Consider the following 144,179-nt stretch of genomic DNA (forward strand, 5'->3'; position numbering starts at 1 on the left):
GACGGTAAAGCTGCCTCCTGCGTGGCGTCCGGAAATTCTGCGCAGCCGAAAAAATACCTCTCCCTGCAAAACATACTGCGCTGTGCCTGCTGTACAGCGCCGCCCGTTGTAAATCTCGCCGTACCGAGTCGGAATACGTTGTCTCACCCCCCAGCCCCCAAACCCCCCCCCCCTTTCCCACAGTGCTCAGAAGTGGAAAGCCGAAAGGTGAGGGAAGGTGGTGATGAGATGAATTGCAAGAACTGCTGCTACCGTTTGCCGATGTTGCTAAAAAGTCTCCACGAACTTCCTCTGAAATTAATTTTGCACTGAAATTGATGGATTTACGCTGCCGGGGAAAAAAAAACTACTTAATACACCAGGAAATGCATATGCCACCTGGGATGTACTGACAATGGTTTCAACGTCGTCCGCCGACAGACAGCGAGGTTACGTAGCTACTAGGGCGCCATCTGCATCTACTCTTTAATAGGCAATTCTCACAGCCGGAGGGCTCACAGTGGTGTGAAGTAAGAGGGCAACCAGGCCAGGAAAACGCACTCATTCTTCCTTTAGCGGATTGGGTGAGTCTGAAGGGGTCAAATTTCGTGTGGCGAGATGACCCTTTGAGAGAATTGCCTCACAAGTTGGACGTGCTGCATCAGTTGTGCAGTGGTCACTGGAGGGGATTTCACATAACGTGACAAACCTGTGTCACGATCGTGCTTTGATTCTCTGCGAAGTAGTCAGTGACATTAATTATAGAGTTAGCGTAATCTGTGAGTACCAGTGTTTTCAATTAGTGTACTTGTTGTACTCGTGTTGGTGAGAAAAGTAAGAGACAAAATATCGTATCGTGGTAGTTGTAGCACCAGCTGGCGCAATTTACTAATATCTGAGCATTTTTTCTATAGGTTTTAATCGAAGATTTTGTGGGCTCTGTCTCGCATCTAACGAAACAGCAGCGTTGTTAATCAACGCTGAAATTTTGTATGGAAAATATTATATTGAGGACTATTCCTGTAGATTAAGATGTGAAAGTTTTTTTAAGGAAATAGTAAAATAGGTATGTTAATTTATTCTAGTTAAGGTTGAATGTGAACACAGTGCAAGGAATCTGAATTAGGTCACAATAGTGTTGACATTGACAGTATTATGGAGCCACGTCAGATACTGGATTCTTGACAGTCAGATGAGGAACATACAACTTATCCAACAGCCGTAGACGAGGTTCTGGAAGTCCCCACAGCATAGACGCCCGCCAGGATAGTCGTATCGTAACGGCAGCAGTGGCAGATCCTGCAGCTACCACAACACGGATAAGAGGACCTGAGAGCCCAGACGTGTCAACACGAGCTGTAGCGAACCGATTATTCCAGTGGGTCTACGGGCGCACTCACGCCACAGCATTGACGTACATGTCAGAGGATCACTTAGAAGATGGAATGGCGTGCCGTGGTCTTCAACGAAGAAAGCAGATTCTGCCTGTATGTAAGTCATGGTCGCTTGTGCGTACATCTTAGATCTGCTGAGTACTTGCCCACTGAGTGCATTCGTCCAAGATACTCTGGCCTCACATCAGACCCCACAGTCTGGTTGCAATAAACTGGAACTCTCGTTCATGTTTGCTGATTCTGGAGGAGTGCCTATCAATGCTTGGTACGTGCAGAATGTTGTTAGGCCTTTTATTTTGTCGTTTCTGCAAGTATAATGCTCGCCCACACACTCCCTGTCAAACTTGACTTTTTTTAAATGCATTTTAACCATCCGCTATTTGTTTGTCCTATTAGCCATCTACCCTACGTCCTGGTTCATGGTAATAACCGAAACCGGTAGATGATAAATGCGATGAATAAACAGGTGACGGTTAACATGCATTTTAAAAAATACTTTAAGGCTGTTGAACCTAACCTTATGGAAACATTACAGAGAAAGTACAGCAACTTCCCTGGCCAGCACAATCCTCACCGAGCGAGCTGGTGCAGTGGTTATCACATTGGACTCGCATTCGGGAGGATGATGGTTCAATCTCGTGTCCGGCCATCCCGATTTAGGCAAATGCTGGGATGATTCCTCTGACAGGGCACAGCCGACTTCCTTCCCCGTTGTGATGTTACAAAATAAAAGTGATGTTGTTATTCAATGGAAAGTTGGAAATTGAGATTTAGCTTACTGTTTTATCAATCACAATTGGCGTAAGAATCATGGATTGACCATTGTCATAAAATATTGCATTATGAGATATGAATAGTTTTTACTTGCAGTTTCGCGTGGCTTGAGGCAGTCACAACTAGCGTGCTATTGATTAAGAAATCGCATTATCGTCTTTCTAATTACTTCATGATCGTAGATACGATCATACCCGGTTGTGAAGTTATTGTTATGACAAAACAATTTCCTAAGGGACCAGAAAGTTCCTAAGGGCGCAAAAACAACTGTAACATCACACAAAAGGGAAATTCCATATTAAAGCTGATGCAAGAAGACGATAAAACAGTTTTCTTTTTATCAATGTAACACGCACATTGGACTGCTGATCTTCGTGTCTGCAATCTTAGCAAAATGCATAATTAAAATGAAAATAATACTGAGGAGATAATAGGAATGAGCACTGCTAAATGATTCAGTATTCCCAAAACAAATATTTATTATAACTAAAACATATATCGTACCTTAAGTTTAGTACTACAATGACGGTAGATTTTTATGTCTGTTTAATGTCCATTGAGCGCTCTTTTATATGGCCATTGTCTTCTTTGAGTCGCTCGTGCGTTGTCACGGTAAGTTATAACAGTTCTTTACACTTCACTCAAACTTAGACATAACACATTTTTATACGTTTAGTAAAAAATTAGATCAGACCGCCACAAATCTGCGTCCGTATTACTCAAGAAAAACAGTAGAAGTCTTTTTAGCGCTCTAGGCTTCATTTGTTCTCCAGCGAACAAAATAGTGAAGGATCGCATATCTATCCGTATTTTTCTGTTTATATTGCCGCCCAAAGACGACAAATTACATTATTTAGAAAATTCCACCGTCGCCATGCGACGCCTCATTATACATTAATCATTATTTACAAACAAGTATTTGCCTTCTGGCTGAAAGTATTAACTACTCGTATTTGCTGTTTTAATTAAGTCAAAAATAGCGAATATCACATTGCCTCCCATGAGGAGAGAGGGAATGCCGAAGGATTACCTCGATCCTCATGTCCTCATGAGATATTCGTGATTTTTGGTGTGACATTTACATCATGTTACTGGCGTACTATGTACATAAATTGAAATTACATTTATAAACATATATCAGATATTTATCATTTTTCAAAATAAAGTTTTTCATTCTTTGTTCATCAGTCACTTCATTCCATAATACCAAGATTAACATTTATGTGCATATTTAAGTTTGGTCCATATTTGCTTATAACAATAAGTGAACGTTCGTTTCGCTCTTCAGGGGATAGAATTCAGAAATTACTTTCTCTTGAGCTTAACAACTAATACATGAGTACAGTGAGTGCTTATTTTCACTAAACTAGAGTGGACAATGTTGGAGCATCTGTTGACTCATTGTGGTTCAATTACAGTTTAATAACGCAGCACTACACTTCGTGATGCTTTCACTTTATGTGTTAGCTGTCTACGGCGTTCATCATGCCGTACATCTGTCCTTTCCACTGTGGTGCCAGGAATTCAAGTAGCTTCCCGGGTTTTTATTTACAATATGAAACAGAAGAAGTGGAAAATTATTACAACCTATTGGATACATTTGTTAAGGATCGGGACTGGTCTGGGGTTTAGGGTCTTCCTATAGTGCACATTCATTTTCTTTGTCCATCAAGAGACAGGATTATAATTCATTTTAGCAGTGTTCAGGAGTGCCGGTATTAGTGGCTTTAAGGCCTGAGTAATCTAACAATCTACTTCTCACTCATCTTAACTTCAACTCAAGAAAATTGCTTAATTTACGTATGAAGATGTAGTCACACAAGTGTACAAATGTCTTTCCTCCAGTATGTACGATGGAAGTCATGGCGGTTAGCAGTTTAAAGTTTGGATTGTTTCGTCACCCACACGTCAGCCACTCACAGAGGCTGCACAGTGTTGCGTGAGCTCCAATACTCAGTATCCGTTCGCGCTCAGGCTGTAACAGAGCTGCTGGTCGTCGATTGCTCCTTCTTTTCTTTTTTTTTTTGTGAACTTCGTATCACACGAGTGCATCGATACAAACACCTCGCGCGCGTTTTCCATCGGAGGAGCCGGACACTGAAGCTGCCTCCATACTTCTCTGTCAACTGCCTCCCATGAGGCTCACAGGTAAGTGACGACGAATGTTTTAGCTGTCGCTGCACTTAGAACAACACTGAACTTTGCGTTGCACCTATTGTCGTAGCCTTGACTTCTTTTTACACTTGCAGTACAACACTACCACTAATATACAGTGAACAGTTATTTTTATTATGCACGTCGCACTTTAGTGTGCATCTTCACACAGCATTCGTGCTTAGTTCCTTCGCCGATAGAGTTCATTTACAAAACAATCAATTTTGCAGGTTTCCTCCATTGCTACAGAAAGACTTATATTCTACTATTTACAAAAGATCACATACGAGCTAATATTTACAATTAATGGTCACTCCTTTTGTTAAGTCCAGTGAACAACTGCTTTATGAATGGACTCTTTATATCTCAAGGTTTACTTTCACTAGTGAACCTAAAAATATTGTTTCAAACTTTCTTTTAAGGGCTCATCTCCTCATTATGAAAACTACAGGTTTCGCAACACTCGTTGCATTTATTCTTTAGTGCACCCAAGATCATTTTCTACTGCCACGCAGCATATCTACTACTTAACGAGTACGCATTTAACGCTGAACCCTTTTTTTTGTGCTTTCCTTTGTGCTTGCCAAATTTTTTTTTTTATATTTGAGGGCAGACTGGATAACAATAGGTCTCCCTCTTCGCTTCATGTACTCAGCAATCTTTCTCTGTTTTAAAAAAAATAGGGTAACGCGTGTCTACTATTTTTCGCATGAATGGAATTACCGACAGTTCACTGGGTTTACGCAACCGGTCCATAACAAACATTACCAAAGCTAGCGAAGTTCATCACGCTACGTGTCTCATTTCTCATAAGCACTGCTTTGCCTCGAAGCACACGTGCCTTTTACAAGTCGACCCTTGGTCTGGGTTAATGAACCAAGATCAAAAGGAACGGGCACAAGGAAAATGGATTTCATAAGAGAAGTGTCTTAGGAGACATTTTTGCAATAAAATCTGCATGTAAATAAAATTGTCATAATAAACATAGGCACATATATAAATTTCAACCTCTTTCATTACAGCATGCTTTGCTACTTCTACGTCTTACTCTGGTTATAGTCAGTATTAAGTTTGAATATCACTGCATTGCATGTTCTTTAGATTAGCCTTCAATTAGGGTATTGAATGGTCGCTAGATTACACTACAAATCTTCTGAAGATCTTTACTTGGACTTATTTATGATACAGGTGGCTTGCTGTGTGGTTATTTAGTACCTTGATTCTACTGAAATCAATTCGTCAGCTAACATTCCTCATATACTCTTTACATTGAGCTCAGATCACAGGGAAATAGTTTACTTTCATAGCAATTAATGGCCTCGTGGAGTACTTACGCTACATTATTGATGCTTCATGGTTTGCCTCTATTTGTACTGTATTTCACCTAACTTAGTTTACTACAGCTTATTGTCTCTTTGCGTGAACACATGCGGGTTACCACTTGTTTTTCCATTATCAGCACGCTTTAACTGAACTTTAAGCTATTTCTTCTATTCCTGTCCACTGTCTGGAGTGCTTGAACATGGAACTTTTTTTTTAAAGCAGGTAATTTGGGCTTTTACAACAGAACTTCAAGTACTTACATTACTAAAAATAAATCTATAAATCTTCTTGTACCTTGAGAGAAGTGCTTATTTACGCATCCTCCTCCATTTTATTTATATAGGTCCTGGCAATCACCTCGCAAGCACATTTTTTTTTATAGTAACTTAAAGCTAAATTGAAATTCTTTCTGCAACCTTAATTTCCTGCTTCAGCTTGTTGAAGAAATATCAGTTCATGTCCATCACTATAAACAATTTTTCCATACATAGCATTTAATACTTAAAGTTTACATGTAGTAGCCGTTACCATGTAGTCAGTGCACTGTTCAACACAATACTTATCATTAACAGTTCACACAAGGAAATTTCCAGTACGCAAGAGGCAGGAAACCGAAACAGATTCTATCTGCAGTTGAGGCTGTGTCTGTAAACTAACTCTCTGTTTCAATGGACCAATCGCTCCCGATATGGAGCAGCCCTGAATCGGCAATGATAAAACTTTTGAAACAGAAGACACCTGATTATGCTTATCCATTACGGATATTTTAGAACCGTGACTGTATATTAATGTAAATAAATTATACACAACTGCAACCAGTCACTTTTTTCATTAATAATGCTTTATTACATTAACCGGTTTTCGAACCCTTTCAGGTTCATCTTCAGATGATTTCGGCAGAATCCGGGAAATTACATCATTATTGGTAGTAGCATAATGCTGGGTGCTGGTTCTATGGCAGAAAGATGGGTCACACTTTAATGTAACGCCATGACTATAGATTATCTGTCGGAATGGATGTAAATGTAGTTTTTACTTACTGCGACAGTATATGCGGTTTTTTTTTTCGTATCTGTCTGCCTCCATTTTGATGTCCAGATCACTTTCACACGAACCATATTAGTTCACACTTTAACAGTGACACTTTACCAGCATCCAGCATGCGCTTTACAACTGTTGGTTATAACAAAGATCTTGACAGAGAGATATGGCATAAGCCTACTTTGTACAGAGATGTAATTTGTTGTTCTTTACATGTGTTAAAGTCGATATAAGGGCAAATTTATTTCATCAGAATGGTGATAACATGAGAGCACTAGAGAAAATAATAATAAGTTACTACAAGAAATTCCAGGTGATATGTTATGTTAATTCTATGTTACAGGCATAATTATTTTTTTTTTAATAATACTGTATTGTGTCTGCAGTGAGGTGCAGCTGTCTGTATGACTAGGACCTGTATATTTAAATTAATAACAAATCTTCAGATGAACTGTTGGCTTATTTCTGTTGTTACGTTAACGTGATCTGGAGTATTATTAAGAGCAGATTCTGTTTATTTTAGCTAAAGGTATATGTATAAGAGTTAAAGTGATTGTAATGGATTAAAGCTGTTTGAATGGCTGCACATTTAATATTTTAAAAATCATGAACAAAAATTCTTTAACTGTTGACTTATTTTTATTCTAACATTAGAGCGATCTGGGATATTGGTAAAGGCAGCTGATGTTTGTTCCAGCTAGAATTAATATGTATAAAGTACTGATTTATGTTAGCAATGGAGGGCTTTAACATTTAGAGATATGGTACATGTCTTATTCTGTGGTAGTATATTACATTCCAGTGTGGTTAGGATGTAAGGAGAGGGGGGGTTATTGGGAGGGGGGGGGGGTTGGGGAGCTGGTGTAGGTTTTATTGGGTGGTTACTTGTTTTGAACTAGTAGATCTTCAAAGTTCTGAAGGAAAAATTTGTTTCTCAGTTCAGTTTGATCATTGAGTAGGTAGTCAGGTGCTGCATTTGTGTATACAAATATTTCAGTTTCTTCAAGAAGGTCAAGTATTATGCCTTTGTTGGCAAAATGTAGTATTCGGAGGTTCTGTTCTATGTTGTTTGCAGAATGATTGTGTTGGGCAAGATGTGAGGCAAAGCTGGACTTGTTCAGGTTGTTAAGACGGAGTGCATCCATGTGTTCTTTAAATCTTGTTGTGAAGCTTCTACCAGTTTGTCCAATGTAGAAGTTTGGACATGAGTTGCCAGTGAGCTTGTACACACCTGACTTTTGATATTTTTGTATAGTGGTTTTGGTGGTGTGTATGATTTGATTTGGACTTTGTTGTTGGTGAAGAAACTTATTTTTATGTTGTATGTCTTGAAGAGGTTGGCAATTTGGTGAGAAATCTTCCCTAGGAAAGGCAGGCTAACAAATGTGGTTTTCTTGTTTGTGGGTGGTTGTTCAGCAGTTGGTTGATTTAGTTTTGCTGTATGGAGCAGTTTATCTATTATTGCAGGGTTATACCCATTGGTGGAGGCAATTGATTTAATAACTTCTGTTTCGTTTTGTCTTTCATTTGTGTCCATTGGGATTTTCAGCATGCGATTAACCATTGTTCTGAAGAATGCTTTTTTATGTTGGTCTGGATGGCAAGAGGATTTGTGTATGGTAACATTGGTGGTTGTTGGCTTTCTGAAAATTTGAAATTTATGCTTCTGATTTTTATTTGAGATTGTTAGATCAAGGTAGTTAATGCCTTCAGGTGTTTCCTGTTCTACTGTGAACTGGATTTTATTGTGTATTTTATTAAGTTCTTTGGCTAGATTATTTATTTCTTCTGTTGCTCCATTGAACAGAATGAGTGTGTCATCAACATAGCGTTTGTAATAAAGCAGCTTATCTTTTAGTTGTGTTTGGGACCTGAAAAAGTTATTTTCAAGGTTATTGATGTATATGTCTGCTAGCAAGCCTGCAAGACTACTACCCATTGCCAGTCCATCTTCCTGAATGTAAAACTTGTTGTTGAACAGGAAGTAGTTGTGTGACAATATGAGTTCCAGGATCTCTATGAGTTCATAGATTTCAGCTCTCCGCATTGTCCCATATTTCAGTAAGTTATTTCTTATCAAACTAATTGTTTCCTTGACGGGTATGTTTGTATATAGGTTTACTATGTCAAGAGATGCAAATTTAGCTGTGACTGGGATGGGGATATCTTTTATACTATTGATGAGCTCATAACTGTTTTTAATGGAGTAGTTATTTTCAAATACATATGCCTTGCGGATAATATCATTAAGTTTTTTGGTGATTTTGTAGCTTGGGCTATTGATAGAGTTCACAATGGGACGTATCGGACATTCTGGTTTGTGGATCTTAGGCTGTGATCTCATTTTTGGTGCTGAAGGGTTCATCACTATACAATGTTTTGCTTCTAATGGTGTCAACAAGAAGTTGCAGTTTTTAAGTAACTTTTTAATTTTATCATGGAATTTGGGAGTAGGGTCATATGCTATTTCCTTTATATTATTCTTTCTGAAGAATTCACAAGTTTTGCTAATATAGTCTGATTCATACATGACAACAGCTGTGTTACCTTTGTCTGCTCTGACAATGAGGGCATTGTCAACTGAAAGTTTCTTATTTATGTCACATAATATCTATGTTCAGTATTCATCTTATTGTACATTTTGTTCTGGTGAATGTTTCTCATAATGATTTTGTTTGCCTTATGAGCTACAGCATTTTGTTCATTGTGTTTTAGTTTAGCTGCTGTACATGCAATTTTTGTGTTAACTATGAGGTCTTTAATGTTGCTTTTATTTAGTGAGGGGGCAATGTTGTGCTTAAGGCCTTTGTTTAACAGCTTTAATTCATTACTACTGAAGCATATTTCTGTAGTATTTATCACTTTATCAGAAAACTTATGTTCTGTTTCAGAAGAGATACTGGGGGACCTCACTGCATTCTTTGAGATTAGAGCATTTATCTTTTTCTCGTGTCTATGTGAGATGATAATACGTTCTTTGTTTACATATATATTGACATAGTCTAGGAAGACCATGAAGACATGAGCAACAAGTTTATGGCTAAGTTCTAAGTGCATACTATACAGCTTTGAATTGAGCAGATCTTTCTTTTTGTAAAGAGACCTGATTTCAGTTTTTAACCAAATAATTTCACATCGTGCTTTTGCTATCTTGGCTGACATACTTTGACTCGTTATTTTTATTCTGATATAATTTGGAGTCACGTTTTCTGAGAGACACTTTTTGTTAAATCTTATTGCAAGGATTGTTTTCGTTAGTTTAAGTTTACATTGCCGAAATTCGCGCATTGTTCTAATTACCTGGCGTGGTATCAACAGATTATGCTTATCCATTACGGATATTTTAGAACCGTGACTGTATATTAATGTAATTAAACTATACACAACTGCAACCAGTCACTTTTTTCATTAATAATGCTTTATTACATTAACCGGTTTTCGAACCCTTTCAGGTTCATCTTCAGATGATTTCGGCAGAATCCGGGAAATTACATCATTATTGGTAGTAGCATAATGCTGGGTGCTGGTTCTATGGCAGAAAGATGGGTCACACTTTAATGTAACGCCATGACTATAGATTATCTGTCGGAATGGATGTAAATGTAGTTTTTACTTACTGCGACAGTATATGCGGTTTTTTTCGTATCTGTCTGCCTCCATTTTGATGTCCAGATCACTTTCACACGACCATATTAGTTCACACTTTAACAGTGACACTTTACCAGCATCCAGCATGCGCTTTACAACTGTTGGTTATAACAAAGATCTTGACAGAGAGATATGGCATAAGCCTACTTTGTACAGAGATGTAATTTGTTGTTCTTTACATGTGTTAAAGTCGATATAAGGGCAAATTTATTTCATCAGAATGGTGATAACATGAGAGCACTAGAGAAAATAATAATAAGTTACTACAAGAAATTCCAGGTGATATGTTATGTTAATTCTATGTTACAGGCATAATTATTTTTTTTTTTAATAATACTGTATTGTGTCTGCAGTGAGGTGCAGCTGTCTGTATGACTAGGACCTGTATATTTAAATTAATAACAAATCTTCAGATGAACTGTTGGCTTATTTCTGTTGTTACGTTAACGTGATCTGGAGTATTATTAAGAGCAGATTCTGTTTATTTTAGCTAAAGGTATATGTATAAGAGTTAAAGTGATTGTAATGGATTAAAGCTGTTTGAATGGCTGCACATTTAATATTTTAAAAATCATGAACAAAAATTCTTTAACTGTTGACTTATTTTTATTCTAACATTAGAGCGATCTGGGATATTGGTAAAGGCAGCTGATGTTTGTTCCAGCTAGAATTAATATGTATAAAGTACTGATTTATGTTAGCAATGGAGGGCTTTAACATTTAGAGATATGGTACATGTCTTATTCTGTGGTAGTATATTACATTCCAGTGTGGTTAGGATGTAAGGAGAGGGGGGGTTATTGGGAGGGGGGGTTGGGGAGCTGGTGTAGGTTTTATTGGGTGGTTACTTGTTTTGAACTAGTAGATCTTCAAAGTTCTGAAGGAAAAATTTGTTTCTCAGTTCAGTTTGATCATTGAGTAGGTAGTCAGGTGCTGCATTTGTGTATACAAATATTTCAATTTCTTCAAGAAGGTCAAGTATTATGTCTTTGTTGGCAAAATGTAGTATTCGGAGGTTCTGTTCTATGTTGTTTGCAGAATGATTGTGTTGGGCAAGATGTGAGGCAAAGCTGGACTTGTTCAGGTTGTTAAGACGGAGTGCATCCATGTGTTCTTTAAATCTTGTTGTGAAGCTTCTACCAGTTTGTCCAATGTAGAAGTTTGGACATGAGTTGCCAGTGAGCTTGTACACACCTGACTTTTGATATTTTTGTATAGTGGTTTTGGTGGTGTGTATGATTTGATTTTGTACTTTGTTGTTGGTGAAGAAACTTATTTTTATGTTGTATGTCTTGAAGAGGTTGGCAATTTGGTGAGAAATCTTCCCTAGGAAAGGCAGGCTAACAAATGTGGTTTTCTTGTTTGTGGGTGGTTGTTCAGCAGTTGGTTGATTTAGTTTTGCTGTATGGAGCAGTTTATCTATTATTGCAGGGTTATACCCATTGGTGGAGGCAATTGATTTAATAACTTCTGTTTCTTTTTGTCTTTCATTTGTGTCCATTGGGATTTTCAGCATGCGATTAACCATTGTTCTGAAGAATGCTTTTTTATGTTGGTCTGGATGGCAAGAGGATTTGTGTATGGTAACATTGGTGGTTGTTGGCTTTCTGAAAATTTGAAATTTATGCTTCTGATTTTTATTTGAGATTGTTAGATCAAGGTAGTTAATGCCTTCAGGTGTTTCCTGTTCTACTGTGAACTGGATTTTATTGTGTATTTTATTAAGTTCTTTGGCTAGATTATTTATTTCTTCTGTTGCTCCATTGAACAGAATGAGTGTGTCATCAACATAGCGTTTGTAATAAAGCAGCTTATCTTTTAGTTGTGTTTGGGACCTGAAAAAGTTATTTTCAAGGTTATTGATGTATATGTCTGCTAGCAAGCCTGCAAGACTACTACCCATTGCCAGTCCATCTTCCTGAATGTAAAACTTGTTGTTGAACAGGAAGTAGTTGTGTGACAATACGAGTTCCAGGATCTCTATGAGTTCATAGATTTCAGCTCTCCGCATTGTCCCATATTTCAGTAAGTTATTTCTTATCAAACTAATTGTTTCCTTGACGGGTATGTTTGTATATAGGTTTACTATGTCAAGAGATGCAAATTTAGCTGTGACTGGGATGGGGATATCTTTTATACTATTGATGAGCTCATAACTGTTTTTAATGGAGTAGTTATTTTCAAATACATATGCCTTGCGGATAATATCATTAAGTTTTTTGGTGATTTTGTAGCTTGGGCTATTGATAGAGTTCACAATGGGACGTATCGGACATTCTGGTTTGTGGATCTTAGGCTGTGATCTCATTTTTGGTGCTGAAGGGTTCATCACTATACAGTGTTTTGCTTCTAATGGTGTCAACAAGAAGTTGCAGTTTTTAAGTAACTTTTTAATTTTATCATGGAATTTGGGAGTAGGGTCATATGTTATATCCTTTATATTATTCTTTCTGAAGAATTCACAAGTTTTGCTAATATAGTCTGATTCATACATGACAACAGCTGTGTTACCTTTGTCTGCTCTGACAATGAGGGCATTGTCAACTGAAAGTTTCTTATTTATGTCACATAATATCTTATGTTCAGTATTCATCTTATTGTACATTTTGTTCTGGTGAATGTTTCTCATAATGATTTTGTTTGCCTTATGAGCTACAGCATTTTGTTCATTGTGTTTTAGTTTAGCTGCTGTACATGCAATTTTTGTGTTAACTATGAGGTCTTTAATGTTGCTTTTATTTAGTGAGGGGGCAATGTTGTGCTTAAGGCCTTTGTTTAACAGTTTTAATTCATTACTACTGAAGCATATTTCTGTAGTATTTATCACTTTATCAGAAAACTTATGTTCTGTTTCAGAAGAGATACTGGGGGACCTCACTGCATTCTTTGAGATTAGAGCATTTATCTTTTTCTCGTGTCTATGTGAGATGATAATACGTTCTTTGTTTACATATATATTGACATAGTCTAGGAAGACCATGAAGACATGAGCAACAAGTTTATGGCTAAGTTCTAAGTGCATACTATACAGCTTTGAATTGAGCAGATCTTTCTTTTTGTAAAGAGACCTGATTTCAGTTTTTAACCAAATAATTTCACATCGTGCTTTTGCTATCTTGGCTGACATACTTTGACTCGTTATTTTTATTCTGATATAATTTGGAGTCACGTTTTCTGAGAGACACTTTTTGTTAAATCTTATTGCAAGGATTGTTTTCGTTAGTTTAAGTTTACATTGCCGAAATTCGCGCATTGTTCTAATTACCTGGCGTGGTATCAACAGATTATGCTTATCCATTACGGATATTTTAGAACCGTGACTGTATATTAATGTAAATAAATTATACACAACTGCAACCAGTCACTTTTTTCATTAATAATGCTTTATTACATTAACCGGTTTTCGAACCCTTTCAGGTTCATCTTCAGATGATTTCGGCAGAATCCGGGAAATTACATCATTATTGGTAGTAGCATAATGCTTGAAGAAATTGAAGAAATTGAAATATTTGTATACACAAATGCAGCACCTGACTACCTACTCAATGATCAAACTGAACTGAGAAACAAATTTTTCCTTCAGAACTTTGTAGATCTACTAGTTCAAAACAAGTAACCACCCAATAAAACCTACACCAGCTCCCCAACCCCCCCTCCCAATAACCCCCCCTCTCCTTACATCCTAACCACACTGGAATGTAATATACTACCACAGAATAAGACATGTACCATATCTCTAAATGTTAAAGGCCTCCATTGCTAACATAAATCAGTACTTTATACATATTAATTCTAGCTGGAACAAACATCAGCTGCCTTTACCAATATCCCAGATCGCTCTAATGTTAGAATAAAAATAAGTCAACAGTTAAAGAATTTTTGTTCATGATTTTTAAAATATTAAATGTGCAGCCATTCAAACAGCTTTAATCCATTACAATCACTTTAACTCTTATACATATACCTTTAGCTAAAATAAACAGAATCTGCTCTTAATAATACTCCAGATCACGTTAACGTAACAACAGAAATAAGCCAACAGTTCATCTGAAGATTTGTTATTAATTTAAATATACAGGTCCTAGTCATACAGACAGCTGCACCTCACTGCAGACACAATACAGTATTATTAAAAAAAATAAATAAATAATTATGCCTGTAACATAGAAATAACATAACATATCACCTGGAATTTCTTGTAGTAACTTATTATTATTTTCTCTAGTGCTCTCAGGTTATCACCATTCTGATGAAATAAATTTGCCCTTATATCGACTTTAACACATGTAAAGAACAACAAATTACATCTCTGTACAAAGTAGGCTTATGCCATATCTCTCTGTCAAGATCTTTGTTATAACCAACAGTTGTAAAGCGCATGCTGGATGCTGGTAAAGTGTCACTGTTAAAGTGTGAACTAATATGGTTCGTGTGAAAGTGATCTGGACATCAAAATGGAGGCAGACAGATACGAAAAAAACCGCATATACTGTCGCAGTAAGTAAAAACTACATTTACATCCATTCCGACAGATAATCTATAGTCATGGCGTTACATTAAAGTGTGACCCATCTTTCTGCCATAGAACCAGCACCCAGCATTATGCTACTACCAATAATGATGTAATTTCCCGGATTCTGCCGAAATCATCTGAAGATGAACCTGAAAGGGTTCGAAAACCGGTTAATGTAATAAAGCATTATTAATGAAAAAAGTGACTGGTTGCAGTTGTGTATAATTTATTTACATTAATATACAGTCACGGTTCTAAAATATCCGTAATGGATAAGCATAATCTGTTGATACCACGGCAGGTAATTAGAACAATGCGCGAATTTCGGCAATGTAAACTTAAACTAACGGAAACAATCCTTGCAATAAGATTTAACAAAAAGTGTCTCTCAGAAAACGTGACTCCAAATTATATCAGAATAAAAATAACGAGTCAAAGTATGTCAGCCAAGATAGCAAAAGCACGATGTGAAATTATTTGGTTAAAAACTGAAATCAGGTCTCTTTACAAAAAGAAAGATCTGCTCAATTCAAAGCTGTATAGTATGCACTTAGAACTTAGCCATAAACTTGTTGCTCATGTCTTCATGGTCTTCCTAGACTATGTCAATATATATGTAAACAAAGAACGTATTATCATCTCACATAGACACGAGAAAAAGATAAATGCTCTAATCTCAAAGAATGCAGTGAGGTCCCCCAGTATCTCTTCTGAAACAGAACATAAGTTTTCTGATAAAGTGATAAATACTACAGAAATATGCTTCAGTAGTAATGAATTAAAGCTGTTAAACAAAGGCCTTAAGCACAACATTGCCCCCTCACTAAATAAAAGCAACATTAAAGACCTCATAGTTAACACAAAAATTGCATGTACAGCAGCTAAACTAAAACACAATGAACAAAATGCTGTAGCTCATAAGGCAAACAAAATCATTATGAGAAACATTCACCAGAACAAAATGTACAATAAGATGAATACTGAACATAGATATTATGTGACATAAATAAGAAACTTTCAGTTGACAATGCCCTCATTGTCAGAGCAGACAAAGGTAACACAGCTGTTGTCATGTATGAATCAGACTATATTAGCAAAACTTGTGAATTCTTCAGAAAGAATAATATAAAGGAAATAGCATATGACCCTACTCCCAAATTCCATGATAAAATTAAAAAGTTACTTAAAAACTGCAACTTCTTGTTGACACCATTAGAAGCAAAACACTGTATAGTGATGAACCCTTCAGCACCAAAAATGAGATCACAGCCTAAGATCCACAAACCAGAATGTCCGATACATCCCATTGTGAACTCTATCAATAGCCCAAGCTACAAAATCACCAAAAAACTTAATGATATTATCCGCAAGGCATATGTATTTGAAAATAACTACTCCATTAAAAACAGTTATGAGCTCATCAATAGTATAAAAGATATCCCCATCCCAGTCACAGCTAAATTTGCATCTCTTGACATAGTAAACCTATATACAAACATACCCGTCAAGGAAACAATTAGTTTGATAAGAAATAACTTACTGAAATATGGGACAATGCGGAGAGCTGAAATCTATGAACTCATAGAGATCCTGGAACTCATATTGTCACACAACTACTTCCTGTTCAACAACAAGTTTTACATTCAGGAAGATGGACTGGCAATGGGTAGTAGTCTTGCAGGCTTGCTAGCAGACATATATATCAATAACCTAGAAAATAACTTTTTCAGGTCCCAAACACAACTAAAAGATAAGTGCTTTATTACAAACGCTATGTTGATGACACACACATTCTGTTCAATGGAGCAACAGAAGAAATAAATAATCTAGCCAAAGAACTTAATAAAATACACAATAAAATCCAGTTCACAGTAGAACATGAAACACCTGAAGGCATTAACTACCTTGATCTAACAATCTCAAATAAAAATCAGAAGCATAAATTTCAAATTTTCAGAAAGCCAACAACCACCAATGTTACCATACACAAATCCTCTTGCCATCCAGACCAACATAAAAAAGCATTCTTCAGAACAATGGTTAATCGCATGCTGAAAATCCCAATGGACACAAATGAAAGACAAAACGAAACAGAAGTTATTAAATCAATTGCCTCCACCAATGGGTATAACCCTGCAATAATAGATAAACTGCTCCATACAGCAAAACTAAATCAACCAACTGCTGAACAACCACCCACAAACAAGAAAACCACATTTGTTAGCCTGCCTTTCCTAGGGAAGATTTCTCACCAAATTGCCAACCTCTTCAAGACATACAACATAAAAATAAGTTTCTTCACCAACAACAAAGTACAAAATCAAATCATACACACCACCAAAACCACTATACAAAAATATCAAAAGTCAGGTGTGTACAAGCTCACTGGCAACTCATGTCCAAACTTCTACATTGGACAAACTGGTAGAAGCTTCACAACAAGATTTAAAGAACACATGGATGCACTCCGTCTTAACAACCTGAACAAGTCCAGCTTTGCCTCACATCTTGCCCAACACAATCATTCTGCAAACAACATAGAACAGAACCTCCGAATACTACATTTTGCCAACAAAGGCATAATACTTGACCTTCTTGAAGAAATTGAAATATTTGTATACACAAATGCAGCACCTGACTACCTACTCAATGATCAAACTGAACTGAGAAACAAATTTTTCCTTCAGAACTTTGAAGATCTACTAGTTCAAAACAAGTAACCACCCAATAAAACCTACACCAGCTCCCCAACCCCCCCTCCCAATAACCCCCCCTCTCCTTACATCCTAACCACACTGGAATGTAATATACTACCACAGAATAAGACATGTACCATATCTCTAAATGTTAAAGCCCTCCATTGCTAACATAAATCAGTACTTTATACATATTAATTCTAGCTGGAACAAACATCAGCTGCCTTTACCAATATCCCAGATCGCTCTAATGTTAGAATAAAAATAAGTCAACAGTTAAAGAATTTTTGTTCATGATTTTTAAAATATTAAATGTGCAGCCATTCAAACAGCTTTAATCCATTACAATCACTTTAACTCTTATACATATACCTTTAGCTAAAATAAACAGAATCTGCTCTTAATAATACTCCAGATCACGTTAACGTAACAACAGAAATAAGCCAACAGTTCATCTGAAGATTTGTTATTAATTTAAATATACAGGTCCTAGTCATACAGTCAGCTGCACCTCACTGCAGACACAATACAGTATTATTAAAAAAAAATAATTATGCCTGTAACATAGAAATAACATAACATATCACCTGGAATTTCTTGTAGTAACTTATTATTATTTTCTCTAGTGCTCTCATGTTATCACCATTCTGATGAAATAAATTTGCCCTTATATCGACTTTAACACATGTAAAGAACAACAAATTACATCTCTGTACAAAGTAGGCTTATGCCATATCTCTCTGTCAAGATCTTTGTTATAACCAACAGTTGTAAAGCGCATGCTGGATGCTGGTAAAGTGTCACTGTTAAAGTGTGAACTAATATGGTTCGTGTGAAAGTGATCTGGACATCAAAATGGAGGCAGACAGATACGAAAAAAAAACCGCATATACTGTCGCAGTAAGTAAAAACTACATTTACATCCATTCCGACAGATAATCTATAGTCATGGCGTTACATTAAAGTGTGACCCATCTTTCTGCCATAGAACCAGCACCCAGCATTATGCTACTACCAATAATGATGTAATTTCCCGGATTCTGCCGAAATCATCTGAAGATGAACCTGAAAGGGTTCGAAAACCGGTTAATGTAATAAAGCATTATTAATGAAAAAAGTGACTGGTTGCAGTTGTGTATAATTTATTTACAAGAAGACACCTGTCTGAAGAGACATGGTGACATGACATTGATGTTTGCTCCTGTATCAACAACGGCTGTGAAAGGAATGTTGGCAATAGAAATCTTAATCGAAGCCTGGACCTGTTCATCATAAATGTCATTAATGTCTTGTGCTTCTAGGTCAGGTGCAAGGTCATCTCGTAAGTCGGTCTCATGGTCGTACCGTATCGCATTAACATACTCAGAATCAGAGTATTCGTTAGTACCCCCACTGGAACCGGCAGCGACCTCTAGGAGGCTGAAAGGCGCTGCCTCTAATTTTCCGCAGGATGCTTAGTCTGTTTGTCATTCACGGCCTTAAGTGTTTGTTCCGTTTCATATTGGTGCTGGTTATGTGGTACAAATGCCGGTGTAAAGGGGTAAAATCCACTGGGTGCATTCACTTGTGAATAAAATACTTGAGACGGCTGCTGTCGCCCAATCTTTTGGTTGCCGGCAGAACCATTTCCTTGTGAAGGAAAGTTCGCATTTGGTACCGTTTGAAAATTGTTCCGCGGTCCTCTATTCTGTGAAAAGTTGTTCTGATGTGCTGGGTGGCCTCCGCCTTGCCCATGCCACTTGCTATTTTTCGACCTATAACTTCGATTGTACACTGGCCCATTTGAAAAATTACCACTAGTTTGTGGAGAATTTCCATGCTGCTCAGGCGCAGAATTAAAGGGTGGGTTTCCGTACTGATGTTGTACCTGGTGGTTGTAAATTGGGTGGTATCTCTGCTGATTGCTGTAATTGGTTTTCTGCTTCCGTTTAAAGTTATTGCCGTTTGCGTTTTCATAACGGCTGGCAGGTTGGCAACAGCGGTCGCAGTAGCTCGCTCTCGCCTTCGGCGCATTGTTGTCCGCGTGCGATGCATTCTGCTGGCTGCCAGGGAAGAATTTGCCGCTGCCAACCTTGGAGCGCACATCCTCGCTAATTAAATCTAAGGAATCCAGCACAGAAAGGAATACATCCGTGTCTTCTTCGGACACATTTACTAGTTTCTCTCTAATAGACACAGGGAGTTTGCTTTTGAGAATCATAATTACGTCCTTGGAAGAAATCGGAGAATCCCAGAATTAAATTTTTGCTAGATACTTCTCGAAGTATCGCCGGAGACTTCCATGCTTCTCATTGAAAATTTCCGCACCATACACCTCCTTCAAATGGTTCAAATGGCTCTGAGCACTATGGGACTCAACTGCTGAGGTCATTAGTCCCCTAGAACTTAGAACTAGTTAAACCTAACTAACCTAAGGACATCACAAACATCCATGCCCGAGGCAGGATTCGAACCTGCGACCGTAGCGACACCTCCTTCCTTAATCTTTGCTGTACCCCATTACTCCAAAATTTTGCCAAGAACATTTTCTCAAACTCTTCATAATTCCTACACGTGTCTACCATTTCCGTTCCCCATAATGCTGCATCACCAGAAATAAAGCCAGTGACGAACTGAATACGCTGTCTGTCTGTCCAGCTCATGGGAAATATGCCGAAAAAATTCTTTAGGAACACGATGGGGTGTATTTCTCGCTTCTGCGGATGAAAAACAGGAAAAGTGCGATGCTTAATCACACTTTCCTCTTGCATTAAACTCACGATTGTGGGCGGATCATTTATTTTCCCTACTTGGGACTCAACAGGACTGTTGTTTTGCATGTAATCAGGCGGTGAATGATAAGGAGTTGACTGACATTCGTCACCGTCTAAAAAGTTGTTCCCTATAGTTCGCGTATGCGTGTGCGGATTTTCTACCCAGTTTCTTAGCATTCTGACTTCGTCCACTACTTGCTGCTTCCACTCGGGAAGATCCCGTGTAAGTGTTCTCCGAATCTGTCCCAATTCAGAAACCACTGTGTCTCCCGACTTACCAGGAGCAGCTAAGATTTCGTAAGTTACATCCTTGACAGTCTCCCTAAGCTCCTCCCTGACCTTCTTTTCGATAAAAATATCTTTACCCTTTATCCATTCACCGTAGTGTTCCGACAATGCCTCCGCGTGTGCTTTCACGGTGCTCTTAACCTGTTCTTCAATATTGATTGAGTCTATCTGCCTCGACAGATCCTCCACTACACCTCCAATGTCAGATACTGCATTTCTAACTGAGTTTATTTCTTTGGTAGCTGCCTGAATTTTTGTGTTTAATGTTCCAGATACTTCAGCTATTTCACTTTTCACCTGTTTCTGCATTTTCTGAATTTGATCACTGATCTTAGTTTGCACCTCACCCAAATGGGTATTTAATTCAGCCGTAATTTCTTTATGCAGATCTGTTTTGATTGTGCCTAGCTGTGTTTTTAATGATTCGCTTACAGCATCTAATCGGGCGTTAACAGTCTCATTTTGTGTTTTTATAGTCTCATTTTGTGTTTTTACTGATTCGCTTACAGCATCTAATCGGGCGTTAACAGTCTCATTTTGTGTTTTTACTGATTCGCTTACAGCATCTAATCGGGCGTTAACAGTCTCATTTTGTGTTTTTATAGTCTCATTTACTGCGTCAAACTGTTGTTTCAGCATTTCCATTAACGCACCGAGGTCATTTGTAGCTGCAGCGGGAAGAATTTGGACTTTAGGGTCACTTTCCCCTGTTACAGACTTGGTTAGTTCAGTTTCCACACGGGAACCTACCGTTCGCGATCGTAAAGGGTATGGAATACTATTAACGTCTTCACTCCCGTCTCCTGTTGTCATCTGTCTGTGTTTACTATCTGCCATTTTCGTCAGTAAACCACGTGCTACGCAAGGGTTTCGTCGTTTGTCAGTGACGTGGTGAGTCCGCTAAGAGCAACGCTCTCGCGTGAGCAACAAATGAAATTCTATCTAGCGAGAAGACAAGATGGAACCTAAACGTTTCAGACAAATGAATGAAGATGCTCTTCACTGCAAATTGCACACACTATCCACCACGTTGAAAATGTAATACAGCTATACTAACAATGGGGAGAAATAATTTCTATCATCAAACTACGAAGAATTTTACTTTGAAAGATAAAATAAAGCAGATTTTCTATAGCGGGAAGGAGATAGAAAGGATGTGGATCGACTTGGAAAAGCAACGTTGCTACTGCAGCACTACACTGCGTATGCAAAATTCTGACTTACTTTTTGATGGCTTATTTTCCGTCATTCTCACAGAGAGATGATGTGTACATGAAACGACAGAACATTTATTAACACAAGCACATAGAAAATTTTCGAAGTATATGAACTAATTTTTGGTCAAGTCCCTGTTCGGGCGCCAAGTGTGATGTTACAAAATAAAAGTGATGTTTAATGTCCATTGAGCGCTCTTTTATATGGCCATTGTCTTCTTTGAGTCGCTCGTGCGTCGTCACGGTAAGTTATAACAGTTCTTTACACTTCACTCAAACTTAGACATAACACATTTTTATACGTTTAGTAAAAAATTAGATCAGACCGCCACAAATCTGCGTCCGTATTACTCAAGAAAAACAGTAGAAGTCTTTTTAGCGCTCTAGGCTTCATTTGTTCTCCAGCGAACAAAATAGTGAAGGATCGCATATCTATCCGTATTTTTCTGTTTATATTGTCGCCCAAAGACGACAAATTACATTATTTAGAAAATTCCACCGTCGCCATGCGACGCCTCATTATACATTAATCATTATTTACAAACAAGTATTTGCCTTCTGGCTGAAAGTATTAACTACTCGTATTTGCTGTCTTGATGAAGTCAAAAATAGCGAATATCACACCGTCCTTCCCTAATCCAATGAGACCGATGACCTCGACCTCGATGTTTGGTCTCTTCCCCCACATCATCCCCCCCCCCCTCCCCGGGCTTGTCTCTATCCCAAGACAGTATTCGCCATCTGTACGATGGACTGTGTGCCAAAGGCAGCACGAGCATTGCCTCCATTAAAGGTACACCACGTACTAATGTGGGTGTTCGAGCGTGGGTCTGAACACCGTATGCTATTTATGTGTATATGTGTAATGTCATCTACTTCATACGAACTATAGCAACAATAAATCTTGAGTAAATTGGAAATCTCTAAAAGGGTGTACTATTTTTTTCCGATAGTGTATAAAGATTCTACAACATAAAAGCGTATTTAGTTTTAATGGAATTTCAAAGAGAATGCTGGAAAGTTATTGTAACTTAGTATATAATCGTCTTTGTGTTATATGATATCACTGTCACAAGGAATTTTACCACACAGATTCAAATATGCAACAGTTAAACCACTTTATAAGAAAGTTAACGATAAGGACTTAAATAATTATCGTCCAGTTTCCTTACTGACAGCTTTTTCCGAAGTATTCAGAAAAGTAATTTACTCAAGAATAGTCTCATATCGAAGAAGCAAAAATTTATTTAGCGTATCACAGTTTCGATTCCAGAATGGTTGGTTGCTCGAATGAAAATGTTAATTATACATTCATCCACCAAAAATTAAGAGCCTTAAATAATTAAATATCTCCAGTGATATTTCTTAGGTTTTGATTGTGTGTATCGTATTACTCTCTTAGAAAAACTCAAGTTTTGTGGAACTGATCGATTGTGCGCAGTTTGTTTGAATCATTCTTCACAAACGGAAAGCAAAAGGTTGTTCTCAATATTTCAAACAATGTCGCAAGTGTGGCAAACTTCGGCAGGGTAGAAATCACGAAGGGAGTCCCACAGGGTCCAATTTTGTCTCCACTCCTATTTCTTCCCTGTGGGACTCAGTGACTTGTCTGCAGTCAGTAAAATTTTCCACAGCAGAACAGGCACCTTTTGCAGACGATACTAGTGTTATAATAAATCCCGTTGGAGGGAGCGACGGAGAAGATACTTAACGGTGGATTCACAGAAATGAAATCTACCCTAATTTTTAGAAAACACTCCATATTAGTTCTAGATGGGCCTTCAGAAAAAGGATGTATCCATATTCAGTTATGTACCTGCCACAACATGGACACTACCTTGTCGACCATGGCTTGTGTCATGAGCGACACATGATCTTTATGTACTGGTTTCTAGTGTGGAAGCCGGCCGCGGTGGTCTAGCGGTTCTAGGCGCGCAGTCCGGAACCGCGCGACTGCTACGGTCGCAGGTTCGAATCCTGCCTCGGGCATGGATGTGTGTGATGTCCTTAGGTTAGTTAGGTTTAAGTAGTTCTAAGTTCTAGGGGACTGATGACCACAGATGTTAAGTCCCATAGTGCTCAGAGCCATTTGAACCATTTGAATCTAGTGTGGAACAGGCATTTCTTTAAAATAAAGTCCATGACCATTACTGCTTCTGACATTAATTTACAGTAGATAATGTAGCAAACAGAATCACTGTGTCTATATACACTACTGGCCATTAAAATTGCCACACCACGAAGATGACGTGTTGCAGACGCGAAATTTAACCGATAGGAAGTGCTGAGATATGCAAATGATTAGCTTTTCAGAGCATTCACACAAGGTTGGCGCCGATGGCGACACCTACAACGAGCTGACATGAGGAAAGTTCCCAACCGATTTCTCATACACAAACAGTAGTTAACCGGCGTTGCCTGGAGCAACTTTGTTGTGATGCCTTGTGCAAGGAGGAGAAAAGCGTACCATCACGTTTTCGACTTTGATGAAGGTCGGATTGTAGCCTATCGCGAATGCGGTTTATGTATCGCGACATTGGTGCTCGCGTTGGTCGAGATCCATGACTGTTAGCAGAATATGGAATCCGTGGGTTCAGGAGGGTAATAAGGAACGCCGTTCTCGATCCCAATGACCTCATATCACTAGCAGTCGCGATGACAGGCGGCTTATCGGCATGGCTGTAACGGATCGTGCAGCCACGTCTCGATCCCTGAGTCAACAGATGGGGACGTTTGCAAGACAACAACCATCTGCACGAAAAGTTCGACGACGTTTGCAGCAGCGTGGACTATCAGCTCGGAGACCGTGGCTGCGGTTACCCTTGACGCTGCATCACAGGCAGGAGCGCCTGCGATGGTGAACTCAGCGACGAACCTGTGTGCACGAATGGCAAAACGTCATTTTTTCGGATGAATCCAGGTTCTGTTTACAGCATCATGAGGGTCGCATCCGTGTTTGGCGACATCGCGGTGAATGCACACTGGAAGCGTGTATTCGTCATCACTAGACTGGCGTATCACCCGGCGTAGTGGTATGGGGTGCCATTGGTTACACGTCTCGGTCACCTCTTGTTCGCATTGACGGCACTTTGAACAGTGGGCGTTACAGTTCACATGTGTTACGACCCGTGGCTTCGATTCCTGCGAAACCCTACATTCCAGCAGGATAATGCACGACCGCATGTTGCAGGTCCTGTATGGGCCTTTCTGGATACGGAAAATGTTCGAATGCTGCTCTGGCCAGCACATTCTCCACATCTTTCAGCGATTGGAAACGTCTGGTTAATGGTGGCCGAGCAACTGGCTCGTCACAATACGCCAGTCACTACTCTTGATCAACTGTGGTATCGTGTTGAAGCTGCATGGGCAGCTGTACCTGTACATGCCATCCAAGCTCTGTTTGACTGAATGCGCAGGCGTATCAAGGCCGTTATTACGGCCAGAGGTGGTTGTTCTGGGTACTGATTTCTCAGGATCTGTGCGCCCAAATTGCGTGAAAATGTTTTCACATGTCAGTTCTTGTATAATATATTTGTCCAATGAATACCCGTTTATCTTCTGCATTTCTTCTTGGTGTAGCAATTTTAATGGGCAGTAGTGTATGTAAACTGAATAATACTGTCTCTGTGTATTGTATATGACGACCTTTTATTCTGGATCTGAAGATCGCTTGTAGATAAGCTTAAATTAGTAATTAAATAAAAGTAAATTGGCGATCTTAACTGTCAAGGGTTTTTCTCATTTCACAGCTTCAATACATTAGATCGAGTCATTTACATTTCGACCATGTCAAACAATAAAATACTAAATTCTGTACAACAAGTACTCATACCAGCAATAGATGTATCATATGAACAGTACTTCAGTAAATAGGGTAGAATATTCCAAATTTTTGGGAGTACATATTGATTTAAACTTGAATTGGGAGAACCAAATTACTTACCTACTGAAGCAATTAAGTTCAGATATTTTTGAAACTTCCTGGCAGATTAAAACTGTGTGCCCGACCGAGACTCGAACTCGGGACCTTTGCCTTTCGCGGGCAAGTGCTCTACCATCTGAGCTACCGAAGCACGACTCACGCCCGGTACTCACAGCTTTACTTCTGCCAGTATCTCGTCTCCTACCTTCCAAACTTTACAGAAGCTCTCCTGCGAACCTTGCAGAACTAGCACTCCTGAAAGAAAGGATATAGCGGAGACATGGCTTAGCCACAGCCTGGGGGATGTTTCCAGAATGAGATTTTCACTCTGCAGCGGAGTGTGCGCTGATATGAAACTTCCTGGCAGATTAAAGGCAAAGGTCCCGAGTTCGAGTCTCGGTCGGGCACACAGTTTTAATCTGCCAGGAAGTTTCATATCAGCGCACACTCCGCTGCAGAATGAAAATCTCATTCTCAGATATTTTTGCTCTTCATATAACTGCTAGTCCTGGAACCAAACGATCAAATGGTTCAAATGGCTCTGAGCACAATGGGACTTAACACCTGAGGTCATCAGTCCCCTAGAACTTAGAACTACTTAAACCTAACTAACCTAAGAGCATCAAACACATCCATGCCCCAGGCAGGATTCGAACCTGCGACCGTAGCGGTCACGCGGTTCCAGACTGAAGCGCCTAGAACCGCTCGGCCACACCGGCCAGCGGGCATTTAGGGCATAGAAAGTTACAAATTTGTACAGTCATCGATGTATAACAACAGAGGTAAGATTCAAGCTTGTAAGGCTGAAGTTTAACCACGGCTCAATCTCCCCCCCCCCCCCCCCCAAAAAAAAAAAATCCGAACATACCCTCCTCCCTCTCTCCCTCTGCCCAAACCGTCTTCTAGCAGGACAGACAAGGAAGGAACCATGAACCGAGGGGGAGATCAGGCAGCCTTTGTTTGACTTTGGTGAACCCGGAAACGCCTGCCTGAGGATGTCTCTTTAACCTCTAAATTTAATGGGCTCAAAACCTTGATTATCTAGCAAGGTTCTCGGAAACGTGGTGTCAGCTTGCGACTAGCTTCCTTGTCAAGGCTGCCCACTAGAGCTTTAATGTACACGCGGTCCTGCACCTTGCCAGTAAAGGGCCTCTCCCTCTGTTATAACGTGCTTCCTGCCGGTTATGCGCGATCTGGATATTATTCGTCGTGCGCCTCCAATTCTCGCATATGGTCTCGGGTGTTATGGAGCTAGGTAATAGGTGGTTAATCTCCCATAAGTTAGATAATGGGATATTGAGCTCGTAAGCGTTCATTAACTCCACAGGAGACACGCGAGTGGGTTCATGCTTGGCCGAATTGAAGGCCTGATTTAACCAGCCCACTTGCTGCGTGCATTCGCATGATAGATTATTGCGATTCGCCCGCTCTGCAAACGAGGCTTTGGGATAATAAGGGGTGGTTGTAATATGTCTGATACCCTGCCCAAAGCAAAATCCCCTAAATTGGCTTCATGCTTGGCCGAATTGAAGGCCTGATTTAACTAACCCACTTGCTGGGTGTATTCGCATGATAGATTATTGCGATTCACCCACTCTGTGAACGAGGGTTTGGGGTAATAAGGAGTGGCTGTAATATGTCTAATGCCCTGCCCAAAGCAAAATCCCCTAAATCCTTTTGAAGTAAAGGCAGGGGCATTGTCACTGACTAGGACCTTGGGTGGACCAAACCATTACATCATAAGGAACAGTTGTTGAATGGTAATGTCCGCCGTGACCCCCCGTGTCGGGAACAACCAACAAAATCTGTTGAAAGCATCGACTATGACCAGGATATACCTATGGCCCTGCTTAGTACGAGGCAAAGGACCAATATAATCATTTAATACCTTGTCTAAAGGATATTCTTCCCTACATGACTGGAGGAGCCCTTTCTGGGCCCCGGAATCGGGCTAGGCCTTCTTACATAAGTGACATTGTGCTACAAGACGTCGGATGTCCCTACATAACGATGGCCAGTAGAATTTCTCACCGACTTTGCCAAGGTCATAAATAGACCAAGGTGTCCGCTAACCACCGAATCGTGGAAATATCTGAATATGAGCGAGACAAATTAAGCAGGCAGGACCCATGCCTGCCTGTTTGCACAGAACACCCTCCTTAAGGCAATAATCTTTCATGGTTTGCCCAGCAATCAATTTTTCTTTGATAACGCCCCACAAGGTGTCCTGAGCCTGTTTCTCCCTTAAATCAGCGAACAGGCCCGGCAACTCTGCCAACACAACATTACTGGACGAGATGCCCTCCCCGGAGTCACTCTGATCTTCACTTCCTTCCGAAAACATGCGGATGAGAGCATCAGCCACGGAGTTCTCTGAATCCGGAATGTTCTCGACTTCGAATTGATAGGCGGATATGCGGACCGCCCAACGGGCAATGCGTCTGGTCTTTCTAGGCCTGGCCAACACCCAACTCAGGGTCTGATTGTCTGCCCTTCTCGAGGGCAAATGAAACGGCCAACGCTTCGTACTTGTACACAGAATAGTTCAGCTCGGCTCCCGATAAACGACGAGATGCGAACGCCAAAGGGTGTCTCTCTCCCTCGGATTCTTGCAGTAAGACTGCTGCTATCCCGCCTTGACAGGCATCAGTTTGAATGACAAAGGTGGCATTAAAATCCGGGATAGCCAAGACCAGCTGAAGAGCAGTGGGAAATTTTATGGCCTCAGACGCCGGCTGTTGGCTATCACCCCAAGAAAACTCGCAGCTCTTCTTGAGTAAGTCGTTCAAAGGGGCAGCCATCTGCGGAAAGTTAGAAATAAACTTGAGAAAAAAATTTGCCATCCCTACAAAAAGCGCTATATATTTCTTACTGCGTGGGTGTGGGAAATCCTTCAAAGCCTTAGTCCGCTCCTGATCTACCTTGATCCCTTCCCTGGAAACTAAATGCCCTAAAAAGGAGACTCGTGGCCTACAAAGGGTTACTTTTGAAGGCTTCACGGTGAGTCCTGCCGAACGCAACCTAGAAAACACTTGGTCAAGATGTTGTAAATGTTCTTTAAAGGACCTACTGTAAACCACGACTTCGTCCAGATAGTTGTAAACACATACAAATTTCAGGTCTCGTAACACCGAATTCAGTAACCTGGACAATACCAACTCGAACAAATTCGAGTCGATGCAGAAGGCAGTCACCGACTTGGAAGATTCCGCGAGGGGAATCTGATAATACACTTGGTTTAAGTCGAGTACCCTAAAGGAAGTTGCGCCAGAAAACAATGTAAAGCAATTATGGAGATCTGGCAACGGTACCGACTCCAAAACGACTTTCTTATTCAACAGTTGGCAGCCCACTACTGCATGGTAGTATTGACCAGTGCCTTTCAAACGAGGAAGATAGGAGAAGCGTACGGAGATGTCGAAGGTCTTATGATCCCGTCCTGTCGCATTCGCTCAATCTTTTGCCTTAGGATGCGCATCTTGGGAGGAGACAACCGATACGGCGCCCGGCGCACAGGAATTCGATGAGATAGCTGTATACTGTACTCAGTTAAATGTGTCACCCCCAATTTGTCCGACAGAACCTCCGGATAGCGCTGAAACAAACAAGACGATCACACTGTTCGAGTGGCAGATGATCCACTATATAATCACTCGACTCGTCACAAATTACATTAACACTGGCCCATCTCCTACAATCACAAAGAGGGAGTTTTTTTTACCTGTGGTGCAAATTGAAAATAGCACATGCCTCTAGCGCAATCCAAAATCAGTCCAGTTCTTTTGATGAAATCACACTCTAAAATGACCGGAATGTGTAAATCCTGCCTGATCATAAAACGGTGGGGCCACTAAAATTTTCCGAGTTGTACATACCCTCGCATTTCACCCATTAGAGGTAACTCTCGCCCATCCGCGATCCGACATCTCTGCTTAGGTGGAAGTGGAATGGAAAATTTACATACATGTCTAAATTCGAGATACCATTGCCAAACTATCAGGGACACTGAACTCCCGGAGTCCAGGGGGCAAAACAGGTTCTTGACCAAGACAAGTACAAATATGTGGAAGAGGTGCAACTGAAGGTGCGCTGATTGCCTTACAATTAAAAGACCAGTTCCTCTTACCAGAGCGCCTTTTCCTCTGGCATCAGGTATCACGACGTCGTTCTCTCGGAATCGGGCAAGTCCGAACGAAATGACCCGGTTCCCTCCATATCCCTATTGGTAATCCCCTCCCAGAGATCCGAATGGGGGGCTATTCTGGAATCTTTTGCCAATGAAGCGATCAAATGGCTCTGAGCACTATGGGACTTAACAGCTGAGGTCATCAGTCCACTAGAACTTAGAACTACTTAAACCTAACTAACCTAAGGACATCATACACATCCATCCCCGAGGCAGGATTCGAACCTGTGACCGTAGCGGTTGCGCGGTTCCAGACTGAAGCGCCTAGAACCGCTCGGCCATTCCGGCCGGCAATGAAGAGATAATAACATTTTTTTCAAAAAATTGCAGGCCACATGTCCTGTGGATACACAGCCCATATTCTCCTGTAACCTTTTCTTCTACTTCTTCTCCTACAACTGCATTCCTGTCACTCGTAGTTCAAACGTAATCCTTTTGTTGGATATTCAATCTTTTTCTCACGGTCATCTCTCTATTGGCAGTGCCCTCCCAGAGATCCGAATGGGGGACTATTCCGGAATCTTTTGCCAATGGAGAGATCATAACGACATTTTTTCAAAATTGCAGGCCACATGTCCTATGGATAAACATTATGTGTATTTAATGCAGTGGTTTCCATTACCTCCTGCAGTCTCATTCCATTGATCATTGTTGATCCTTCAGCCTTTAAGTCAGTTTCCCACTCCAAGGACAAAAACCTCTATTGAACGGATAAATCCAAGTCTTGGAAACCATGATGGTATTTTCTCGGAAATAATTCTCCGCCTTTCGCATTTCAGTCAAGTTGCGGTAGGCTCCATGTGGCGTAATATTGGTGAGTCAAGATAAGAGGGATAAATTTTGCTCGTAATTTTCTCTTCTTCAAAACATTCTGGAGAATGTCTCGAAGACTTGATTTACAGATTCAGAGATACTGCATGGCGGTTTGTGACACAATAACGTTGAAGCACTGCCGTCGCTTTTCTACTCCCGAACACTGCTTGCTCAACATTGACTAGTCGAATGCACATCTGTTGTTTACAGTAGTTAGTTCTGTCTGTCGCAGCAGTCACGTCGCTTACGCACGAGATAAGTCTCGAAACTTTAGACGGACAGTGTACACATTATTAATAATACACAGTACTATTTACTTTATGTTTCGATGAGAACCAGCTTTCGGATTTCTTTGTCCAACATCAGCGAGAGTTTCTCCATAGAAACACAACATTTAAAAATACTACGTTGCCAGTATGTGGCCCATGATCTTGGGATAGTGTATTTAGCTCGTGTTACAAACGGCCAGAATGTCACGTTCAAACACAGCCACAACTAAATATACTGAACAAAATCTCCAGAATAGCTAACGATATAAGAAATCACCCTCGTTCTCAGAATGGTCTTGTCAAAGGGGGCAGAGGAATGGACAACTTACAGAGCAGACTATAGCTCTTGGGAGCAAATTGCCCCTAATACGTGGAACGATCGGCAATGACCAATAATATGAGGGTGCAGAAACCAATGGAAACCACTACATCAAAGACAGGTAACGTGAGTCCACAGGCACTAACTGAAAAACAGTCACGATGATCTCTCCCTTGGCAAAAGATTCTGGGTTAGTCCCATATCCAAATCTCCAGGAAGGACAGTCATTGATAAGATGATTGAAAAACCAACGAAAAGGTAACATGGAGTGTCAGAAGTTTGAATGTGGTAGGGAAGATAGAAAATCGGAAAAGCGAAAAGCGCAGTCTAGTATCAGAGGGGGACCAGTGAACTGAAATGGAAAGAATGATTTCTGGTCAGATGAATGTAGGATAACATCAACAGCAGCAGAAAATGCTATATGGGGAGCAGGTTTCATCACGAATAGGATGTTAGCGTAGAGAGGGAGCTCTTGTGAATAGTTCAGTGATAATATTTTTCTCATAGAATCGACAGCAAACCAACGCCAACATCAATAGTTCAGATATAGATGCCGATACGAGAAGCAGAAAATTAAGAAATGGAAAAATTATATGAGGATATTACGCGGGTAATGTAGAATGTAAAGGAAGATGAAGAACTAATGATCATGGGCAATTGGAATGAGATTGTAGAGGAAGGAAGGGAAGAAAGAGCTACAGGAGAATTCAGATGTGGTAATGGGAATGAGGGAGGAGAACAATTGACCCCAGCAATAAATTTCAACTGGTAATGGAAAATACACTGCTCAAAAAAATTACAAAAGGAGTAGGTACACTTAGAAATGGCCAGGAGACATGGAAAGATTCCAAGTAGATTCTTGCATGCTCAGAAAAGATTTCTAAATCAGATATCGGCCCTTAAGTCGTACCCTGTAGCGGATATAAATTCAGATAACAATTTAGTAATGATGAAGAGTATTTTGAAGTCTAAGAAAATTATTGAGAAGAAGGAACGTGGAAAGAAATGGGCTATCGAAGCAATGAGAAATGATTGGATGCGTTTGAATTTCGATAAAGATGTGGATACTGCAATAGTGAATATCACAGTAGGCATTACAGTTGAAGAGGAATAGACATCTATAAAAGAAGCAATCAGACTATTTGGACAGACAAATATATTTACATGGAAAGTAACGGCGAAGAAAGCATGAGTAACAGATCGACGAAAGAAGGCAGTTCAAAAATTTTCAAGGAAAGAGAGGAATACAGCAATATAAATCACTCAGGAGTGAAACAAATATCAAGTGCAAGGAAGCCAAGACCATATGGCTGCAGGAAAATTCTGCAGAAATCCAAACAGAAATGGTTGTCGGAAGAAATGATTGAGCACACAGTGAAGTCAAAACAGCCTTCAGTGAAATTAACACCAAGGGCATCAACATTAAGAGTGTGAGGGGGAACTCTACTGTTAAACGCAAGGGAGAGAGAGGATGGGTGGAAATGGTACATTGGAGGACTCTACGAGGAGGGAGGACTTGGTTTATGGCATGACAGAAGAACAAATGGGAATCGATATAGAAGACATAGGGGATGCAGTGCTAGAGTCTAAGACTTGTGATCAAATAAGGCAAAAGGGCTTAATAATGTTGCTTCGGAATTTCTAATACGATCAAGGGAAGCAGCCAATAAATGTTGACGTTGGTGTGTAGAATGTATGAGACTGGAAACTGAATGGTTCTGCATCCATCAGCGCGTGTATCGCGTAAAGCCGCCCTCACGGGAGACGAGGCAGCTAACGTTGACGTTGACGTGGACTGGACATCCACCTCGCGAGTGTGCCGTCAGTGCACGGTACGAGCTGGTTAACGTGATTTGCGCTCTCAGTGCTCTCCAGCGGCCGTTGTATGCGTTATTGGGCTCATAGACCACACAGTTTCCTTACGAAAATGAACGCGCGAAAAATACTTGTGTTAATTCAGTTAGCAATTGTCGAAGAACAGCGGAGAAAACTTCCAAGAAGAGTCTGGTCTCGTCGGTGACACGAACAGCGAACTGTTATTAGAGGATTACTACGTAATGCTGTACAACGATCTGAGATACATACTAGCGGATGCCATTCGTTAACTCAAATGAATAATCATCCCATTTTCGGTTTTAAAGGTATAGTATATGATATCAGATTGTGAATGTGTAATAGCCATATTCTCGAAGTTGCATTGACTGCAAACACTACGAAATACCGTATTTCACCTTATAGTTTTCGGTATCCATACTATCGGTGTAGCATTGGCTACTGACACACTGAAAGAAAGTATTTCATCACACAGATTTAAAGCTCGAGTTTCGTTTCAGGACTTCCTGCGAGTTGGAAGAGGAGATTTTTTCGAAGCTGCTCAGCATCACTGAAAAAGATATTTACCTGCATACACAAACATGAGCCAGTCCATAATCCCAGAGATAGGTATATATATTTTACAGAAAGTTTCTCACGAGCAAAAACTTCCAGTGTGAAACTTGTGTTTACCTTCAGACGTAGACTGGCAGTCGTGTTAGGATATCAACCTATGGGAAACCTTCTAGTCAGTCGTTGGCCTTTACGAGAAGAGCTGCTGTAAATACAGTACATCGTTTATAATAAACGACATCGACTTTCAAGGTAGTACTCCCGTTAAATTAATAAGAAAGTCCAAGAATCTTTTAGAAAATGGTGGAAAACAAATCTGAATACGGTGGACGTGATTCTGCAAATTTTCTGCTCACAACTCTCGTACCCACAATGCTTCGTCTATGCTACAGATACGACTGCTTTCCGTGTATGGCATACAGTGGTAAAGACTGTTGTGTACAAATGTCATTATTTGATATCTAGCAAGCAAACTGCCCCAAAAAGACGCTCTTCTGATAGATTATAGACATTAATTACGCTGTGGCATTAGAAGGGTATACTTGCGCTTATAACACAGAAACATTAACTTCAGGAATTCTTTACGTACCAATAAGTTTCGTGTCTTTTTATTTTTAGAAATCGTAACTAAAATGACGCTTTGCGAGAGATCCTCAATTTACTGGTGCTTTGAAGCAGCTAATAGACAGGCATTTCCCCCTCGTTCCACGTGTGAGTGGAACAAGAAACCAAATGGTAGGCAATGGTACTCGTACAAGACAGCCTCCAGCATGCACCACATGGTGGCTTGCAAAGTTGTTGATTGCTTCAAGGTGTAGAGTGTGTAGGTTCTGGACGCAGCTGCCAGTGGGACCGCCCAAAGTCACGGAAGCTGCGGACGGAAGGGTCGTTTCAACGTTTGTTTGCGTTTTGCTGGTTGTTGTAACAACTGCCAGTTTATGCTAGATCTCTGTCTGACCTTTATATAAAAATTTGTGCCTTATCGTTTCTACTAACTGAAAAATTCCGCGTAAAGGCGATTTTCCATTCGACTATCTGAATAGCCTTGCGGAGTGATCCTAACTGACTTTTCCTTCTAACTACAGTGCGATAGGAAACGCGTGTAAGTGAAAATAAAAGTGTCTGTAAACAGAAATTGCATTGCATTCGTTCAATCAGCAACTGCAAGATAGCAGCATTGTTATTACGAACAAAGACGCCTGATGTAAGTCACATGACGTCTGCGATATTGCTGAGGTCGTTGTTTGGTAAAAGTACTGTTTTCTCAACAGCAACGCGTTTTTATTACTGAACAGTATTTTGCCAATCGTGTTGCAGACGCATTTCACAGGAAATAGCGAGGTTCGAGTCCTCCCTCGTGTATGGGTGTGTGTGTTTGTCCTTAGGCTAATTTAGGTTAAGTAGTGTATAAGCTTAGGGGCTGACGACCTTAGCAGTTAAGTCTCATAAGATTTCACACACATTTCAACATTTGAAATAGCGAGGTGCCGCAGTGCTGTGTGATAATATGACAACTTCAGGAATGGGTTTAGTGGATCTTATCCTACCATGATGAGATACAGGCTAATTTTGGCAAAAGAGGACAAACTGCAGGAAATGATCGTTCAGAATATAAAGGGAAAGAAGGGTCCTAAGAACATATGTCTGGGAAAGGATTCCAAGGGAGGTATACCCATTTGAAATTGGAGATAAAAGATCTTTGAAAGTATAAGTTCGATGGTTGAAAGCACACACGAAAACACACCAGGCAAGTGGGAATGTACCGTCAGTACTAGTGGTTTAGCTGCACACATTACCCTTGATACTGATACATGTGGCGCGATGTATCGATATTCAGCGCGGTTGTAGTCAAAGATTCATGATGCATTGGCCGGCTGGAGGCACGTAGTGCGCAATCGAAAGAAGGTGGTTCGCCTGCAGGTGAGGTCGGCGCTCGCTAGACGGAGCCACGGGCGGAGCGTCGCAGGTGCAGGTCGACAGCTTGGCCGGGAGACACTTCCCGGCGAGGGGGAAGGGGGGGGGGGATGAATGGAATGGAACCCAAGTGTCTGCTGGCCCGCGAGAGGACGACGCCCGATGCAGCACGTAGTAAATGGAAATGAGCGCTTGGTGTCATTGGCCAGGAGGCCCCTTACCGGGCAGGTCCGGCCGCCTTGGTGCAGGTCTTATTACATTCGACGCCACGTTGGGTGACCTGCGCGCCGGATGGGGATGAAATGATGATGAAGACAACACAACACAACACCCAGTCCCTGAGCGGAGAAAATCCCCGACCCAGCCGGGAATCGAACCCTGGCCCCTTAGGACGGCAGTCCGTCACGCTGACCATTCAGCTACCGGGGCGGACAGCACGTAGTAGTTAGTTGTGGCTCACGGAACTTGTCAGCAACTCTGTTGGAAGGAATTATGGTGAGAACCGTTGTATTACTCGGCAACCTGTGCTCGATCATTATCAAGTGAGAGTGTACAATAACTGACAGTTCAGTTTCTGAAGCTATGTTCCGAAAGGCAAATGCTGTTTGACGGGTGTTACTATTCTCGGACATCCATGTTGTTCCAACTCTCAACATTCTGCTTGACCCGGGCACTGCTCTCGTTTAACTCTACCGCCTGTGCCGAACAGTACTAAGTGATAAACCGGTTTTCCTTTCTTAAAAATCATTGTTCATTAACACTTTCGCTGCGGCTGACGCTTATAAACGCCACAAGAAGCCACGAGCCAGTGCGGCTGACGCTTACTCAGTCTAGTTGCAGCGTCTAAGCTAATATCAAAGCGTGTACACTTTTGTGTGGTCAGTTATCGAACGTATATTGTTCGTAATGGCGGCTAATCAACCGACACCTGGATCTTCCAATGTGAAAAAGAGCAAGAAAAGTGTTAAATTGACAGAGGAACAGTTGCTTAGTGTTCTAGACGACAGTGATTTTCTGTGTAGTGAGGACGGGGTATACCACGGAGATTATCATTTAGAGGCTGCAGAAGAATTGCAGGGTGATGATAGCGAATCTGTTTCGTGGCAGTTCCGATTCTGACGATACGGATCACGACGATTGTGTGGAAATCGACGACGAAAAAGAGCCCGACCTGTTACACGGAGATAATCCAGGTGATTCGTGCCATAAAGAACCACATAATATGCAGTATCACCCATTTACGAATGAAGAATTTTTGCAAATTCATCCTACTGGCAACTCTCCTATGGATTTCTTCAGATTATTGGTAACAGACGAATTGTTGCAACTTGTAGTTGACGAAACGAACGATAACGCAGTCAACATATTGTTGAGTGAAAATACAAAAGAGGTATCTAGGATTTGTAAATGGAAACCTCTAAGTATAGGCGAATTACTAGCTTTCCTGGGTGTTTCGTGACATACGGGTAACGTTAAATATCCGCGATTACAAGACTACTGGGAGAAAGAACCGCTGTTTGAGAATAGAGGATAGCGATGAGTATAAGCAGAGACCGGTATTTGATCGTATTACACTCGCTGCATTTTGCAAAAAATCCACTTCCAGGAAACCCGAAACCAGACGACTGTTTATGTAAGACACGACCTATATTGGATTATTTTAACACGAGAATGTCTCAAGCGTATTACCCGGTAAGAGATTTATCAATAGATCAATCAATAATTCTTTGGAGGGCAAGAATGTAATTTAGACAATACATAAAAAGCAAACGTAATAAATATGGCATTAAGATGTACATTCTCAACAATCCAGACGGTTTCATAAATAAGTGCGCTGTGTACACGGGAAGTAGTGGAGATATGGGTGGGGGGGGGGGGGGGGGAAGGTCACGCTGAAAAGGTCGTTTTGCATTTGATGGCAGAAAAGCTGCATGTTGGTCATCACATTTACTCGGACAATTATTATAACAGCTTTCATTTAGCTACAACTCTGTTGAACCTAAAAACACTTTCCACAGGTACTCTGAAATTAAATAGGAAATATATCCCCGAAGATGTTGTACCGCCAAAACTTGGGAGAGGAGAGACAATAGCGCGGTATTATAATGGAGTTATGATTGGAAAATGGAAGGATCGACGAGAGGTTTCCTACGTTTCCACAGAACATCTAAATGTTATGGAACAACTGACGAACGCGCGCCAGCAAATAGTCACGGAACCTTTGCCTATTATTACGTACAATGCGGGTATGTCTGGGACTGATAAACAAGATCAGATGCTATCGTATTATTTATGTGAACGAAAGACTATCCGCTGGCCGAAAAAACTATTCTTTCATGTCACTGACATGCTAGGTTTCAATTCTCTATATCTGTACAGCAAATACTCGGGAAATAAATTGACGTTGTACGATTACAGAATGAATATTATAAAGGGCTTCCTTCCAACAATGGACGTTCCACGAAATGTGAGCAAGAAACATCACAAACAAACACACGTTGTGCAAAAGCTGGACGCTACTGCAAGGAAGAAGCAAGTTAAGGCCGGTTCCCACTAGAGCGCGGCAGCGCGGCGTGCGGCAACGGCAGCGGCAAGCGTTTTCCGCTTTGACGCGGTGGGTCGCGGAATAGGCGTTCCCATCTGTAAGCGGCAGACGCTAGCGGTAGCCAATGACGGACGACCACTGAGGTACGGGGTGGGACCCACCGAAACGACCGGTGTGTTTGAATAACTACATCTTACACCTACATGAAGGAAAGACGAAGTTGGGTGAACCAAATACCAATGTTTCATTTTCTGTACAATGTACTCTTTCACATATTTCATTATTCATGTTTCCTCATTTCAGCATAAACAGATTTCATGACTACCGTTCATGATTGTTCACTATCTCCTAACACATTGAAACAATGTACGATAAAAGAGATTATTCAGATAGTTAAGCGAGACAAAAATTTAAAATGTGATACGGTAGCAGGTACAGGAAAACAGTAAGAACACAAAGGCTAGGTGGAAGGGATGAAAGTGGAAGCCACCTGATAGAATTTCCCACAGAGCATAATGTAATCATCGCCAGCACCTTGCTTCAGAATCACGAAAGAATAATATATATTTGGAACAGAGTTTTCGAAACCAGATTTTAAATTGTAAGGCATTTCCTGGTGCAGAAGCAAACCTGACTGAAGACTGTCAATAGCAAGAAAAGCGTTCTGAAAAAGAAAATTTGTTCACACCGAATATAAATTCTAATGGTTGGATACTATTTCACAAAGGTATTTGTGTGGAGTGCAGCCTTGTATGTAAGTGAAACGTGGACGATGAACAGTTCTGTCAAGAAGACAATGGACGCTTTCAAAACGTGGTGATCAATAAGAATGCTGAAGATTAGATACGAGGATCGTGTGTCCACTCTGTAGTTACGACGTCAAATCAGAGTTTTCGGTAAAACGTCTACTGCTAGTGACAGAAAAAAAGAGCGAACATGAAAATGTGCTTATGTTCCATAATGTAAGTTTTAGTTCAACCTCCAGCATGTGACCAGGTGAGGGGAAACGTATATTTCCGCCAAAAACTCGATTCACTGTAAGTAATCAGTCATTCACGTAAAAAAAGATGTGAACTATTTTATAATCTGCAAGTATCACACTGCCGGCTGCGGTGGTCTCGTGGTTCTAGGCGCTCAGTCTGGAACCGCGCGACTGCTACGGTCGCAGGTTCGAATCCTGCCTCGGGCATGGATGTGTGTGACGTCCTTAGGTTAGTTAGGTTTAAGTAGTTCTAAGTTCTAGGGGACTGATGACCACAGATGTTAAGTCCCATAGTGCTCAGAGCCATTTGAACCATTTTTGCAAGTATCACATATCAAAACAAAACTGAATCATTCTAGATTACACCGAAGATGCCTTAAATTAAAAGGCGAAATGCGTCTTGAATCAGTAAATTACACTGGATAAAGAAAAAAAAGTTCGTTACTTACCAAATGAAATAATCAATAGCTGTAGATATTTAGTAAATTACATCTTATGACATCCCAGCAAATTAGTTTCGGTTTAACTTGTCATTCCACATGCTATTAAATGCTGTTTAAAAAAATTCATCTATCCCTTCCGAAAAACTGTAGTTACTTTCATATCTCGGTAGATAAACAGATTTAGGATATTTATCATGCAACGAAATACGTGACTTTTCACAAGTTATCGTTTGCAAAAAAACAAGTTTCGATTTCTTGAACCGTTTGCGAAATTTGCGGTTGATACAACCACATGGTTTACGACGAGCAGGACGAAGTACCGGTCGCGTCGCGAGCAACCCGCGCGCGTCACGGCACAGCCCGTCCGCCGACTTATCATTCAATATCTCGAGAACGGTGATAGCTATCCATCTGCTCTCAGCTTTAAAAACAATTTCGATATGTTGACTAAATTTCATATGCAATAATGTATTACCTAAAATGAACTGTACGCAAAGTCCTCGCAATGCGTTTTTACCTCTGCACACTCATTAAAATTTCGCGTAAAGGTTTACGTAAATGCGATACAAGAAGTAACCACGACGAATAACGAAAAGAAATTCGATCCTTTATCGAGAGAAGATATCGGGCTGTAACATGCCCAAGAATGAAATTTTTCTGCCGAATAGTTTTCTTGGAATCGGATGATAAGTATTTCATGGCTGCCGCCGCGTCCGCGCCAGCGGTTCGGCGAAAGTTCGTGTGGCCCGGGGTTCCGTACCTGACGTCACGCTCAGCGCGTTCTGTGATTGGCGGCGCGCACCTGGAGCGCGTCACGCGGCAGCGGAAGCGGTTCGACATGGGCAAACCGCGACGCAGAGCCTGCCGCGCCGTGCCGCTGACGCCGTTTCCATGGCAACCACGCCGCTGACGCGCGGTTTTGACGCGCGGCAGCCCTAGTGGGAACCGGCCTTTATAAGGAAGCGGTGTAAGAAGTGCGCGGAACAACGCAAGCGCACTGATACACCATACGAGTGTACAAGCTGCCCAGACAAACCTGGATACTGCTTTAACTGCTGTATAATTTCTCATAAGTAGCAAAAACGCGAAAGTATCGGGGAAATTCCGATTATCAAAGACAACTCCTTTTATTTCTTTTGACATTCCACGCTTTCTTTCTATGACGTGGAAGGTTAGAACTTTTTTCCACGAGTACTCAGAAAATGTTTTATTTTGTGTTAAGTCGACTTATTTTTTATTGCGTTATAAGGCGTTCACTTCAGTTTTATGCAAAAGAATTTGTTGTGCTACATTTGTTTTGATGAGGGACACGAGAGAAGCCTCCAATTAGGGTATGTTTCGCCTTACTAATTTTTACACATCCGGGCGTCCCCTGTGCGTCTATAATAAATGTAGAGTGCTAATTCCCTCATACCAGGAGCAAACATGCTACTAAACTGACGACCTGCATCAGAGTCAATCTTAAAAATGCGCATTTGAAGTAAACATAATTTCAGATGAATCCAGTTTCCTTTTTCCTTTTTTCTTTTCCTTCTTAAGAATTTGCGTTTTGGAATCCAAATTTTTCCTGAATGCAGCGGATTTGTTGCTTGTTTGAAATGTATTTTTTGTTACATTATCAACAAATCACGAACATCTGAATGACGCCTGTGACCCCTATAGGTGTCAGACAGAAAACAGACTTTAAAACATGACCACAATACTGTCGAAGCTTATTTGAAGTAATGCATCTAAGGTGTCATCATTAAGTCAGTATAGAACATGATCCAACAGATCTTACAAGGTCTTGACGTCAGCCTGTAGCTCAGGTGTGCTTAGGAGTGTCGGCTCCGAGCGGTACCTACCGTTTCAGAGAGTTACCGGCCCGCATTCGCACGTTGCCCGGCCGCACTTGAGAGTTGCGCGCCTGCACCGATGCCGCAGCGAAAGTGTTAGGCAGGCTCTGTGCTCCGTCTTTTCTTTGAAATGTGTAATCTCATACAGTTTCTCTGTTTTAGAATGTAAACTGGCTGCTTATATAATGTGTTGTGGCCATTAAATACGTGGCAAATAGTACTTGCGTGGTATTTTGCTGCGGGCAGTAGCGACTGTCTATAAGAATTTGTTTATATTTGAAGGCGCTGGTGCCCGACATCAGTGTGCTGATTTTTCTGCATTAGCTTTTTTTAATCATTGAGAAGACTAGTGCCCGCCTTAGTTTTCACATATTGAAATTTCATAATATTTGAAGAGCCTAGTGCCCCACATATACTTTATGATTTTTCTGTATTATTTTCACTCACTAATCATTGTAACGGGCTGGCGCCCGCTTTATCTGTCCTATATTGAAAATTATTTAATATTAGAAGGGACTAGGAAGTCGCCAATAATCCCCATCCACGTACTGAGGCTAAATCGGTGCTGATGGTTCGCTACCGCCATACAATGGGGATACTCCATAGTCCACAGATAAGTATTGCAAAGGATGACGATTCTACCCTTCTGAAGTTAGCCTCATCTGGGAACAGGATGGGTGACAGATATTTCAGGGCCTCAGAGCGACGAACCGGCGGTAAAACTGTCATCGTAGAGACAAGTCTGCAGGTAATAAAGGCCGCACCTATTGTGATAGTCACAGTAGCTATTGTCGTGGAGGGTTTACCACTTGGTCGTCTGGCTTTACCCTATGCTGGTGGGCGTCCTGCTATTTATGGCGCGGTCACTGTCATAGATCTTTTATCTCCGTCTTCAGATATGTCTATTCCCCTTCGAACACAATTCTGGCGATATGTCAATTTATCTTTTATGCTCCTTATCCTCTCTGGGATCGTTTCCTGCAGTTTGTTTCTGAAGCGCGTACGCTTCTATCGAATTTGTTTGCCGACAGCAGTCGTTGTCTTCGACTGCGTACCACGCCGTGGGTACTAGAGGGCGGGGCGGTGAGCTCTATGGGACGTATCCAGACAGTCTCGACCCGACCAGCTGGGTAGTCGTGTAGTGACGCCTCTGCTATGCACCAGGAAGTGAGCCGCCATACCGAGTGCAAATGCAGCGATCCAGGGACAGTTGTTGACGCGAGGTTGTGTGAGTGGATTTTGAGCGGCTAGCCCCTGTGGGTCGTACACTGAGTCACCTGCATGGTTAATCGGCATCGCTATTCGGATATGCCGTGTGGCGCGCCTTGCTCTGAGTTTCACGCACTTTGATGTCACCTTGCCTGTGCATGTATTAACCCACCTGGCCATTTTGTCAAGACTACAGTTACTTTGGCGAACGTTTCTGTTTCTTGTGTACCTTGCCGCTCCATTAGTTAAGTGGTATGCCATTGTGTGACTTAGTTTCTTAGATCGTAAATTCTGTAGGAGTATGTTGTTGAACTGTATTATAGGAAGTGCTATAAATGTAAACGGTAAGTGATTATCCTCATATTTGTACTCTGCTGGGAGTTGTCAGTATGGTTACTGCAATGCAAGGCTTAATAAAATCAGTCAAAATATATTGGCAGATACTATTTTGGAAATAAAAGCTGTTCCAGCCTTCGGTTATCGTTAATTTTAAGAATTATATTGGGTAAATTAACTGGAAGCCCTTTTTAACTTAGAAATGTTTATGTGCTTTTTAAATTGTAAAGCTGCTGTGCAGTCTGGGTCAGATTTTGAGTCATTATAGCGCATTGTAGTGGTGGTTTAACACTTGTTGCATTTGGTGGTTTAATCCACAAACGCCAGCTTGTCGCTGAAAGTTATACAGAATTTGTCACTGAATCGCGGTTAACCGGTTCAGTATAATATTTGCTGCACAAATGGCCGTTGCCATTCTGAATTCGTTATAGTTATTTAACTTGGAATAGGTATTTATGCTTTAAGTTAGATCATTTTTAATTATTTGTAATAATTAATTACCAGTACCATTCAAACTAGAGTCCCATGGAATTATGTTGGAATTTTATTGAAGATTTCATGATTTAAATTATTTATGACCGTTTGTGTCAGGCAGAGCTTAATAAATTCAAATATTTTAATATTTATGTGACTTTTTTACTATTTCACGGTTTAATAGTTCTAAGTTTCTCGTTAAAACAAAAAGAAATTTTTTGTATGTTTATATTTGAAATCTAATCTTAGTTTTTAGTCCTTTATAGTGATTTGATTGTAACTGCCCTTCTAGTCGTGCCTGTTGGGCGATCCTCTTATGGCGGCTAGGTCATCCGCGTCGTGACCGTCGGTGATGGCGCCAATTTAATGATCTCGTCCTGAAGTTGATATCGTATTCTTTTCGAAAACGTTTACAATCAAGGTGCACATAATTCGATTACAAGTGATGTGTAAAATGACCTTTTAAAATAAATATTTGTTGAAATTTGTTATTTAATTGTGAATAGTGTTTGAAAAATTACTTCATTTAACTTGTTCTGCCCTGGCTCGCCCACCCTTCTTCTCCTTCTTGCTTCACAACCTTACGTTTGTCTTTGTCTTCTTAACGATTTCCTTCCATTCTTCCCTCTCGTTTACTTTCCTTTTCCATCCTGTGTTTCCCAGAGCTGTAATGTTTTCTTCCGCATCGTCCAGCCATCGTTTAAACTGTCTTCCTTTTAATCTTCTTCTTGTCGGTTTCCATTGGAAGACCTTCGTATTACTTGTGTACTCCATCCTTAAGAGAAGTCCCAGCTAGTCTATTCTTTTACTTTCAATGAGCCTTACAATATCAGCTCCTTGTATGAGGCGATCCAACTCACAACTGGTACTTGCTCTCGAGGTACCACCGTTATTTTGGATCCTTCCATAAATGTTCCTTAGTATTCTTCGTTCAAATACTCTGAGTTTTTGTTCGTCGGTGCTGGTTAGCGTCCATGCTTCATATCCATATACACTCCTGGAAATTGAAATAAGAACACCGTGAATTCATTGTCCCAGGAAGGGGAAACTTTATTGACACATTCCTGGGGTCAGATACATCACATGATCACACTGACAGAACCACAGGCACATAGACACAGGCAACAGAGCATGCACAATGTCGGCACTAGTACAGTGCATATCCACCTTTCGCAGCAATGCAGGCTGCTATTCTCCCATGGGGACGATCGTAGAGATGCTGGATGTAGTCCTGTGGAACGGCTTGCCATGCCATTTCCACCTGGCGCCTCAGTTGGACCAGCGTTCGTGCTGGACGTGCAGACCGCGTGAGATGACGCTTCATCCAGTCCCAAACATGCTCAATGGGGGACAGATCCGGAGATCTTGCTGGCCAGGGTAGTTGACTTACACCTTCTAGAGCACGTTGGGTGGCACGGGATACATGCGGACGTGCATTGTCCTGTTGGAACAGCAAGTTCCCTTGCCGGTCTAGGAATGGTAGAACGATGGGTTCGATGACGGTTTGGATGTACCGTGCACTATTCAGTGTCCCCTCGACGATCACCAGTGGTGTACGGCCAGTGTAGGAGATCGCTCCCCACACCATGATGGCGGGTGTTGGCCCTGTGTGCCTCGGTCGTATGCAGTCCTGATTGTGGCGCTCACCTGCACGGCGCCAAACACGCATACGACCATCATTGGCACCAAGGCAGAAGCGACTCTCATCGCTGAAGACGACACGTCTCCATTCGTCCCTCCATTCACGCCTGTCGCGACACCACTGGAGGCGGGCTGCACGATGTTGGGGCGTGAGCGGAAGACGGCCCAACGGTGTGCGGGACCGTAGCCCAGCTTCATGGAGACGGTTGAGAATGGTCCTCGCCGATACCCCAGGAGCAACAGTGTCCCTAATTTGCTGGGAAGTGGCGGTGCGGTCCCCTACGGCACTGCGTAGGATCCTACGGTCTTGGCGTGCATCCGTGCGTCGCTGCGGTCCGGTCCCAGGTCGACGGGCACGTGCACCTTCCGCCGACCACTGGCGACAACATCGATGTACTGTGGAGACCTCACGCCCCACGTGTTGAGCAATTCGGCGGTACGTCCACCCGGCCTCCCGCATGCCTACTATACGCCCTCGCTCAAAGTCCGTCAACTGCACATACGGTTCACGTCCACGCTGTCGCGGCATGCTACCAGTGTTAAAGACTGCGATGGAGCTCCGTATGCCACGGCAAACTGGCTGACACTGACGGCGGCGGTGCACAAATGCTGCGCAGCTAGCGCCATTCGACGGCCAACACCACGGTTCCTGGTGTGTCCGCTGTGCCGTGCGTGTGATCATTGCTTGTACAGCCCTCTCGCAGTGTCCGGAGCAAGTATGGTGGGTCTGACACACCGGTGTCAATGTGTTCTTTTTTCCATTTCCAGGAGTGTATAATCACTGGCCTAAGCATAAGCTTATATACAGTCATTTTGAGCTGGCGGCTTACCATTCTAGATTTCATTAGCTTTTTAAATGCATGATAACACTTATTACCACTTCAGTGGGCATGGAATTTATTTTATTAACCTTAGCCCTTAAGTATTCAAAATCCTCTACATGCTGAGAATTAAAACCTTCTGCTGATCCGTTATCCAGTTTATTGTGCTCTTTCCTATTGAATTTCACATATTTAGTTTTTGTTTCAGTAATTTCCAGTTCCCTATGCTGTGTGACTTTTCTTAGTTCCACCACTACTCTGTTTATCTACTAAGAACTGAAATGCCATCAGCGTATGCAGCCAACTGTGTGGTCCTTATGCCTATGTGTCCAGATAGTAAAATTTTCGTATAATTGCTTCTAAGATCAAACTGAAAAGCATTGTGGGAAGAGCATCACCTTGTCTGGCTCCCTTATTGACAATGAAATAGTCTAATTCCCCATCCACTCACAGCATTGCCTTGGAACCTGCCAAGGTTGCCTTAATAACCAGAGTATATTTGGATGGTACGCGAAACAGTTTTTATTTTCCAAAATCTCTTCCCTATTTACAGTATAGAAGACCTGCTTGAAATCCTTGTAGATATTGTTGAATTTTCTACTACATTCATATGCTTTTTCTGTATTTCTCTCAGTACTATGGCCCTTCGATCCTTCAACTAATTATGCCGACGCGAACGTGCTGTAACGTACTAGGTCCCATCTACCAAACAACCCTGTATATAAATTGCATTATAATCGTTGCAATGGCGAATGGAGGTTGTGGGAATGAAATAAATTACCATGCAACTGTATAAAATGATATCGGTGAAAGCCGTTCAGAAAATCTGTCTCTGCAATATTAGGAATTTTTAATGTAAGTAATTTTTAGTGACGAATGAAACTTGGTGAGAGAGCAGGCGTGAACCCAGGTATCCTGCTTAATCATTTACACTGTTCGAGCGTGGAATAGAGACTGTGTCCATGGTCAGAATATATTCATTATACAGGGTGTTACAAAAAGGTACGGCCAAACTTTCAGGAAACATTCCTCACACACAAAGAAAGAAAATATATGTGGACATGTGTCCGGAAACGCTTACTTTCCATGTTAGAGCTCATTTTATTACTTCTCTTCAAATCACTTTAATCATGGAATGGAAACACACAGCAACAGAACGTACCAGCGTGACTTCAAACACTTTGTTACAGGAAATGTTCAAAATGTCCTCCACTAGCGAGGATACATGCATCCACCCTCCGTCGCATGGAATCCCTGGTGCGCTGATGCAGCCCTGGAGAATGGCGTATTGTATCACAGCCGTCCACAATACGAGCACGAAGAGTCTCTACATTTGGTACCGGGGTTGCGTAGACAAGAGCTTTCAAATGCCCCCATAAATGAAAGTCAAGAGGGTTGAGGTCAGGAGAGCGTGGAGGCCATGGAATTGGTCCGCCTCTACCAATCCATCGGTCACCGAATCTGTTGTTGAGAAGCGTACGAACACTTCAAATGAAATGTGCAGGAGCTCCATCGTGCATGAACCACATGTTGTGTCGTACTTGTAAAGGCACATGTTCTAGCAGCACAGGTAGAGCATCCCGTATTGAGCGTAGGTGGAAGAACATGGGGCCCAATCAAGACATCACCAACAATGCCTGCCCAAACGTTCACAAAAATCTGTGTTGATGACGTGATTGCACAATTGCGCGCGGATTCTCGTCATACCACACATGTTGATTGTGAAAATGTACAATTTGATCACGTTGGAATGAAGCCTCATCTGTAAAGAGAACATTTGCACTGAAATGAGGATTGACATTGTTGGATGAACCATTCGCAGAAGTGTACTCGTGGAGGCCAATCAGCTGTTGATAGTGCCTACACACGCTGTACATGGTACGGAAACAACTGGTTCTCAAATGGTTCAAATGGCTCTGAGCACTATGGGACTCAACTGCTGAGGTCATAAATCCCCTAGAACTTAGAACTACTTAAACCTAACTAACCTAAGGACAACACACACATCCATGCCCGAGGCAGGATTCGAACCTGCGACCGTAGCGGTCGCGCGGTTCCAGACTGTAGCGCCAGAACCGCTCGGCCACCAGCGGCCGGCAACTGGTTCTCCCGTAGGACTCTCCATACAGTGACATGCTCAACGTTACCTTGTACAGCAGCAACTTCTCTGACGCTGACATTAGGGTTATCGTCAACTGCACGGAGAATTGTCTCGTCCTTTGCAGGTGTTCTCGTCGTTCTAGGTCTTCCCCAGCCGCGAGTCATAGGTTGGCATGTTCCGTGCTCCCTAAGACGCCGATCAATTGCTTCGAACGTCTTCCTGTCTGGACACAAACGTACCGCGCCACGGCTATTGCCCCGTGCTAATCCATACATCAAATGGGCATCTGCCAACTCCGCATTTGTAAACATTGCACTGACTGCAAAACCACGTCGTGATGAACTATAACCTGTTGATGCTACGTCCTGATGTGCTTGATGCTAGTACTGTAGAGCAATGAGTCGCATGTCAACACAAGCACCGAAGTCAACATTACCTTCCTTCAATTGGGCCACCTGGCGGTGAATCGAGGAAGTAGAGTACATACTGACGAAACTAAAATGAGCTCTAACATGGAAATTAAGCGTTTCCGGAGACATGTCCACATAACATCTTTTCTTTATTTGTGTGTGAGGAATGTTTCCTGAAAGTTTGGCCGTACCTTTTTGTAACACCCTGTACAGCGTGATATCACGTATCAATATCACCCCTCTGCGTCCCACTGTTGGTAGCAGAATTGCAAATTTCCTTCTGACGTCGATAGAGGTCGCACGGGATATGGCGGACCCAATGGTGTGCGCCCACTGATCCACGCCTTCAGTGGCACTAGACTGTCGGCGTCCTCTGCCGCCAGCAAGCACACTTGCACGTGGAGCCTCATTGCTACACCATCGTTTGTGCTTACTTCATGGCGCCTCATCCTATCTGACACTGTGATAGCTGGACTCTGTTTCTTCTACATCTACATCTACATCCATACTCCGCAAGCCACCTGACAGTGTGTGGCGGAGGGTACCTTGAGTACCTCTATCGGTTCTCCCTTCTATTCCAGTTTCGTATTGTTCGTGGAAAGAAGCATTGTCGGTATGCTTCTGTGTGGGCTCTAATCACTCTGATTTTATCCTCGTGCTCTCTTCGCGTGATATACGTAGGAGGGATCAATATACTGCTTGACTCATCGGTGAAGGTATGTTCTCGAAACTTCAACAAAAGCCCTTACCGAGCTACTGAGCGTCTCCTCTGCAGACTCTTCCACTGGAGTTTATCTATCATCTCCGTAACGCTTTCGCGATTACTAAATGATCCTGTAACGAAGCGCGCTGCTCTCCGTTGGATCTTCTCTATCTCTTCTATCAACCCTATCTGGTACGGATCCCACACCGCTAAGCAGTATTCAAGCAGTGGGCGAACAAGCGTACTGTAACCTACTTCCTTTGTTTTCGGATTGCATTTCCTTAGGATTCTTCTAATGAATCTCAGTCTGGCATCTGCTTTACCGACGATCAACTTTATATGATCATTCCATTTTAAATCACTCCTAATGCGTACTCCCCGATAATTTATGGAATTAACTGCTTCCAGTTGCTGTCCTGCAATATTGTAGCTAAATCATAAGGGATCTTTCTTTCTATGTATTCGCAGCACATTACACTTGTCTACATTGAAATTCAATTGCCATTCCCTGCACCATGCGTCAATTCGCTGCAGATCCTCCTGCATTTCAGTACAATTTTCCATTGTTACAACCTCTCGATATACCACAGCATCATCCGCAAAAAGCCTCAGTGAACTTACGATGTCATCCACAAGGTCATTTATGTATATTGTGAATAGCAACGGTCCTACGACACTCCTCTGCAGCACACCTGAAATCACTCTTACTTCGGAAGACTTCTCTCCATTGAGAATGACATGCTGCGTTCTGTTATGTAGGAACTCTTCAATCCAATCACACAATTGGTCTGATAGTCCATATGCTCTCACTTTGTTCATTAAACGACTGTGGGGAACTGTACCGAACACCTTGCGGAAGTCAAGAAACACAGCATCTACCTGGGAACCCGTGTCTATGGCCCTCTGAGTCTCGTAGACGAATAGCGCGAGCTGGGTTTCACACGATCGTCTTTTTCGAAACCCATGCTGATTCCTACAGAGCAGATTTCTAGTCTCCACAAAAGTCATTATACGCGAACATAATACGTGTTCCAAAATCCTACAACTGATCGACGTTAGAGATACAGATCTATAGTTCTGCACATCTGTTCGACGTCCCTTCTTGAAAACAGGGATGAGCTGTGCCCTTTTCCAAACTTTTGGAACGCTACGCTCCTCTAGAGACCTACAGCGCTTCAAGAAGGGGGGCAAGTTCCTTCGCGTACTCTGTGTAAAATCGAACTGTTATCCCATCATGTCCAGCGGCCTTTCCTCTTTTGACCGATTTTAATTGTTTCTCTATCCCTCTGTCGTCTATTTCGATATCTACCATTTTGTCATCTGTGCGACAATCTAGAGAAGGAACTACAGTACAGTGTTCCTCTGTGAAACAGCTTTGGAGAAAGACATTTAGTATTTCGGCCTTTAGTCTGTCATCCTCTGTTTCAGTACCATTTTGGTCACAGAGTGGCTGGACATTTTGTTTTGATCCACCTACCGCTTTGACATCAGACCAAAATTTCTTAGGATTTTCTGCCAAGTCAGTACATAGAACTTTACTTTCGAATTCATAGAACGCCTCTCGCATAGCCCTCCTCACACTACATTTCGCTTCGCGTAGTTTTTGTTAGTATGCAAGGCTTTGGCTATGTTTATATTTGCTGTGAAGTTCCCTTTGCTTCCGCAGCAGTTTTCTAACTCGGTTGTTGTACCACGGTGGCTCTTTTCCATCTTTTACGATCTTGCTTGGCACATACTCATCTAACACATATTGTACGATGGTTTTGAACTTTGTCCGCTGATCCTCAACATTATCTGTACCTGACACAAAACTTTTGTGTTGAGCCATCAGGTACTCTGAAATCTGCTTTTTGTCACCTTTGCTAAACAGAAAAATCTTCCTACCTTTTTTAATATTGCTGCCTTCTTTGTAATGAGTCCTCGTTCACTTCGAGAAATCTTTCGTTTACTGTGATTAGCTTGTTCTCTAATCATTTCCGCTGATGTCCAGCTTTCCTACGATGACAGTTACTGCACCACTCTTCTTACCATTGTGTACGAAGTCGTACACAAGACGTAGCGCTTCCAGTATTACTGAATGGCTTTCGCCGATACCATTGCATTACAATGAATCTCCTTTGATTTCATCGCGACTGAGTTAATTTGTTTCATTTGAATGCGTTTGATTGAACTGGAAAAACAGGTAAAACGAAATACGGAGATAGCGCTAAATGTAGCGCCTCGCATTTATTGAAAATCAGCTTGCGATCTGAAGGAAAGCCCTACATATAGTGGAATACGGAGGCTGGCTGCCTTCGAAACCCGCCAGGGGATGTCAAAAAGGGCATTCGTATCACTTTCACTTTCCTCCTGTGCGGCATTCCCTTTGTGCGCGGGCTTTTTTATTTCGTAGCAGGGCTCATAAATCTGGAGGTAAATTAGCAGAGCGCGCGCGACGACAGCGCTGAATTCGAATGTATCCCGCTCGCGCCCCTCCCCGACCCGTTCGCAATCGCTATTGCGGCACGTTCTCATCTCTCTCCTCCCCCTGTCCCCTGCCCCCTCCCCCGTTGCCCTCGACATCCACCTTCACCTGACCGGCTCCCGCGTCCGCGACGAAATGGCTGTGGACTCATATCCGGCGCGGACGGCAATACAAAGTTTCCCCGGGCGGCGCGCGCCACGCCACCCTGCCCCTTTTTATTTTTCTTTTCCGGCCACGCCGAGCCTTTTTCTCGCTTTGTTCTCGCCATTCGACGTCCGCCGAACTTTTGTTTCAATAGCCGCGCAGCGACGGCGGCCGCAACCGGATCGGTCGGAACTGCCGCTGTGCGGACGGCGCAGTGGTGTGTCTTGCTGTGTGCTCTGGTGGGGGTATAGTAAAGGGGAGGCACGCCGAACAGCGTGGGAGTATCGGAGACTGCTCCAATAGGACGACCCCGCCTTCCTCTCTGAAGCGATCCCGGAACGCGAGAAGCGTAGCGCTCTTCGGGCACGTGGGAGGTCTCGCGGCACTTGCGAGCTCGTATTTGTGGTGCAACAGTAGCGGGGAGCACCGCAGATAGACGAGTTTCATGTTTTAAAAAAGAGGCTGGTTTGAGACGCCTGGTAAAAAAGCATGAAAATATGTTTGTTTCTCAAACAACTCACCTTACTTCTAGACATGGTAGCCTTTTGAGGTGTATACACTTGGCCCAGCGATCCTCCAGCACTTTCATCGCATCGGAAATACACACTACTGCCAATAAAAATTGCTACACCACGAAGATGACGTCCTACAGACGCGAAATTTAACCGACAGTAAGATGATGCTGTGATATGCAAATGATAAGCTTTTCAGAGCATTCGCACAAGCTCGGCGCCGGTGGCGACACCTACAACGTGCTGACATGAGGAAAGTTTCCAACTGATTTATCATACACAAACAGCAGTTGACCGGCGTTGCCTGGTGAAACGTTGTTGTGATGCCTCGTGTAAGGAGGAGAAATGCGTACCATCACGTTTCCGACTTTGATAAAGGTCGCATTGCAGCCTATCGCGATTGCGGTTTACCGTATCGCGACCTTGCTCCTCGCGTTGGTCGAGATCCAAAGACTGTTAGCAGAATATGGAATCGGTGGGTTCAGGAGGGTAATACGGAACGCCGTGCTGGCTCCCAACGACCTCGTATCACTACCAGTCCAGATGACAGGCATCTTACCCGTATGGCTGTAACGGATCGTGCAGCCACGTCTCGATCCCTGAGTCAACAGATGGGGACGTTTGCAAGACAACAACAATCTACACGAACAGTTCGACGACGTTTGCAGCAGCATGGACTATCAGCTCGGAGACCATGGCTGCAGTTACCCTTAACGCTGCATAGACAGGAGCGCCTGCGATGGTGTACTCAACGACGAATCTGCGTGCACGAATGGCAAAACGTCACTTTTTCGGATGAATCCAGGTTCTGTGTACAGCATCATGATGGTCGCATCCGTGTTTGGCGACATCGCGGTGAACGCTCATTGGTAGCGTGTATTCGTCATCGCCATAAAGGCGTGTCACCCGGCGTGATGGTATGGGGTGCCACTGGTTACACGTCTCGGTCATCTCTTGTTCGCATTGACGGCACTTTGAACAGTGGACGTTACATTTCAGATGTGTTACCACCCGTGGCTCTACCCTTCATTCGATCCCTGCGAAACCATACATTTCAGCAGGATAATGCACGACCGCATGTTGCAGGTCCTGTACTGGCCTTTCCGGATACAGAAAATGTTCGACTGCTACCCTGGCCAGCACATTCTCCAGATCTCTCACCAATTGAAAACGTCTGGTCAATGGTGGCCGAGCAACTGGCTCGTCACAATACGCCAGTCACTACTCTTGATCAACTGTGGTATCGTGTTGAAGCTGCATGGGCAGCTGTACCTGTTCACCCCATCCAAGCATTGTTCAACTCAATGCCCAGGCGTATCAAGGCCGTTATTATGGCCAGATGTGGTTGTTCTGGGTACTGATTTCTCAGGATCTATGCACACAAACTGCGTGAAAATGTAATCACATGTCAGTTCTAGTATAATATATTTGTCCAATGAATACCCATTTATCATCTGCATTTCTTCTTGGTGTAGCAATTTTAATGGCCAGTAGTGTAGTTTCTGTCAAACTCAACTAAATATGCGTTGACTGCAAGTATTATTTCCTCATTTGATTGAATTTTCTCATTAAGAGAGTACTGAAGGGCGATATGTTTTAACTGTTAAAAACCATTCAAAAGCCAAGAGCGCATAAAATATTTTTTATTCTATTTTTATTTCAATAATCGTAGCTGTTATCTTGAGATCTTAAATTTTTTTGTAGTAACAAATGTTCATTTTACGCTAAATCTCATGCACAAGATGTCAACTGGATAAAAGGCAACACATTATACACTTTTGTCATCGCTAAAATGTTTAAAAACACACGACACCTTGTCCAAAAAGACCATGTGCAATATGTATATGGATATGGCCTTCTGGACAACATGCTGTGTGTTTTTAAATATTTTACCGATGACAAACGTTTATAATGTGCAGAATTTAATCCAGTTGACATCTTGTGCTTGTTGTTCAGCGTAAAATGAACATGTTTTACCACCAAAAATGTTTAAGACCTCAAGATGACAGCTAAGACTATTTAAACTGTTTGTCTTGAATAAAAAATATTTTGTGTGATCTTGGCTTTTGAGTGGATTTTAAGAGTTTCCTCATTTGATGAAAATTTATCCCATAAAGGTTTCAAGTTAGGGAACAGGAAGAAATCACTTGGGATGGTTGAGGATCCAGTTCAAAGACCAATTCACGCGCTTACGCCACTGTTGTCGCGGATGTGTGGGATGGTACATTATTAACCCGCTAAAATGTTTGCTTTCAACTGTGGTATTTTTTCAGTCAATGCAAGTTTCAAACGATCGAACAATGAAGTATAATAGGACTGAGTTACGGTTCTCCCTTTTCCCAAATAGTGTACGAGCATTATTCTTGGGAATCAAAAAAGACAAAAAAAAATTCCAGTGGCCATCACCTTACCAGCTTAGAAATTGGTCTTTGCCTTTTTCGGTGCACTTTTACCGGCGTTTGTCCATTGTTTTGATTAATGTTTTGACTCTGCTGTGTAATGACGGATCCAGATTTCATCAACAGTCGTAAACCGGCTCAAAAAATCATGCGGATTGCGATTAAACATCGCCAGACATTGTGTTCAAATGTTGTGACGGATATTCATTTGGTCGACCGTGAGCAATCGTGGCGACCACCTCGCACACAGCTTCTTGATAGCCAATTCTCCGTGCAGGATATTGTGCACTAGTTCAGTTGCAATGTCTACGACCTCAGAAATCTCATGAATTTTTATATATCCGTCTTGTATTACCATATCATGGAGTTTATCAATGGTTTTCTTTGTGGTGACCTCAATTGAACGGGCGGAGCTTGTCCCACCACGTTTAAATTAAGTCGTGGAAATTTACCAGACTTATCAAACCACCCTCGAAGTACTTTAGCCAGGAAAGACATCAAATGGATCAAATAGCTCTTAGCACTATCGGACCTAGGCCATGTGTCGCAATCATAATCTAGAGAACACAAAGAGTGCCAATGTTGCAGAAGCAAGGCCACACTCCTAACTCATTAGCACACAGCGATCAGAGCCATAGCACAAACTGTGCAGCATGACTTCACTCATGACGTCATTCCACAGACTCTACAACATGGAGTAATAACATACAATATCTGAGCTCCGCCTCTCCAACCCGTCCTAGTATTGATGAGAAATACAGAGGCAGAACAAAAACATCTGTGACTGAGACACCGTGGTGTGGACAGGACTGCTGACACCTCTGGTCAAACGAGGGCGAGTGGGCGCCTAACCTGCTACAGTGACGTGAGATCTGGCTTTAAATAATATAAGCACGTTTCAGACATCATGTCCTCAGCGTCTGGTCATTCCATGTGCAACACCGATCCCATGGGAATGACAGTCTCGTAAATTGCGGGTTAACTCTGCTCGCAGACCGTCGTGTGATACTTCCTTCCTATCTGAAGACTTAAAATACCAGACTGCTGCGTGTCAGCTGTGCTTGGACTTCATTGCTCCACGCTGCCTAGAAAGAAATATTAGTGGTGATCTACGGGTTCACATGCTTTAGATGTTACGCACAGGGGCAGAAATTCGAAGTAGTAACGAATCACGCTTCCTTGAAGTGGCTACTGGGTTTGAAGAAGGATCCCTGTAGCAGATTAACCAGGTGGGCTCTTGAACGTGTTTGCTTACGAAGTTATTCACAAACTTGGGGCAAAATACAAATGAAGGTACTGCGAACAGCAAGGTTGCAGCATTGCAACCACTTGGGGCAAAGCCATTGCAACCAAAAGCAAACGGACATCATACATAACATGTTCTTCGAATACTATCGATAGTGTCGAGTCACAACGTCAACAGTCGTCATGCAGATTGGGACACATATCTTGGTTATGTCGTCAGTGTATCTAATTCTAAATTCCGTACTAGTACTGGTCTCTCGCCCTATGAGGTGGTCTGCAGAAGAAAAATTCCGTCTCTCTTTCACATACTAATATAGAAATTAGGATCCGATGTTGAGTCAGTGAAGAAACTTGCAAAATGAATACGTGAGGTAAAGCAAAGAGTTCGATGAGCCAATAAAAAAAGCACTGGAGTGGCAAAAACATATGGGAGAATGGAGAAGTCAGCTTTCACGTTTTAGAGTTGGCCAATGGGTGTCGATTACCAATCTGTTAACGCTGAAAGGGAAAACCAAGAAGTTTTTAACGAAACAGAATGATCTGTATCAGGTTACAGAGCTGTGCTCGCCAGTCACTGTCAAAATACAGTAAACTACTTAATTTTATGGTGTGAATAGATGCTTTACGACAAATTCAGGCAATATTGCCACAGCAAAGTACAAAAGCGAAGAAGGCTAAGAAGAATGTGCTGCCAGATACTTGCTCTACACATAGAGCACCATATGACATTAGATCGAGGAACTAGTTTACAATGTACCTTTCCATGTTATCTTATTCCCTTCTTCGATTTGTAGCAATATATTTGTATTGTATGTTGCGCTGAATAAGATATGAGTGTGAGTCATTCGTTATATTTGTTATGTGGAAACTTTTTTTGAAGAACGCTTGGGAATTGATGGGCATTCATTTACTCCAGATGCTTAACAATAGGGACACTGCAATGAATAATTGTATTCCTGATGCTACTGCATGTCATCAGAGAACCCAGAAGTGGAATCCTGAAGCAACCACTAAACTATGAAGTGCCATTTTCCAAACAAACACGTGGGTCTGCGACTAATTATCACTGGAAACTGGGGCTAATATCTGAAGTAAGAAAAGTTAGCAAGAGGATTCATAGACTAATAGAGATATTCAGGAAGATACATGAGGAGGCACAGAAAGAAGCTGCTGTCTTGGAGCTTAACGAAAAATACCAGGAGCTCCAACTTTCGTCTGGCAAAATTTCAAGGTAGGGAGGTAAAGGGTAAAGTGTGGGAGTGTAGGAGAGGGCTGGGAGACATCCCAGAAGGGAGAACAGAGCTTATAACACTCCTGTCTGCTGTTATTACTGCACCATAACCTCAAAACTGGAAACAGGTTTTGAAATAAAACTATCTTGTTATAGCAATTATGGTATAAAGCAACAGAGCAGTGTTACCCTCTGGGAGGATTTTTGTTAAGTTGACCGTGTTGTACCTAACGGAAATGGCTTACCGGAAATGAAAGTTAGAATTACGTAAATATTTGAACAGTACCAAACAAAATTTTGCCTATCTGCACTGTTCAACGGATAAAGAAAACGGCCGCCAGCCTAACTAGGCAAGAGAATGATTAACATTCTCGTTTAAGAAAGTAGGTATAAGTAACTATAACGGACAAACACAACCTAGACTTGGCCACGCGCGAGTGCAATGAACTCTGATACATATATGTTTTAAGATTGAAGCTAACAACTGGAGCAGCACAAAAAACTATTTGTACAGTTATAACACGTACAGAAAAACACTATCACTTTCAGGGCTTACACAAACTGAGTGGTCTTTATACTGTTAATATGCACACAATAGAGACAAACACTTAGTAATCATGAGTATATAATTTCCTACTATGCAATTTTCCACTTTCACTACCATGAGACATAAAATTAATATTAATGTAAGATACTGACTCACTTTCTACGATTAACAACAGGTAGTAATGTGATCATTTACTAAGCAAAACGTTATAAGCCTCAGTCTTGAGAAATTTTAATTTGAATCTGGCAACAACACATTAATAGTCAGTTTTACTAGGAAAATTATTTCGGCAAGCATCAATAACTTTAACTCACTCTCTTGCCACATTAACTTTAATTTTACTCTGTCCAATAGGCATTAATTAGCAAACTGAGTTTTAACGTACTTTCAATAAGGATACTCGGTAATCACTTAAGTTCAAATGGAGAGGACCCTGAGAGGTATTATGATGAGGAGAAAAGTCAAGGTAGGTACATAAGTTCAGATATAAATTACCTTATATTTCAGCACAATAACACATCCATTAAGCTGATCCTTCACTGTACATCGTGATAGTATTATGTTACAGTGATTGCGCAATGTGGTGGCAACTGCAGGTTGGTAGATGGAATTGCAGACAGAATTGCTGGACTCTGTCATTTCTTGGTGGCGATGATAGATACAAATTCCAGAATAGCCCAGCGATTTATCCATCCATCCGAGGCATTGGAAAATAACAGGAAAGCCTCTCTCGAAACCAGCACTATGCAACTTTTACACGGCAGTGCACGGACTCGTAGCTCATCTCAGACTGCTGGCTCGTCCCCGACTAACTGCTCGTCCCCGACTAACTACCAGTTCCACCTTTTCCACCTAGGCCAACCACAATATGCGCGCGCTACCCAGTTCCGTTCCCGAGGGGAACCACACTACCTCTTATATACAGAATAACTAAGATTCCTAAGTGAGGATCAGCAGTTTACATAACAGCAAACAAACGCATTGAATAACATAGAACCTTTGCACATATTGACACTTCTACAAAAAAATTATTTACACAGGATTACAATTATATACAGTAAGTTTTGTTCCCTCCAAATGGGACAAAGAATATAAATGACAGATATGCTACACAGCATACAATCAAATCATGACATCAAAGTTTGTATAAAGAAAGGGGTATACAATTTTATGTTACCGATTCAAACAAATACATTTACAGAAGCTCAATGATGAAACATAAAATGAACAAAAAGCAAAATAAATCATTACAGCATTAGAGCTATGGTGTTACACATGCCCCATGTTTCGTTGAAGTTTCCTGTAAGGGATACTTCAAGGAAACATCCATAACACCTAAGTGGTGTTGGCTAAATAAAAAAAATTGTACCACCCAACTTCAGTTGGGAGGAAAAAAAATACACATATTACAAATATACAGTATATACACTAAGAAATGCATATATTTCTTTCAAAAACATCCTCAAAGTAAAGCATTTATAGCAATTTTCATTTTCAGACTAGTTTACGGAAATTAATTTTGCATCTTTACACAAAATACCTTTAAGCATGTTCATTTTACACACATACAGTTCAAATAATAGACAAACAATACACAAAATAAATCTGCATATTAGGAGAATAGGTATAGCCTTCAAATAAAAGAAAAGGAAATAAACACACATACAATAGCACAGAACATTTTAACTCAACAAAACAGAATTTTGCGTTTCAATGTTTTTTAAAGAATGTAACTTTCAGAGACACATAAGTATTCTCATGATCACAGTACATTTTGCTAGATTCAGCAATTCATGAAATATTGAAATTTTCCGTTTGCATCCACATATGTACTAATATTCACACAAAACAGCTATGAGAACTTTTTCCCACTGACTCTTTAAATACAAAAGTAACTTTTCAAGGTTTTCTCAAAACAATTAACTTTAAAGCTGCTCTTCATTAATAGCAGTCCAAAATGTTTGTTGAACATAAACACATTAACCTATTCAGAACCTATCTTTAATCATCACTGCTGTGTTTACAACAAGGCAGTCCAAAACTTTAAGTTATTCCAAAAAACCTAATATCAAAAACCTCTACATCCATCTGAATAGGAATCCATACATATTTTGTAATAACTTTTCACTAACTTCAATAAGAATAGTTAGTTCATAACACATTGACCAATAAACCTAACGACGTTCACTGCTTGCCTCAGCACTAGCAGTTTATGTTACACATTCTGCCCGCTATTGGTTTGGCAGTCTTTATATGTAAACATTTAGACACAAAAACACAATTTACATTAAGCACACTAAAATACAGATTTTTAATTTGACACACTGCCCCATCCTCTAGGTTTGGCAGTTCATGTCCACTTATCAGCTCCTTGCCCCACAATGGCAAGTCCTTTGGCTGTTGCTCAACACAGCATATTTGGTAGCCCTCAACTTCAGGACCACAGCATTTTTATTGTTTTGCTTTGTTTTGCTGCCCAACAACATACTTTTGAGCAGTTTATTGTCATCATCTTTGTGTTTTTCATCATTACATCACATCTTTGGTAACATTTGCATTAATGGTACAAAATATAAAACCTGCAACTTTGAAACAGTAATTAGACACTGGTTACATTAAATCTTTCTTTACATCATGACAAAATCAGTTAATATACACATCATTAATAGAGAAAAATTTAAATGACAATTTTGGTATAATGACAACATCAGGGGTTATTTGAGTCCCTGATTTGTGGTTTTTCTCCCCACTTTCTTACTCAGTAATATTTCTTATGAAGTCAGTATTTAGTTTAATTATTTTTTCACACATTTAGGTCATCAGATATGTCAAGATCAGAACAATAACTTTAAATCCTATGGCAAGTCATTTCTGCCTACCTTTTGTGGTACTAGACACATGCCTCTCATACCTATTTTTACATACATTAGTAAGGTTTATCTCCTCAGATTTAAACACACCTATTTTTTCAACATCATAATTATCCCTATTTTCAAAAAATATTTTTACATTTAGTCATAATATGGCACTTATTTACCTTTTACTTTCAGTATTCTTACCTTTTCCCATTCATATTTTTCATTCCATTTACTTTTTCATTACATTTTCTCTTTACAATATCCACAATACTTACATTCATATTGGTCATTTTCTAGTGTACCCAATTTACTTATTCATTTACTTATCCACAAACAATACACAGTATCTTACATTATCTCTACACTTTTCAGTTTATTCTGATAGAGAAGAAGGAAAGAAGATAGTAAAAGTTCTGAATGATGAAGAGGAAGGTTGGCAGCACGAAAAGAAATGGAAGTAGTGCTGGCAACGACTCGGGTCCCTGGTGCTCGTCAGGCACCTGACAATGCAAAGAGTGCATGTCCCCTGAGGGTTGTACATTTCATTCATCATTAGTTTCTGTGGACATACAATTTCAAGTCAACTATATTTCTAACTCCTAAAGGCTTCCTTGACCTAGGGTACACAAGAAAATAAGCATTTGCATGTGGAGTTCCTTGCACTTCAAAAGGCCCATTGTAAATGTATTTGAATTTAGAAATTTCATTATTAATTTCACTTGATTTTTCATGGGTCTTCACTAAGACATAATCTCCTAGCTTAAATTTAGTTCTTTTAAGGTTATTATCATGCCTTTTGGATCTAGCGGCTGCTTTCTCTTTCATTCTTTTCTTAACTAACTCTTTCTTTTCATGCAGGTTAATTCCTACAATAAGGGGGAATTGCAAGATCTCTTCAATAATACTTTTACTTTTATGGTCTAACAGAATTTCTTCAGGGGTAAAACCGGTGGTTTCATGGTATAAGGTGTTCCTGGTCTTTTCAAAGTCATTTACAAATCTGCCCCAAGCCTTATGGTTATGGTGACAGTAGGTTCTACCTAGTCTTCCTAATTCACGCATATATCTTTCGACAGGGTTACTAGCCGGGTGGTAAGCTGAAATATATTTAACTTGAACACCATTTTGCTTCATGCCTTCCTTCCAGATTTTTGAGATAAACTGTGGTCCATTATCAGACAAAACTGCTTTGGGTTTACCAATGGTATTAAAATATTCAGTCATCTTGCTAAAGACTACTTTAGCAGTGGCTTTTCTGATTGGATATAATTTAATAAATTTGGAGAACACTTCCAACACTACAACAATATAAGACCAATTACCTGAGGTTTTTGGTAACGGACCATACAAATCCACTGACAGTAATTCTAATGTCCTCTGGTATTGTATTCTGCATGAAATCCTGATTTACTCTATTTGTTATTTTTGCCCTTTGACATACATCACAAGATCTTATTCTCTCAGTAATTTTCTTAGTAGCACCTACGTTAATCACAACCACATCAGTTAACTTTTCAATACACTTCTTGGGACCACAATGCCCTAAGGCAAGATGAAAATAATCAATCAATTCAGTCTCAAATTGCTTAGGCCAACACACCTTCCATTCTTCAGTGCTGGTGTTCTTTCTCCGGTACAAAACTCCATTGAATATTTTGTAAAATCTACTGATTTGGGGGAAATTAGGGTTACTAAAATTAATTTTCACTGACTTCCAAATTTCATCCTCATTCTGGTGGAACCTCATACTTTTACAAATTTGCTCAATTCTTTTCCTACCTGGAACCTCCTTAATATATCTCATATGAAATTTGCCATATTCATTGGATTCCCTTGGTAAGTTGTTCATACCTTCAGGCAACCGTGATAAAGCGTCAGCTACATAATTGTCACTACCTTTAATATACAATATCTCATAATCAAACTGTTGTAAATACAGGGCCCATCGACTCAACCTGCCGGTAAACAGTCGAGAGTTTTTCAAAAAGGTTAATGCCTTGTGGTCTGTATGAATAATAGTTTTGTGTCCCCATAAATAAATCCTAAATTTCTTTAATCCCCAAATGATTGCCAAGGCCTCTTTCTCTGAAATAGTATAGTTTTTCTCATATTTAGTTAAAGTCCTACTAGCGAAAGCAATGGTATTATGTTCTGTTTCCCCAAATTCTGTGTTTTCCTGAAATATTTCAACACCGATACCATAAGCACTACTGTCTGTAATCATGTGGAATGCTTTACTTAACTGGGTGATGTAAAATGTTTTCCTTTACTAGCTCAGTTTTCAAATTTTCGAAATCTTTCTGACATTCAGATGTCCAAATATATACACTATTTTTCTTTAACAAACCATTCAAATGTGGGCTATTAAAAGCTTGCCCTTTCACAAATTTGCGGTAAAACCCACAAAGACCTAAAAACGCTTTCAACTGTTTCCGGTTCTTCGGGGGAGGGCACTATTCAATAGCATTAAGCTTTTCTGGGTCCTTGCCAATCCCAGATGTGGTTATTATGTGTCCTAAAAACTTAATTTCTTGTCTCACAAATTCACACTTTTTTAACTTCAGAGTCATGCCCCCTGCTTGAAGAGCAATAAGGGTTTTGTTCAACAGATCACAATGCTCCTCCCAATTATCAGTAGCAATCAACAAGTCATCTACATATACAGTCAATCTGGCACAAAGTTCTTTTCCTAATACAGAATCCAAAGCCCTAATGAAAACAGAAACCGAAGTATTCAAACCAAATGGTACAACTTTGTATTGGTAACATTTTCCTGCAAACAAAAAAGCTGTATATTTCCTAGAATCTTTGTGTAATGGGATCTGCCAATATCCAGCCGTAAGGTCTAAACTAGTTAGATACTTTACATTATGGAACTTTTGTAATAAATCATCTAAATTTTCAGGCCTGTCTACTTCTCTCCTGACAATCTTATTCAATGTCCGAGCATCAATGACAACTCTTACACCTCCATCCTTTTTATTGACTATAATAAGTGGACTATTGTATTCACTATTGCTTCTTTCTATTACCCCCCATTCCAACATTTTATCAATCTCAGTTTGTACTGCTTCTTTCTTAGCTATAGGTATTCAAAGTTATTTACGACACCTGGTTTACGACACCTGGTTTATCAGAGAATACTTTCTTATTATTATTCAAGATATTAAATAAATCATCTTTTTGTTCACATGATATTTCTTGGATAACATCAACAATTTCCTCAAAACTGTCAGTTTTTTGGTCATCCTGCAATAAACTATTCACATGGTATATTTCATATATTTGGGATAAACCATCATTTTCAGATTCTATTTTTAACAAAATGGGTTCTACATTCACAGCTTTGACCTGGTTGTCACCTTCAAATTTAATTCCTATTGTTTCTGTTTCCCTATTAATCTTAACAGTTCCATTACCACAATCTAAAATTACTTTTTCCTTGTCTAGCCAATCAATACCTAGAATCATTTCAACGCTTAGTTCAGGGACCACTAAAAAATCATGTTCAAATTTTTGGCTTCCTATTTCAAAGTCTATCAATACTTGTTTTTGAATGGGCTTGCTGGACCTACCAGTAGCTCCTATAATTTTTACTCCACTAACAGACAGTATTACTAACCCTGGTTTACATGAAATATGATCAAAGAATGATTCTGATATGGCACTAATTTGGGAACCTGTGTCTAAAAGTACTTGCAGTTCAGTGTTACAAACATTTACAGGTATTATAGTTTGTTTAATAATTCTCTGTTCCTTTTCCTCCTGTTCTTCCCATAACAAATCCTGCTCAACCATAATGTCTTTCCAGGAAATATTACCTACTGATTTTAATTGTATATCAGGTGGCTTTTTGGGTTTGTGTACCTCTACATCTTTACAGATCTTTAACAGTTCACGTTCTACTATGTTTGTATCTGGAGGTTCTTTAAGTTTCAGTAAATCTATTTCTGTCATTATATTAATTAAAGCCTGCCCTAATATAGTGTCATCTGGCGGCTCTTTCGGTTTTGTTTCAGTTACACATTCCGGATTTTGTTTCGAAAAGATGTCATTAATTTTTTCGTAACCTCTTTCTGTAAAGGTATAAGTAGATTTGTCTACCTCCGAAAACTCATCTGTATCTGAATCTGTTGTCTCTCCTTCGTCTGAGCTATCACTGATTTCATTTTCGTCATCCGATTCGAGCAGGAATGCAACTTTTAAACAGTGAGGCAAATTATCACTAGATGTTTCAGTCACTTCGTATTTCGACTCATTTTCTATACAATGTACACCGTTTGGACAGTCAGACACTTCAGTTATATCACTTTGAACGATTTCGGCCTTAACTTCATATTTAGTATAATCGTCATGTACTTCGATAACTTTCATTTCATTTTCTTCCATGCTATCAGTTTCAGGCCATCGCGCGAAATTACCACACCCTTCTACCTCAGAATCACTAAACACATTTCCATCAACAACAATTTTGTCTGCACTGTTTACAATGCAATGTTCACTGACGTCCTCCTTTACATCATTTTTACCTATTATTAATTGAGCACACGTCTTTTGCGTGGCATATTCTACCTCCCTTTCCTCTTTATTCATCATAACTCCTCCCACATCTACGTCCTTTACCTCATACACATCATTAATAGTGTCAATATTTCCCTTTTCACTCGCCTTTTCTGTCTCCCTTTCATTCTTTAATAAAGTCTTTTCGCACGAATCCGATACGGAGTTATCTTTATCATATGACGCATTAACTTTATTTTCATTTCTACGTTCATTTACTACTGAAACCGGCCATCGGAAGTGTCCGATCCCGCCTCTTCTGTCTCTCTCTACGGCAGCCATCTTGTTCTGACGTCTGCCATTTGTGTCTGCTGCCAAATGCAATGTACGCTGCTCCGGCAAGCGCTGGCCCGAGCACGAACAGTCACGTGACTTTGCACTGGGAACGCCACTATGTATCACTCCGCGCCCGTCTGCTATAGGCGCGCCCTTAACCATCTTGCCCCGTAGCTTACATCTTTCTTTCTCGAATCTAATATTTGGCATCTTTTCTTTGGGCCCAGAACCGGTTTCCGCGTGAATCCGGCCCGTAACACACGCGGTTTTCAGTTTTCCATTTCGTCTCTATTTTGGAAATTCCGCGGCATGTATCCTCTGCCGCGCGTCGTAAAATTTCCCCTGACTCTCGCACGACCTCTTTGAATTGTGTTTACGCGAAATCTATCATTCTCCTGTCGTTCGTTTTGGTCATTATTTTCGCGCGAATAATTGTTGTTATGATAGGGACGGGACTCGCGATTTCTGCGCCAGTGATCTTCATCCTCTACCCTTTCCAGAAACGCAGAAAAACTGCTGTGTGTACTCCCCACATATCTTTTAGAATCCTCAGGCAATTTCTGCCAAAGAACCCAAACGATCTCAGCTTCAGTCCTTCTAGCCTTTAGGTGTATTAGTTTTCTGTACCATGATTCGCAAAACTCTTTCATGGTTTGCCTGCCTCTGATATCGTACAGCCTGGCCATTAGAAATTCACGCCACAGCTGGTCTTGTTTTTGTTCTGACCAGTACTCGTCAATAAATTTTTGCTTAAAATTTTCAAAAGACATCTGGTTTGTATCCAGATTCAACCCCCATCTTTTTGCTTCTCCTGTTAGTGCACTAATTACGACATTAATTTTTTCCTGATCGGACAAATATTCAGGAATATTTCTTTCGCAATTCTTTATAAAGTCTAGGGGGTGCCATCCGTTATGCCTCTTTACAGGGTCGAATTTCTCTTCGCCCTCTAATATTTTACTGAGGGGCATTCTTTCAGTAATATGTGTAGGTCCGATTTGTATTTTTCTTTCCAAGTCATACATTTTGCCTTGGATTTGTGAAGTGTTATGTTCACACTTCTTTTCGCAAGTAAGAATCTGTTTGGTTAGAGTTCTGCTTGTTTCTGTTACAGACTGTTTGATCTGTGCAAATTCCTCGTTACATTCAGTTTGTATTTCGGATTTAATACCGAATACCTTTTTATCCACTTTAATACAGACTAGAGGTTCTATTTGATCTTGGATTTTAATTACTTCTGTGTCAAATCTTTCGTTAATGTCATCGATTTGTCCCTGTATGTTGGCAATATTGCCATTGATGACAGTAATTTCGCTTTTGAGGTTTTTAATTTCATTGCTCACAATGTCTACTTTTACATCAACCTTCTCAATCTGGTTACTAAGATTCTTGCCCTGCTCTTGCATTTGTTTACTAATATCACTACCCTGTATTGTAATTAGCTGCCTTTGTTCTGCATTTTGTTGCCCCAGTGCTGCGATTTGTGCATTAATATTGTCACTGTGTGCTGCAAATTGCGCAGCATTTTGTTGTCCCAGTGCTGCAATTTGTGTTGCAAATTGCGCAGACAACATCCTGAACAAATCAGTCACATCTGGTGTCTTTTCACTTTTATTTTCTATCGCATTTTCGTGTTCAGATCCTACACCCCTTTCTGTTTTTGGTGATTCGAACATATCCCGCGATTCATTAGCATAGCCACTGTCTTCCGCAACATCGCTCATATTGTCTTCCTTAGTACGAGCGACATTCATAGCTTCTATCTGTTTATTGACATCGGCGTATTAGCGTACGTAATTTAACTCGCGCACACTGCCATCTGTTGGTGTGCCGCCTGAACTACTCTCGATTGCATTCTGCTCTCGCGTATTTAGATTCATTTCTAGTTCCCTGTCCATTTTAGCTATTATTAAGTACTGATACCTTTAGTTTCCAATCTAAACTGAACTTTTACTATCCGTTCTGTCAATTAAGGTACAGGTTCGTGCCGCTGGACGTTTTATGTTCACTCGATGTTTGTAAAATGCTAACTACTTATAATTTTTTTCCGCATGTAGATGCAAATCGAACAACGTCCTGTCACGCGGCGCCACGTATAACACTCCTGTCTACTGTTATTACTGCACCATAACCTCAAAACTGGAAACAGGTTTTGAAATAAAACTATCTTGTTATAGCAATTATGGTATAAAGCAACAGAGCAGTGTTACCCTCTGGGAGGATTTTTGTTAAGTTGACCGTGTTGTACCTAACGGAAATGGCTTACCGGAAATGAAAGTTAGAATTACGTAAATATTTGAACAGTACCAAACAAAATTTTGCCTATCTGCACTGTTCAACGGATAAAGAAAACGGCCGCCAGCCTAACTAGGCAAGAGAATGATTAACATTCTCGTTTAAGAAAGTAGGTATAAGTAACTATAACGGACAAACACAACCTAGACTTGGCCACGCGCGAGTGCAATGAACTCTGATACATATATGTTTTAAGATTGAAGCTAACAACTGGAGCAGCACAAAAAACTATTTGTACAGTTATAACACGTACAGAAAAACACTATCACTTTCAGGGCTTACACAAACTGAGTGGTCTTTATACTGTTAATATGCACACAAGAGAGACAAACACTTAGTAATCATGAGTATATAATTTCCTACTATGCAATTTTCCACTTTCACTACCATGAGACATAAAATTAATATTAATGTAAGATACTGACTCACTTTCTACGATTAACAACAGGTAGTAATGTGATCATTTACTAAGCAAAACGTTATAAGCCTCAGTCTTGAGAAATTTTAATTTGAATCTGGCAACAACACATTAATAGTCAGTTTTACTAGGAAAATTATTTCGGCAAGCATCAATAACTTTAACTCACTCTCTTGCCACATTAACTTTAATTTTACTCTGTCCAATAGGCATTAATTAGCAAACTGAGTTTTAACGTACTTTCAATAAGGATACTCGGTAATCACTTAAGTTCAAATGGAGAGGACCCTGAGAGGTATTATGATGAGGAGAAAAGTCAAGGTAGGTACATAAGTTCAGATATAAATTACCTTATATTTCAGCACAATAACACATCCATTAAGCTGATCCTTCACTGTACATCATGATAGTATTATGTTACAGTGATTGCGCAATGTGGTGGCAACTGCAGGTTGGTAGATGGAATTGCAGACAGAATTGCTGGACTCTGTCATTTCTTGGTGGCGATGATAGATACAAATTCCAGAATAGCCCAGCGATTTATCCATCCATCCGAGGCATTGGAAAATAACAGGAAAGCCTCTCTCGAAACCAGCACTATGCAACTTTTACACGGCAGTGCACGGACTCGTAGCTCATCTCAGACTGCTGGCTCGTCCCCGACTAACTGCTCGTCCCCGACTAACTACCAGTTCCACCTTTTCCACCTAGGCCAACCACAATTTGCGCGCGCTACCCAGTTCCGTTCCCGAGGGGAACCACACTACCTCTTATATACAGAATAACTAAGATTCCTAAGTGAGGATCAGCAGTTTACATAACAGCAAACAAATGCATTGAATAACATAGAACCTTTGCACATATTGACACTTCTACAAAAAAATTATTTACACAGGATTACAATTATATACAGTAAGTTTTGTTCCCTCCAAATGGGACAAAGAATATAAATGACAGATATGCTACACAGCATACAATCAAATCATGACATCAAAGTTTGTATAAAGAAAGGGGTATACAATTTTATGTTATCGATTCAAACAAATACATTTACAGAAGCTCAATGATGAAACATAAAATGAACAAAAAGCAAAATAAATCATTACAGCATTAGAGCTATGGTGTTACAAGCTGAACTAGGAGATGGTGACAAAAAGGTGTCCCTATCTCCAGAGGTGTGGTGGAAGAGGATGGAGAACTGGAGGGCTAGACAGTTTCCCAGAGAGATGAATTATCTCCATGGGATCATAAATAAATAAATCAATTAGCTTAACAATAGGTTAAGAGATCCCTGGGGTGAGGAGCGGAGTGAAGTTACATGAAAAACTACTTAGCAGAATGACAGTTTAAGGTCATAAATGAATCAGCTGTCACAATTAAATTTGCATATCAATTTGATATACAAAACTGTCCCAGAAACCCATTTGCACCACTAATATTGCATGATCTCTCTGTCGTGCTTGGTGTCCTGTGATTGTTGGTTGCTAGGTTACGTGAAGTCTCAAGTCCGCCACACTCATCCGAACTCATTAGGGATGCTAAAAAACATCCTACGCAATTCCTCCCCACACCTAGTGATCCTCTGTAAAGTGCTGTTGTCCCTCGACCACAGGTATTATTGTTGAACGATGGCTGACATGTTGAGCATTTGTTATAAAGAACAATTCTTTGGGTCATCAGTCTTCTGACTGGTTTGATGCAGACGGCCACAAATTCCTCTCCTGTGCTAACCTCTTCATCTCAGTGTAGCACTTGCAAGTTACGTTATAACACTGCAACAGCATTTACGTAGCTTATACTATGAAATACCAAGTTTGGTTTAGTACGTAGTATGCCGCAACAGAACAAATAGTCCTGTCATGGAAAAGCCACATATAACACTACCGTCTGTTACTACTGTACCATAACCTTAAAGCTGGAAACAGGTTGTGAAATAAAACTATTTTGTTAAAGCAATTATGGTATAAAGCTACAGAGCAGTGTTACCCTCTGAGAGGAATTTTGTTATGTTGACCGTGTTGTACCTAACGGAGGTGGCTTATCGGAAATGAAAGTCAGAATTACGTAAATATTTGAACAGTAACAAACGAAATTTTGCCTATCTGCACTGTTTAATGGATAAAGAAAACGGTCGCCAGCCTAACTAGGCAAGAGAATGATTAACATTCTCGTTCAAGAAAATAGTTATTAGTAATTTTAGTGGATAAACACAACCTATACTTTGTCACACGGGAGTGCAGTGAACTCTGACACATACATTTGTTTACGTTAAGATTGAAGCTAGCAGCTAGAGCAGCACAAACTATTTGCAAAATTATAACAGATACCGAAACACACTATTACTTTCAGGGCTTATACAAACTGAATGGTCTTTATAACGTTATTATTACTATTCACTGCAGAATCATTAATTGGATATAGGTTAAGCCTCTCTCAGTTAAATACTTTACTATTTAAAATGAAAGTTAATTGGAATCCACTAACAGGTTGCTTCTCACTATCATTTGAATAAAGAAATTATGGTTTTTATAATGAGTGGTCTTCCCATTACTTGTTACCCAGCATTAATACAATAGACAAACTGTCGATCCTGTTATATTATTAATATGCACTTCCTATACACAAGAGAGACATACACTTAGCAATCATGAGTATATAACGTTTCACAACTGCAGTTTTCCACTTTTACTACAGTGAAACACAATGTTGGCAAAATTGCAAGAAACTGACTCACCTTTTAGAATTTACTACAGACAGCAATGTGATCATTTACTAAGCAAAACTTTATAAGCCTCAGTCTTGAGAACTTTTAATTTGGAGTAGGCAACAACACATTAATAAGCAGTTTTAATAGGAAAATTATTTTCAGAAAGCATCGCTTACTTTAACTCACTCTCTTGCCACATTCACTTTAACTTTATTTTTACTATGTTCAAGAGCCATTAATTAGCAAAACACTGGGCTTTAATATTCTTTCAGTAGGGATACTCGGTAATCACTTTAGTTCAAACGGAGAGGAACCTGAGAGGTGTTATGATAAGGAAAAAAATCAAGGTAGGTACATAAATTCAGTTATAAATTACCTTATATTTGAGCACACTAACACCTCCATTAAGCTGATCCTTCACTGTACATCATTGTAGCATTCCGATGCAATGAATTGCGCAATGTGGTGGCAACTGCATGTTGGTAGGTGGAATTGCAGGTAGAATTGCTGGACTCTGTCAGTTCTTGGTGGCGATGATAGATACAAATTCCAAAATAGTTCCAGCTATTTATCTATCCATCCGAGGCATTGGAAAGTAGCAGAAAAAGCCTCTCTCTGAACCAGCACAATGTGCATCTTTTACATGGCAGTGCACAGTTTGGTAGCTCGTCCCCGACTAGTGCTCGTCCCCGACTCATAGCTTGTCCCCGACTGACTCTTGTTCCACCTTTTCTACCTAGCCAACCACATTTTGCGCGCGCTACTCAGTTCCGTTCCCGAGGGGAACCACTACACCTTTTATACATTAAAGAACTAAGAACCCTTAGTGAGGATCAGCAGTTTACATAACAGCAGCCAAATACATTAAATAAAACAGAACATTTGCACAAATTGATATTTCTACAAAAAATTATTCACACAGAAATTACAATTGTATATAGTAAGTTTTGTTCCCTCCAAATGGGGCAAAGAATTTAAATGACAGATACACTACATTGCATAGAATCAAACCATGACGTCAAAGTTCTTACAAAGAAAGGAGTATACAGTTTTGTGTTATCGATTAAAAAAAAACACATTTACAGAAGCTCAGCGATGTAACATTAAATGAAAGAAAAGCGAAATAAATCAGTAGAGCATTAGAGCCATGGTGCTACAAGGTCCCCAATTATTTCCTGAATGTATTTCAATCTCTGTCTTCCTCTACAGTATATGCCCTCTACAACTCCCTCTAGTACCATGGAAGTCATTCCCTCATTTCTTAACAGATGCCTTATCATACTGTCCCTTCTCCTTATCAGTGTTTTCCACAAACTCCTTTCGTCTCCGATTCTGTACAGAACCTACTCATTCCTTACCTTATCAGTCCATCTAATTTTCAACATTCGTCTGTAGCACCACATCTCAAATGCTTCGATTATCTTTTGTTTCGGTTTTCCCATAGTCCATGTTTCACTACCATACAATTCTGTACTACATTTTCATAAATGACTTCCTCAAGTTAAGGCCTATGTTTGATACTAGTAGAATTCTTTTATCCAGGAATGCCCTTTTAGCCTTTGCTAGTGTGATTTAGATGTCCTCCTTGCTCTGTCTGTCATTGATTATTTTACTGCCTAGGTAGCAGAATTCCTTAACTTCATCTACTTCGTGCCCATCAATCCTGACATTAAGTATCTCGCTGTCCTCATTTCTGCTATTTTTCTTCACTTTCGTCTTTCTTCGATCTACTCTCAATCCATATACTGTACTCATTAGACTGTCCATTCCATTCAACAGATCATGTAATTCTTCTTCACTTTCACTCAGGATAGCAATGTCATCAGCAATTCGTATCATTGATATCCTTTCACCTTGAATTTTAATTCCACTCCTGAAACTTTCTTTTATTTCCATCATTGCTTCTTCGATGTACAGATGGAACAGTAGGGACGAAAGACTACATCCCTGTCTTATACCCTTTTTAATTTGAGCACTTTTCTTTTGTATACATTCTTGTCAGCACCTTGGATGCATGAGCTGTTAAGCTGATTGTGCGACAATTCTCGCACCTGTCAGATCTTGCAGTCTTCGGAATTGTGTGGATGATATTTTACCGAAAGTCAGATGGTATGTCACCAGACTCACAAATTCCGCACACCAACGTGAATAGTCGTTTTGTTGCCACTTCCCCAATGACTTTACAAATTATGATGGAATGTTATCTATCCCTTCTGCATTATTTGATTTTTAAGTCTTCCAAAGCTCTTTTAAATTCTGGTTCTAATGCTGAATGCCCTATTTCTTCTAATGAACACCACTTTCCTCTCCTATGACATCAGGCATATCTTTCCCCTCATAGAGGCTTTCATGTATCCTTTCCAAATACCCGCTCTCTCCTCTGCATTCAACAGTGGAAGTTCTGTTGCCTCTTAACGTTACCATCTTTGCTTTTAATGTCACCTATGGCTGTTTTGTCTTTCCTGTATGCTGTGTCAGTCCTTCCGACAATCATATCTGTTCCGATTTCTTCTAACTTTTCATGCAACTATTTCATCTTAGATTCCTTGCACTTCCTACTTATTTCTTTCCTCAGCGACTTGTATTCCTGTATTTCTGAGTTTCCCAGAACATTTTTGTACTTCTCCCTTTCATCGATCAACTGAAGTATTTCTTCTATTACCCATGATTTCTTCTCAGTTACCTACTTTGTACCTATGTTTTTCTTTCCAACATCAGTGCTGGTCCTATTTAGAGATGTCTATTCCTCTTCAAATGTACTGGCTGATGAGTGATTCGTTAATGTTGTATCTATAGCCTGCGAAAACTTCAAGCATATCTCTTCATTCCTTAGTACTTCCGTATCCCACTTCTTTGCGTTTTGATAATGTCTGAAACTTCAGCCTACTTTTCATAATTACTATATTATGATCTGTGTCTATATATTCTCCTGGGTATGCCTTACAATCCAGTATCTGATTTCGGAATCTGTCTGACCATGACGTAATCTAACTGAAATCTTCCCGTATCACCCGACCTTTGCCAAGTACATATATCTACTCCTCTTGTGATTCTTGAACAGAGTATTCGCTATTACTGGATGAAATTTATTACAGAACTCACAAGGGAACCTCCCCATCGCACCCCCCTCAGATTTAGTTATTAGTTGGCACAGTGGATAGGCCTTGAAAAACTGATCACACATCAATCGAGAAAACAGGAAGAAGTTGTGTGGAACTATGAAAAAATGAGCAAAATATATAAACTGAGTAGTCTATGTGGAAGATAAGCAACATAAAGGATAATTGAAGAGCAGGAACGTCGTGGTCCCGTGGTTAGCGTGAGCAGCTGCGGAGCGAGAGGTTTTTGGTTCAAGTCTTCCCTCGAGTAAAAAGTTTAACTTTTTATATTCAGTTTATGTGACAAACTATTGTTTTCATCAGTTTTTTGGGAGTGATTATCACATCCACAAGAAAACCTAAATCGGGCAAGGTAGAAGAATCTTTATACCCATTCGCCAAGTGTACAAGTTAGGTGGGTCGAAAACAAATTCCTGTCATGTGACGCACATGCCGTCACCAGTGTCGTATAGAATATATAAGACGTGTTTTTCTGTGGATGAATCGGTGGACCTATGACCTTGCGATCAAATGTTTTCGGTTCCCATTGGAGAGGCACGTCCTTTCGTCTACTAATCGCACGGTTTTGCGGTGCGGTCGCAAAACACAGACACTAAGCATATTACAGTGAACAGGGACGTCAATGAACGAACGGACAGATCATAGCTTTGCGAAAATAAAGAAAGTAAATTTTTCACTCGAGGTAAGACTTGAACCACGGAACTCTCGCTCCATAGCTGCTCACGCTAACCACCGGACCACGGCGCTACTGCGCGTACCGTTTCCTTGATGTTGTTTATGTTGCACATGGACTACTCAGTTTGTATATTTTGCTTGTTTTTTCATAGTTCCACACAACTTCTTCCTGTTTTCTCGATTGGTCTGTGTTCAGTTTTTCAAGGCCTATCCACTGTGACAACTTATAACTAAATCTGAGGGGGGTGCGATGGGGAGGTTCCCTTGTCAGTTAGTCCTTATCCTCTCTCATTCCTTGTCCCAAGCCCACTTTTCCTGTAATCTTTTCTTCTGCTCCTTCCCCTACAACTGCATTCCAGTCCCTCATAGCTATTAGACTTTCGTCTCCCCTTACGTACTTTATTACCCTATCAATATCCTCATATACTTTCTCTACCTGTTCATCTTCAGCTTGGGACGTCAGCATGTGTAGCTGAACTATCATTGTCAATGTTGATTTGCTGTCGATTCTGATTAGTACAACCCTATCACTGAACTGTTCGTAGAAACACACTCTCTGCCCTACCTTCTTATTCATAACGAATCCTACTCCCAGTATACCATTTTCTTCTACTGATGATATTACCCTATACCCCTCTGACTTGAAATTTTCTAGTCTCTCTACCACGTTCAAGCTTCTGGCATGCCACGCCCCGTATCGTAGAACGTTATCCTTTCGTTGATTATTCAGTCTTTTTCTCATGCTCACCTCCCCATTGGCAGTCCCCTCCTGGATTCCGAATGGGGGACTATTTCGGAATCATTTGCCAATGGAGAGATCATCATGACACTTTTTCAATTACAGGCCACATGTTCTGTGGATACACACCGAGCGAGGTGGCGCAGTGGCTAGCACACTGGACTCGCATTCGGGAGGACGACGGTTCAATCCCGCGTCCGGCCATCCTGATTTAGGTTTTCCGTGATTTCCCTAAATCGCTCCAGGCAAATGCCGGGATGGTTCCTTTGAAAGGGCACGGCCGACTTCCTTCCCTAATCCGATGAGACCGATGACCTCGCTGTCTGATCTCCTCCCCCAAACAACCCAACCCTGTGGATACACGTTATGTGTCTTTAATGTAGTGGCTTCCATTGGCTTTTGCATCCTCACGCCGTTGATCATTGCTGATCATTGCAGTTTCCTACCTCTAGGACAAGGGAGTGCGCTGAACCTCTGTCCGCTACTCCGCCCTCTTTGACAAGGCCGTTGGCAGAATCAGAGTGACTTCTTATGCTGGAAGTCTTCAGTCGCCAATGCTAATTATTAATCATAAAGAACATAGGCTATTATAAAAATTAATTGTTGTGCTAATTATTGCTTTTGTATCATATGATGCGCCATCTACTGGTTATTTATTGCGCCGTCTTTGGTTTCTTACCTCTCTTGTGTTTCTTATCTCACTACCTACATCATTTAGTGAAGTACTGAATTTTCAAATGTTAACAGCTTTTGGGTCACCCTGTGTTTTGTTATGGAGCATAAAGGCTTTATACCACCCAGCTGTGTTCATGGTCTTAATTTATTTGCTACCGATTTTGAAGGAACTATCGATTCACCTACAAGTACTTTATCAATGTAATATATATACAAGTATATCCTCCCCAGATACAGATCCTCTACACCTCCTGCAACCTTGATCCCCCTCACCTGCTTGTCTCTCCCATCCTCTCCCACACCCATCTGCTGCCGCACCTGCATTCCCACGACCCACCTGCTCTCCATTTCTTCACTCTCCATACTCTCGCCCAAGGTGGCTTCTACCAACTCCCCCTCCCTGATGACACCCTCCTCCCCTTCTTCTACATCTCCTACCAACTTAGATCCTCCTCATCCACCTCCCGTGCTTTTTCCCAAGGGCAACCTCTCTCCTCTCCCTCCTCCCTCCTTCCTCTCCCCCGGGCTTCCCCTACCCCCCTACCTTCTTTCCTCCCCCTCCCATCTCCTCTGCCACTGGCATCTTCACCCTCCCCTCTCCCTCCTCCCACACCTTTCAACTTTTGGCAGGTCCCCGGACTCATACATGTAAAGTGAACATTCGCACGCTGGAGATCGTCGCCAGTGTTTTATGTGTGCCATCGTGTTAGTGATTCCATGTTTCATCATTTGTGCTCCTTCATTCTGTCATCTCTCTTAGTGTCCGAGTGATGCACGTATTTCTTTGGACTCTACACCTGTGAACGACTTCATGTATTTTAAGTTTGTGTGTCTACTGTTGTCTATCCACCATGTTGTTCCGTTTTTCGATGTATTATCTGTGACTGAAGAGTGGCGTAATATTACCACTGCCGGCCTACCTTTGTATAAGGTGTCAAAATAACAATAAAAGAAAAAAACTGGTTCCCGACCATTCTTAGACCATTACCCCCACCTGTCGTCGCCCCCCCCCCCCCACCCCGTCATCTGTTCCCCCCGCCCATTCCCCACATTGTCACGAACCTTAGCACCTAACTAAACTGTAGAATGAAAGAATTTGCTTGGAACACACTTATTTTTAAAATGATGGAAGATTGAATGATATTTAGTTTGAGTGTGTGTTTTAGGATGAATTATGGAGGAACTGGTGGCTCATTCGAAGTGCTACCCATAACTCCTTATGTAGTTACTGCTGTGTTGTGCTCTCAATTAATTCATTTATCTATTTCGAAACGAGTAATGAAGCTATTTCTGGACTACTACAGGTACTATCTACAGCTTGGAGAATACACATTCTTGAGGAAGTTAGCATTCTACATATGTGTCTCAGTTTTATCATCAACGACTTAAGGGACAAAGCACAACATACGTGTGTAGTGGGTGGACTATGTGAGGAACCTGTATCATTTACTGCATTAATGCTACTAACTGAGAAAAAGTAATTATTGATAACTTATATAATCAGTATTAGTCTTACAAAATTGTGATAGTGGTAATGATCTTTTGAAAATAATTTAGTTTCGTGGCTGAAACAGAATCAAATCGATTTCTTTTTATCCCTCAGACAATTTCATTTTACGCCTCAAGGGATAGTTACCCGCAGGTAGGCAACTATTGAGTCAATGTAACCCAGCGTCCTCTGGTGTTATAACTGTAAGAGAAATCAAATGCAAACGAATCAAGCGGAAAATAAGTAAGTAAACTGTTTATTATTTCAACAGTAATCGCAATAACTGTTAATACCTTTACCACACTTCGAGACCAGACGGTATCCTTCCTGGAAAAAAATGTTTACTGTTTCTACAGAACCATGGTTGTACCCAGATACGCACGTCTACATCCACATCTGCATCACACCCCGCAAACCGCCTAATGGTATGTGGAGGAGTGTGTGTGTGTGTGTGTGTGTGTGTGTGTGTGTGTGTGTGTGTACAGAACTGGGGACCTATAAAGGACGGAGAGGCTTCGCCCCCGCCGTATCCTTCAGTGGTTCACAATCCCACAAGAGGTCACAGCAGTCCCCAACGCCGCCCCACACCGAACCCAGGATTATTATGCGGTTCGGCCCACAGTGGACTACCCCCCTTCCCCCCCCCCCCCTCCCCCCCACCGCACACCCTCCGGTAACGTCTCATACCAGACGAGTGTAACCCCAGATGTTTGCAGGGTAGAGTAATTATGGTGTACACGTACGTGAAGACAGTGTTTGCGCAGCAATCGCTGACATAGTGTGTAAATGAGGCGGAGTAATGGGAACCAGCCTGCATTCGCCGAGGCAGATGGAAAGCCGCATTAAAAACCATCCACAAGCTAGCACACACACCGGACCTCGACACTAATCCGCTGGGCGGATTCGTCTCAGTGACTGGCACGCTTTCCCGTTCGGGAAGCAGCGTGTTAGACCGCGAGGCTAGCCGGTCGGGCTGGCCGAGGGTATTTTTTGAACCACAAACTGAGTCCTCCGACCCTGTTACACTCGGGAATAGCTAGTGGGAAAAATTATTGTAGGTAAGCCTCTGTACTGGCTCTAATTTCTCGTTATGCTAGACCTATATGTGGGGAAGCAATATATTTTCCGACTCTTCCTGTATAGGCTCTCTCGAAATTTCAATAGTAATCTCACCGTGATGCGCAATGCCTGTCTCGCACCGTCTGCTAATGGAGTCTGTTGAGTATCTCTATAACGCTCGCTTGCCAACTAAACGATCCCGTGACGAAACATGCCGCCCTTCGTTGGCTCTTCTCCCTCTCTTCCTGAGGTCGCTCTGGATAGTTAGTCGCAGATATTTTATGGCAGATACTATTTCCAGCGGATTGTCATCAGTAATGTAGCTATACACTAGTGGATTTCTTTTCATATCTAAGTGCAATATGTTTCATTTATTTACGTTCAGGGTCAACTGCCAGAGACTGCACTCTTCATCAATTCTCTGGAGGTCATTCTGCAGATCGTTAACAACTTCTGGCGTTGATGCTTTGTTATAGAACAGCCCATCATCTGCGAACAGTCTTAGAGAGCATCCGAAGCTTTCTACTAGATCATTTAAATATATTGCAAATAGCAACGGTCCTATCACACTTCCTTGGGGTATTCCGGAATTGCCTTTAGATCTGTCGTTTTTGTTCCGTTAAGAGTCACGTACTGAATTCTATCTGCGAGGAAGTATTGAATCCAGTCGGACATCTGCTCCGCTACTCGATAAGCTCGTATTTTTTTTTCACTAAACGGCAGTGTGGGACGGTGTCAAATTCCTCCCTGAAGTCAAGGAACACGGCATCAACCTGTGCGCCATTGTCTACTGCACTGTGAACCTCGTGGAGGGTTCGAGCGAACTGAGTTTCACAGGATCTCTGTTTGCGGAATCCATGTTGATTTTTATATAGCAGACTTTCCTTCTCCAAGAACCTCATAATTCTGGAGCATGAAACATGTTCCACAATTCTACAACATACTGACATAGGTCTGTAATTGTGTGCATCTGTCCAACGGCCCTTCTTGGACCAGGAATGACCAGCCCTTTCTTCCAGTCGCTATGTACCGTTCGTTGGTCAAGCGATCTACGATAAATTACTCTAGAAGGGGAAAAAGTTCTATCGCATAATCTTCATATTATCTTATAGGTATCTCATCTGGTCCTGGCGCTTTTCCACTGCTAAGTTACTGTTGTTTTTCTATTCCGCGATCATTTATCTCAATATCTGCCATTTTGACGTTCGTACGATGACTAAAAGCAGAGACCGCGTTACGATCTTCCGTGGTGAAACAAGTTCGTGAGGCTGAATTCAGTATTTCGGCCTTCTCTCTGTCACCTTCCGTTTTGGTGTCAGCATGGTCACTGAGTGAATGATTAGATGATTTGACCCACTTACTGATCTTACATGCTATGTAAACCTCTTACTGTTTTTACCTCAGATCGGATGACAAAGTTTTACTTTAAAAGTCATTGAACGCTTCTCTCATTGCCCATTGCGCCGTTCAGCGTTTGTCAGCTAGGTTATTACTTCTCTTGAATATGAGATGAAGTTCTCTTTGTTTGCGTAGTGGTTTTCTAGCATGGCTATTTAACCATGGGGGTCTTTCCATCCTTTAAGACCTTACTCGGAACATACTTGTCTAGGGCATAACGCCCGATTCCTTTGAATTTTTTCCACTTGTTTTTCACATCTTCCTTCTCATCACCGAATATTTCTACATCTACATCTACATTTATACTCCGCAAGCCACCCAACGGTGTGTGGCGGAGGGCACTTTACGTGCCACTGTCATTACCTCCCTTTTCTGTTCCAGTCGCGTATGGTTCGCGGGAAGAACGACCGTCTGAAAGCCTCCGTGCGCGCTCGAATCTCTCTAATTTTACATTCGTGATCTCCTCGGGAGGTATAAGTAGGGGGAAGCAATATATTCGATACCTCATCCAGAAACGCACCCTCTCGAAACCTGGCGAGCAAGCTACGCCGCGATGCAGAGCGCCTCTCTTGCAGAGTCTACCACTTGAGTTTGCTAAATATCTCCGTAACGCTATCACGGTTACCAAATAACCCTGTGACGAAACGCGCCGCTCTTCTTTGGATCTTCTCTACCTCCTCCGTCAACCCGATCTGGTACGGATCCCACACTGTTGAGCAATACTCAAGCATAGGTCGAACGAGTGTTTTGTAAGCCACCTCCTTTGTTGATGGACTACATTTTCTAAGGACTCTCCCAATGAATCTCAACCTGGCACCCGCCTTACCAACAATTAATTTTATATGATCATTCCACTTCAAATCGTTCCGCACGCATACTCCCAGATATTTTACAGAAGTAACTGCTACCAGTGTTTGTTCCGCTATCATATAATCATACAATGAAGGATCCTTCTTTCTATTTATTCGCAATACATTACATTTGTCTATGTTAAGGGTCAGTTGCCACTCCCTGCACCAAGTGCCTATCCGCTGCAGATCTTCCTGCATTTCGCTACAATTTTCTAATGCTGCAACTTCTCTGTATACTACAGCATCATCCGCGAAAAGCCGCATGGAACTTCCGACACTATCTACTAGGTCATTTATATATATTGTGAAAAGAAATGGTCCCATAACACTCCCCTGTGGCACGCCAGAGGTTACTTTAACGTCTGTAAACGTCTCTCCATTGATAACAACATGCTGTGTTCTGTTCGCTAAAAACTCTTCAATCCAGCCACACAGCTGGTCTGAGATTCCGTAGGCTCTTACTTTGTTTATCAGGCGACAGTGCGAAACTGTATCGAACGCCTTCCGGAAGTCAAGGAAAATGGCATCTACCTGGGAGCCTGTATCTAATATTTTCTGGGTCTCATGAACAAATTAAAGCGAGTTGGGTCTCACACGATCGCTGTTTCCGGAATCCATGTTGATTCCTACAGAGTAGATTCTGGGTTTCCAAAAACGACATGATACTCGAGCAAAAAACATGTTCTAAAATTCTACAACAGATCGACGTCAGGGATATAGGTCTATAGTTTGCGCATCTGCCCGACGACCCTTCTTGAAGACTGGGACTTCCTGTGCTCTTTTCCAATCATTTGGAACCTTCCGTTCCTCTAGAGACTTGCGGTACACGGCTGTCAGAAGGGGGGCAAGTTCTTTCGCGTACTCTGTGTAGAAACGAATTGGTATCCCGTCAGGTCCAGTGGACTTTCCTCTGTTGAGTGATTCCAGTTGCTTTTCTATTCCTTGGACACTTATTTCGATGTCAGCCATTTTTTCGTTTGTGCGAGGATTTAGAGAAGGAACTACAGTGCGGTCTTCCTCTGTGAAACAGCTTTGGAAAAAGGTGTTTAGTATTTCAGTTTTACGCGTGTCATCCTCTGTTTCAATGCCATCATCATCCCGGAGTGTCTGGATATGCTGTTTCGAGCCACTTACTGATTTAACGTAAGACCAGAACTTCCTAGGATTTTCTGTCAAGTCGGTACATAGAATTTTACTTTCGAATTCACTGAACGCTTCACGCATAGCCCTCCTTACGCTAACTTTGACATCGTTTAGGTTCTGTTTGTCTGAGAGGTTTTGGCTGCGTTTAAACTTGGAGTGAAGCTCTCTTTGCTTTCGCAGTAGATGCTGACTGCTCAGGTATTCTGAAATTTGTTTCCTGTCACTCTTGCTACGCAAAAATATCGGTATACCTTTCTTCACATATATTGTAAGACCTGTCGTTACAGCCTTACGATGACTGATACATTCTTCTATTTTAAGTGATTCGATAAGTTCAGGTCTCTTGTTTCCAGAAGGTCAAAGACATTACCTTAACGATTTGGCTCTCAATTCATCTGCTGAAAGTAATTTTCGGATGAGATATCCAGAACAGTGTCACACGAATCCCTGTCTCTGACACCACTTTTGATATCGTGACACTCCCAATCAGTACCCCGTAAGTTGAAATCACCCCCTATGGCAACAACATGATCAGGAAAATAATTAACGATGATCTGAAAGTTCTGTCTGAAGCGCTCTACCACTTTAGCTTCTGACCCGGGCGGTCTATAAAAGCATCTGATTACCATTTTTAGTCTATCTACGGTACTTAACTCCACCCAAATTAATTCACTATCGGAATCCATGATAACCCTGCTAGATTTCATCGAATTCCTTACTGCAACTAACGCGCCGCCGGCATTGGTCTATCCTTACGGTAAATATTTCAATGTAAACTCAGGATTTCGTTGTCATTAAGTTTCTGTTCCTGATATTATCAGTGCATTACAACCTTCAGTAAGCTATACTATTTTTGGGACCTTTCCTTGGATGCTCCTGCAGCTTACTCAAATCATATTAACTATTTCTATCTCTGATCTGAGACGTAGAGCGTTCTCTGAGGACATTTTGGTTAATACATTAGGCAAATCGTCTAACCGAAAAATGCCCCGTGTGAACGCCACACGTATTCCGCTACCCTAGTAGCCGCTTACTGCGTGTAGTGCACACCTGACCTATTAAGGGGAACCCTACAATTCTGTACCCGATAGCAGAGAACGAGTAATTCGCATCCGATATCGTCGCAGAGTCGTCTGGCGAGCCTCTGATTTAGACCTTCCACTCTGTTCCAAAGCAGAGGACAGCGACCAGCCCTGGGTATGATGCTACAAACAGACAGCTTAGGGTGCACCACGCCTGCGATGCTTGTTGCTTTCACCATATCGGACATTCGCCGAAAGGATCAGTGTGTGCCATCGGAAATCAAGCGGCAGGCATCATTCGTGCCGACATGTGCCTCTATATACAGCCGGTTGCACCCCGCGTGCTCGATAGCCGTTGGCAGTGCCTGTCCCACATCACGCACGATTCCCTCCGGCAAACATAGAGAGCGCACTGGCATTCTTTCCCGCCTTGCTTGCTGTTTCTCTGTGGGGCTCCCAATGACATGCATACTCTCCCTCCGCACTTGCCCAGACTGGACAGGAAAATTAACTACTGGCCAAACAGGAGAGGCATCCCGTGCTGGCTCAGAGTTATCATCAACTCTGGGTAGCACGCCATACCTGTTGCTAAAGTGTAGGGAGCCAGCCGCGCGACTTGCTTCCTCCTTCACCTTCCGCCCAGTGACACGCGAACCCGCTGCTGTCTGCCATCCATTCTCGACTGAGGACAGATGTTGCGTATCATAGGATGCCACGACACCCGGGTCACCAGGGGACTTCAACGGCACTAAAGGTGTCTAAGGCCTCCGCCCTAGCGCCCCATTGACGCCGCAACTTTGAGCATTAGCCAGAACCATGTCGACGGTAGCCAAGGTTACTTCCAACTATTTACGGACAGCAGCCAGGTCTCTTGGTGTCCGCTCATAACAAGTACAGTCTCTGCCCACATCGTAGTGTGTAAAAATAAATATATCAAATGGTGCTACTGAGTTGGGAATACAGGGTGAAAGGTATTTAAACCGACAAACTCTGGGAGGTTGTAGGGGACATCCAAACAAATATTTTTCCCCAATGTCATTTTTTCCTGTGAGGATTATTTAAACCTGGGGAGGCCGTATTACACTCTTCAATTGTATGCAACTGCTGTCCACCAGTGTAGTAGTGCATTGTCTCTGTTTACTAATGGAGTGAGACACCTGGAGTGAATACACTGATATGGTTGGTGCGTACTACGTAGCGCACCACAACGGACGAGCAGCACAGCGGGTTTATCAACAACAATATCCTAATCGCCGTATCCTGCATCATACGACCTTTGCAGCTGTGTACCAACGTCTGCGTGAGACCGGATCATTTAGCAGATTACCTGGACAGGGACGCCGCCGCACGGTCAGAGCGCTGCAATTCGAAGAAGCTGTCTTGCAGCATGTGGAGCGGGATCCTTCAATCAGCACTCGTGCAATTGCACGTAACATGTGGATGAATCAGACGAACAGTCCTTCGAGAGCAGTTGTTACGTCCATTTCACTTACAGCGTGCCCACAACCTGGAACCAGTTGATCTTCCACCCAGAGCACAGTTTTCGCAGTGGTACCTGAAACAGTGTGAAATGAATCCTGCATTTCCATCCTCTGTGTTGTTTACCGATGAAGCAACGTTCGGGCGTGATGTAGTCTTCAATATGCACAATTCGCATGTTTGGAGTGAGGATAACCAACATGCCATAGTTACTAGCGCTCATCAAGTGCGGTTCTTCGTTAATGTGTGGGTCGGTGTTGTTCGGGACTGTTTAATTGGGCCGTATCTGCTACCCATGACATTAAATGGCAGGCACTATTACAATTTTCTCGCCAGAGCACTGCCAGAATTGCTGGAAGACGTCCCGCTCCCTACAAGACAATGCATGTGGTTCCAACATGACGGGGCGCCGGCACATTTCAGTCGTGTGCGTCGATTCGTGGACCGACGGTTCCCAGAAACGTGGATTGTCCTGCTCGATCCACAGATATGTCCCCTTTGGACTTTTTTGTGTGGGGAGAGATGAGCAACCTTGTTTACGCAACTCCTGTTGCAGCAGAAGAGGATCTGATTTCCCGGATAATAGCAGCAGCATGAACAATTCAGGATGCTCCTGGGGTTTTTGCCCATGTCAGACAGAACATGATCCTACGGTGTAACCTTTGTTTACGTGTCAATGGAAAAATTTTAGAAAATCTACTGTAACTGAAATTGGGTTGTGTTAATGTGTTGTCTCTTGATCATTAAAAAAAAATGGGAAAGTGTGTGTTGGTTTAGTTAATTTGCCGCAAGAGAGATCTTCCTATACCGGTTTAAATACTCCTCATAGGAAAAAATGACGTTAGGGAAAAATATTTGTTTTGATGTCCCCTACAAACTCCCAGAGTTTGTCGGTTTAAATACTTTTCACCCTGTATACGCAAGTTATAGCGAGGAGAATAAACAAATACTAAAAACTGCTCTGTAGATTTCTCACCATGCCCTGAGGTGGCCTGCTCTTAAGCAGAAATAATAAATTTCTCTACTGCAGTGGATGTATCTGCAGTTACCTGCTACCAGAAACTCTGTTTACCCGAAAACTACTGCACGAGAGAAGTATGCGAACTAGAATGCGCTCATCTAAATTATATGTTGAGCACCAGCACGAGATTTAAACTTCGTGGCGTGACGTGGCGTTCTGACGGCGGAAAAATTACACTAGGATGCCGCCTTACACGAGGATATGCGCCGAGATTTACGCAGAAACAAAAACTTACAGTTATTTTCTAACCACTAGTCTGCACCGTAAAATACAAAGGTATAGTTCACTTAAGCACGCGAAAAAAACAAAAAAGAGAAACAAAACAGAAACGAAACTAAATTACTGTGTTTTAAGCAACTGCTGCTCTGATACTGCTGGTGGTGCGTCTGCTCAGCTCGCCTTCTGAAGCAAATTGACGACCACAAATATCTCTCTTGCGGGGTCCAAAAATATGGAAATCGCAAGGGGCAGGTCGGGACTGTAGATGAAATGTGCAAAGTCTTCCTAGCGAATCTTCTGCGATGTAGTCTAAATAACTTTGCCAATAATTGACCGTCTAGTCTCGCAAACGTTTCTGTATACACTGGTGTCTACAATTAAAGCAACAACCTGCTAGTTTCCCGTCGTGTGTCTAGTTCACGATGTAATCGTACAAGCTGTCAACAGATGTCGATACAATCGTCTTCTGCACGGAAGATGGCATTACGATGTACGGACAACGTCAGGACACCTATCAAGCTGGGTAGTATTTGCAGGGTAGTCCCACATCCACAATCGCAATGTACACAGTGACAGGCGGTGCAATGTGGCACAGAGAAGACGCATACAGACTCACTTCTGTGGAGGATCATGGAAAGAACGGAAGCAGGAGACTCGCAAACTGGTGTGCCTCGATAGCTTGATGTGAATCGTTCTATTGCTTAAAGAGATCGAAACTGTATCTCTGAGACCAAGACAGCGTAGACCACGTTTGATGTCAGAAAGAGTGGACCGTTATTTTGCTGTAAGGGCACGACGGTACCACCTTAGTACTGCACTGCAACAGGCATCTGACCTCGCAGCATCCCCTGAATGTGTTGTATCAAGGCAAACGGTATATAGTAGGCTTCAGAAGAGTGACCTTGGAGACCTGCTATCTGCTATCTTCACAGATGGGAACGTCTGAAGTGGAGCCGTCAACATGCCACCTGGACGGTCGAACGGTGGGGTTCTTTTCACAGATGAGTCCCTATTTTATCTGGAGAGTGAGTCTCGACGGATGCATTTGGAGGGCACGTGGAACACCAAACGTTGTGGAAGGAGACCGATGTAGAGGAGGATCTCTAATGGTGTGAGCAGGGATTATGTTGACCACTTGAACACCTCTTCATGAAATTGTACAAGTGGATCAGCAAGATTTAATTCCTGCAGGTACCATTGGGATCTTATGCGCGATTGCTGCGAGATGCTGTGGGCTCAGACTTCGTTCTGATGTACGATAATGCTCGACCTCATAGAGCACTAGTGTTGATGTTCTTTTGGAAACGGCAGATGTTACACGTACGGTGTGGTCTACTCGCTCTCCCGATTTGAATCCTACAAAGCAAATCCGTTAAGTTGGAAAAAAAAAACGAACAACATTTTTGTCTGCCGTTATGCATGTTTCAGTTGATTACTTTCTGTAGTCTTCACGTTGTTTCTATAACCTTTTTGTACTGTTTTGTGCCAAGATAAACCCAACCTTAGAAAATTTCCGTTTGTTGCTTTGATTTTGCACACTAATTTATTATCAGCTACACTTTTAAAATAATAAACAGTACACTTATTTTTTCAATCTGTGTCGTTTTCCTTTGACCGACGCTTATATAAGAGCGGCAAGACTACTGGCCGGATCGTAGGAAGGCGTAGGGGACCTGTTGAACGGAACGGTCAGCACACTTAGTAAATAACATGGCGTAAGATTAAACAAAGAAGAAGTGATGCAGAAGAATGGAAAACACACTAACTACACGCTTAACCGTAATTAGGAAAGACACAGTAGTGGAAGAGGTGACAGAATTCTTTTATCTACGACGTAAGATTATAGAGAGTGGCCAAGGCAAAGACTATACCAGAAATAGATTGCTATAAATGGAATCAGCTTCCTTAAATGAAAGACATACTCTTCTGCGTCATCATTCTTGTGATTGATTTGCTAGGGACACTCATATGCCAACCTCTTAACCTCAGATTAACACCCTATGTCCTGTATCATTTGTTGAATGTATTCCTCCTTATCTTCCCCTACAATTCTTACCACCTACAGCTCTCTCTCGTACCAGGGAAGTTACTGACCGATTTATTTATACTGATTTGCCGGAACATTGCGACCGCCGACCTACTATAGATATAAACCCGTCGAAGCGATATCAGCGTCACATGGCGAGGAATGACTGCTACTCACAGACACACGCACGGTGCATGTACGAGTAGTGTAACTGAGAGCGCTGTCCGCGTGGGGAAGGCGTGCGATCTATCTGTGTTTGACCGAGGGCAGATTGCGACGGCCCGGAGGCTCGGCACGAGCATTTCGGAAACTGCACGACTTGGCGGGTTTACGACGAGTGCTGTGGTGTCTTCAACACTTGGCGAAACGGAGTTGAAACCACATCCAGACGTCGTGGGGTTGGGCGACAACCCCTCATTACACATGACGGACGTCGTAGGCTGGGCAGACTGGTAAAACAGGACAGGCGCGAACTGTGGCGGAACTAAAATCAGAGTTTATTGCCAAGCGGAGTACAAGTGCGTGTGAACACATCAAAGTGCACTGAATGTTCCTAACGATGGAGCCTACGATTCACGCATTTTAAAGGCACATTTTTAGCCATAGCATGTAAATAAATTTTTTTTTAAATCAGAGAACCCTGTTTAACAAAGCATGAAAACCAATGCAAGTTATCTTGTGCCCGGTCGCATATGATCGCTGGTGAGACACAGAAAGGATGTCTAGTCTTTTGTTGATTACGTCTTCAGTTTTCTGTTCTGAAATGGAGTCGAGGGACAGCCTCACGCGTTACACTGGCCGCTCTAATTTAAACTCTTTAATTTTATAAAAAGACACCTCGTGCTGCAGGGCGCATACTCGCGCATACTAGTAATTATATAAGGAAATTTCCACTGGGCACGGACGAGATACCGACGCGCGGATAATCAACATATCACTAGTGATTAATATTGTATTCCCAGTGTAAGTAGCACAGTGCACTTCAGTAATTATAGTTATAATTTACGCTGTTGAGATTTCATTATTTGTTTAATCCGTGATCCTAAAATTTCAACATTATATGTAAACTCTATTTGCAGTATTTATCTCATTTTAGCTCAGAAATAACTTGGCCCACGAAACTCCTTCTTACGGCGACGAAATTCTCAAAGTAGATGTCCGATGCCATCTTATCATGGTATAATTTATTCACTGATTTTTAAATATTTCCATCCATCTCAATTCGGTTCAACAAAAATTATAAAAAAACCAAAATAATATAAGTAATCATATATATATATATATATATATATATATATATATATATATATATATATACTCCTGGAAATTGAAATAAGAACACCGTGAATTCATTGTCCCAGGAAGGGCAAACTTTATTGACACATTCCTGGGGTCAGTTACATCACATGATCACACTGACAGAACCACAGGCACATAGGCAACAGAGCATGCACAATGTCGGCACTAGTACAGTGTATATCCACCTTTCGCAGCAATGCAGGCTGCTATTCTCCCATGGAGACGATCGTAGAGATGCTGGATGTAGTCCTGTGGAACGGCTTGCCATGCCATTTCCACCTGGCGCCTCAGTTGGACCAGCGTTCGTGCTGGACGTGCAGACCGCGTGAGACGACGCTTCATCCAGTCCCAAACATGCTCAATGGGGGACAGATCCGGAGATCTTGCTGGCCAGGGTAGTTGACTTACACCTTCTAGAGCACGTTGGGTGGCACAGGATACATGCGGACGTGCATTGTCCTGTTGGAACAGCATGTTCCCTTGCCGGTCTAGGAATGGTAGAACGATGGGTTCGATGACGGTTTGGATGTACCGTGCACTATTCAGTGTCCCCTCGACGATCACCAGTGGTGTACGGCCAGTGTAGGAGATCGCTCCCCACACCATGATGCCGGGTGTTGGCCCTGTGTGCCTCGGTCGTGTGCAGTCCTGATTGTGGCGCTCACCTGCACGGCGCCAAACACGCATACGACCATCATTGGCACCAAGGCAGAAGCGACTCTCATCGCTGAAGACGACACGTCTCCATTCGTCCCTCCATTCACGCCTGTCGCGACACCACTGGAGGCGGGCTGCACGATGTTGGGGCGCTACCAGTGTTAAAGACTGCGATGGAGCTCCGTATGCCACGGCAAACTGGCTGACACTGACGGCGGCGGTGCACAAATACTGCGCAGCTAGCGCCATTCGACGGCCAACACCGCGGTTCCTGGTGTGTCCGCTGTGCCGTGCGTGTGATCATTGCTTGTACAGCCCTCTCGCAGTGTCCGGAGCAAGTATGGTGGGTCTGACACACCGGTGTCAATGTGTTCTTTTTTCCATTTCCAGGAGTATATATATATATATATATATATATATATATATATATATATATATATATATATATATATATAGGGTGTTACAAAAAGGTACGGCCAAACTTTCAGGAAACATTCCTCACACACAATATATATATATATATATATATATATATAATTTAACAGCATGTCCCATTGATAAGAACACGAAATCGGCAACTACGACAGATATGGGCACGTTGGCGTTATGGCAGAGCGTTGCTTGGTTTGATGAATCCTGATACCTTCTTCATCAAACCGATGGGAGAGCGCGAATACCAGGGGAACAGCTCCCTGGCTACTGTATTGCGGAACGGAGACAAGGTGGCGGCGGCTCCGTTGTGCTCTGAGGAACATTCGTATGGGCATCCGTGGGATCAGTGGAGCTCGTACGAGGCACCATGACGACCAAGGAGTATCTTACACTGGCTGTAGACTACGTACACCCCCTCATGACGATCGCTTCTCCCGAGGTAGTGGCCTACCAAGGCCTCACAGCTTCCGTGTCACGACCCATCACCGCTCTTATCCGTCCCAAAGGTGGACATACTGGCTATTGGGTAGGTGGTCTTCATGTTCTGGCTCATCCACTTACTGTGGCCGGCAGACGATGCAAGAAAGCAATAAGCATAGGGAATACCTATGAAATTAATTATTAAATCATGCTTTTTGAAAGACATTGTGCTCCCTTTCACTTCCAGCAAGTAGCCCAAGCAGTCCGTGAGCACGGGAAGTTGCAGAAGCCACAGGCAAATTTACAATTCAGTTCTAGAGTAGAGCAGTGAGATTGATTAGTAAATGTATATAACATAGCCACAAGTCACTTACTATTTCATTTATTTTGACCAGGTTCGTTCCTCGGGCGCAAACATTCTAAAACATACATTGCCCTGGTGGTAGCACATCAAAAGTTTAAAGCACAGACCGGCACCTTCATCAGCACAAAGTCGTTTCGATCGATTAGTATCTTTCTTCTGTCGTCTTGGATCCATATACAGGGTGTTACAAAAAGGTACGGCCAAACTTTCAGGAAACATTCCTCACATACAAATAAAGAAAAGATGTTATGTGGACATGTGTCCGGAAACGCCTAATTTCCATGTTAGAGCTTATTTTAGTTCCGTCAGTATGTACTGTACTTCCTCGATTCACAGCCAGTTGGCCCAATTGAAGGAAGGTAATGTTGACTTCGGTGCTTGTGTTGACATGTGACTCATTGCTCTACAGTACTAGCATCAAGCACACCAGTACGTAGTATCAACAGGTTAGTGTTCATCACGAACGTGGTTTTGCAGTCAGTGCAATGTTCACAAATGCGGAGTTGGGAGATGCCCATTTGATGTATGGATTAGCAAGGGCCCGCATCTCGTGGTCGTCCGGTAGCGTTCTCGCTTCCCACGCCCGGGTTCCCGGGTTCGATTCCCGGCGGGGTCAGGGATTTTCTCTGCCTCGTGATGGCTGGGTGGTGTGTGATGTCCTTAGGTTAGTTAGGTTTAAGTAGTTCTAAGTTCTAGGGGACTGATGACCATAGATGTTAAGTCCCATAGTGCTCAGAGCCATTTTGATTAGCAAGGGGGAATAGCCGTGGCGCGGTACGTTTGTATCGAGACAGATTTCCAGAACGAAGGTGTCCCGACAGGAAGACGTTCGAAGCAATTGATCGGCGTCTTAGGGAGCACGGAACATTCCATCCTATGGCTCGCGACTGGGGAAGACCTAGAACGACGAGGACACCTGCAATGGACGAGGCAATTCTTCGTGCAGTTGACGATAACCCTAATGTCAGCGTCAGAGAAGTTGCTGCTGTACAAGGTAACGTTGACCACGTCACTGTATGGAGAGTGCTACGGGAGAACCAGTTGTTTCCGTACCATGTACAGCGTTGCAGGCACTATCAGCAGCTGATTGGCCTCCACGGGTAGACTTCTGCGAATGGTTCATCCAACAATGTGTCAATCCTCATTTCAGTGCAAATGTTCGCTTTACGGATGAGGCTTCTTTCCAGCGTGATCAAATTGTAAATTTTCACAATCAACATGTGTGGGCTGACGAGAATCCGCACGCAATTGTGCAATCACGTCATCAAAACAGATTTTCTGTGAACGTTTGGGCAGGCATTGTTGGTGATGTCTTGATTGGGCCCCATGTTCTTCCACCTACGCTCAATGGAGCACGTTATCATGATTTCATAGGGGATACTCTACCTGTGCTGCTAGAACATGTGCCTTTACAACTACGACACAACATGTGGTTCATGCACAATGGAGCTCCTGCACATATCAGTCGAAGTGTTCGTACGCTTCTCAACAACAGAGTCGGTGACCGATGGATTGGTAGAGTCGGACCAATTCCATGGCCTCCACGCTCTCCTGACCTCAACCCTCTTGACTTTCATTTATGGGGGCATTTGAAAGCTCTTGTCTATGCAACCCCAGTACCAAATGTAGTGACTCTTCGTGCTCGTATTGTGGACGGCTGTGATACAATACGCCGTTCTCCAGGGCTGCATCAGCGCGTCAGGGATTCCATGCGACGGAGGGTGGATGCATGTATCCTCGCTAACGGAGGACACTTTGAACATTTCCTGTAACAAAGTGTTTGAAGTCACTCTGGTACGTTCTGTTGCTGTGTGTTTCCATTCCATGATTAATATGATTTGAAGAGAAGTAATAAAATGAGCTCTAACATGGAAAGTAAGCGTTTCCGGACACATGTCCACATAATATATTTTCTTTATTAGTGTGTGAGGAATGTTTCCTGAAAGTTTGGCCGTACCTTTTTGTAACACCCTAAATTTAGCATTGTGTGAGGCGAAGTCGAGTAAAACTTGGTGCATGAGTTAGCTTGGGCTAACCAGTAGGTGGAAGATTTCTTGGCAGTTCATCAGTAGCGGGGAAGAAAGAAAAAGAGGCGCCCCGGTTTCAGCAGTACTGGCCAGGGGAGACGGATGCGCGCGTCGCAGCAGGTGTACGGCAGGCGCGCTCAGCGCCAGATTGAGACGGATGCCGTGGACAGGGCCTGGGGGCTCTCCGTTGGAAGCTGCAGACCATCCTCTGCCGCCTGCTTTCTTTTTAACCTCTGCCTTTGTTGTACGAGGTGGTCCTTTCGGCCAGAATAGGACGTTATGTTGCTGTTAACGTACACTGAAAGGAACGGAAAATGTTTCACAAATGAGCATCTGCATCTACACCTACATGGTGACTCTGCAATTCACAGTTAAATGCCCGGCAGAGGGTTCATAGAACCATTTTCATACAACTTCTCTACCATTCCACCCTCGAATGGCGCGTGGGAAAAAGGAACTCCTAAATCTTTCCGTTCGAGCTCTTATTTCTCTTATTTTATTATGATTTTGGGTGTCAACAAAATATTTTCGTATTCGGAAGAGAAAGTTGGTGACTGAAATTTCGCAAAAATAAATCTCGCCGCAAAGAAAACCGCCTTTGTTTCAGTGACTGCCGCCCTCACTCACGTATCACCCCTATTGCACGATTACACGATTCGAGCTGCCCTTCTTTGCACTTTCTCGAGGTCCTCCGTCAATCCTACCTGGTAAGGATCCCACACCGTGCAGCAATATTCCAGCAAAGGACAGACAAGTGTAATGTACGCTGGCTCTTTAGTGGGTTTGTCGCATCTTCTAAGTGTTGGCCCAACAAAGCGCTGTCTTTGTTTCGACTTCCCCACAATATTATCTATGTGGTCTTTCCAATTTAAGTTGCTCATAATTGTAATTCCTAGGCGTTTAGTCGAATTGACAGCTCTTATATTTGTGCGATTTATCGTATAGCCAAAATTTATTAGATTTCTTTTAGTACCCATTTGGATGACCTCGCACTTTTCTTTGTTTTGTGCCAATTGCACAAGTTCGGTACGTGTCAAGCTCTGTGGAGATGTGCATCACATAATGGTTCTTAAGTGATTAAACTTGGCCGGCCCTTGTGGCCGAGCGGTTCTAGGCGCTTCAGTCCGGAACCGCGCTGCTGCTTCGGTCGCAGGTTCGAATCCTGCCTCGGGCATGGATGTGTGTGATGACCTTAGGTTACCTAGGTTCTAAGTCTAGGGGACTGATGACCTGAAATGTTAAGTCCCATAGTGTTCAGAGCCATTTGAGCCATTTGATTAAACTTGCACTTCATTCCTAATTACATCCATCATTGACATCAGTGCGTGGTGTGACCCCCACAGGCACGAATGCTCCCTTGTATTTCTTGTGACAAGGAAAGAAACAGTCTCAGAATGTCCGCTTTAGACATTTCCTGCCACGTCTAAAGGACACGCTGTGTCAGACTACGAACTACAAATTGATATTAAAGTATTTGTCTTCCCATTGTGTCCTAGAGATGTTCTCTGGGTGACAGTGGGGCACCAGCCCGCGCAATAAAGGATCCGTCCGTTCTTAAAGGATGTGTTGTGGAAAAGGTAGTGAAGGTTTTGCATTATCTTGCTGCAAAATACCAACTGGTACCCCGATATTTAAGGTTATAACAACGAAGTTTACAATTCTTGCCATATTCTGGCAAGCATTAAGCTACCCTTCAATGTTTACCACATCAAATCGAATATCTTCTCACATCATGACCCAAGAGTTGAAGAGGTATGTGTTTCGAGAGCCGATGCTTCCTTTGATCTTTTGCCGGCTCGTTTATGCACATGTTGACGTCGATCTGACGTCTATAAACAGAAGAGAAATTCGTTACAGAACACCAGAGAACGCCTTACAGTGCTCTGTTTGACTTTGGTTGTACACCATGCGAATCTGTGTTGTCTGTGGTACGGTGACAGTGGCAGGCAATGCATGGCGACTCGCAGTCTCAAAGCGAAGGTTCGTAGTGACGCCGACTCTTAATTCTGCCCGGACTGCAGCAGTTGTCATGCTTCTAATCGTCAGAGTCAGTCAAGCAATAGTAATGTATTCTCGTCGTGTAGTACAGGGTGTTTCGAACGCATATATTTGTTAAACTGTAAAGCATACAACTACGAAGCTTCGGCTATATATTTCTAAATGGCTTATGTTTAGATTATAGGTGTTCTATGCGTCTTCCTCAACCGACACGAACATCACATAGAAACTCTAATTCCTCCTCTGCTCAGGTTAGCATGTCCATCGTCACTGATGTTATGTCAGCATGGATCCAGTTCTTCAACTCTTCCAGGTTCTGTGGGACTGGTGGTACATAAACGTTGTCTTTAACGAAACCTCACATGAAGTAGTCAGATGGTGTCGAATCCGGTAACCGTGGAGGTCAGCTGAGAAGTGCTAAGTCGCTGACTGTTTGACGACCAATCTTTGAAGATCAATCTAACGGCTCCGTAGAGTTTCATTCAGATATTAACGCACTTCGTGACTCCAGTGTAGGGTGCCCCGTCTTGCTGAAAAATGGAGTTTTCCCCGTCCAGCCTAGGAAACAAGCAGTTTTGTAACATAGCAGATGTACTGCTGACCGTTAACCGCGTTTGCATCAAAGCAGAATGGGTCTTTAACAGATAAGTGGGGTATCGCACAAAACACATTGACTTTGGGTGAATCTCGTACATGTTCATTGTGTGCATGACGATTCTATAGGCCCCAAATTCGAACACTATTTTTCTTTACTTTCCCACTAACATGGAATGTCACTTCATCACCGAACACGATCCGTTGTGTGAAAGTGTTATCATCCTCAACAGCATTCTGAAACTCGTCAGAAAATGCCAGACGTTTTCGTTTGACGCCAAGACGTAGAGCCTGTAACAGATGTAACTTTTACGGCTTCATAGCCAATCGACGCTTCGCCACATTGTTCTTGTAGGCAGCTGTAACTCCCAACTGGCACGGCGAGTCGATCTTGTGGGGCTTCGTTGGAAAGTGGTCTGAAACCGTGCAACATTTTTGTCGGAAGCACAAGGACGGTCAGGACTTTACATACACATTCTGATTCTACAAACTGTCGATACCATCTCCGAATGTTCCATCCGTTTGGAGGATCAGTTTGGTACCTCATCCTGAAACGTCTTTGCACTGTAATGACGGAATTACACTTCGCAAACTCGAGAACACAAAAAGATTTCGGCTGCGGAGTAGACATTTTGCAATATGTGATGGTAACCAAACAAACTGCAGACAACCGATATCTAGTGTATTCGTTCCTCCACTAACAGAGTCGTGGTGCAGCTATCGATATTTTTTCCAACATAGTACTTTCGAATATATAGACTGTTTTTGAAACACCCTGTACTTCTCGAAGTACCTGTGCCCACTCTTCTTGCCAGACGGTTGTCCTGAGACCATCTCGCCTCCACTCGTTCAGCAGTCTTTGCGCTACAGTCAACTGCGTGATCTGCCGGAATGATGCTGTCACTTCCCTCATGCGAATAATTCGACCTTTCTCAAAATGCGAAAAGTGGCAATAAACTGTCATGCACATCCTATGGGTATACTGTGTTGCAGTCTACAAATGAAAAGTTCCAATTACGTTAGGCACACCCAACAGCCACTATGTATTCAGCCACTCTTCCTCAGTTGTAGGATCCAGACACAACTCCACAGACCAACATTCCAGGAGCGCGTCTAGCATGCACTTTCATCAGACTGCAATCTCAACACCGCACAGGTCGATCCTGGTGCCATTCTGTACGTTCCTTTCACTGCTGACGTAACAAAAAACAGACCGCAGAAGCTTGCACTGTATGCAGATGGCACAATGATCTTTTGCGCCAGGAAACTGAAAGTGATATAACGTCCAATTTCATTTATCTCTCAGTACATGAGTTACGCGACGAAAAAATGCGTTTCAAAGGACGGTACCAGAACTATTTTCATTTCTGCTTTTGTTTAATTCTCTATTAAACATATATAACTGACACCATAAATCTTGCAGGGCGTTTCATAGATCCTTAAGAGTAAGAAGGGGTGGAGATCTCTTTGAACAGCACGTTCCAAGGCATAACAGATTTGCTCAATAACGTTCACGTCTCGGGAGTTTGGCAGCCAGCGAAAGTGTTTATACTCGGAAGAGTATTCCTGGAGCCAGTCTGTAGCAATTCTGGACGTGTGGGCTCTCACATTGTCCTGCTGAAATTGCTCAAGTACGTCGGAATGCACAATGGACATGTATGGATGAAGGTGATCAGACAGGATGTTTATGTACGTGTCACATGTCACAGTCGTATCTACACGTTTCAGGGGTCCCAGATCACACCAACTGGATACGCCCCACAACATTAAAGAACCACCAGGTTGAACAGTCCCCTGATGACATGCAGCGTTCATGTATTCATGAGGTTGTCTCTATACCCATACGCGTCCATTTGCTCGATGCAATTTGAAACGAGACTCGTTTACCAGACAACATGTTTCATCATCAACAGTCCAATGCCGGTGTTGACGGGCCCAGGCGAGGCGTAAAGCTTTGTGTTCTGCAGTCATCAAGGGTACACCAGTGTCCTTCGGCTCCGAAATCCCATATCGACGATGTTTCGTTGAATGATTCGCACGCTTTTTGATGGCCCAGCATGGAAATCTGCAGCAATATGCCGAAGGACCGCACTTTTGTCACCTTGAACGATTTTCTTCAGTCGGCGTTGGTACCGTTCTCGCATGGTCTTTCTCCGGCCGCAGCGATGTTGGAAATTTGATGTTTTACCGAATTCCTCATATTCGCGGTCCACTCGTGTAATTTTCGTACGGTAAAATCCCCACTTCATTGCTACCTGGGAGAAGCTACGTCCCATCGCTCTTGCGCTGACTGTAACACCACTTAGAAACTCAAATACTGATAACCTGCACATTGTAGAAGCAGTAAGCGATCTTACAACTTCGCCAGGTACTTGTTGTCTTACATAAGCTCCAACCCCTATATCCCAGTGTTTGAATACGCATTCCTGTACCAGTTTCTTTGGCGCTTCAATGTGTATATGCTTAACAGAGAATGAAACGAAAGCATTCAGACCCGTAGTAATAAGATAGCAGTAGTTCATAACCAACAAAGCAAGAATGAAATTCTGCAAACTAACATGACAGTCGCAGAACCAGGTTTTTATATTTGCTTAGATTTGGTCGACGACTGGATGGACAGAAAGAACTATAAGGAGAGGAAAGTATATTTTCTAGAGTGCTCTTTCTAGGTTACAACACTACATTTCCGGTGTGCCTGAGAAGAAATGTATGCATTAGTGCTCATTACCAGTTTTAAGGGGGCGTCAAAAATCACTTCAGTTATCTGCATTTTTGGATAAAGAAAATACCTCTTATAGCTTTTTAGCCTTTACGTGTACTGAAGTATGAGATTCGAATAGCAATGGCTTAAAGAGATTCCCTGTATCCTTCTCCCGTTTCAGAGAGTTAATTATATTAAATTCAAAACACAAATTAATCACTTAAAGTTGTTAGAAGGGAAAAGGCCTTAAAACCATAATGTCTACCAAAGATCACGCATATGTTGGCGTGTTCAGTTACTACTTTCAGTGGTGGTCACATACTTTCTCAATTAATCCTGGAGGGAATGGGTGTGAAAAGAAAATTTTATTAAATGTCGACACTTCGAAACTTTGATGTCATGCGAGTAAAAAAAATGTGGATATAAATGTGTGAAGATCCAAAGGAGGAATAGAAGCCATAGTCAGCAGTAAAATAAGCAGGATGAACAACAAGAAAACAACCGACGGTAAACGACTACTTCTATGATACGTTTTACAGATGGTACTTAATGTACTGTGAATGTCGTACGTATATTTTTAAATATTTTTTTATGCATCTTACATTTTTGCTTATGTAATGCCCATTTTCTCAGACATACTAATCTGAAATTAAATGTAATTTAGAAATTAGCGTATTGTTCTTCCCTACTATCACCAAAAGAACCAACTTTCTAATATGTTATACAAATGAGGAGGAAAAATATGGAAAGTAAACAATTATAATTTGAAATGAACTGATTCTTAAATGAAACAAAAGTAGCAGTGATACTTAACATTAAGAAAATGTTAATTGGTAATGCGCAACTTTAGGCATGAATTACACTTTTTTTTTTTATCATGAGAAGGTTCAGTGGGCGCACGACAGCAAGGTCTTTAGCGCCCGCTCAAAAATGTGATGAGACCAGTGTAGAAGATGATGGTAATTAGTAGAATAAGAACTTCGAAAAAACACGTAACGAAAGCCCTGACAACTTGCACACACATAGTCACTCTCAAAACAACGAAAACCAAGTTGGCTCATATAACACATGTTGTTGTTGTTGTTGTGGTGTTCAGTCCAGAGACGGGTTTGATGCAGCTCTCCATGCTACTCTATCCTGTGCAAACTTCTTCATCTCCCAGTACCTACTGCAACTTACATCCTTCTGAATCTGCTTCGTGTATTCATCTCTTGGTCTCCCTCTACGATTTTGAGCCTCCACGCTGCCCTCCAATACTAAATTGATGATCCCCTGATGCCTCAGAACATGTCCTACCAACCGATCCCTTCTTCTAGTCAAGCTGTGCCACAAATTTCTCTTCTCCCTAACTCTATACAATATCTCCTCATTAGTTACGTGATCTACTCATCTAATATTCAGCATTCTTCTGTAGCACCACATTTCGAAAGCTTCTATTCTCTCCTTGTCCAAATTATTAATCGTCCACGTGTCACTTCCATACATGGCTACACTCCATACAAATACTTTCAGAAACGACTTCCTGACACTTACATCTATACTCGATGTTAACAAATTTCTCTTCTTCAGAAACGCTTTCCTTGCCATTGTCAGTCTACATTTTATATCCGCTCTACTTCGTCCATCAGCAGTTATTTTGCTCCTCAAATAGGAAACTCATTTACTACTTTAAGCGTCTCATTTCCTAATCTAATACCCTCAGCATCACCCGATTTAATTCGACAACATTCCATTATCCTTCTTTTGCTTTTGTTGATGCTCATCTTATACCCTACTTTCAAGACACTGTCCATTCCGTTCAGCTGCTCTTCCAGGTCCTTTGCTTTCTCTGAATGAATTACAATGTCATAGGTGAACCTCAAAGTTTTTATTTCTCCTCCATGGATTTAAATTCCTACTCGAAATTTTTCTTTTGTTTCCTTTACTGCTTGCTCAATGTACAGATTGAATAACATCGGGGAGAGGCTACAACCCTGTCTCACTCCCTTCCCAACCATTGTTTCCCTTCCATGCCCCTCGACTCTTATAACTGCCATCTGGTTTCTGTACAAATATTAAATAGCCTTTCGCTCCCTGTATTTTACCCCTGCCACCTTCAGAATTTGAAAGAGAGTATTCCAGTCAGCATTGTCATAAGCTTTCTCTAAGTCTACAAATGCTAGAAACGTAGGTTTGCCTTTCCTTAAACTGTTTTCTAAGATAAGTCGTAGGGTCAGTATTGCCTCACGTGTTCCAACATTTCTACGGAATCCCAACTGATCTTCCCCGAGGTCGGCTTCTACCAGTTTTTCCATTCGTCTGTAAAGAATTCGTGTTAGTATTTTGCAGCCGTGGCTTACTAAACTGACAGGCAGCAAAATAACGAATGACGGACTGAGAAATGAGAATGTAAAAAGCAGAAGAGCAGTCTAAAAAAAGCATTCCTAGCCAAGAGAGATTACTAGCATCAAAGATAGGTATTAATATGGGGAAGAAATTTCTGAGAATGTACGTTTGGAGCACAGTATTGTACAACAGTAAGACATAGACTGTGGGAAAACCGGAACAACAGAGATTCGAAGAATTTGAGATGTGATGCAATGGAAGAATGTTGAAAATTTGGTGGACTAATGAACTAAGGAATGAGGAGGTTCTCCGCAGAATCAGCAAGGAAAGAAGTGTGTGGGAAGCACTGACAAGAAGGACGAAAGAATAAACATTAACGTGTAACTTACCATGTAAGTGGAAATGGTATTCTGAAAGTTAAGAATTCTTGAAGGAACCTATGGAGATCGTTGTCTAGGTTGAATGTAGAGTTTCGGAGCTTTCTTACGATTCAAAAGTGATCTTCAATCAGGCAGGCCTTCGAACACAACTTTTAGAGCTTAATTTTACTATTCCATGGGTCTCGTGCTCGCCAGCCAGATACCTGCCAGAAGGTGCTTGGAATTGCTGCAATAATTGTTACTAGTTTAAGGACAGGGGAGTGTAAGGATCCTTTTGGAAGCTGTCCTTGAAGAAGTTGAAGAAACAGTTATGCAGAGTATCTCCACGTAAGATAACTGTTGAGTTTACGGATACAACATCGAGACATCAGTCATCAAAGTCAAAGAACTTCTACGAGAAAGAAGCTCGAAAGTTTCAGTAAGATGTCATAGTGAAGCTCGCATCTTTTGCCAGTGGAATAGTTTGTCTCTCAATTTTGGACTGTAATGTAACAATCATTACCACTGAAACATTTTGAAAAGAATCCACAAGAGAGCGGTCTAAGGCGTTGCAGTCATGGACTGTGCGGCTGGTCGGGCCGAGGTTCGATTCCTCCCTCGGGTATGGGTGTGTGTGTTTGTCCTTAGGATAATTTAGGTTAAGTAGTGTGTAAGCTTAGGGACTGATGACCTTACCAATTAAGTCCCGTAAGATTTCACACACATTTGAACATTTGAAGAAAAAGTCGAATATTCTGAGTAGAAGAGATTGTAAGACGCCTATGGGATAAGACCGTTGTAGATTACATTGAAACACATGCATAAGTGATATGAATCGTGTGATGTAAAAGAATAACACACTAAGAAGTCGGTAAGAGGCTTATACCCAGCAATAAATATCAAATGGCTCTCGATGATGGTGATGGTGATGATGAGATGATGATGATTATTATGATGCAGCTCATCTGCTCAAGTGTCAGGTATACGGAACACACTCACAGAGTCAGGAGGCGCAGCGGAAAGATACTGAGTTTCTATTCGGAGGGATGGCGGTTCAAATCCCAGGCTGGCTGTGATGCCGCACTCTTCAGAGGTACAAATTATTACCGTCATATTACAATTAGGATAATCAAAGATTAGCAAGACTTTTAGGCTAGCATTGATATTAGTTAATTTTAACTATAATGTGTTTCGTGGTAGTATATGTGTCGTGAGGATGATTGAGAGATACCAATTAGGCAATAATGATTCGTCAGTGTTGAGAGTTTGTCCATAATTTTTGCTGCTCGGAATAGTAATTCGTTCAGAAGTTAGTAATTTTCAGCAAGAAGCCCCTTTTCGTTGTAAGGGAATCCTCTGTGCCAAGTTTTAATAGTTCTTATAAATGTATACACCAAAGAGTGTCAATAGAAACCATTCCGGCCATTAGAAGAAGTCAGTGTGTGGGAAACTAACGCAGCTGGTCAACCGGTGCAAATGGAGCGATCCCAGTAGTCAACCATTTTCTTCAAAACTCGAGATTTTAAATAACTACCGCAGCAAGAGCGCTGCCTTCTTCTGAAATCAACGTACGTTTCCGTGGCTGGTACAGTCAGACTGCATGGTCATACCGATCAGTCGTCATGTTCAGACATTTAACTGTGCAATGGTAGCCATTGTAGGGACGGGAGGGGCTAGACCTGGTGGTACGAGGGCAGTTCAATAAGTAATGCAACACCTTTTTTTTCTGAAACAGGGGTTGTTTTATTCAGCATTGAAATACACCAGGTTATTCCCCAATCTTTTAGCTACACAACACTATTTTTCAATGTAATCTCCATTCAACGCTACGGCCTTACGCCACCTTGAAATGAGGGCCTGTATGCCTGCACGGTACCATTCCACTGGTCGATGTCGGAGCCAACGTCGTACTGCATCAATAACTTCTTCATAATCCGCGTAGTGCGTCCCACGGATTGCGTCCTTCATTGGGCCAAACATGTGGAAATCCGACGGTGCGAGATCGGGGCTGTAGGGTGCATGAGGAAGAACAGTCCACTGAAGTTTTGTGAGCTCCTCTCGGGTGCGAAGACTTGTGCGAGGTCTTGCGTTGTCATGAAGAAGGAGAAGTTCGTTCTGATTTTTGTGCCTACGAACACGCTGAAGTCGTTTCTTCAATTTCTGAAGAGTAGCACAATACACTTCAGAGTTGATCGTTTGACCATGGGGAAGGACATCGAACAGAATAACCCCTTCAGCGTCCCAGAAGACTGTAACCATGACTTTACCGGCTGAGGGTATGGCTTTAAACTTTTTCTTGGTAGGGGAGAGGGTGTGGCGCCACTTCATTGATTGCCGTTTTGTTTCAGGTTCGAAGTGATGAACCCATGTTTCATCGCCTGTAACAATCTTTGACAAGAAATTGTCACCCTCAGCCACATGACGAGCAAGCAATTCCGCACAGATGGTTCTCCTTTGCTCTTTATGGTGTTCGGTTAGACAACGAGGGACCCAGCGGGAACAAACCTTTGAATATCCCAACTGGTGAACAATTGTGACAGCACTACCAACAGAGATGTCAAGTTGAGCACTGAGTTGTTTGATGGTGATCCGTCGATCATCTCGAACGAGTGTGTTCGCACGCTCTGCCATTGCAGGAGTCATAGCTGTGCACGGCCGGCCCGCACGCGGGAGATCAGACACTCTTGCTTGACCTTGCGGCGATGATGGCACACGCTTTGCCCAACGACTCACCGTGCTTTTGTCCACTGCCAGATCACCGTAGACATTCTGCAAGCGCCTATGAATATCTGAGATGCCCTGGTTTTCCGCCAATAGAAACTCGATCACTGCCCGTTGTTTGCAACGCACATCCGTTACAGACGCCATTTTATCAGCTCCGTACAGCGCTGCCACCTGTCGGAAGTCAATGAAACTATACGAGACGAAGCGGGAATGTTTGAAAATATTCCACAAGAAATTTCCGGTTTTTTCAACCTAAATTGGCCGAGAAAAAAAAATGTGTTGCATTACTTATTGAACTGCCCTCGTATATAGTATATTTGATACTTTGGAAGACCAATGGAGACTTGTAAGTAGCCACAAAAGTACTAGTTCTGAACCCAGTAAAAATCTGCTTACTTTCGAATTTTAAATGAGTTTCTTGAAAGAACACGTCTTCTCTGGTCATCAGGTCTCAGTACGAAGCAGAGCTCACCACTGAAGACAATTGTACTTCAGTCAATCCAATTACAGACCGAAGAAGTGTCTGGAGACGCCCCGGACTGCAGTGGGATACCAACGTGATTTTCACCCGCCATGCAGTCCGACAACCAGGAGTGATGGTCTGGAGAGCCACTCCTTCTTATGGTAGGACCTCTTTGGCTGCCTTCCGCGGAGCTCTTACAGCACAGCGGTACGTCGACGATATTCTACGCTTCGTTTTGTTGCCCATCATAACAAGCCATCCCGGTCTTACACGGCAAGAGTTTCTACTGCTTGTCATTGTACTTGTCAAATCCCACCTTGGCCAGCAAGGTCGCCGCATCTGTCCCCAATTGAGAACGCTTGGAGCGTTATGGACAGGGCCCCCCAACCAGCTCCGGATTTAGCGATCTAACGTGCCAGTAGGGCAGAATTTCGAACGATATCTCTGAGGAGGACATTCAAAAACTCTGTCGATCAATGTCAGGCCGAATAACTGCTTGCATAAGGATGGACCAGCGCGTTATCGACTTGCTCAGTTTGTAAAACTCTTTCTCTTGAATAAATCATCCAAATTTTCCGAAAATTCCGTAGTCTCTTTCGGCTAAGTCCTTCACTGTGTGACGATGGTGTTTTTTTTTGTTTTGTTTTTGTTTTAGAGTGTATTTCCTCGACGCGCTAATCGCGTCATGGGACAAAATGAAACGGCTAACTGCGTTAATTTTTCGGAAATATGGTCAACAGGTGGAAAGATTTGAGATTTAGGCTGCAGTCCATATTTGCAGCTGGTGGATAAAAATATGAAAACACCAAAACACACCGCATTACCATGTCTAATACGGTATTGCCATTCAAAACAGTCATCCGGAAAAAATAGATACTGGTCCTATATGGTTTTCAAGGGAATCTTACATCATTCTACCCGCAAAATAGACTCTTGGAAATTGAAATAAGAACACCGTGAATTCATTGTCCCAGGAAGGGGAAACTTTATTGACACATTCCTGGGGTCAGATACATCACATGATCACACTGACAGAACCACAGGCACATAGACACAGGCAACAGAGCATACACAATGTCGGCACTAGTACAGTGTATATCCACCTTTCGCAGCAATGCAGGCTGATATTCTCCCATGGAGACGATCGTAGAGATGCTGGATGTAGTCCTGTGGAACGGCTTGCCATGCCATTTCCACCTGGCGCCTCAGTTGGACCAGCGTTCGTGCTGGACGTGCAGACCGCGTGAGACGACGCTTCATCCAGTCCCAATCATGCTCAATGGGGGACAGATCCGGAGATCTTGCTGGCCAGGGTAGTTGACTTACACCTTCTAGAGCACGTTGGGTGGCACGGGATACATGCGGACGTGCATTGTCCTGTTGGAACAGCAAGTTCCCTTGCCGGTCTAGGAATGGTACAACGATGGGTTCGATGACGGTTTGGATGTACCGTGCACTATTCAGTGTCCCCTCGACGATCACCAGTGGTGTACGGCCAGTGTAGGAGATCGCTCCCCACACCATGATGCCGGGTGTTGGCCCTGTGTGCCTCGGTCGTATGCAGTCCTGATTGTGGCGCTCACCTGCACGGCGCCAAACACGCATACGACCATCATTGGCACCAAGGCAGAAGCGACTCTCATCGCTGAAGACGACACGTCTCCATTCGTCCCTCCATTCACGCCTGTCGCGACACCACTGGAGGCGGGCTGCACGATGTTGGGGCGTGAGCGGAAGACGGCCTAACGGTGTGCGGGACCGTAGCCCAGCTTCATGGAGACGGTTGCGAATGGTCCTCGCCGATACCCCAGGAGCAACAGTGTCCCTAATTTGCTGGGAAGTGGCGGTGCGGTCCCCTACGGCACTGCGTAGGATCCTACGGTCTTGGCGTGCATCCGTGCGTCGCTGCGGTCCGGTCCCAGGTCGACGGGCACGTGCACCTTCCGCCGACCACTGGCGACAACATCGATGTACTGTGGAGACCTCACGCCCCACGTGTTGAGCAATTCGGCGGTACGTCCACCCGGCCTCCCGCATGCCCACTATACGCCCTCGCTCAAAGTCCGTCAACTGCACATACGGTTCACGTCCACGCTGTCGCGGCATGCTACCAGTGTTAAAGACTGCGATGGAGCTCCGTATGCCACGGCAAACTGGCTGACACTGACGGCGGCGGTGCACAAATGCTGCGCAGCTAGCGCCATTCGACGGCCAACACCGCGGTTCCTGGTGTGTCCGCTGTGCCGTGCGTGTGATCATTGCTTGTACAGCCCTCTCGCAGTGTCCGGAGCAAGTATGGTGGGTCTGACACACCGGTGTCAATGTGTTCTTTTTTCCATTTCCAGGACTGTAGTAAGTTCAGGTGGCGATGATAGAGGCGGGTAGCGACCATGCACCCTTCATTCGACACTAGATAAGAAAGACCAAAAATACTGTGATTTGGTGACTGTTGTGGCCAGAGGGGATGCGACACTTCATCCTCGTACTCACAAAATTCAATGCTGGGCCGTGCGAGCTGTGTGAACAGCGGACCCGGTCGTTGGAAAATAGCACGACCCATTGAGTAAGACACAATGTACCATCATGGTATGGACCCGATAAGCCAAAATGATCACGTAATCCTTGGCAGCAGTGCAAAATTGCAGAGGAGTCTATGGAATACAATTTTACTTTTTTCTTTGTCATCGGTCTCCTGACTGGTCTGATGCCTCCATCCACGAATTCGTCTCCCGTACCAATATTTTCATTTCAGGGCAGCATTTGCAACCTACGTCCTCAATTATTTGTTGGCTGTATTTCAATCCCTTTATTCCTCTACAATTTTCATCCGCCACAGTTCTCTCCAGCACCATGGAAATTATTCGCTGAAGGCTTAACAGATGTCCTGTCATTTCTTATTGTCAGTATTTTCCACATATTCCTTCCCTCCCTGATTCTAAGGAGAGCCTCCTCATTCCTTGCCTTATGGGTCCATCTAATCTCCTACATTATTCTGGAGCACCCCGCCGTAGATTGTTCGATTCAGTTCTGTTCCGGTTTTCCCACAGTCCATGTTTCACCACCATACAAGGCCATGTTCCAACCGCACATACTCAGAAACGTCTTTTCAAATTAAGACCTATGTTTCGTAGCAGGGTTCTTTTGGCCAGGAACGTCCTTTTGGCCAGTGCTAGTCTACTTTTATGTCTCCTTTGCTTCGCCCGTCATTGGTTATTTTTCTGCCTAGGTGGCAGAATTCCTTAACTTCATATACTTCGCGATCACCAATCCTGACGTTAAGTTTCTCGCTATCCTCGCTTCTTCTACTTCCAATTACTTCTGTCTTTCATCTACTTACCCTCAGTTCATATTCTCTACTCAATAGACCATTCCATTCAACAGATGCTGTAATTCTTCTTCACTTTCACTGAGGATAGCGTGATCATCTACTTATCATTGATATCCTTCCACCTTGAATTTTAATCCCACTCTTGAAGATTTCTTTTATTTCCGTCATCGCTTCTTCGAGGTATAGATTGGACAACAGGGAACAAAGACCACATCATTTTTAATCTGAGCACTTGGTAGACCTTGATCTTCTCATTGTTCCCTCGTGACTCTTGTATATCACCCGTCTTTCTCTAGAGCTTACCCTATTTTTCTCAGAATTTTGAATATCTAGCGCCATTTGACCCTGTCAAACGCTTTCTTCAGGTCGACAAATCCTACGAAGACGCGTTCATTTTTCCTCAGTCTTGCTTCCACTATCAACAGAACTGTCAGAACCGCCCCTCAAGTGCCATTAAGTTTCCTAAATCCAAACTGATCGTCATCTAAACAGTTCCTCAGTTTTCTTTTCCGTGCTGCTGTATATTATTTTTGTCATTCACTTGGATGAATGAAGCATTAAGGTTTTAATAATTTTTTTCCATAATACGGGGCTACGGTCATAATATATAAGGTCAATACCGCCATTAGACTGTTATTTATTTACAGTGTACATTTACACTCACACGATCATGATTTTGGCTTCAAAGAGCCATGCCGTTCATTTTTGGAACACAGCCTACGACCAGCTTAGAGACAAAAGTGATGACACTTTCTGCAGGACCTGGCCATCATTTTGCAGGACAATGCTCAAGCATGTACAGTGCGAGCTGTTAGTGATTTGTTTGACTGCTGGGGCTGCTAAGTGCTATACCACCTACTGCACTCCCCTGACTTAAGACCTCTTAAGTTCAACTCGATTTCTGAACTAAAGGAAACGCTTCACGGCATTCGATTCAGAACTGCTACAAATTCGTCTGACAATAGACCGCGCCGCTCGAACTGTCAACACAACTGGCATTGCAAAGAGTATCCTACGACTTCCACATCGCTGGCAACGAGTTATACACAATGCTGTTGCCTACTTTGAAGGTCAGTAAAACTTTCAAACACGTATCTATTTTGTACGAGCTGTAAATAAATAGTTGCCACTATTAAAGTTCCAACCCTCGTAGACCAAAGCTTCGTTACGCATGGCAGAACGCCGGCTAAGATACTGCTGAACGTGTGGACAGCTTCAGAAATGTGACTGACATGACGTTTATCACTACTACAGAATCTGCAGTTATAAGGTAAATCCGGTACAGATGCCGTACATTCTATATCTTTTGTTAGATTACGACAGAATCACTTTAAATATTGTTGCAGACTGATTTAGCGTAATTTTATTTTTTGCATTAGATCGCATATGCAGAGGACATCGCAGTTCTAGCAGAATCAGAGGAAAAGATTGCAGAAAATGTAGAGGACATAGCGCAAACTGCAAGTAAGATAGGGGTAACGGATTAATGCGGACAAGACGAAGGTAATGGAGGTTTCAAGGGAAGCTCCTAATGACATCCCGTTACAGGTAGCGACATGGAAATTTGCAAAAGTGGAAAATTTTAAATACCTTGGTACATGGCCCAACAGACAAAATATTTTAAAACAGGAAATAAACCAGCGTATTGTGAAGGGGTCTAAAACTTACTTCAGCCTAAAGCAGATAATGTAATCCATGAATCTGTCAGTTAAGACCAAACTTAAAACTTACAGTGTCGTGATAGTGCCAGCCAATATTGTGGTATGGGACAGAAAACCTAAGCACAACAAAGAAGGATGAAGATAACTTGTTGGTCTTCGAAAGAAAAATTATGAGAAGGGCCTTTGGGCCTCTCCAGGAAAGGACCTCGTGGAGACGTAGAACAAAACCAAGAATTGTATGAGCTGATGAGGCAACCGAAAATCGTTCAAAAACTGAGAGCGCGGAGAATAAGCTTGGCACGCCACATTGCTAGAAGACCAGACACCTCTAGAGCAAATGTCGTACTTATGGGAAGACCTGATGGTACCCGCCCAATTGGAAGACCCAGAAAGCGATGGGAGGGTGAGCTCCAGAAAGACCTTTGCCAGCTAGGAGTCAGTGACAACCGGATCCAAAGTGCACAATATCGTCACCTATGGAGGTGCATTGTGAGGTCGGCGCATGATCTAAAAGGTCCTCGATGGCCGATTTGATGATAGATCACATATGAGCAAAACCTCGGTAAGTGGAAATAAAAGGGAGTGAAGGAGCAGCAAATGAAGTGTTGCGTGAGTGGCGTCTCTGTCTGGAACCCGGTAGAGATGCCAACTTTTCTCGGGGGAGATGCCGCATGTGAAATAATTAATAACAAAATCAGATTTAAGCTGATTTCTGCAACTTTAATGTAACTGAATATTATAACATTATATGCAAACAACTGAGTAGTAACATGAACTGAATCGCAATTTCCAACATTACTGTACGTAATATTTGAATTTCGATTTGCAGCGTACAAGGTACAAATGTTCATACGAGTAGTATGTTCCTTACTGCTTTGTTCTCTAGCACCTTTCCTGCCACAATCTACATACATGTCTACACATGTAAAGTATGTTTCGTGGAGCCACTGGTTTAAACTCACACACTGGATCCAGTCATATTTTTTTGTGCTTAGGAAATAATTTTCCCAACATTCACAGCAACAGTTTGTTTCCAAATTTATTGGGTTCTTTTCAGTTTCTGCGATGGTCCTCTTAGCTGGTCGCGTCCCACCTCGTGAAGTGACAGATGATATTGTTTTCACCTTTTCCTTCTGTTTTCCTTCCTTAATTTCATTTGGCCTTTCTTTTTCACGCTTCTCTTCGTTTGTAGCATCCGTCAGTAAGTGCTTTGGGTTGAGCCTTCATCTTACTGACGTTGATTTGGGCAGTTTCGGTATCGGGCTTATTTTCTGGAGAGGTTTCATTGGTGTCATTTTATCAGGTGACATAGTAGATGTGGAAGGTTGTGGAGAATTCCGGGAAAATTCAGCAGGAGTAGGTGAGGAGTCCATAGAACTGGAAGTTTGTTATGGTGATGATGATTCATTTGTGCGTGACATTGAGAAGAAGTGTTCAGGTACTCGGTTTGGGTTAAAGAGACGAATTCCCGTGGCTTGAAGGTCACTGAGCGCCATTCCTGAAAACGTGGCTTTACTCCAAGTTGCACCGATTTGTCGACACATTCGATATCGAGCGATTTTCCTTTGACTGCCCTATGCAACTCATTATGAAGTTTCTTTCCGGACATATGTTTTTAGGGGCAAAAATGTCATGTCGAGAGGCTGCAAGGCACGATTGCAGTGACTAGATAGTAAAATCATTACATCGTTGTCAACAGCTGTCTGAAACAACTGCGGAGTTCTGCTGTGAAAGGCGTGTCCGCCTGAAATGTAAACGGCCTGTCATGATGGCTTTTGTTTCAAGTAATGATCCGTGAACAAGTCTGTACTAACTTACGATGACTTTGGGTTCATGTATACGCCAGAACATGGAGGCAAGCCATCAGCAAACTCCGCTTTCTTGGTTACCCCCTTAAATATCAGAACACGAGGCATAAATTGGCCTGCAGCATTACAAGAAGCCAGAACAGTTAAATTTTCGCCTTTCTCTTCTGACGTTAATACATGAATAGATTTGGTACCTTTTTCCGTTTTCACAGAACCAGGTTGGTTGTTTGCCTGCATTCCGTTGTCACCCATATTAAAAATTTTTTTTGGCTTATCAAAAAAAAAAATCATTTTCCTTCAGTACTTATGCCAATACTTCAAAATAACCACCAACAATTTCCTTATTCATTTCGTCCGCTCTTGCTAAGAAAGGACCCTGAAACTGGCACACACCCAGTCCTGCATTTCCACGTGGGAAAGAATTTAACCGGTAGCAACCCGCAGTTGCAGATTCGCTGTTAAATTTATTTCGTAGTCCCATTTCCTTCGACGGTCTGTATGCAAGTCTTCTGTCAACCTGTAAGGCGCAAACCCAGCTGCTGCAAGAGCCTTAATATGGGTAACCAATTTCTTCTCCTCTCGTGGTACAAATAAACTTAAATTTGTGAAATGAAAAGGAAATAAATTTCTCAAATTAAACCAGTTATAGCAGATAATAAATGACATCAATATTTATTTTGATTAAATATAATTTAAAAGTATTACTGATTATTAATTTGACTTGGGTAATTATTCAAATAGCTATACCTGCTGGACCTAGTGTGCCTTACTCCGGACTGCGGAACTCCATTCTTCGTTTTAAGGTTCGTGCCGGAATACCATGGTGCCTCTCTGCCTCCCTGAATAGTCATTCCTTTGTTTTCAGCCTTTTTACAGATTCTTTTAAATTTTCCTCTGTCCACAGAGCTCTCTTTGCAGTGTCCTTCCTTTTATATTGAGTAGACATGTTATAAATATTTGTGTATTTCTGTAAATAATAGAATTGTATGCAATCACAATGACGTTAACAATGTAAGAAATAAAGTAACTTACATATTTACAAAATCATGAGGCAACAGTGGTATCCTCTGACTAGTGTGGAATGTTTTCAGGTCAGTTATAAAATCTGATAGAAATGAGGTATCCCCACCAGACTGCTGTTCGCCAGCTCTGCCAAGTATCAGTTCAGTCGTGCTTATGACTTCTCCCGTACTAAGAATGGCTGATAAAGCATCTGAAACCAACTTAATATACGATATATGAACAGAAGGAAAAACTTTGTCATAAGGAAACATGAACTCATCTTCATATATCGACTATAATTTGCGTAACTTACGTGTGACTTGCATCACACCCACACACGGTGGTTATTACAAAGAAAATAATACAGCATGCACACTGCCATCTGGTGACCACGGTGGGAACCTATATTTACAGCGTGCGCGGCGTCTCTACCCACATTTACTCTATGATCAGTAATAGTAGTAGCGGTAGTAGTAATATCTTTATTCATGCGTAGATTTCTTTTTACAGGATTATAGGACATGTAAAAGTATTTACAAATTGAGATCAATTTAAAATAAGCTAATTCGTATACACATATATTTACAGACTTCTAGTTAGAGACAATCATTAGATTTACTCCTGGTATACAATACTTTTTTTACAAATAACTTATTAAATAATGTAATGCCACATTGTTCACTCATATCTCACTATCAGTCCCTGCACACACTATACACACATTGTTTCATAACACTTCACTCACTACACACACACACACACACACACACACACACACACACACACACACAATGGTGATCTCTGGGCCATTTTCTGTACCGCAACTTCCAATTTTCTATCCTGAAAACCCTGTTTTCCTTTATTCGGCGTTTTCTAGTCATTCATACTGTTTTGGGTATATTATAGAAAGTTCCCACTCTCATTTACAGTTAAGATATCTGCATTGTGTTTGGCTCCTGCAGTGGGAATAACAGTGACATCTAGAGCACGTTTGCAGAGTCTTGCAGAAAAACGGCACTCACCAGCAAGCTGAAAGGTACTTAATGGTCCGGAAACCAAAATTTCATAAAAGTATGTCCGTTAAAACGCAAATAATTTCCTTCTAAGACAAGATTCCACGTCTTAATGCTCTGAATAGTGACATTTAATTTCAGAACTTTTACCACAGAAATTTTCTTCTGGGGACCCGTAAATACACGGAGGGGGTGAGCGCCACATAAGGAGCATTACTCCACAGAGGCTGCTGAACTCGACAGAGAGTGATCATGCTGCGGTAACGCATGTGCCTGCAGCACCACTGCCACTTTTCGTGTACACTTAGCTTTGGTGCCTAGAAATTTCTTCAACACGATCCGAATACACCGGTACAAGTCACACATTCATACTAAATTTGAAAAAAAATTATCAGTGACGGTGACCAATATTGTCCCAGAGATAAATTAAAATAGCAAGTAGCTAAAGCCTCCGGTTTCGAGCAAGGTTTTCGGAAATTTTCCCCCGGTTGTTGGATGAATGCCAGAACTGACGACGCTCGCCCAATTATTCTCAAATGGAAGACCCTCTGCCTTACAACTAGCCTACTGGATTATTTGGCTGGAAAGAACAACTACAACTGCCCGCCCATATCCCATGCGTTGGCAATGACAGCTGCTAAAGAAAAGAAAAAATGTAAGACTCACCTGAGGATGGCTGTCTGGCTGACAGCTGAAAAATTTCGAAGCAAGGTGTCGGCGTCATCCCACTGAAATTCCGAAACCTTAACGAATATTGCGACTGCGTTTGTTTTGAACCTTGTGGATTGTGTATTTCGTTACATCATATTTTAACAGAATGGGTATTACATTCTAACGTGAGGGCAGCAGTAAATTTAAATGGGGACCTGTCCTCAACCTTATTCGACGACCAGATGAGCGAGCTGTCGAGACACATACCTAAACTGTTAAATTAGAAGTGTCAGTATATTACAGAGGAGCTCATGCATCCTTTTTTGGTCACTGATCAGCCAGCCACATACGTCTGACACAGCCTTTCAAATTATCAACTTTCCCCATTGATTTGAATCAATGGTCACTCGCAGCCAATGTCTGTAATTCCTTTGTGACTTAATTCACAGTAACTGCTGGACAAAAATGATGCCTGTTATGTCGGACATGTCATAAAGAACGGATACCACATATGTACTTTTATTGTGTGTGTGTGTGTGTGTGTGTGTGTTTCAAACGGAAATTATAAAAAATATTTTATCCTTTTATTCTAAAATTTTTTTACGCTGTTACTCATTTAAGCCATACCCTTCTCCCAAGACATTATTAAGGTCGCCAAATACATCGATGTAATGCGCCCAAATAATTTTATTCTGATCATCATATTTCTTAATGCCACCTTATTTGTTTTCTGGGCCACAGGGGGAATTATATCTGTGAGTTGCCAATGTACCATTGGTTAATGCTTAGCACCATTATATACGGTACCATGAAACCAGGTTCTTCCATCACTACATTGCTACCCTTTTTAGCTGTCAGGTTCAAAAACACGGTGCAACCCTATATCCGACTCCCTGTCAGAAAGTGATGTGTGATTAGTCACGATTAGCTACTTTAGTTCTGTTATTGAACCAAATTGTTTCCTCCGTAAAGAATGGCTAATTTAAAAGCAGGAGTAATGGGGTAGTATTACGGGGAAAGTGAAATTCAACCGTTGGACGAACGACATAGTTCTCCTAGAGAAATAACTTTGAACACAATAACGTGACTCACTGTGCAGCATCCAAGGCTTTTTTATAGGGATCCTAAGCGCAAAGGAATAGAGACTACAGAAAGTACAAAAGCGTACAGTCAGCTGCTTTCCCCTCTGTTTCTCGGACCACATCGGAGAAGTGAGCTGATCACTGTGAGAAATGTGCTCTAACGTTGGTTTCAGGAGAACACCGGATGAATGTTGAAACATCCTGACAGATGAAAACTGTTGTGCCGGACCGATATTCGGACCGTTTGCTTTTCGCGGCAAGTGCCCTTCCGACTGAGCTATCCAAGAACTTCTCAAGGTCTGCACACACTAGCTTTACTTCCACTAGTTCTTCTTCTCCTACTTTCCAAATTCCACAAAGTTCTGCCGCCTACCTTGTGGGACTGGTGCTCAGGGAACAAAGGATATTGTTGTGAAATGGTTTAGTCACAGCCTAACGGGTAGTTTACAGAATGAATTTTGATTCTACAGTGGAGTGTGTGCCGATTTGAAACTTCCTGGCATATTAGAACTTCGTGCCAGACCGGGATTCGACCCTGTATCCTTTGCCTTTCTCGGGCTAGTGCTCCGTCAACTAAGCAAAATCACTGCACGGTCTGCTATGGTCGCAGGTTCGAATCCTGCCTCGGGCGTGGATGTGTGTGATGTCCTTAGGTTAATTAGGCTTAAGTAGTTCTAAGTTCTAGGGGACTGAAGACCACAGATGTTAAGTCCCATAGCGCTCAGAGCCATTTTTTCACTGCACGCTCCGAGAGAAAATTTACTCAGGATAAGCGGTTGATGACAAAACTTCGAGATCTGACCTGGGAAGTTGATGGTTATGGAGATGGATATGTATGCTCTCCAGAATTTATAATCGACACTACATCAGGATGACATTCTTTACCCCTGGAAAGCGATTGTGCTAGGCCTTTCTAAGGCCATGCTCTGCTTAAGACCAGAGCGTCTAATCTCATATACCACCCTCAGAGAATCTGACCAATATTTGTTTATCCTATGTCAAACATTCATTACAAATATTTTGTGTCATTGTTTATGCTAGCTTGTGTTAAATACATCAGCCAATGTTAATGTTTAATAGGCTATACTCCATAAAAAGTGGGAGCTGACAGGTGAGAATATTACCGAATAATCGCTTTAATAAGTTACGGTTGCAAAATAGTGACACGAATTATTTACAGAAGAACAGAATGACCTCAGAGAAGACCAGTTTGAGTAGATGATCAATGTAGGACCACACGAGGCAATACTGGCACGAAGACTTATCTTTGAAGACAGACTGAACAAAGGTTACCCGCATTTATAATATTTGTAGGTTAGAAAGTTTTTGACAATATTTAAGATTTGATGATATCTGTAGAGCAATCTACAACTTGAATTTATCGTCTGCTTTCATTTCCTTTTCGAATATTCATTAGTTTGAGATGTTTTCGGCATGGGGCACAATGTACATGGGGCACAATGTATTGGAACGTATTCAATAGGTAATTACCAGTTTGTCTTGTAAAAGCAAAGCAAGCACGAATGATGAAAAAATTGTTCAAAACTGGTAATAGAGAGAAACAAGAAAATGTGTTAAAGGAAAACATTGCGAGGTTAGTGGTTGGTAGATTGTAATACGACAACAGAACACCTATACTGTCATCTGCTTACAAAGTAGCTTTATACTTACGTGGCCAGGTAAGAGAGATGTATGTGTATTTAATAAATGTAAAATTAAGTTAATGAAAACGATTATATGCATCAAGTTTAAGAAATCATATTTGATAATTCAACTTCTACTAAATTACATTACGGTAAACATCAGTTTTCTGCTCAATCAGAAAGAAATAGGTGAAGCAAAATGTTAGAATGTGTGTAGTAAGAACGAAATCAGAACACCTTACTAAGGCAGGATGTCCTTAATAAGTAACACTGCTGTTATTACAAACAGCATGATATGCATCCTCCTATGACGCCCCTTTTTTTCTAAAGATTTGATATCTTTATAGGAGTTCTGTATACCGATTTCAACTTGAATGTATTCTCACTTTTTAGTTTTGAATATTTGTTTGTTTGAAATGTTTTCGCTTTGTAGCACCATGACATAGAAAGCGTTTAACAGCTGATTTAATGGTTCGTCCTGCAAATACAATGCATCAGTCGGATGATGAATTAAACGTTCTAAACTGGTAATGGCAAGAAACAATAAAATGCAGCAAAGAAAAACGTTATCACGTTAATGGTTGGTTGCTGTTCTTACAACGCATTGTATAATACAACCGAAGGGTCCTTTTAGTGTCATCTAGTGACAAAACAGTTTTAAAACTTGGGTATCTTCAGGGTATCCAGCTGCCCTTACCTATGGGTTTTAAGTAACTTGCGGCACCTTCAAAAACAATGTGCTAGATTTTCATATTCTCTCACTTGCTACGTGCAAACTGTTAGTCATACTGAAAGACTGAACAGCATCTCTTCATAGGAAATTTAATCTAGTTAAATTTTCTACTGGGATACATTTTCACCAGGAGCCCGAGTTCTCGAATTATTCAAGAAAAACGTAAAAAATGCCCTTTTCTTGAATAACTCGAAAACCGTGGCCTCCTACAAAACCACACCCCAGTAAAGAATTTAACTATCTTCCATTTCCTACAAAACAATTGTGTTAATTTCTTCTGTAGGACTAATAGTTTGCATGTAGCGAGCGAGAGAATATGAAAATCTCGCAATTATGTTTTTTCAGTGTGTTGCAGGTTGCATAAAACACAAAGGTAGGGGCAGCTTAATCACCTTGTAGATTTAAATGAACAGAAATTCTGCAGTTTATGGAATATCGCCGACACCTGATCTTTCAAAGATCAAAGTGACTTTGTATCATAAAACAATTTACCGTCGATGTTACTAATCAGTATTACAGAACACGTTTCTGCAATAGAGAAGTACTTTAAACTTCAGTTCTGTAGATGCTGTTGTTTACACATACTTCCTCAGGTGACCCCTGTTATTCCTGTTGATCAACAGAGAATATATCTTTAAAACTGTGTGTCCTGTTAGAAATATATTTAGAAATATCCTTTTCCTCAAGAACTTTATAAGCATTTCAAATGATTTTTGAAGGTGTACTCAATTAATTCATAACTAGTACTATTTAGAGAAGTCTCTGAAATGTTCCCACTACTCATTTTATTTTGAGGTTATCACTCTAGCTATGAAATCTCAACATAAAACAGGACGGTTATTCCCATTAATTTTATTGGATGTGAATGAAAAGGAATACGTGTATAAAACACCAGATATTCTGAAGAACAAAAATCACCAAACATATCAGTGCCCAAACAAGAAGGTACCAGAAAATATTCAACAAAAACTGAAAAACGTCATAAATACCTTCACAAAAGGCCATATAAAAAGAATGACACAAAAAATTCTAAGGTACTCACTCTGAATTTTCTAAAACAAGTGTACAAACAAAATATTCTACTGAGACCAGTCATTAATTACAAAAACTATCCATCCTACCAAACAACGCAGTACAAACACTATTAATAAAGAAAATATACATCTTTGAAAACTATAGGAAGCTGTAAAACTAAAAGAAATCACTAGACAGAATGAAGAATGCTACCAGACACAGCAAGCCTAATATCATGTGATATCACATCAGTGCTCACGTATTTTCCAATAGATGAAACAATCAACACTGTCACACAAGGACTTAACTAACAACGAAACACACCAGACAGATACACTGATTTATCCCCAAGAGACTGCCAATGGAATCACCGATTAGTGGCCAACATATTCATGAACGACCTAGACAGTAAAATTGTAAGTAGGCTGTTTAGGTTTTTTTATTGGTAATTGAAAATCACTGGCTGTGCTGTGTGCAGTCTGTGGCTGCTTTGCATTGTTGTAATACTCGCCATTGTAGTGTTAGGCAGCTGGCTGTGAACAGCGCGTAGCGTTGCGCAGTTGGAGGTGAGCCGCCAGCAGTGGTGGATGTGGGGAGAGAGATGGCGGAATTCTGAAATTTGTCTTGAACTGCTATATATATTATGACTATTGAGGTAAATACATTGGTTGTTCTCTATCATAATCTTTCATTTGCTAACTATGCCTATCAGTAGTTAGTGCCTTCAGTACTTTGAATCTTTTATTTAGCTGGCAGTAGTGGCGCTCGCTGTATTGCAGTAGCTTGAGTAGCGAAGATTTTTGTGAGGTAAGTGATTTGTGAAAGGTATAGTTTAATGTTATTCAGGGCCATTCTTTTGTAGGGATTTTTTGAAAGTCAGATTGCGTTGCGCTAAAAAAATACTGTGTGTCAGTTAAGCCCAGTCACGTGTATAAATGTTCTAAGGGGACGTTTCATATGTCGACCCTTAGCCGAGGATACCTCACTGGAATCTTCTGATTTTTTCCTTGTAGTTTGTGTAGTTAGTATAGCTTTAGTTTATTGCTAGCGCGTAATTGTAGAGAGAATCTCCTTTGTAGTTGCAATCTATCATTGTTGTACAGTAAAACAGTTGTGGCATGCATGTAAATTTTCACCAAGTATTTCGCAGCTGCGCTTGCAGTTAACGAGATATCATTTGCAATGCTATGTTAATATGTTTTCTTATTGTGCTCTTCAAATTGTGCTTTTCTGTGTTGTCGTGTGAAATATTGTGACAATAATGGCGTGTGAAAAACCTAATACTAGGCTCCAAAGTAAACTGAGAAATGACAGTGAAGACGAAAGCAGTGTGTTAGCGCCACCATGTAATGAATTAACTAATGTTCAAAGTAGTAATTTGGTAATTGTGCATAGGGAAATGGAGCGGGCGGCAAACAATGGTGTAGACAGTGAAACAATTAATGAACAGGGAAGCATTATCGATCGATCGGTCGGCAACAGCTCGCCTCAGGAATCGGGAATGACAGGACACAATCTTGCAAATACTGCAGATTCAGGTTTTGGGTCCTCACCGTTTTCTCAAATAAGTCAAGACACATTTTCTGCTTGTCAAAATGTCAATGTTTCCGGTGCAAATTCACTGCCGAAAAGCACTGAGGAACATGTTTCAGACACCAGTGCATTGTTATTACAGTTAATGCAACAAATGGGACAAAAGCTACAAAAGTTAGACACAACACTTGAACAAAATCAGAAACAAATGGGACAAAATCTTCAAAAGTTAGACATAATGGAACAAAATCAAAGACAAACACAGCAAAAGCTTCAAAAGTTAGACACAGTGGAACAAAATCTTAAAAAGTTAGACACAATGGAACAACACCAGAGACAAACACAGCAACAATTAGACGCAATGGAACAAAAGCTTCAAAAGTTAGACTCAGTGGAACATAAGCTTGAACAAACACGTGAAGATTTAACTACTGAGTTACATAACATCGAATCGAAATGTCAAAAAGTCTGTAATGACGTAAAAACACAAATTTGTGAGCATTTTCAACCTATTTTTTCGCGTCATGAAAATGCATTACAGAATCACGAAGCAGCCATAAAAGAACTGCAGACTATTGTTCATGAAAATCACGACACCTTGCAAGCTAAAATTGACTCAGTTGCATCTACCGATTCGGTTACGCAACTTGCAAAAACTCAGGAAAACTTAAAAGACACAGTAGATACGATTTCAACACAAATGGACACTTTGAAACTTGGTTCAGAAAAACACACAGAGGAAATAATTTCATTATCGGATAAAGTAGCCGAACTTTCAGATCAGTTCACTAACTTATCTACAAAGGTAGATGATGATCTGAATGACACAAGACCTGTAGCCTTCACGGACACTGAAGAGTATGAACAAATTAGAAAATTCAAACAAAATCAAAATCAAATCAATACACAGTACAAAAGAGAAATCCTGGAAGTACAAGATCAGCTGACACAGGTAATACAAGAATTACGTATTTCAGAGGACACTCGCGCCCCAATACGGGAAGAGGGACATATAAATACGGAACAGCCACAAAATAATAACACAGGGCATTTCGGAAGTTATGAAAGAAATTGGCAATGTGCACCGAATTTTGAGATTGAACCGCCGACACGACGTAACAATGACCGACATGCGACTCGCCGACATGATGATTTTGACTATAAGCTGTTCATTACTACACGTAAATTCAAAACATTTAAGAATTCTGGCAACGACATTCATCCACAAGCATGGCTCCATCAATTCTCTCATTGTTTTCCTCCCAACTGGTCATTAGAGCACAGATTAGAATTTATGTGTGGCTACTTAGAGAATGAACCAGCTGTAAGAATGCGATCGGTCATTCACGATTGTCACAGTGAAGGAGATTTTTATCATGCCTTCCTCTCAGCATATTGGTCTCAAGCTACACAAGACCGAGTAAAACATAGCATCATAATGATGAAACATTTTGAAGAATCTGAATTCTCCAGTCTTGTGAAATATTTTGAAGACATGTTGCACAAGAATCAATATCTTTCAAACCCATACAGCCCTTCAGAACTCATCCGCATTTGCTTAATCAAATTACCTGAACATTTACGACATATTATTTTAGCAGGACGTTGCAAAGACGACATTGAAGCTTTTCAGGGACTGTTACAAGAACTGGAAATTGACACTGACAATCGCAGAACGCAGGAGCACAACAATTACAGATCACATCCATCGCAATTCCGCGATGAAAGAAATAATAACTGGACGCGACAAGGCTATTCTCACAACACAAATCGTGACCGAAACAGACACCACCCGTACGACAACCGTTGGCAGAGTAGTAATAATTACAGAGAAAGATCGCATTTCCGTAGTAATGAATATCACAGAGACAATCAGAGAAACAGACAATATGGGAACCAAAACAATTATTATTACGGGAGACAGAATAACTTTAGACACAACGGTCCAGCGCACAGTTACGATTCAGGGAGAAATTCTCCACCACGTGACCGACAAGAAAGAAACTATGTAAACTACCGACATGACGACAGACGATATATTCATAACGACAGACCTGAATTGCATCAGAACTGGCGGGATTCTAACAGAGCTGGGCCCTCTCGGCAAGGCGAATTTGTAGAAGTTCGGTCTCCTAATCCCAATAACGACTCGCGCCAACAAAGCAACAGACAATGACCCGCACCACAGGCAGGCACCTGCGCCGGCTGGCTCCGAGAAAAATAACATAGACGCTAATCTTGAGAAAAATTCCAGTATTCTTTACCGACGTATACCACATGGTAATTGCGTTGAAGTTGAAACTCTGCGTACTAGGAAGAGTGAAGGTTTACACCACATTTCACATGTAAAACCGTTTATTGAAAGATAATCTGCTTTTTAACTTTGTCTTTGCCATAAAACTTTTCACTTCACATTTCTAGTATGCTTTGTCAGACTTAAGAAACTGTTAACATGCAACAATGTTTGAAGTTAAACATCCAGTCAAGAACCAAGAGAACTTATTTAAACAGAAATTACGAATGCATTGTTATAGTGAACAGACGACACAGTGTTATTGTGTGTGTACAAATGGTTCAAATGGCTCTGAGCACTATGCGACTTAACTTCTGAGGTCATCAGTCGCCCAGAACTTAGAACTAATTAAACCTAACTAACCTAAGGACATCACACACATCCATGCAAGAGGCAGGATTCGAACCTGCGACCGCAGCGGTCACGCGGTTCCAGACTGAAGCGCCTTTAACCGCACGGCCACACCGGCCGGCTGTGTGTGTACATTCTTGCTTGTTAGTTGCATTATTACGTAACGACTATAATGCTTACATACTTAGAACATTTACCAGTACTGTTAATGAGATTTTAATGCAACATTTTGGTTTACTTGAAAATACATTCTGGAGTTTGTGTGACAGCTACACGACTATATCACGACGCTACTAATGTGTGACACAATTTACCTTGTTGCGTTTGTGGTGTATCTGTTTTATATCTGCACAGTTTTTCTGAATTCTTCTGGAAAGTAAAACATATTTTAGTAGTAACTTTTGTAGTATAGCTACAATGAGACAGGGTTTTCCGTAGCACAACAATACGTTACAGTACAGTACTTTCTTCATCACAACAATAAGCGTAATAACTACGATATCTATACACAAAGCATTTCACTTTTGTTTATCATGAGGTAAGTACATTGACTTCTGCAGAACTTAGCTTTCGGAGGACGATAAATACGAGACTTCCACAGAGATTATCTTACAACATGACGCACAGTTTAGCACAACAGTACACGTATTTGAGTGATTAATTTCGCACTTAAAACATTTATTTTTTTTAAGATATTTGAAGTGCAATGATACAAGGGTTTTCCGTGATACATTTCATTCCGTTGCTGTAATCTGTAACACCTGAGGGTATAATTACATTAATCCTCAGGGGGGTACACGCCTACTTTGTGTACCATGTGTTTGGCAAGCACAAGGAGCCCTAGCTAATATGGTATTTGCCTATACAACTTTACACTTCGGTACCATATTTCTCTAACACATAAATTACACAGCTATCTGATCATTTAACTGAGAGAGACAAACATTTTTTTTACTACATCAGAGACTCATGCTTACGCAATTACACAGTTGGATAACTTCACACTTATGAAATTGTATTTTGTCTGTACTTTGTGAACTGTTCATAATTTTTCGGAACCATTGTGATGCTATGAGAGCTTTGAATGATGTATTTGGTGTGGGATCATGATTTTTAAAGTACGTTTGAGGTAGATGACACTATTGAAATGAGCAGAGAATTTTTTTAGGTTTTGACATTATTGCAGAAAGCTACGACGTTTTTGAGATTTGACTGAGGTGTTATGATGTTATTTTTACGACGACGATGTGTATTATGCTGCTGAGGTATGTTTATGATCAATAAGCTGATGCTATATGAGTTATTTGATTATGCTACGTCTCTTATGATGAAATATTGAAGAAGTGTCGACGAATAAGGTAAGGAAAAATGAGTAGTGGTTAAGGGACTCTGGTTTGTGAAAAAGGTTGTTGGAAACCAAGAATCGTACTTTAAGAGTTATGAAATGTGTGTATATGCGTGAATGTATCACAATGCTGGCGAAAATTTTTTTGGATGCTGTTATATTTACAGGATTTTGTTTCTACACATTTGTAATGCAAATTCTTGACCTGTGAAATTTTTTATATGAGACTGTCACTGTAGCGGAAACTGGTGTCGTAAATATTTCGGTAAGAAAGTTAAGTGACCACCTGCACGTAATGCGTCGTGGGCACCCAGCTGGGCGACAGCCGCCCGGAGAAAAAGCCATTAGGTGGAGAAAAAAAAAGGCCATTAACCTCGCTTCTGACATTCCTTTGTAGAAAGCATCGCAAAAACGACACGGTCGAACTTGAAAACATATGATTACACTGTGGAGCTCTTAATTTATGATATTTACTGAAATGCCTAATGAAATGAGGAGAAATATTTTTACATCTGCACACCTGATTATGACAAGCGTCTTTCTACGATAGTTGAGAGAATTTCTACTAACTTATGAAATGTCACATGACTATTGAATGATATTTTTATGCTTTGCTTTTTATAGTTGCTTATTTCATTTGATATCTAGTTTCCAGCTGTGCTGCAGCATTGCTTTTATAAAATAAAATGCATTTGCTAATGTGAACACTTTCTGTCAACAGATCTATTAAATAATAATTTTGTAATCCACATTCTTAAAAAAAGGAGCACTTGGAAAGGAAAGAACAATAAGAAGGGACTAGTAACAGTAACTGCACACATAATTTTCTTTTCAAGTACATGGTAATATTTATTTTACAATAAGTTGTTGTGGTGCACCACTTTAATTACTTAGACATTAAGATGTGAATAGACATTTCCCTTGTCTGCATTGTTATCTTTAGTGTACTATTTTTTCTGCTTGAGCTATGTCATGTTTAGGTATAAGATATTTCATTTTCTGCTTCTGCTTGCCAGGCATAGTGCTATTAAATTTCACTTTGCATTACTCTGTTAATCTAGTTATGCTACTGATTTATTTTTCTTGTTGTTGCACATTGGCTCATATTAGTTGTAATGTTGCTTCGCTTGGTAATTTAGATTTACTGCAGCTTGCTTTGACAATTTCCATTTTTTATCATTGCTGTTTGTGTTAATTGTTTTGTGCTGCTGCATTGCCTCATTCCTTAGTTTAGCATCTGAGCTCAGTAGATTTAAGTTAGCTTAAGAGGGGGTAGACTATATAAGAGACTGTGTTGCAATGAATTGGAAGAAATGCATTGAGAAGTTATACAATAAAAGTACAGAAAGCAGGTATAGATAGGACTTTTTGGAAATAATGAAGAACGAAGGTAGATCTCCGAGAAGTAAAGAAAGTTTTGTTTGCAAAATACTGCAGTAAAACAAACCCGGTCCTTTCCTTGTGTTATCCCACTATGTGTTTGTGTACCCTTGGGTAGTTGTGTTTTTCCTGTCTTAATGTGTTAAGCTAATAGGAGCTATGTTGTAGAATTTTTCTGATAATGTGTTATTTTCTTTGTAAAGATGTTTAGACATTATTTATTCTGTTCTGTTTTAATGCTTAGGTGTGAAGTTGATGTTTCAAAAGTTATTCTGATCTTTTATGTATGAACTTATGTCATAATTCCTGTAACACTGATGTATAGGTATATTTTATTCTTTTGTAAAGCCTTTATTACTACAAATGTTATCTGTATTGCTATGTTTTTAATGATGTTTTCTGTATCTTTGTAATTGTATTCTCATGTTATAAAATTGTAATTGACACCAGTTCATCATATTATTAACTTGTAAGTTACATTTCACTGCACACGTTTCTGTTGGTCATAGTATATGGACAATATGTGAGAAGTAGGGACTGTTAGTGTTTGCACGTGTGTTAATAATTCAGCAAGGGACTGGATAACAGCATTGCTGGTTCTAAGGACAAAAAAAAAAAACTTAGTGATTGCACAAGTGGTGGTTTATGGACTTGCTATATTCTCCGCAAGAAACTTCGATGGTGATTGTGCACCTGCACAGTCGCAACGGATGGCTGCTAGCCATCTCTACAAAGACTACAGTGGGTCTGCATCTTTGATGACCCACCAGTACCATTATCTCTACAAGGACTACAGTGGGTCTGCGTCTTTGCTGACTCACCAGTACCATTATTTCTGCAAGGACTGCAGTGGTTCTGCGCCTCTGGTGGCCCACCAATACCGTAATCTCTACCAGGACTGCAGTGGGTCTGCTCTGTGATGACCTACCAAACGATATTCTTCAAAACTTCGATTGACTCCGCTGTGGTTTTGTCTGTTGTGGCCCATTACCTGTCAGCATGTCAAGAGTCAGCACTGTCTTTCCGTTGGGAGGACAACACTACTTCTTCAAGACTGCATGGAAATTCACTACTTCTGTGTGCAATTTCTTTTACTAATGAGACTTTGTAGAAAAAAACTGTAATTACTATTATGATGAATGATCAGGACTATCTTTATGGACTGTGAGAAAATTTTAGCTTTAGACCAACATTGTATCAATAAGTGTGTGCATTTGATTTCTTTGTTATTGTAACTACGATTATGAAAAATTTTAACAAATATGTATTGCCCAGTGCCCAAAAGAATTTGTAAAATTTTTTGTGGGGAGCATGGGGGCTATGTAAGTAGGCTGTTTAGGTTTTTTTTATTGGTAATGCCACCTCTGTATGAAAATCACTGGCTGTGCTGTGCGCAGTCTGTGGCTGCTTTGCATTGTTGTAATACTCGCCATTGTAGTGTTAGGCAGCTGGCTGTGAACAGCGCGTAGCGTTGCGCAGTTGGAGGTGAGCCGCCAGCAGTGGTGGATGTAGGGAGAGAGATGGCGGAGTTTTGAAATTTGTCTTGAACTGCTATATATATTATGACTATTGAGGTAAATACATTGGTTGTTCTCTATCAAAATCTTTCATTTGCTAACTATGCCTATCAGTAGTTAGTGCCTTCAGTACTTTGAATCTTTTATTTAGCTGGCAGTAGTGGCGCTCGCTGTATTGCAGTAGCTTGAGTAGCGAAGATTTTTGTGAGGTAAGTGATTTGTGAAAGGTATAGTTTAATGTTATTCAGGGCCATTCTTTTGTAGGGATTTTTTGAAAGTCATATTGCGTTGCGCTAAAAAATACTGTGTGTCAGTTAAGCCCAGTCATGTGTATAAATGTTCTAAGGGGACGTTTCAAAATCTTCAGTTACATAATGAAATCATAAAATAGAAAGTAATAAATCGATACCAGTATATCGACGACATAATATGAGTGATTCATGAATCACATACACACATAAAACAGATATGCAATGAAATAAACAACGCACAATCATAAATTGATATTAGGAACAGAAACAGACACCACTCCAAACGGAACACTCATAAGCAAACGGAACTACACAAAAGAGCGAAACACAATTAAAAAAAAGAACAGTGGAAAGTCGTTATGATACACATGTGATAGAGAAACTAAAACAATAAATACATATATGGAATTGGAATGAACTGGAGACCTTCACAGACCACTTAAACAACACAGATCACAACACACAGACAATGACCACATGCAAGGCTGTTACACATTAAGAACAAAAATCTTTCTTACAGGTCTGTTTTAATGAGGAGTGCAGGTGATCAGCTATGACAGTAGGGATCACCCAACATTTGTAGGAAGTTGTTTGGGGAAACCACAGAAACCCAAAATCTTTTTTTATTTTTACTATTTGTTTAGTAAGTGTTCCTCTTAAATTTCTAAAAAAAATGATGAAAATTTAGTGTTCTAAATGATACTCATCTTTTAACATCTATTAACAAGATCGAAACCTTACTTGGTTTATACCTAGTTTGCAATTATGTTTTGTTTATACATTTTTGCAACGGATTTGCTTCATAAAATGAAAATCTACACCCAGATGAGAATAACGAAGTGACTGACAACTATTTGTTTACAAAAGAAGTACCATAGCAACAGGCAACGAAATAATGAGCTCTGTCAAATGGTTCAAATGACTCTGAGCACTATGGGACTTAACATCGGAGGTCATCATTCCCCTAGAACTTAGAACTACTTAAACCTAACTAACCTAAGGACATCACAAACATCCATACCCGAGGCAAGATTCGAATCTGCGACCGTAACGGTAGCGCAGTTCCAGACTGAAGCGCCTAGAACTGCTCGGCCACAACGGCCGGCAGAGCTCTGTCACACGTTGTGTTTTGTTCGGTGCTGTCATATTGCTCCATGGACGACAACTGCAGCTGTTGTTATGATTATTTTTCACCATATGCTTTGTTTCTTTGTCCATATTTATTGATAATGTACAAAAGAAAGTTTGCAGTTAACAGAGTAAGTGGCAAAGTGATGAGACATTATTATTTTGCAACTCACAAAAAGTGCTGCTAATTAATGTAAAATATATGAAGCAATTTAGCACTTACGTTAACTGCTCAGCTCTTGCTGAAGTGACGATATTGAGGAGCAAGTAACAGTCAACTGTCAACATCGCCCATTCCAGGTCTGTCAGTCACTTTGTTATTATGATCCAAGTACATTAATTTCTCAGTACTGGGTTCTGCAGTTTGTACATGCACTATACGCAAACTTTCAGCTAACATCACGACCACAGAAATCATGTTTGTTTTCCATGTTGTGTACTTAAACATTTCATATTCGTTCCTTAAAAACCGGATCAATATACCTCCACATGAGTGATATGTTGAGCACAACGAATAAGATGTTAGTATTATCAATTTCAGAGCTTTGTCGTTTTTCCAGAAGACAGCATGATAGTCTGAAAGTATTTTGTTAAATGAAATACGTATTTCATTATTATTTTTGCCAAATATGTAATCTGTGCTATCTACTTAAGGGATGCCAGTTGAGCTGTTTAGCACAAGTTGAGGTGTTTAGCACACCCCTAATACGTTATAAGGCCGATATCTGGTGATCTACAAAGAAAGGAAGCTTCAAATGAGATCATACAAATTTAATGAAGAAAACAATGTCGTGCAAATGAAAAGTCTTAGTGAATGATGATTAATAGGCGTGGCCTAACCAAGCAAGAAAATACGGGGACCACAACACACGTAGATATGTTAATAAGCAGTGGGATCATCCATCTATGACAGAAAAAAAGGTCTCTGTAACAATTTCAGTTTATTTGTGTAACACATCAACAAATGAATTGCACACTGTGATATTCTAATCGTGAAATGTCACCTTGAACAGGTCGAGGAGCACAATAAAAGCATAATCATGAGATTTAATTGCCGGTAGGGCTTCAAAAAGATCAGCGCACCTTTTCTTCGATTGTCCATCTGCTTAGTTATAACGTTTTTCAGCACCAGTTTGGCGCATAGCTTTCACATGTGCTAAACTTCGGTCAAAATTTGATGTACGGTGAAAGTGCTTAACAGGTTACCCATCATTCTTACTGTTAAACGTCTGTCTGATTTCACAAGAGCAGACACAGGTTCAACGTATTCATCGGATTTTGAAGTTGTTGTCTCTGAACGAGATTCATCTTCAACGTGTTGTCGGTCTACCAAAAATTTGTGCCAGCGAAAACATTGTTCTCTTCGTAGGAAATGTTCCCCTTGGATCTGTTTCAACTTTTCAAAGGTCACACTCGCGAATTACACTAGCTTAATACAATGATTGCATAACGTTACTCTAAATTAGCACACAACAAAAACACAACTTCACTGATGACGCTATCAAAAAACACATGGCGCTGTGGGAATGACTCGGACTGAACATCTATAATGGATGTACACACAAGTGGAACAACACAGCGTTGCCAGATCGCTTGCAGTATTGTCAGCATCATTTCTTTTCTCATACCTCCTATAAGACAGCAAGACTCGTGTCATCATTCTCCCAGAAGCAGATCTTTACTCATCGATCACGTAGCAGCAACTGTTCAGTCGTCCATGTCCCAGCAGCAAGTGTCCTCTGTCTTAACACTCTGAAACTTGGCTGTTTTTGCCAGTGTAGGAAACTTGCTGGCTAAGTGCAGAAGACCTTTAGAGTTCCGCCCAGTAATATTCTTGTAAATAAGTTAAACAGCCTCCAACTACTGTGGATTTTGTTATGATTCACCAATTGTGCCATGGCGTGGGGAAGAAATCAGAAAACCTCTCCCACTGCATGACACAATTCTGAAGCAGACGATTCGAAAGGCTTACATGTAGGCACACATGAGAAAGCACACACTCTACAGGAATAACTATTATGAGCCAATTAAAAGGTCGGTTTGCTAGGATTTTAAACGAACGTTCTTCCGAGGAGTGGCTGCCAAGAAAAAACGGCGACTCTCACGCTCTACCACTTCTGAAGACTGCACCTGGCTTAGACCTTTACCCTTCCTGAAGGAAGGCGTCTCAACGTCTGGAACAAGACTGTTTTTACGGCAGACAGCTGCCCCCTTAGGCGACCACTGCAGGGAACTGGGACGAAGCGAATTCTGTGTCTTTACCTGCTCTCAAGGGCAGATTTCAGCTCTGAGCGAATTTGACTCTCCATGTTTCTTTAAGTAAACTCCATTGCTGCGAGCCAGCTGTAAAAATCTCTCCATGGCTGCAGAAAACGACAGTACCTCACCATAATAAAAGGATAGCAAGAGAAGACTGGTAGTGCTGAACATCATCTGCGGTTATTACTTAGCGTTAAAGGGTCGTCTACATTGAGTATGGGGATGTACATATGATATTACGAAACAAGTTGCGTGACAGTTAACTGATAAATAGCCACGTAAAATAAGTAACCCTTCGAGACGCATGAAAGCTTTTTATCTGCAGATATTAAGCTATGGAAGGTAGTTAATTGTGTGAGGAAAAATTTCGTGAGGAAGTAGACAAAGTTTATTGCGAATACTGAAATAGTTTAATTACAAAATAATGAACTCTCGGCAATATCTCCTTACAGCAGAATAATTACAGAGCTACATTAGTTAGTCAGTGCCGTCTCTTTTCAGTCTGTTTAATGAACAAAAATATTTAACTAACGACATCTCTTCATCGCTCCATTAAATGGATAAAAGTGAGAGCAGAGTTATTTGTATCAGTGCTAAACGAGGAAAGTAAGTTTCTATTTCTGTATGAACATTTTACACGAACAAGGTGGATACCTCTAGCATTATGAAGTAATTAAGCATACAGGGATTATGCATCTGCTTATTTTGTCGTCATAAAATTTCTGCCCACCGTTTTCCTTATCAATGTCTCTCCTTTCTGTCAGACTGTGATTCAGCAGAGATGACATTCTTGAGGTGGGGGAACTTGGGCACAAGAAAAGATTTAACAAACAAGGAAACAATCGGAATGAGCTGAACTTTCAAGGTATGAAAGAGGAAATGTCTGAATTCATACATGAAAGGTAGAGGACAACCCAAGTAAATCCAGAACTACATCCAGAAAGCAAGGCGAGACCAATGTCCACTGACACTAACTGTGTAAAGACAGAAGAGGCAAATGCCGTATCCTTACATGCAAGACAATGACGATATGCATCCTCATATTAGGGTCTATTACTTCAGAATAGCCGTTCTCAATATTTGGTGAAGCTTACAGTACCGCAAAATTTTGCTATTTGGCTGGGATTCCAACATTGTCTTATAACAGCCATAAGCTATGGTACTGTATTTTGTTCAGAAAAGAAACTCCCACCCACGGTTAAATTTTGGACGAATGATTATCGAATCAATAATTTTTCATAATTTCAGATTGTGTTGTGTGCATTAATTAGCTACTAATGCAGGATGTGTTTCCAGAAGCAGAATCAATAAGACTCTCCGTAGTTCCGTCTGTCTCTCTCTCTGCCTGTTTGTCAGTCAGCACGCGCGATTGTGTGTTGTGTGTGTGTGTGTGTGTGTGTGTGTGTGTGTGTGTGTGTAGTTAAAGATACATTTCACTCGTACCTGCTGTAGGACTCAGGTGCATCTTTCAAAATACACCAGTGGGCCACACATCTTTATCCAGCGGAAAGTCTCTCTCGGCAGGGGCATCTATATTTCAAAGCCACCCAGGCGCGACGTAGACACCATTCCACCTGCTCTCGCAGGGATCAGAAACTTCTGTAAAGGCTGTCGACAGTGACAGATGCATCTTGTCTTCACTGATTCTTCTCTTCCAGAGGGGTCTCACTTAGTTCCTACAATACTGCTAAACGTATTCGCAACTAGTTCCAAAGCGATTGCTCTTATAACGTAATCATCGCTATAAAAATGAGACCAACGAAATTTACCTCTTAGTAATGTCAATGTATATATAATAAATACAGTCATTTGAAAGCACTAGGAATATCTTTCATCTTATTCATTTAATGTATTTGCTCTAAAAATGGGAGTTAGATAATCATTCGTGCAGCCAAAACAAGAACACAGCCCGTAATTTCCGCTAGTCTTTGTGTATGATGATAGTTGACGCCACACTTATATGCTCATCAGTCGAATGTCTTCTGTTTTGAGTACTACATTCACCCACCAATTTCACATGTGAAATATGAAAGTTTAGCGGGCGCTGATAACCTCGCTGTTGTGCGCCCTAAAACACTAATAATCATCATCATAATCATGAAAGTTTTTGCATTTAAGGATGTGGTTTCAGGGAAAACACAGAAGGACAAATGTATACAAGCTTTTGCACATGTATGAGGAGTAAATGTAGAAGGACCTGATACTGACCAACATGTAGATACCTTAAATCACACTACCACTATATCAACATATTTTAGATTCTCACTTTTCGACATCACTCGATTCGTTATGAGAAGCTTCAAAGATTGTACATGAGAATCATTTTCAAACACGTAAGGAGAACCAAAAACGAACTGTATTATAATCGATTTATATTATAAAATAGAATGGTAGGCCAGAAATAGATGGAATAGCTTTACCCTTAAAAACAAAATCTATAGATTTCGACAGCATGACAAGAAGCTGATACATAAAGAGATAGCAAAACAAATACATAATTACATTTATGAGAATAGGAAGTGGGAAAATATGGATAAAAATTACTAAATCACCAAAATTAATGAGATATTCCTGATTCGTATTTGATGCTATTGCGTTTGTTGTGTTCACAGTTAAAATTGTCAGATATAAGGTCTGCCTGTTATGAAAAAGTTTTTTTTTTCCATATAACCCAATATGCTTCAAAACTTTTATATCATTGTCATCGAGTTTTCCTTATCCTAATCTGTGAGTTGTGAACATCTTTCAACTAATCTTCCAAAATCAGGCCGAAAGGCAGTTTTTGTTTGTTGTTCTGATTAACTTAATTTTATATTATACAGTTGTGTAAGACCCTCTGTAGATTCTCATGTACTGCTAGCTTATCAGCTGCAACTTAATGACGCTAATGTGAATTTGGTTGTTGAGTTAATGTATCATTTTATATCTAAACGTAATTTCGTTGTATCAAGATATTTCGTTCGTATATTTACTATTTCTTACGTTTTGCTTTGGCAAAAACTTTTTCATTTTAATTTTCGTGAGTAATGTTATTATTACTGTATCAAGAGTAACATTATATTAATACTACATGTAAACGCAAAATTTCGTCTATAAATAACACTTTTCACTTTGCCAAGATATAGTGTAAACGTTGTTTAGTGTCTAGTCTCCGTTGGTGTTGACTTGCTCTCAAGTGAGTTTGGCGCCCACTTAAATTTTGTATACTCTCTCCCTTTTTCTCTTTCGCCCTCCCTCTCTATAGCATGTCCAATGTCCCTAAAAAAGTGATCCACAGAATAACTCTATTACTACTAGTACTGCTACTACTACTATCACCCAAAAGATAATAATGAATAATAAGGAAAGCAACAAACAACTTTTAGCTTTTAGTGGTTATTGTAGTCCGTTTGCGTTTATTGATGTTCAGTTGCGTCAGCACGTGTATCACAGTTTTACAAATGCTGTGCACTAAAAGTTATCCCATTGGCCTTTATGATCTTTTCTTTGAGTTGCCTTTCAGAACATAGTTTTCGATTCTCACATGTTGAGAAAACGAACGTCACCGCAACACGAAATAGCCTACATAGCCTACATCTAACCATCTCTAGTAGTATTGCTAAGCTTTATGGAGGGTTCAGTTACAAAATACATTACTTAATAATTTTTTAGAAATTGTAAGTAAAATTAAGTTATAAATCTACTACAGTTCTGGAAACTTAACTAATAGAATATTCTCACTTATCTCTTCGTAGTAGCACAGAGGAATGAGATTAATGAAGACTTTAACACCATATTTGGGACGTTTGAAGTAAAGTTATGCATGAAACACAGTAGTCCTCGCCAAAACAAGTCCGCTAGCATCGAACATGGGTCTTAATTTTGGAAAAAAAATCTAAAAATGTAATAAAAAGTATCGTGTGGAAGTGAGGCATGGACTGTGGGAAAACTGGGAAAGAGGAGAATCGAAGAACTGAAGTGTGATGTCAGAAAAACATAATCAAGTGGATTGATGAGAAAAGAAATGAAGGGAGTGCTTGCCGAACCAGCGAGGAAAGGAGTAAGTGGAGAGAACTGCACAGAAGTTAGTACAGGACGGTAGGCAACGTGCAAATTCGCCATCGAATAATATACATTGTACTAGAGCAAGCTGTAGCGGGCAAACATTGTAGGACGAAGCGCGACGCCAGTACACCTAGAAACAGCTCTGAACCGTTATTAGCTGCGTGGCTCGCCCAATAGCCATTATCCGCTATCGGACGGGCGATCCCTGGGGAACACGTGCTGCCGAAGGCTTATGTCCGCTGCCCATCGTGAGTGGTGGGATTCACCAAGCGCAGGAGTACACAGATGGATATCTGCTATTCGCAAAGCACCCCTAAACTGACGATGGGGTTAACTGACGAGCGCATATAATCTTGGTTGCGGGGTTGGAAAGAGTGAATTCCCACGGTTTGAAAAAGAAATAACTCCATTTCCACTGATTTCCTCTTCAACGGTGCGCTGAACTTAATCCTCTTTTCTTCTGTCCACTGCTTCGGACCTCGGCGCTAACGTACTGTTCAGTTTTCCTGAATATCATTTTGTTGGGGTGTGGTTTATGCAAGAGCGCATCAACTTGCTTGATCCTCCTTGAATCAGTTTTAATGCCTGAGAAAATGGAGGGGTAGAGAGGACTAATCACAATGCTGTATGAGCCAACGTGCGGGTGAATACAATCAGGAGCACAGACTTGGCATCCAAATCAACAGTTGTTTTGCAGACGCCTAAAAAGTAATTTCATTTCGTAAAAGTATTACGTAGGACATAACAAACGCAAGAAGGAGAAACCATACAGCTAGAATTAAATAAAGGTACGTAACGTTTTGTTGCTTTTAATGGAAATGTTTTATTATTGCTTAGTTTACAAAAGGTTGGAAGAACACAGGTCATCTATGAGGGCTGTCTTCGGCGTGTTACGTTATTTGCGAATTGAGAAAATTTGTTACTCATCAATTCAAAATTGTTTGTTAAATTTGGTACATTAAATATGTACAGTACACTGAGCAGCTGAAGCAGGTCTCAGAAAATGCATCGACTACCCACGAGGGTAAGAGAATTACCTCTGCCTAAAAGTGACTCATCAGCCATTGACTAGTTTGATGCTCATCAATTCAAAATTGTTTGTTAAATTTGGTACATTAAATATGTACAGTACACTGAGCAGCTGAAGCAGGTCTCAGAAAATGCATCGACTACCCACGAGGGTGAGAGAATTACCTCCGCCTAAAAGTGACTCATCAGCCATTGACTAGTTTGATGAAGTTCGCCACGAATTCCTCTCCTGTGCCAAGCTTTTCATCTCAGAGTAGCACTTTGATTCTGCCCCTTCTTCTTGTCTGTGTTTTTTCTATATTATACTTCTTTCTTCGTCCATTTTGCGGAGAACCTCCTCATTTCAAACCTTATCAGTCCACATAATTTTCAATATTCTTCTGTAGGACCACATCACAGATGCTTCGATTCTCTACTGTTCTGATTTTCTCACAGTCCATGTTTAACTACTATAGGACGCTGTGCTCCAAACGTATATTCTCAGAAATTTCTTCCTCAAATTAAGTCATACGTTTGATATTAGTTGACTTTATTGGCCAGGAATGGCCTTTTCCCCAGCGCTACTCCGCTTTTATGTTCTCCTTTCTACGTCCATTATGGCCTGCTTCGCTGTCCAAGTAGCAGAATTTCTCAACCTGGTCTACTTCGTGATCGCCAACTGAGATGAAGCTTATGCAGACAGAACTGCGAGGGAAAGGGAGGCTGATCACTGGTGCTTATTTATCGTCGTGAAGACTCCATCGGTAGGGCTTCAGACCTGTGCCCAAACCCTGGCATGAATTATCTGGGTAGCGGGAAGCGGAGCAGCAGCGAGAAAAATCGGAAACCATTCCGATTTTCATTATAAAAATAGGCGCTGCCATTTACGCCGCCGCGTATGCCACAGTCGCCACCGCGGCATGAGGGCGTTGCCACGAACGAATACGCCGCAGGCACTGAGATGCAACCCCAGCGACTGGTCTACTTAAGTTCGAACATTCACGCACTGCGTTTGCCACTTGAATTTCACTTACGGACTTTTATAGCAGCCACGGCTCGTCATCATCTGAATAGACATTGTATCGAAGAGTGGCAGATTTATAAATATTTTATGTATGTATATATTTCTACATTCAGATCTACTGTTAGAAACTGACGCTGCAACTACATCAACAAAGTTATCCATTATATTACTATTTAATATTAGATGCAAAATACATTAATATCTGAATTCTCTGTTCATTTGTTCCTCGTCCCGGTATCCACTAAAGAACCACACAGCGTGCAAAGGAAGTCATACTACGATTTGCGATCAATCCTAGATATTCCTACCATTTCTGGAAACCAAGGGCTGGTCTCCAGTACTGCGATAACATGAAATCACTTCCGTAGAACTGTTTACCCGACAGTGAACTAACATAAGCCGCATCGGGTGAAATAAAGAACATGAAAGAGGATCACATCAGATTCGTCCTTTTATTACCTCAGAATGTTGTAAGCAGTCATTGCTTCAACAGATTCTCAATGTTGAGTAGCAGCAGGAGATGGCAGTCTGTTGTCTTTATACAGGGAGAATGGGGGTGAGTCTGATTCCTAAAGTTGGCAGACACAAAAAAATAGACGATGTGGTTGTGGAGGCCTATTTCTTAGGGGCCTTGACGCCAATTCTTTTTAACGGAAATCGCCAGAAGATCTCTCCATGCAGCAGCCCTTTCAGGTGGGTTCTTGTGGTCTCAAGAACGAAAAGGCTTTTGGAAAGAACAGTCGACCAACTTTATTAATCTCTTAAATAATTTGAAAGTGAGTTTATTATTGTACAGAAGCGAACAACACATTTCTCCAGTTCTTTCGAAGCCTCGTACATTGGTACTCGGCTTTTTAATCATTTAAGTTGCCATGAAATTAATCCATCAATTTATGTGACTTATTAACTAAATAGTTAGCCAAACTTTGAATCATCGTTACAGTTTATTATTTTATTACCAATGCGTTTCGCCTTCTTAGGGTATCTTGAAATAATGTAAAGGGATTACCTATAGGGATGACAAAATAAGCAAAAATTAGGGTATGGTCCTAACTTGCACGATTCTCAGTGAGAATAATGGGTTGTTACTGACCTTAAGGTTTCGTTTTTAAAACGTATCAAAAACCAAAAACGTCTCTGAGCCAGACTGAATCACACGTCGACTTACATGCACCCGCAGAAACCTTCTCCTTTTATAAAATCTTAAAAACTATGAAGTGGCGCCATGTTAGATTGAAGCACACGTCGAATCAGATGAACTCGCACAGACTTTGTCAATAACGGGTAAAATAACATCGTGTAACTACGGGATAAAAAGCTAAATAAATAATCAAATTGAACGAGACATACGTTAACAAAGTCGTACCAGAGGGCCAAAATGATGCAGTGGTAGGACCACACTCACAAAAAGAGTACACATTTAAACTAACACACAGAGATGCCTCCTAAGTTCACGGCAGGAGCGTCAAGCGTGATCGCAGACGAGCAATGCAATGAGGCTTGCATAAAATGTCTGCAGATGACGCACAAAGGTGGCGCTCACAGCAGTTATGCGGCAGTCAGCACGTTTACTGCATACAAAAAAGGACTAAGAATATTTGATTCATTGTAATGAAATGAAGCGGTTGCAATTAATCAGAACACACTTGCCCGCAGCAACATCAGACGTAAGTAAATAGAACTGTAAGATAACAACCAAAGATGAGCATCATTCAGATAAATGAGGATAAAACAGATTCTTAAAACAGCAAGTCCGGACTCGACTTTAAAAGCACAATGTCTTACGATGAATTAGTTCGGTGAGAAAGAGGGGAATTAAAAAACCAAAATGGAACCCATTAGAAGGGCAGAATCAGATTTATGAATAATTTTAGAAACTGTCATTGAATCTAATAGCCTCGGTTCCTACTAGTGAGTTGATCAGCAATTTTTCGTCGATCGCATATGTATGTCTAAGGATTTCCAGTTCTTTTAATTAACTAAGCTTTTTGTCTTTACAAGTACAATGCAAGATGCAGAGATCACCAAGCTTAGTTGGCTGTAGTCATCAGGTGTTCAGCAAATGTAGGGTGTTACTTTATTTGTCCTTTTTTTGCCGCTATCAAACAGACATTTCGACATTAGGTCTAGAAATAACCGCTCAAACTTTCTAAAAAGCATGCGAACACTCACCATTATTACATAAATTCCCCAGTCCCCCCAAGATTTTTTCCATTACTCATGGACGGTATGACTGCTATCTCTTATTTAATCAATGTTGAACGTCGGTTAATAGAATCTCTGAGAAAAGCGCTAACTTCTGTCACAAGTGACAAAATTTCTTGAAGTACAGTTAAGAATTACCTTCCATTAGAAATCACCGAACACAAGTAATTACAGATTATTTGAGCATTTCGGAGTTACAAATTTTTTGCCATAACTATAGTTGACTTATCGCATGGAATTTTATAAATATAGCAAATTTTAGTATTACTATATTTCTGTCTTTGCACATTTTCTGAGAAATATATGTCTCCTTTAAGCCGATAATGGAATGAGAAATTACACATGAAAGATTTGCAGAATTTATAAAACATGTTTTTTTCTGAGCAAAAAGAAGTTGCGCAGACCACTTGCTCTCGCTGTTAACACACTGAGAGGCGGGTATCCAATAACAACTAAAGACATGATTGTGTTCGTCATCTGGCAGCAGAATATGACACTGTCTGGAGCTTAATATGGAACTTTCCGCCCACCATATCTGCTGTGTCCACAAGAAAATAAAAGAAGCTGAAGGTAGTGTCACATGAAGTTGTAGAAGTTCAGCTTGTCTTACTGGATGCAGTCAGTGACACTTGATCATAAGTTGAGCCACTTTCATTAGCTTTCTTGAAGAAACAATAGACAGCCAATCAGTTGTAGATTGGAAGATTTACTGAAACCTCTTTGCCATGGTTTCAACGTTCATAAAAACGTCTTATTCAGAAAGGAACATAGACTGTCGAAGCAAATTAACAGTGTAAAATCACACCTCGTTACGAACCGAAAAACAAGGTCTTGCTCTGACTTACTGGGTTACATGTAGTGGTAGAGGTACGTTAAAATATGGCCGAAATGCGTCAGTCAAATATAAAATTTTACCTGCATTATAAATTAAAACATGCAGATGGTATTTCTCACTAAAGTACAGCTAGTGCACTAGCATCACATAATAAAATTATAACAAATAACACAGTACAACAATTACCTTTTTTACATAGTAACTCATTTTTTACTGTCATTTTATTAATTTTAAATATGTACACAGCTAAATTTGAGCTGGTTATTAATGTCATAATTTTAATTTTAACCTTTGAAGCAAGTTTAGTAAGATAAAGTGTGATTCACTATTGCGCACCCTCCTTCCGCAAACCACTATAGCCCTCTCTTCCTAAAAGCTTTCCTTCGCGCAAGCGTTGCGTACGGGACGCTAGTGGACTGGCCGTATATTTGTGAGGATATAACACACGACAACAACCACGTAGTGCATTTTTAATTTATTATGAGGTGAAATTTTATATTTTACTGCCGCCTTCAGTTGTAGTTTAGCGTACTTCTGTTATAACATGTAATCCAGTAAGTCTGATTAAGTTTTTGGTTTCCTAAAGAGATATCTTTCTGCCTGTTTATATGTTAACATGTTTTCAAAAATGGTTCAAATCGCTCTGAGCACTATGGGACTCAACTGCTGTGGTCATAAGTCCCCTAGAACTTAGAACTACTTAAACCTAACTAACCTAAGGACAGCACACAACACCCAGCCATCACGAGGCAGAGAAAATCCCTGACCCCGCCGGGAATCGAACCCGGGAACCCGGGCGTGGGAAGCGAGAACGCTACCGCACGACCACGAGGTGCGGGCATAACATGTTTTCACTGGTAACTTGTTTAGGTTGCTTTTATTTCCTTCAGAAGAAGATATTTTTATAAACGTTGAAACTACGGCAAACTGGTTTCAATAAACATTCCAATTTGCAGGTGACTGGCTGTTTACTGTTTCTACAAGAAGATTTCATTCTACCGTTGGTGCTCCAGTCATGTACAAAATTTAAAACTTTCATTAGTTTTTCACACGACTAAGGCCACGGTAGCGGAGATATATAGATGAATGTTTCTGAGTATACCTTCTGTAATCGATTATTGCTGACAAAGTTCCTCGGCAGTAGAGAAAGGAGACACGACGAATTCGGAAGAATCCATCGGGGCGCATCAATGTCGTACTGATTGCAGCGGCGGCGGGGCTGAGGAGAAGTGGCGACTTGAGGTAGCTGCCCGACGGAAAGTGCTTTCCTCCTGCTCTGCGGCCACCTTTGTAGTCCCCCGGAGGCCGATTTAGGTGGCCGTAGGTTTCGTGGGATACGCACCGCCGCTTGTGGTGGAGCCGCTAAATCTATGATTTCTATGGTCTCTGCGTCTTCCATCGATAGCAAATTTTTTTAGCACTCGCTTCCATGGTCTCTCTAGCACCATGGAAGTTATTCTTTGATGTCTTAGTAGATGTCTTGCCATCCTGTCCCTTCTTCTTACCAGTCTCTCCATGTATCCTTTTCCTAGTCGATTCTACAGAGAACCTCCTCATTCTTTACTTTCTCAGGCTACCGAATTTTCAACATTCTTTTGATAGTACCGCATCTCAAATGCTTCGATTCTCTTCTGTTCCAGTTTTTCCACAGGCCATGTCTCACTACCAAACAATGGTGTGCTCCAAACATACTACTTAAGAAATTTCTTCCTCAAATTAAGTCTAATGTTTGTTACTAGCAGACTTCAGTTGGTCCGGAATACCGTTTTCGCCAGTGCTAGTCTACTTTTTATGACATCCACGCTACGTCCGTTATCGGTTTTTTTTTTTTTTTTGTTGCCTAGGTATTAGAATTCCTTAAGTTCATCTAGTTTGTAAGACCAAATTCTGATGTTGGCTCTGAGCACTATGGGACTTAACATCTATGGTCATCAGTCCCCTAGAACTTAGAACTACTTAAAGCTAACTAACCTAAGGACATCACACAACACCCAGCCATCACGAGGCAGAGAAAATCCCTGACCCCGCCGGGAATCGAACCCGGGAACCCGGGCGTGGGAAGCGAGAACGCTACCGCACGACCACGAGATGCGGGCTTCTGATGTTAAGATTTTTGGTATTTCTCATTACATTCGTCTTTCTTCGATTTACTCACCACCCCCATTATTTACTCATTAAATTGTTCATTCCATTCAGCACATGCCATAGCTCTTCTTCACTTTCACTCGGGATCGCAATGTCATCAGCGGATCTTATCGTCCTTTCACCCTGAATTTTGATCCTACTCCTGAACCTTTCTTTTATTTCCGTCAGTGCTTCTTCGACATACAGACTAAATAATAGGGGTGAAAGACTACATCCCTGTTTCACACCCTTTTCAATCCGAGTACTTCGCCCATGGTCTTCCAATCTTATTGTCCCCTCTTGGCTCTTGTAGGTATTGTATACTACCCGTCTTTACCTATACGTACATCTTTCACTATTTTACATTGTCGAATGCTTTTTCCAGATCGACTAATCCTATGAACGTGTTTTTAGTTTTCTTCAGCCTTGCTTCCATTATCAACCGTAACGTTAGAACTGCCTCTCTCGTGTCTTTACCTTTCCTAAAGCCAAACTGATCATCATCCCACAGTTCCTCAATTTTCTTTCCCATTCTCCCGCATGTTATTCCTGTGAGCAACTTGGACGGATGAGCCATCAAGCTTGTTGTCCGATAATTCTCGCAGTTGTTGGCTCTTGCTCTATTCAGAATTGTGTGGGTGGTTTTTTTCCGAAAGTCTGACAGTGTACGCTCAGTGTCATATATTTTACACAGCAACGTGATTGGTCGTTTTGTTGCCACTTTCGTTATTGATTTCTGATGGAATGATATCTATCCCTCGTGCCTTATTTCATCTTAAGTCGTTCAAAACTCTTGTAAATTCTGATTGTAATATTGGATTCCCTATCTCTTCCCTGTCGACACTTGTTTCTTCCTTGATCACGTCATGAGACAGGTCCTCCCACTCATAAAAGGCTTCAGTGTACTCTTTCCACCTGCCTGGTCTCTCCTTCACATTTAACAGTGGAATTACCATTGCACTCTTCATGGTACAGCTCTTGCTTTGAATTTCACTGCATGCTATTTTGATTTTCCTATATAATGGGACACTCCTTTCATCACTCATTTCTTTTTAGATTTCTTCACATTTTTAATATAGTCATTTCACCTCAGCTTCCCTGCACTTCCTGTTTATTTCATGTCTAAGTAACTTTTATCTTAGTATTCCTGAACTTCCCTACACATTTTTATACTTCCTTTTTTCGTCGATCATCTGAAGTATTTGTTATGTTGCCTTCCTTGTATCTGCGTGTTCCTTTGCAGTTTTTTTCTGTGTCCATTATATTTGGAGATGTTCATTTTACTTCTATTGAACTGCCTACTGAGCTACTCTTTATCGCAGTATCTATAGTCTCAGAGAGTTTCAAGCATATCTCTTCATGTCTTAGTACTTCCATCTCTTTGCACATTGATTCTTCCCGCCTAGGTGTCTTAAACTTCATCCTACCCGCCAAAATGCAGCTCACATACTAACAAGATCTGAGCCACAGGTTTTTGAAGTCATCATAAGTAATGGAAGGAGTGAACAAAGGGAACTCAATACTGGGCTTCCTCAAGCATCCATTCTGTTTTTCAATCTGTGTTTCACACACATTCCTCACACAAAGTCTACAACAACAATATAGGAACTATTGTCAAAGGATTTAAGCTCTCTTGCACAATATATCCGCGAATGGAGTCTTCAACCCATCCAAACTAAAACAGAAATTACATTTAAAGGTATGTCAGAAAAGTAATGGAACTGACAACACTGCGAGCGATCTTGCAACGCTGGGTTGTTCTAATCGTGTAGACAGTTGCGTTCATCCATTACATATACTCTGTCCTCGTTTCAGCTGCCTACAACCGTCACGTGATTTTTGAGAGCGCCAGCAGTGAAGACGTGTTTATTTGTGTGTGTGTGTTACAAACCGGAATTTAGAGCAACGTTATGCCATTGAGCTTCGTGTGAAACTTGGGGAATCCGCGAGTGTGCCCTTTGAAAAGTTGAAACAGGCCTACGGGGAACACTGCTTATGAAGACCCCAAGGCTCCCGCTGGAACAAGTCATTTTTGGAAGGCCAAGAACACATTGAACCTCGCTCAGGAAGACAATCAACATCAAAAATCGACGAAAATGCCAAACATGTGCGTGCTCTTGTGAGATCAGACCGAATTTGTTCCTCCAGGACAAAAACTGTCAACTAAGTGTTTTACAAAGATGTCCTTGGAAGGCTTAAGAAAAGGATGAATCGAGTGGGACTGGACATAGTAGCCAAGTGGACGCCCGCAGTCATATGGCCTCTTCCATTAGGGAATATTTGATCTCAAAAAGCATTCCCGTTGTTCCACATCCTCCATACTCACCTGATATGCGTCCGTCTGACTTCCTTCTTTCATAGCAATTGTAAAATGTCTTAGAACGACATTCAAAAGAATGTGCTGACGTGTTAAGGATCCTACCAGTTGAAGCCATTCAGTACTGCTTGTGCTGACGTGTTAAGGATCCTACCAGTTGAGGCCATTCAGTACTGCTTCCAACACTGAGAACAACTACTCCGCCGATATATAACTGCCGAAGGTAACAACTTTGTGGGGGACAACACTGCTGTTAGGAAAAAAAATGCTTTGGCTGACAAAAAATGAGTCTCATTATTTTTCTCACACATCTCGTATTTCACTTTAACCGGCAGACTGACCAATTATAAACTTACAGTAAATTTTTGGAATATCTTTCTTTCCTACAATGATACTGCAACACCTCCGTGTAACCAGTGGCAGAGCATTAAACTGTGAACGATACCTAACGAAAGCCGCCACAAAACTTCGAACAAGAAACAACCTACGACAAAAGACTGAAAGCGAGACGGAGGGGATGTACTCTGTATTGGCAGCATATTACCTGTGGATAATGAAGCGTTCATTATTATTAGACGTGTTTTGGAAGACCTTTTATCATCGATATTATT

This window comes from Schistocerca nitens, chromosome 2, assembly GCF_023898315.1.
Source record: "Schistocerca nitens isolate TAMUIC-IGC-003100 chromosome 2, iqSchNite1.1, whole genome shotgun sequence".
NCBI lineage: Eukaryota > Metazoa > Arthropoda > Insecta > Orthoptera > Acrididae > Schistocerca > Schistocerca nitens.